Here is a 106,199-nt window from a genome sequence, read left to right as displayed (position 1 = left end):
ATTCAATTTTTTAGTGTTTGTTTTTTCCTGGAGTAAAAATGTAAGTAGCATTATGCTTAATATGTTTTTGCATTGTATACTTCTATAAATAAAAGAATTTCAACAAATAGCCAGCATAAAGACTTTTGGAAACAAAAGAAAATTCAATTAATACAACCTTATTCTATAACAACTAGAATTTGCAATAATGTATTCCCCAAAGCAGATAAAGATATCCAAAACAAAATATCCTCCAAATGTAGAAAAACCATGGACCTTCAATTTGAAGCATTCCTGAAAAACAACCAAAAAAGAAACAAACCAAGAAAAACAACCAAAAAGCAGATGAGAGTCAATTTGCAATTTGTCCATTTGCAAACCTTCCAAACAACAAAAATACAAGAAAAGAAAATACAACTACCAGGAAAAAAAGTAATTAAGTGAATCAAAGATTTTTTTTTAAGGAAGAAAAAAAAACCCTCAGTTTGTTTTGGGGTTTTTTGTTTTTGAAAGGGAACCATGAAGAGATTTTTTTAAAGTTCAGAAGGAGATAAATAAGAAAGTGGAACTTAAATAGGAAAAAATAACATTCAAAGAATGGGTCTAAAGCTTCATGGTTTAAACTCCAAAATAACCCTACAGGTTATTCAGTATATGAGCCTCTATTATTGAAGAACCATTTATAAATCAATATGTTTTGTTAAACTATATTGTAGAATGAAAGAGTTTGTAAATGGGAATAGGGGGGAAAAAGAAATATGGTATATATGTAATATATCTTTAAAAAGGCAATGGATAAATGAAAAAGGAATATATCTACTGTAATTTCTGAACAAGAGTGACCATAGAAATATGGGAAAGGTCACAAAAAGGAGTGATTGAAACAGAAAAAAGGAAAGAAGGAAAACTCAAACCAGTAGGGCAGTAGATCCCACTAAAGAACTTTTGTGTAGGAAAAGAGATATAAAGAAAAATAGGAGCCTTATTGTGGATCTAAATTAAAAGGAGTTTGTGTATAGGAATACCACTTTCTCTAAGAGTGTTTTTGAAGAGGGGACCATGAAACTCTGAAAATCCTTAAAGAAGAAAATCTTCAACTCTGCCTCAGAGAGGGACCCCTCTTTGAAGGACAAACAGTTTCATCTTTGTTATCTGGGTGGGGTAGGCTCAGTCCTGAAACTCACTGAATTTAATTCAAATTCTAGCCCTAGCTGAAAACCCAGCAAGGAGCCACGTTGGGACTCTACCAAAGGCCCCCTTTAGCTAAATCTCTCATTATAAAAAGAGCCAAACTAAAATCCTCTCTCTGCAGAGGTTCCAAACATGCCATGCTATGTATGCTATGCTTGGCACACCAAGAGCCTCTGCCCACTGGAATACTCTTTCCAGTACTATCCTTTCTTTTACCCTCAACTATTTCCCTAACTAGATTTTAACCTTACTTCCAATCCCCATAATAAATCTCTTTTATCAATCTAAGTTTTGGGGTCTGTAAATTCCTTTACAGAGAACTACTTGTGCTGCCAGAAGGGAGTCTCCAAAACTCCCTACCCTTGCTCTGAAACCTACCCTGAACCCCAAACCTGCCACTAGATCTCATTTAACTCCCTGACCACCAGAAACCCTAATTTCATTTGGGTTCCCCAAATCTAAACATCATTTTATCTACAAATAAATACCTATATGGAGCAGAAGAATAAATTATCAGAATATATATAAATGGAAGAAAATTAACAAAGAGAACAAAAGAAATCCTCCTTAGAAAAAGGTAACAAAACTAACCAAGAATTTTAAAGGGACAAATTTGGGGAGTAGATTTTAAATGAACAATTTAACTGAGAGGGGGACAAGAAAAGAAAAAAAAAAGACTTAGATAAGTAAAGTTAAAAAAATAAAAAGAAATAATAATCTAAGAAAAACTCCAATGAAAGAGAGGAAGGTTACCAGACAGTATGTAGGAATAGAGCTATATCAAAATAGATTAATTATTGTAAATATTAATATATCAAAATATATTATGATTAATTGTGGGGATAAAGTTCTTAAAAGAAGAAAAGGGGGAAAATTATCCTAAATAGAGGAAAATAAAAATATCAGGCAGAGTGTATCTGTCATGCTCCTAATGACAGGGCTTTCATTAGACAATAAGAAAACTTTATAACAAAAAGGGCTATTCAAAAGTGAGATGAGTTGCCTCAAAAGTTTCCCCATTCTTTGATGTTTCCAACGAGAGTCTGTACAACAATTTCCAAGTATGTCATGGTGTGAATCTTTAAAGAAATTAAAGAAAGATTAAAGAAATTATTAAAATTATTAAAGAATTATTAAAGAGGGGCAGCTAGGTGGCGCAGTGGATAGAGCACCAGCTTTGAATTCAGGAGGACCTGAGTTCAAATCTGGTCTCAGACACTTAACACTTCCTAGCTGTGTGACCCTGGGCAAGTCACTTAACCCCAGCCTCAAAAAATAAATAAATAAATAAATAAAATAAAGAAATATATGGCTAAAAAAAGGTGGAATGTAGAAAGAAGAAGAAATAATTAGTATCTAGTTCATCTACTTTATTGGTATCCGGTATGTCTAGAAAATTAAAGGAAGACTACCACAATATTATATGAATTCCTTGTGTAGAATTTACAGGATATGGACCAGAATCACATAGGATGAGAAGGCATTGATTGGTTTTAATCCACACCATGGAAAGTGTGTATCCATATCAATGGAATCATAGATCCATTAAAAAAAAAATCCAGTATCATTTACAGAGGAAAAATTTAAATAGCATATCTGACAAAAGGAGTAGAGGTTATATTGACAAAAAGAAGAGTCTATTTCAATGTTTTCTATACATGTGTTAAAATCATACAAGATCCCTTTATATATACAACCACAAAAATCACTTTAATTATCCTCTGCTGGCCAGTATCAAGTAAAGCATCTGACAGATCTATTTACAATAATTTGGAAGATAACCTATGCAAAACCTAATGTTCATGAAGGAGTTTACAATAAATAAATCCCAAGCTTCTGTACCTCTTCCTGTTTTTTATATAACTATGCTGATTGCCTCAAGCTCCAGAATATTAATGATCTTCTTCACTGAAATACAAAGACATATAAAGAGTTCAGTTTGTTAAAATAGAGGAGGAGGTGGTGGAATCTAGTAATTAAAAATTATTATTGTCCAGACTATGACATGATGATGTTCAAAGGATATAGCCTTTGGTTTCCTATATCAGTGCATAGATCTTAGACATGCTAACTTGGACCAAGATCTTAATAAAAACAAACAAAATAAAACCCTAAAGTTTTATCTGGGAAACTGGGTAACATTTTCAATTATAAGATATCTTTCCTTTTCAAGACTATTTCATAAAATTGAAAAGGGTTTTTTGCAACTAAAATCAACACAATTAAAATTCGAAGGGAAATAGTGAGTCAAGAAAAATAAATTTATAGCAAGCTTTTTCTAATAAAAGCCTGATATCTAAGATGTATAAGAAATTGAACAAGAGCCATTCCCCAATAGATAAATGATCAAAGGATATGAACAAATACTTAATAAGGAAGAAATGCAATCTATCAGCAACCATGTGGGAAAAAATCTCAAGATGAATTCAAATTAAAACAACTCTAAAGGTCTATTTCACATCTATCATATGCAATGAATTGGTCCAACCATTTAGGAAAGCAAATCATAACTATTTTCCAAAATACCCTAATACCCATTGATACTTAGTATATATCACAAAAACAGCCAAAAGACCCACATGTACAAAAATATTTATAACACACTTTTGAAAACAGATGCTCATCAAATGGAGAATTATTGAAAAATATAGAATTAGAATATGAAAATATTATACCCATAGAATGAAAAAAAAATGCAATTTTTTTTTTGTTTTTGTTAATCAGCAAAAATACATCCATTTTTTCCTTTGTTGAATTGTTTTTAGTTTTGCTGAGTAAATGATTCTTTGCTTTCTGGAATACTGTATTCCAAGCTTTCCATTTCTTTAGAATGGTGGCTTCTAAATTGTACGTGATTCTGGCAATAGCTCCTCAGTACCTGAATTCTTTCTTTCTGGGTGCTTGAAGCATTTTTTTTCTTTGACCTAAAAACTCTGGATTTTGATTATAATGTTTGTGGGAACTTTCATTTTGGGGAATTTTTTTTTTTAGGAGATAGATTCTATTTTCACTTTCCTATCTAGACCTAAAAGATCTGGGAGTTCTCTTTTAAGATTTCTTGAAATATGTCTAAACTCTTGTTTTAGATGTCGTATTCAGATAGTCCAATGAGTTTTTAATTTTACTCCTTGATCTGTTTTCTAGATCAATCACCTTTTCTATGAGATATCTTTTATTTGATGGAGTCACATTTGATCCATTCTGACTTTGTCAGTCTGTTGCTTGGCTAAGGTTTTTAGTACCTTTTTCAATACTTCTTCTAGGACTCTTTCATTGACAAAAATATTTTTAATTTAAAAAAAAAAAATTCATCTCTTTTAGGAATTTAGTTGAATTTGTACCCAACTTTTATTTTTCTTTGAGACTTTTGTCTCATTCTCTTCCAGATTTATATCTAGAGCATCCCTCTGCCATAATAGCTTTTTTTTGACAGTATTTTTTATTTACTATTCTTCTAGCCAACTTCTTAACTTTAGAATTGATGTTAGAACTATATTTGTGCACCTATGGAAGGAAAATTTGACTTGTCCTATTTTATTATATTTGGACATTAAGTTTTATGTTCCAGAATCTCAGGGACAGCTCAATCTGGAAATCTGGAAGTTTTTGGTTGTTGTAACCCTTCATTCTCAAAGAGGATCAAAATGACAGCACCTTGTTAAAGTTAAGTTGCCATGAGTATCTGACTTTGACTCATCAGATCTACTAGTATGAGCTAAGAATGTTCTGCTACAAATGAGACATAAATAGGCCCTATGAACATTTGGGGTGGTTTCTCTTTGTACATCTCACATTTCTTCTGAGCTAATTCAATTCTGCTTTGCTTATGGAGCACAGCATCTTCTCTGATGAGGGTATGCTATGTTGGGCCATTCTCTGCCAGGGTCTCCCATGTCATAGAATCAATTCTAAAGTTCTTAAGAAAGACCTTAGGGGTATCTTTATATCTCTTTTTCTGACCATATTGTGAGCACTTGTCCTTTGTGAGTTCAACATAAAATAGTCTTTTTGGCAATTAATACATTTGGCATTTAAACAATGTGGCCAGCCCAAGAGAGTTATGTTCTCTGCAGTAGAGTTGGAATGCTTTGCAGTTTAGTGTCCACTTACAAGTTTTTAGTACTCCCCAAGTGGTCTGATCCAAGGCAAAATTTTATTGCTTCCCTTCCTGATCTGAGCTCTGCAAATTTAAGAGCTTCTTTTGAGTGTGAGCAACAATAGACTGCTTTTGAACTTAGCCACTATTAGCTTGGTGACATGGTTCAGAGTAGAGTGAAAGAATTGCACGTTATTGTTTGTTTTGGGATTCCTGCCCTGATTAATCCTCTTTGGGATTCAGCCTGAGCTAAAAGATAGAACTGAGAAGATATTCTGCAGAAATCTGAGTCATAATACCTACTTTTGAACCTCTTCTTTTCTCAGTATCCAGTGTCTGCAGATCTTTTTGTCTGTTACCTTATGACAAAATGACCTAGAAAAAATAACTTGGTGACTTTTTCTTGGATTTTTCCATGGGAATTTGGTCTCATGCATTTTCTAGATAGTTTGGAAGAAGATTTGGGAGAAGGTCCTAGTAGTACTTCCTTCTGCTAATCTCCATCTTGGCTTTCTCTTCAAATATTTGGCTTTCAAAAAACCTGAGAAAATTTATATGAACTAATGCAGAGAAAAGTGAAAGCAAAACCAAGAGAACAATTTATACACTGAATACAAATATATAGAAAAAAAAAAAAAAAAAAAAACAACTTGAAAGCCTAAAGAAGTCTAGTCAGTGCAAGGACCAATCATTATTCCAAAATACTTATGATGATGCATTCTTCCCACTTCTTTCTCTAGAGGTGATAGACTGGGGTACAGAATAAGACACATTTTTAGATAGGAAAAAATAAATTGAAGTTCCCTTCAAACCCCGAGGAAGCATTGGAATAGTCTTCAGTAAAAGACTTTGAAAAAAAAAAGATTTAATTACAAGTTGTCATTTTAAAATATGATAGACATACACAGAAAGAATGTATAGTCCCTTAATAGTGCTGAAATACAAGGTAGAACACCCCTCTCTTGGAAGAGTATGTTAATGATTCCTCTGAGGCATCATGCTAACCTGTACATCATGATACTGAAACTTCCAACTCCTTTCTCTAGTCCTTGACTTTACCATTGACTGTACCTGGTACATGGTAGACACTCAGTAAATATGAATTGAATGAAGCTGTGCTTCTCTTCCAGGGATGATCTTTTTCCCAGGACCCTGCTGCTTCCTCTACCTCAGCATCTTTGGGTGTCTATGGGGGGTGTGCCATCAGAGCAAGGGCTGGACTCTCTGGAGGTTAACATTTCCTCTTCCAATATGATTCTACCTGAACAAAGAGGTTTTTTTTCTAATTCTAAGGCCTCTGCCTTAGAATTAAAAATGGCATTTATAGAGGGCAGAACTTTGGAGAGGTATACTTGTTTTTAATAAATTTAAAAAATTGATTAGATTAGAACAAGGTTAAGAAAATATCCATGTAGGAGGAAAAATTATTTTGAAGATATTGAAACATAGAGATTCTCAAGATATCTGAAAGGTAGTAGTAATTCATTAAAAAATCTAGGAAGAAAAATTTATAGTCTTCATGCTGGCAAGAGGTTATAACCTCAAGTCATAAAATGTTATGAAAAGAATATCAAGACAGTTCTCTTAAGAATGATTTTTGGTCTATCTTTTAATGCCTTAAGAGATAATCCACTTAGAGAGATCCACTTTTACTAGAGTTTATTCATTTGAAGGTGACTAAAAGTTAAAATTTTTTTTATAAATAACTTTACTCAATATGCACTGCTTTGAGATTGATTTTTCAATATATTTATCTATTCTAGAACTTTGTTACAACTGAAATTAATCTGACAACTTTTAAATGAATTAATTTTTGTATTAATCCATCTTCTTATTGAAAATATTTTATTCTTTATCAGAATCTCATCCTCCTAACTGAGGAATGAACAATGTCAAGAATAAAAAATTGGGTTATAATTTTCAGTTTGTATTTTGAGTTTCTTAAATATATCAACATGATAATTGATATCCTAAAAGTATAAATTCTCTAATTTTAAACACTTCCAAATCTGATTTTCTAATGATGAGACATAAGATTTGAGCTAACTTTTATTATTTGGCTTGATTATTAGCAAAGTAAATTTAAAATTGTGTTGAAACCAATTCTGTAGGAGTTTTTTGTTTGTTTTATTTTTTATTTTTTCTCTTCCAACAGAAGGGAAGAAAAGGTCATTTTGTAAGTGACCTGAACCTGAACCTAAGAAACTAGTTAACTGGAAGCTACTTTGAGACCACATTCAAACCAGAGAAATGTATCAAATATTTCCAGAGAACCAGACAACTATATGAGATGAGACTTCTATGAAATGGGCAATTTAAAAAAAAAAATTAATTTGCTTTTTCCCTATATGCCTTTTATTTGTAAGGCCTATTTACCAAAAGGGACTCTTCTCTTTGATTTGATCAATTTTCTTTTTCTCCTCACATTATTTTCCCTTATAAGTCCCAAGTTTAGACATCCTTGATGAAGAATTTATCCTGTGAGTTAATAGAGACTGCATCTCTCAATAGAATCAAATTGGAGAGAGAAATGATTTCTTTCATATATTAATAACCAATTATTAAATTAGGACTTAACTAAAAATTAACCATTGTGGGAAATCTTGGGTAAGACTTACCCAGCCAGGAAGATTAAGATCTAATCAAAGACAGTAAAAAAATTTTAAGTTTAGGTATAAGAGTAGATTCCTATTCATTGTGTTATCTAGACAGATCTGGGAAAATGCAGGTTTTCCCTTTTGCCATATGAGTTACATGAAATTCATATGGATAGTGATGTCTCTTTGACTAAGACTAGATGTTTAGATGTTCAATGTCATGTACATCAAGACCCTTAATGGAATAAGACCACCTCTCATAATCTTCATTCCTTCTTATTGTTAACCAGTCACAGTCAATTGCCACCTTCAAGGTGGGGGATGCCAACTCCTACTCTTCCAAAGACATATAAGTATTGAATTGGATCTATGAGGGGTCTATGGCATTCAATAATATCATTTGCTCTTGTATTGATAATGCTATCTATTATTGTTATCATTAATAACTATTCACTCATATGTTTATCTCTACAAAAATTTTGAGAATCTACCACATACAGATCCATACTTTGATATCTTCTTGTGATAAGGTAACCATGGGTTCCCTAAAACAATGCCTGCAGCACACAGAAAGCTTCTGCCATTTGGAACAGCTTTGAGAATTATCATGGCAACAGAATGAATCTGCTTTCCAAATACTAAGACCAGCCTCGCTAATTAGAGAGATTCATTCATTACCAATAAATCCTCCACTTAGTGAAGGATTCTTAACCAAGGGGAACTATGAAACCAAGAAATATAATAGTGCCTAATTCTTTTGTGACTCCTTTTGTTTCTTCATTGACAGTGGCTGAGGAGTGACTGATAAGAATTATATAGTTTTTTAGTTGTAAACTCAAAATATGAGATTCTTGCCAAATGACTGAATATTATACTAGAGAAACTGATTCATCTCAATTTTGACATCAGTATAAATGAAACCAGAAGTTAGAGAAGGAAGTTGTTAAAGGAAGAGGGGGGGGGGAAAAAGGATGGATCACAGAGTCTCCTTAAAGAGTCAAAGTAGCTTGTGCAGTCGATTTTACTTTATGTCCAAAGATATGAAGAAATGTCATTTTGTGGGGTATTTGGTTGCCTGGTATTGCAGAGATTATAAATATTAGCAGAAAAGTAGGGAGAAAGAAGAAGAAAGTAGGAGAGGAGGGAGGAAGAGGACTGAGAAAAAAAAGACCTGATTTATTATTGTATGCAATCTAGAAGCCTAGCTACTCTGAGGCAAACTGGGAGGAATACTGATAAGATTATCTGGGCCTTAAGTGGGCCTTTTGTTTTTACTGAGGCCTTTTGCTCCTTTCCTGGACAAAACCATGATGATCCCCACAGTTTATTATATCCAATCAGAAAGCCAAGCTATTATGTCTACCCTCAAGCTTATACTTCCCCTATTAAAAGACCTACTTGTACTGTAATTCCCCTGCTAAACTTCTTTAGGAATTTAGCCTACTAGTCAATGGCAATAATCCCTTGCTAAAATTCCTTTTTAAAAAATGTTTTTAGCTAGCTTTATGGCATGGAGGATTCTTTAGGAACTAGCCACACCTTAATAGCTTCTTACCCCTGGCTAATTTTGAGTTTTTCTAGGAAATTGTGGCTGATGTAGGTAAATGATATGGCACCAGATAGTGTTTTAGGAGAGCACCAAATGTTATGAGTTCAGTCATGTAAATAATGCACAATGGCCATTCTTTATGACAAAAAGTATGTTTATTTAGGAGAAGAGGTTACAGACAAAATGAAGAGAAGCAATATACAGGAGGAATGATAAATATGAAAGAGGGGGAAGAGCATGTAATTATCAAGAAAGGGGTTTTAATAATTAATGATGGAAAAGACAAGATCCTTAGCAGATTCACAATTGCCCAATAGAAAGGGAACACCCTAAAAGATTTGGTTAGCTAAAAGGAGAAATGAGGTTTGAGGAGAGATTGAATAAAGTTAGGAAAGATACCATGTGACATGGGGAGAGAGAAGGGGGAAAGACACCATGAGAAAGAATGTTGTGGTAGATTGACTCAAAGGAGGGCAGCAAAGATGGCACGGGCCATGAGCATATTTGTAGGGAAAATTTAACCTCATAGGCATGACTGGGATTTCTAACAGAACACAGCAAGGTGAGGTTGCCATGACCCCCATAGGGGTTGTGAACCTCAGTTGACGTAACTTGGAATCTGACTGGAAGACCTCCACAGAGGGTGGGACTACGTCACGTCGTAGCCTTCTCCCTAGCCTCCCTGGGGAATAATTTCATTAATGCTGCCAATCACATCCAGCCAATCAGGAGGACTTCATTACTTAGCATTCATCTTTCCTCTTGTTAATTGCTAAAAAAATAATAATAATAATTTTAAAAAATACCAAAACCAAAAATAAAAACAAACAAAAACACCTTTTTTTCTTTGCTAAAAACCTCATATGGATTTAGCTTGCTGTTAGCAACATAATAAAATCTTTGCCTCTTGATTTGAACATTGTCTAAGCCTATAAATTCTTTTGAGACAATTAGCTATCCATAATCCATAATCCCAATATGCTTTTGGGTCCAACACTCCTTCACCTCATCATCCAGTGGCCCAAATGGTGAGAGTCTGGCTATACTCCAAACCCCATCACCTCCTTTCTCCTTTCCTCCCTTCTCTCTATCCACATAGGAATCATATCCTTACATGTAAGTGCTCTGTCCAAAATTATATATTTTGATCACTGAAATCTCATAAATTATCTTGGGGTTTGAGGCTAGATAATTTTTTCCTCTTCCATTTTAAAGCCTAGGACAATTAACTCTCTTTGTCCCATGTAGTTTCATTTGATTTCTTGAAATAGAATTCTGGAAAACTTTGGAATTCAAATGACTTTGACCAGCCTTAACCCCATGGCTCTCATGGATTGTCCAATAATAGTCCATGACCAGACTAGTCCTCACTTGATCATTATCTGGATCTTGATGTCTGGGAATAAGTGTAAATAGCAAATGTTTCTGTTCTGGCCAGAAATCCTGAGGGTGTTCCCCCTGTTTGCTTTCTTTTTTTTTTTTTTTTTTTAAATTAGTCCATCTTTTGCATTATTTCTTACCTACTGTTAAATTACTGAATGGATGTTGCTTCAGACAAATTGAGGCCTGGGAAGGACCTTAGCTTAAAAAGGCCAAAGTCTGCTACTGTGTCTGGTGTCATCTCTAGTCATCCTGACTTATGTCTTGCCACTAGAGAAGAATGAAACTAATGATTTTGCACAGCCCCACCTCACTTAAAATCCTGATATCATTGGCCCTCTCAGAACTAAGGACAAAATTGGCCCTATTGTCTAGTGCAAAAATAAAAACACAAGACCCACTGACCAGATATGAATCTCATTACTCTCAACTAGAATGTTCAGTTCAGGCTCAACAGCTTGAATCAGATTAAAATTTAATTGGAAAATAGTAAAATGTTTAAAAATACAATAAAATAAAATATTAATATGCAATTTTCTAAGTCAATCTGTTGCCCATAGGGATCCTTATATAGGGATACCCATTTCTATTTGAGTTGAATAGCACCAATCTAGCACAATTTCTCTATGTTGTCTACAAAAATAACATAAAATTTTGCCATGTGCTTTGCTGGAATTCAGATTTGTTATGTCTATTGTTTAGCAGGTACACTATGACTGTGATTCCTCTTCTGTTCTTTTCATTTTTTTTTTTTTAAAGATCCTTCATAGCAGCTCAACAATCATATATGCCAAGTTCTTTTAATTCCAAGAAATACTCTATCCAGGCTCAGTGAACAGAGGCCATGGACCACTAGGCTAACTCTCTCCTAGCACCTTTTCACTTATTTTTAGTGTCAATACCTCGTTAACCATTTTTATCCTTACCTCCCTCTTTTAATAATCTTGTCCCTGATAGAAAAAATATAAGCAAAATAAGAATTATCTCTGCTCTCTTTTAGTTACTCATTACAGTCCTTGTCTCACATTGAACAGCCTTAACCCACAATATCAGAAAACCACAGAATCATAGAGTTGAAAAGAAAAACGGTGCAAGCCACAAGAATCTCATTTGTGGAACAGGACAAGGACAACAGCCTGAAGAGGCTGCAGATCTGCTTCCTTGAAGAGCCCCCAAGGCCACTGTGGCTCTGCTAACCACAGCCCTGGATCTTTCACTGGGGAACTTTTCATGGTGTTCGCTGAGCTCTTGCTGCCATCTTCTGGTCTTGCTCGGAATTATAATTTCTGTGCTGCCCCTTTGCTAAGGGGAATGCTTCTTTTTGTCAGTCTGGCCCAGACTTCAGCCCTGTTTTCGTGTTTGGACAGTAGGCCATACCCCTCCAAGTCAGGGAGATTCCCTTAAACCAAATCTGTCTTTTAAGCTCTTTTGCTTCTACTTTAGCATCAATTCCTCCATGTCAGCCTGAGTACATGATTTTCAACTCCCATAATTCCCCATTGGCAGATACCAAAGCCATGCAGATCTGAGAAGGCTGCTAACATTCTTTGTCCTGTATTCAAGTCACTGGGATTTACATACAAGTACCTTTGGGAAAGAGATGCTTACTAGAATGTTCTCTTTTGAATTGCATTTTGTTTTCAGAAATTCTACTTTCAATAAAATTTGCTTTCTTTAATATTACGAACTATATACTAAGGGTATTTATTGGTGTCAACATATAGAGTGCTATAGTAATGACTTTCCCAGATATTCTAGGTTATTTTGCAAAAAGAGTGAAATATTATCCAAAGTATACCTGCACCCTTTTTATGAGTCTCTGACACAAGGACATTATATAATAGTTACAGAAATTTGTGATTAAGCTTGTAGAAATTGAGGATAAGATAAAAATCTTCAAAAATTCTAAGATTTATAGTGCTATTTAAAACTAATTTTTAATATAACATTATAAGCCATACAGAGAGAGGGGAAAAAAACAGGGGGATATATAGTAAATTTAAACACTTCAAATTAGATTTCTCAAGTGAGTTTTTATACTTTTATGGTTTAGAGAATAATTTCCTTGTGTGCACGATTCAAATCTGTTTTTGAAGGTTTTAACCACATAAAGATCATAGAGTTTAAGTCTGTCATTTTACAGATGAGGAAACTGAGGCCCCCAAGAAGACTTAACAAAGAACACACAAATTACAGTAACAGAAATGGAAACTGAATCCTAGTCCTCGGGTTCCAAATGCAATCCTATTACCACTGTAACACAGTGGAGAATTGTCCTCATTCAGCAGGCTCCAATGTCTTGACTCTTAACTAACCCCTGAGAACAGAACTGATCTATTTGCTCTTTTAGAAAGATGAATTAAAAGTAGTTTAAATATATTTTAAAACAAGATTTGAAATAATCAGATATTTAAATTATATGTTTAATTTATTGAAAGTTGACTTTTTAAATTTGTATTTTCACTTTCTGGATACTCAACATAAAAGACAAAAGTTCCGATTCTTTTTTCTAAGTGAAACACTGAAAATGAGCAATGGGGGCTTAGAAATTTATTATATATATATATATATATTTGTAATAGTCTAACTACAAACTATTTATTAATGAAAAATATTCACATGGATCTATGGTAGGCATTTATTCTTAATAGTGTAGACTCCAACCTTTCTATACCTGTCTATTTTGTATGGCTTATGTCTTCTCCTATAATTTAGTAGGGACACTCAATTCACTGGGATACCTTCCTCAGTTTCTCTTGTCATCATGGAACTCAAATGGAATATTGATTATTCCTCATTCTTGCTACAGGAGTAGCCCATCTTTTTTACTTATATTTAAAATTTATGATATCCTTTAGTCCTCTTTTTAAAAAATAGCATTTCATTCTACTAATGCCCACTAAGCAATTTTCCATTACTCCTCCGAGAGAAAATTATTTTTGATTCTTTGGAAGCTATAATGTCTGATGTTTTATCCCCCATTTAGCAATTCACAAATAAATTTAGAATCTTCCTGAATTGAGCATAGAATTGATTGAATATAGGATTTCATGGAACATATATAGCATGTTGTTACTATGCCTATTATATTGTGATTCTTAATCTGGCCAAAATAAAAACTTATAATACTAAATGAACGGTTTTATTGTACTGCAATAGATTTTTACTGTTATGAGAAATCATTGGTTTTTAAATAAGAGTTAATAATCTTGGAGAGAAATTTTTGATTTGTTCAAATATATGAAACAAAGCTCATTTCTTTTTTAATTTTTAAATATATAATGTCATATATACATTTGTTAATTGACATATGTATTTATAAGTTATAGAAGAAAATGACTCTTATTCTATTTATATAACTCCAACCAGAATCTTTTCTCTCAGTTCCTTATATCTTACTTGAGGTTTCATTATGTAAAGTAATTGGAGTACTGGCCTTTTAAAACTCAAAAGTAGTTTGTAAGGAGACAAAAAGCTATAGCAACATGACAAAGATACTATTTGCATATTAAAAAGCTACAGACTGCATGACAACTATCATAAAGTATTGAAAATTCATAATAATATAACAATGATATTCTTCATGAATTGTTGTAAAGTGGGTGGTTTTGCACTGACCCAATTAAATGTCACTGTTATAGTCATAACAGCAGGATATATATAATAATTTATTCAAAATCTGTTTATCTGCACAATAAACTTTTAGGCAACAAAATGTGAGAACAGGGGTGTGTTTGCGTATGTGTATGTGCACACTTCTTGAATATTTCTGACTGAAAGAGCATGTGTAGATACACATAGTGATTGATGGTTGCTCCTTTCTCTATTCCTAATGCCCTAAAAGAATAAAAAGTATACATGGAAATGTGAAATATGGTTAGTGTTTTGGACAATAAATAGCAAATTAATATTTACCCTTTTCTGACCTCAGGAATACTATGATGATACTTTGGAAAAAGCAATTCAATTAAAAACCTTATCAACCTGGGCTCTACTAATTTTGAACTTTTATTTGACTCAGTTTAAAAAAAAAATGAATAATTTTTTTGTAGGAGACCTACTCAACTTATTTTTCTAACCTCTATAGGTTTACATAAAACCACCAAATCATTTTTTACTAAAAACAAAACACATTATGTAATTATATATTACAGCCATTATTTCTTGTATCTGTAAGGGAAAAGCAGATAATTTACTTCATGATCAACAATAACCCCCATCCTAATGTAACAGTAGCCCCATTCACATCTGGAACCCCTAAACCTCCGTAGGCACAGTGGACTGGTTTTGCACTTTACCAATGCTTTGTGCTGGGTAGGTTCTTCAGTTTCCTTTCATGTGTAGCCTTTCCTCAATTTCATAATAATAAGCTCAGTAAGAGTGGAGATAGTCTTTCCCTTTAAGATTAGATATACTTAATTTCTGATTAATTTTTAATCTATATTGCCACATGTCTTTATTGATTGTAATTTATATTGCTTTATGGTCTAAAAAATTATGCATTTAATATTTCTTTTCTACATTTGTTTGTAAGTTTGTCCTAATCATGATTAATTCTTGTGAAGATATTATATAACAACTGATAAAAAGATCATATTATTTTATTGCAATTCAATTTTCCCTAGAGACCAGATTTGAACTGAGGTTCTCCTGACTTCAGGGCTGGTACTCTATCCACTGCAACACCCTAGCTGCTTCTCTCCTTCATTTCTTTATTTTATGGTTAGATCTATTTAGCTCTTAGAGGGAAATTGAGCTTCCCCCACTGGCTTAGTTTTACTGTGTTTACTCCTATAATTCATTTAAATTTTCCTTGAAATATTTGCATACTTTGCCATTTGGTGCATAAATGTTTAGTATTAATAGTACTTCATTGTCCATGGTAGATATCTTTTAACAAGATGTTTTTTTTTTCTTGCTTATCTCTTTGAATTGTTTTTTGTTTTTGCTTTCTCTGAGATCATGATTACTTTATTTTTACTTTAACCGAAGCATATTAAATTCTTCTCCAGTCCCTTGTCTTAATTCTGGTTGCATCTTTTTGTTACAAGTATGTTTCTTGTAACTAACATATTGTTGGATTCTCATTTTTAATACATTCTGTTTCTGCTTTGTAGGTGAGCTAATCCCATTTATACTTAGTTATTTTAATTATACTTTTACCTCCATCCTATTTTCCCTTGTTGATCTTTTTCTCTTTTATTATACTGTCCTTCATCATTTACCTTTAAAACTCAAATTTTGTGTTACAAAAGCATGATGCTGTAAAAGGTGATTTAGGGACGTCACTAATCCTGGCATTTTCTAACTGTTAACAGTTAAAAGTCCTAGAAACTTCTCCCTTGATTTTCAAAGGGCAGCCAGGGTAGAAAGGTTTATAGTATATGATACAATGTCTTCACATTGCCATCTGACACAAAAAGATTCAGATTAAAACTTTTGATTTTAAGAATTTTATTTGATATACAGTATTTATGATACTGTAGATTTCAGGTATTATTAAAAATAAATGAAATCATTGAGTTGTTTAGCAAAAAAGAGCACAGAATTCTAGGGAATTACTAATAGGAAAAATGTTTTGCATGTTACCAATTTTGTGTTGAATTTTATGGACTAATTCATGGTTACTGTGTCAGGAAAAGTGCATATTATCAGAATTAATGTTTTGTTGTAAAGAATAGTCATAAACTTTTATTTTTAGCAACTTCTAGCAAAGATCACAGTTTTTGGTGGTGAGAATCTAACCCCTCCTCCTCTCTCCCTCCCACTATTTTTCAATACATCAACATAGATAATGTTTGCTTTTGGTGTTTTTATAGAAATGTAACCCCCTCCACTATAAAATTCTGTCCTTACATTCCTCTTTTATATAAGATAAATTTTCCTATTCTTCCTCTCTCTTCCATTTTCCCAGTGCATTCCTTTTCCTCACTCATCCATTTTTTCACATCATCCCAACAAAATCAACTCATTACTAGTGCCCTCTTGTCTATGCAAATTCCTAACTTCCCCAATAATGAGTGCATTCTTATAAATTACAAGTATCATTTTCCCATGTAGGAATGTAACAATTCTAATCTGAGTCCCTTATTCTGTTATATTTACTTTTTTGTGATTCTTTTGAGTCTTACATTTAAAAATAAAATTTTCTATTCATCTCTCATCTTTTCATCAGGAATGCTTGCAAATCCTCTATTTCATTAAATAACCATTTATTTCCCTAAAGGTTTATAGTCAGGTTGCCTGATAAGTTATTTTTTATTATAATCCTAGATTTTTTGCTAATACTATATCTCAAGAATTTGGCTATGATAGTCAAGGAGTTTTCATTTTGTGATTTCTTTCAGGAGACAAGTGAATTTTTCTAATTTCTATTTTGCCTTTGTTTCTAGAATTTGAGGGCATTTTTCCTCATGATTCTTAAAATACATCTTTGATCATTGCATTCAGGTAGTATAGTAATTGTTAAATTATCTCTTTGATTTATTTTATAGACCACTTGTTTTTTTTAATGAAATAACTCATATTTTCTTTTGGGCTTTTTTTCATTCTTTTGATGTTTTGTGGAGTATTATCTCTCACTTACACAATTTTAATTTTTTAGCAATTATTTTCTACACTGAGCTTTTATACCTCTTTTCCCATTTGACCAACTCTGTTAAGGGTTTTTTTCCCCCAGTATTTTTGTACCTCTTTAACTTTAATTTTCTTGCATTGATCTTATTTCTTTCTCCATTTTTATCTCTATTTTCTTATTTGATTTTGAAGCTATTTTAGATCTTCCAGGAACTCTTGTTAGGTTTGTGTCCAATTCACATTTTTCTTTGAAGCTTTGTTTATGGGTGTTTCTAAATCATTATCTATTTCTGAGTTTGTATTTGATGTTTCTTGTCTCCATGGCAAATTTTTGTGGTCATAATTCTTTTCTTGTTTTCTGCTAATTTTTCCTGCTTATTTTTGACTTTGAATTTGTTAAAGTTAAGCTTTGCTCCTTGGCATGGAGTGGGGGTGAGCACTGACCCAAGATTTAAGCCTTTCCACATTTTTTTGTTTGAGCTAGTTCTAGGGGTTTGGATCACACCAATACAGTATGATCTGGAGAGATGTATGATCACTGCTCCCCTGGTCTGTATTCTGGTTGTTATCCAGGAAAAAAATCCTGATCCTTTGCAATCATAAGAACTACTGCTTCTTGAGGGTCTTTATTCCCTTGGGACCAAAAGCAATATGATTTGTCAGGAGTCCTGTTCCTTTCCATCCTGTAACTGTTACCGGAAAGGGGGTAGTCAAACAGTGCTCAGCTAGTGTGGAGGTCCTTTGCAATCTCTTTCTGACTAGTTGCCAGATTCCCTTACCTCTAATTATCTTTTTAGAAGCAGAATTTTCTGAAGCTACTGCGGCTATTTTTGCTGCCTCCAGGGCCCACAGATTGGGCTGGCACCATGTAAGCTCTAGGCTAGCTCCCGCCTCAGTATCATAGGCTTCTCCTTCCAATCTCCTAAGTTTCATAGGCTGGGAAAATGTCTCACTTTGATGTTTTTTTGTTGGCTCTGACTCTCCAGATTTCTATGTGAGGTATTAAAGGTTTTGGAGGAGAATGCCGGAAGAACTCAACTTTAGAGCTTCTTTTAACTCTGCCACCTTCAACTTTAAAGCTTCTTTTACTCCGCCCACCTTAGCTCTACCTCCTGTCTTTCCTTTTCTTATTTGTATTCCCCACTCAGCACAATTCTTGGTAAATAGTATTACTTAATAAATGCTTATTGAATTTAAATTCTCTAGGATAAACATTCCTAGCTCTGTCAAATGATACTCATATATCATTGTCTTAAGGCATTTTACCTTCCCAGGTACCTTCCTCTAGATACCCTAGAGCTTATTAAATGTCCCAAGCTAGACACAATATTCAAATGTGGTGTGAACAAAGCAGTTAGTTCTTCCTTAGTTCAAACTTCTTTAGTCTAAAACACTCTGCCTTTCTTCATGTACTTTTATTTGCTTTAGTTTTTTGGCATTCATGTTATACTATTGACTCATATTGAACTTGTAAAAACACTTTTTCAAGTTAACTACTTTTTAGCCACACTTTTTTCCTCCTTCCCTTTCACACTTTGGAAACTGATTTTTTAAAAACATAAATGAAAAGCTTTACATCAATTCTTACTAAATGTCACTTTCTTAGATTTAACCCAACATTCTTAGCATATTGTTAGTTTTGGGGATGTTGATATTGTTATACAATATATTAACTATCTCTACAATTTTCATTTCATCTGCAAAATTGATAAGCATGCCAACTACATACTTTAATCATCATTAATGGAAAATAACCTTCTTTGCTCTTCAAAAGCCATCACTGGCACAAATTTGGGGAAGTAAAACAAATCCTTAAACGCTTGTTCATTTTAATGTTTCCAAATGGTGTGAAAGGATTTATTCCATTTCGCCCCTTTTTGCCCTTCTCATTTTGTTCCTTGATGACCATATGTCCACAGATGCAATTACTGAAAAGTTTAATGATTGAAAAATAAATTAACTTTATGAATATCTTCATCTTTCAAATCTTCAAATGAGATCAAATGAGGAGTGCTTATCTCTTCTCAGGGTTTATATTTCTTATTGAGATTCTCTGTAGTGTATAGTATCATATTGCTTGCCCTCTCAATGAGTGGGGAAGAAACAAGAGGGACAGAAAAAATTTTGAACTCAAAATTTAAAACAATTTTTTTAGATCTTTTAGATCTTTTTTTTATTATTATTATTTTAATGATACTCTGTGACGCAGGTATTCAACAGAGGTTCTAAAGAACTTGTCAAATGACAACTTCAGACCAACAGCTTTGTTCTTCCAATGTCTAAACTGATGAACTCATCCAGATAATCAATACTTCCAAGTAGTTTCTCATCAAGTATAATTTTGGTAAACTATCAAAAAGTATTGCAATAGTCTTGTTTGCTGACCACCAAGTTGGCAGAATATTAGGAATAAATACAGCTGAGCTCTCAACTACTTTTCAGAGATTTTTTTTTTTTAAGGCATCAGACAGACTTGTACATATTATTGTGGTGTATCAATAGAAGATTATAAAAGCAAAAAGGAAGGAGTAAGGGGTAGTAGATAACACTAGAACCTTAATTTTATCTGAATGGGTGAAAGGAAAGAATGCACAAAGTTGCCAACAAAAATCCATTTCCCTCAATAGGGAAAAATGAAGAAAAAAGGAGAGAGGGGATATAAGGAAGAGAGTAGATTAAAAAGAGATTAGGTCTAAAAAAAAATAAATTCAACTATTGAGGATAGATTACAAAGAGTTTTCTAAGAAGGAAAGAACAGAAGTCTGTTTGTTATTGGACACTGAGTAAGTGAAAGAGAAGAAAGGGAAAGAATCATTTTGTACCAAATCTAGAGCACTGGAGCTGAATACACTTATATCTCATTACTCTCTTTATAAAAAGGAAGCAGTAAGCAAAGAGAAGTATAAAAGAATAAAATGGAAATATATAATGATCATCACTGTAAATATAAATGGGATGAAACCATCCATTAAATAATAGTAGATAGGGATAGTAGATTGAATTAAAGCAGAATCCAACAAGAAGGCAGTTACAAGAAATAAATTTGAAACAAAGATTCACACAAAGTTAAAATAGGACCTGGAATAAAAATCTATTATGTTTCAGCTGAAGCAAAATATATTGTGCTCAGAAATCCTTGGGACATGCATTAAGATGTTAGAACCCCTGGTCAAATGAAAGATCCCTTTTCTTTTATCTTTCTCTACCATGAGATCTTGATCACATTTACTCTACAAGTCTAACAGTGAAAACTACTGACCCATCAGACAATTCAGTGGATCTTGTACTCTTAAGTATATTGTTACTGAGTTACCTTAGCTCTTTCTCAAAGTCCAGTATATATATACATGCAGGTCATTCCAATTTTCTATTACTATAACTATGGGAGGAATAGGGGAACTGTGGTTCCATGGCACCAATTCTTCAATCCTCATAAGACTACTTCAGTTACTCCCTAAATGCTGTATACTACTCCTTTGGGACACCCACACTCTAAAATGAAAACAAACCAATCCTCAAGCTGAATATCCTTTTTGGATAATCTTTCATATTCCTTAAATATTCATGAGTTTAAGTCAAACTTCTTTGCTCTAGTTTGACCCGGAAAGTTAGTACACTTCTTTGCCCAAACTGTCTTCTCTCTGCTTGTATATATCTGCATATATATCATAGATTGGGTGTTCAGTTGTGAAACTCCAATTTGATGTCTGTGATATTCTGCTAGTACTCTAAATAAATGGAAGATGTTCTAATTAGTGTTGAGAGTCCAGAAATGTTATCTGGTTCTGGATTCAACTAGGTCATTTTAATACTTGAGATGTCTAGGAAACTCCATATTCATTATAGCATGATGTTAGATTCTTACTAAGTGCTAATGAGATAATGAGATATTAGGTTCTTCTTACTAAGTACTAAGTCGATACTTGACAATTCTCTAGTTCCAGCCTTTCCTGGGGAAGAGCTTGCATGCTTAGGAGGAGCAAGTTCATTGGTTGAAGTAATTTTTCCCAGAAGGCCTTGCATTATCCCACGCCCATATTCTGGGAGGATAAAAGAGGGCAGCTCTGGAGGAAAGAGAGAGTTTTGTCTGGACAAGACTTGAGGCTGCTCTCTGCAGGAAGAAGAATCTATCAGAGAGATTTGAGTTGACACAGCAGATCTCCTCCCAGAGAGTGATCGACAGCTTCTGGAGACAACAGCATGTTACAAATTGGCACCCAACGTGGGGCAAGGACTTTTGCTTATCCTGACAAGGACTTATTCTGAGCCCTTCAGAGGAGCTAGACTGGACCAGGGACAGACACGATCCTGATTCCAGTGGGAAAGCCTCTGATCCAGATCTCAGTCTCTCTGACCCAGAACCGTGAGTAACAAGGAAACTTTGTTAAAGATTAAGTGAGCATTCTAATAGGCAAATAGGGAACTTAACTTGTTAAGGGCTAAACCAGCAATCTCTTATAGTGAAATGGGGCAAATGCCTTCTGTTCAAGGAAAATGTTTAGAGAGCATCATCAAGGTTATGAAAAGCCAAGGATTGATTATAATTTTGGAGGAGATTACTGAGCTTTTAAAAACTGTGAAGGTCATATGTCCTTGTTTTTTTTCTCTGGAAAAAGAATTGGATCTAGATGAATGGGAATTAGTAGGAAAGCAATTAGGTGAACACTACAATTGCCCTTGTGACATTTTGCCCTTTGGTTCCAGACAAAACTCTGTTTCCAAAGATACACTTCATACCTACAATTTAATCCAAATGGCTTTAAAAAATGTTATTCTAAAGGAAGAGAAGGAGCAAAATGGGGAAGTGTCAACTAAACTAGGTGAAAAGGATGAATCAGATAACAATGAAGTTAATTAAGTACAATTCCGGGCAACAGGAGCATTTCCCATCTCCTCCCTCAATTAACCCTTCAGGGGTGGAACAAGAAGGAGGAGGGGAAGAGGCAGAAACATAAACAGAATTGCCTGTGAAGCAGCCTAAGCCTATGACAAGATTAGAAAAAGCATTGGTTAAAGCTAAGAGAGAAGGACAGGATATAAGTGATTTAATACATGCATATCCTGTGATTGAAGAGATTGACTCTGTAGGTCAAAAAAGGAGAAGATATGCGCCTTTAGATTTGAATAAAATTAAAGATTTGAAAAAAGGTTGTACCCTTTATGGGGCTACATCAGCTTATGTTAAAATGTTACTAGATGGTTTGTCTTATGAAGTCCAAATGATTGGAAATCCATAGCAAGGACATGCCTAGAACCTGGACAAAATTTGTTATGGCTTGCAGAGTTTCATGAATTATGTAAAATCCAAGTCAGATGCAATTGGGAAATAGGAGTTAACACACAATTCACTTTTGAGCACTTAGCTGGTGAAGGTCGGTATGGAGAGAATTCAGAACAGATTAATTATACCATGACAATATATGAGCAAATTGCTAAGGCTGCAATAAAAGCTTGGGGTTCCCTCCCTGGACAGAAAGATCGGGGAGAGGTTTTCACTAAAATAGAGCAAGGTCCCAATGAACCTTTTGTGGATTTTGTGGGACGTTTGCAAACTGCTGTCAAAAGAACTATTGGAGAAAATGCAGCTACAGAAATAATGACCAGACATCTGGCTAAGGAAAATGCCAATGAGATTTGCAAAAGAATTATATGGGGATTAGACAAAGATGCTCCTTTAGAGGAGATCATAAGAGGTTGTGCTACAGTGGGGACAAACGCTTTTTATGCCCAGTCTATGATGAATGTGGAAAGACAGGGTCCCTACTGGCAAGGGACTTCTAGAGAAACTCAGCGATGTTTTCAATGTGGAAAAATTGGGCATCTAAGAGCTCAGTGTAGATATGGGGATACAGTGAGAAGACAGGATGAGAGAAGACCTAAAACTCCATGTCCAAAATGTCACAAGGGCCTCCACTGGGCCTCCGAATGTAGATTGACCCAGGGAAATGAGAGGCAGGGCCCAGCTTCAGCCCCCAAGTGAGGCATGATGGCAGCCAAGGTTACATCCAGAGAATTTTAAGACATGATCAATCAGCCAAAAGGCAATCAGATGGAAGAAAGGGATTGAAATTAGGAAAAATAGAGTTGTGTGCAGTAGAGACTACTGAGATACTCCCTGGAGAAGTGAAATCTGTTCCTGTTGAGCCTATGGATCCTTTGCCTCCAGGCACAGTAGGCTTGACCATTTCACCTTCTGAGAGTGCTTACAAAACACTGTCCATCCATACACTGATGTGGGAAACAGGAGAACGTGTAGCTAATATCCCAGCCACTAACACAGGTATACAACGTGTGATTTATCAACCAGGAGAGGTAGTAGCATCAGGCTTATTGTTATGTACCCCTAATAAGCAACCTGGTGATTGTCGCCTAGATTCTGACTCCAGTGAACAAAATCCAGGAATATATTGGACAGCAGCTGTGACAGCTGACCGACCTATGCTTACTATTTATATAAATGGAATACCATTTGAAGGATTGGTAGACACAGATGCAGATCGTACAGTTATTAGAGGTGCCCATTGGCCCAGTCACTGGCCAAAGATTAAGGCACACACCTACATGTCTGGGGTAGGAGGATCAATAGCAGTAGAAGTTAGTGCTAGGCCTTTGAGATGGATATTTGAAGGTGAGACAGGAGTTTTTACTCCTTTTGTGGTTGAAAAAATCCCCATCAATCTGTGGGGAAGAGACATTTTATAGCAGATAGGATTACAAATAAGCACTTTGGCTTTTTAGACAGGGCTGCTGTTGAAGGCCTACCTGCACTTTCACCGGTTCCTATTCAGTGGAAGACTGATTCACCAGTGTGGGTAGAACAGTGGCCCTTAAGAAGTGATAAAATTCAGGCCTTATTAGACATAGTGAACGAACAACTTGACCAAGGACACTTGCGGCCTTCTCTAAGTCCTTGGAATTCCCCAGTATTTGTGGTGAAAAAGAAATCTGGAAAATGGAGGATGTTAACTGATCTAAGAAGAGTAAATGAACAGATGGAAACTATGGGAACTCTTCAGCCTGGACTTCCATCTCCTACTCAGTTGCCAAGAGAATGGCCTCTTTGGGTTATAGACATTAAGGATTGTTTCTATTCTATTCCTCTAGATAAGGAGGATATGACAAGATTTGCTTTTTCAGTGCCTAGTGTTAATTTGGCTGAGCCTTATAAAAGATATGAACAGTTTTGCCACAGGGAATGAAAAACAGCCCTACTATGTGCCAAATGCATGTTGCTGCTGCTCTTGCTCCAGTAAGAAAAGCCTTTCCAAAAGTAATATTTTTACATTATATGGATGATATATTGAGATGTGTACCTGAGGAACAAATGTTAGAAACATGTCTACAAAAGGCCATGGAAACACTAAAGAACTACAAACTGCATATAGCTACAGAAAAAATCCAAACACATGCTCCTTTTCAATATTTAGGATATGAAGTATATCCTAACACACTTACAGTACAAAAGCTTTCTTTAAGAACAGAGAAGTTGAACACCTTAAATGATTTCCAAAAATTAATGAGATATCCAATGGATGTGTCCAGTGTTAGGCTTAACTACCAATCAACTACAACCTCTATATGACATTTTAAGGGGAAACAGCACTTTAAATTCACCACGGCAGCTTACAAAAGAAGCACAAGAGGCTTTGAGAGAAGTTGAACTGGCTTTATCCAATGTGATTGAAAGAGTCACTCAAAAACCCTTGGAAATATCAGTTTTTGCCACAAAAGAGGCACCCACAATAATCCTTCATCAAGGAGACAGTGTGATTGAGTGGTGAACCTCCCAGCACAACCAGAACAAAGCCTTACTCCTTACCCAGTGCTTGTGGCTAGAATTTTATTAAAGGCAATTGAGAGTAATACAATTATCTGGAATAAGTCTTGAAAAAATATACACATTCTATATTAACGCACAAATTAATGTATGCTGTGAGACCATCCCAGAATGGCAAATTTTATTGGCCACCGCTCCAAATTTTGCACATGGATCTCCATTAAAGATAACCTGGCTACTACATAATTGGCGATGGATTTTTGAAGAAAAGGTTTCTAAGGTTCCTCTTAAAAGACCAACAATCTTTACGGATGCTTCCAAAGAAAATATTTGTGCTGTATACTCTCATGATTTAACCATAAAGAGAGTAGTCAGGACTCTTTTTCAATCCACTCAACAGAATGAATTATTTGCTATCATGCTAGCTCTTACTTATTACCCAGGAGATGTAAATATAATTACTGATTCAGCCTATTCAGTAGGTGTAGTACAAAGAATTGCCACAGCCCAAATAAAATTTGCAGCCTCTAGTATTTATCAGCTCTTTAAGGAACTTCAAGAGCAAGTGAGAAAACATCCAGGCAAGATTTATATCTTGCATGTCCACTCACATAGTGGACTTCCAGGTCCTATTTTTGATGGGAATTCAAAGGCAGGTAGCCTTCTAGCCATGTTAGCCAGTACTCCTTTATTTCAGGAAGCACAAGAATCTCATTCTAAATATCAGGCTGCTCGAGCTTTACATTTACAATTTGGAATCACAAGAGAAGAAGCTAGGAACATAGTAAAAAGCTGTACAGCTTGTCTTCCTTTCCACATTCCTACACTCCCTCCAGGGAAGAATCTTCGTGGTTTGAGACCCAATGAAATCTGGCAAATGGATGTGACCCATTATAAATCTTTTGGTCGTCTGTCTTTCATCCACATGGTAGTAGATACCTTTTCAGGATTCACTTTTGCAGTGCCAACAGCAAAAGGGACAGCCCAAGTGGTCACTGAATTCCTTATCCAAGCATTTGCAATTATAGGTGTGACACAAGAAATAAAAATAGATAATGGACCTGCATATAGTTCTAAACATTTTGCGCCCTTTTGTGCACAGTAAAAGATTTTACACACTACTGGAATCCACAAGGTCAGGCAATAGTAGAGAGAAGAAACAGAGACATTAAGACACTCCTTCAAAAACAAAAGAAAGGGGGAGCCACAGGTAACCCTAGAGAACTTCTAAATTTAGTTCTCTATACCATTAATTTTCTAATTTTTGACAAAGATGCATTGGCTCCAGAAGACAGGTTTTAATAACCCACCAGAAGAGCAGTGTCCAGTGCGAGCAGCTCCACTGTCCTTAGATAATCGCCAGGTGATGTGGAGAGACCCAAAAAGTGGTGAATGGAAGGGACCAGATAGGTTAACTGCTTGGGGGAGAGGGTTTGCTTGTATTTCTTCAGATGGAGAAGGAATCAGATGGGTGCCAATGAGTTGTATTCGCCTTGTCCATCAGAGAGAGACAGAAAAAGATACCTCAAAACAAAGGAGAAAATCTAAGAAACACCTGACACTGAAAGAGCATGGCTAATAAGAAAACTGTTAAAGAACTTTAAAAACAAGCAGGAATCATTGGATTTCCTAACACAAGATGAGACTAATGGACAACGGACTTATGGACATTTATAAATTCTCAATTTATGATTATTTGATCATGTTGTTTGTTACATACTTCTAGCATGTGTTATATTACTATGTTACTATGTGTTTATGTAATCTATGTAATTATGTGTAATGCCTCCCATATTGATGATTTATGTTTCAAGGTCATGACCACCCTATATTCTAAATCAAAAGAAAGGGGGAGATGTTAGGTTCTTACTAAGTGCTAATGAGATAATGAGATATTAGGTTCTTACTAAGTGCTAAGTCGTACTTGACAATTCTCTAGTTCCGGTCTTTACTGGGAGTGTTACTTGTGAATTCCTGGGGAAGAGCTTGCATGCTTAGGAGGAGCAAGTTCATTGGTTGAAGTAATTTTTCCCAGAAGGCCTTGCATTATCCCATGCCCATATTCTGGGAGGATAAAAGAGGGCAGCTCTAGAGGAAAGAGAGTTTTGTTTGCATGAGACTTGAGCTGCTCTCTGCAGGAAGGGAAGTCAGCTCTCTGCAGGAAGAAGAATCTATCCGAGAGATTTGAGTTGACACAGCAGATCTCCCAGAGAGCGATTGGCAGCTTCTGGAGACAACATGTTACAGCATAACTAAAATATAGGAAGATTTTGTGGTCTAGTGTATATCGAGAGACATAAATTCCCCAAAGTTAATACTATTTGAGCTCTGTGTCAGAACTATTCTGAGTATTAGAAATACAAAGAAAGGCAAAAACAGTCTCTGCTCTCAATGATATCACAATCTAATGGATCAAAATATGCAAAAAATTTAAAAATATAAACATATCTGTTTTATGTACATATGTGTATATATATATATATAGAAATATATATATATATTTATATATGAACATGCACACATTTGTGTATACATTGAGAACCAAAAAAAGGATTCTTCCAAAAGGTTGAACTTTAGCTAAGTCCTTAAGGAAGCCAGGGAGGTAGAGACTAGAAGGGACAGAATTATAAGCACTGAGGACATGAATGGAGTTAACAGGTAGAGGATCTTATAACAGAGGTCAGAGTCACTGGATCATGAGTACATAGACTAAGGCATAAGAAAACTAGAAAGGTCAGAAGGAATCAGGCTATTAATGACCTTAAAAGCCAAATGGAGGATTTTTACATTTGACCCCAGTGATGATAAGCATTCTTTAACCATTTATAAACCATAGTGCCTGTTCTCTAGCTATCAGTTTCAACTCATTAACACCCACTTATTACTCTCATATTGGAATCTTTGTCTCTGACAATGAAACCACCTCATTGAAAACCATTGTAACCAACATTAGGCCTCTATATCCATTTCCAAACAGAGTATATGATTACAACTCCTATCCCTCTTTTCTAGCTCCTTTTTGTATTTTCCCTCAATAGAGTGTCTTTCAAGGCATGATCTATTTCAATTTCTGGAATTTGTAACCAGTGTTTAATAAGATTCCTAACATATAGTTAGGATGTCAGAAATGCTTCATAATTTATAAACAAATTATTCATTCATATATATATAAGAATGAATAATTCGTATATATATATATATATATATATATATATATATATATATATATATATATATGTATATATATATATATATATATATATATAGTTAGAACATCAGAAATGCTTTATAATTTATATACAAATTGTTCATACAACTTCCACAAAGCAAAGAACATCTTGACATGGAAAAACTTTGAGCTAAAAACAACATGAAATTCAATAAAGATAAATGCAAAGTCTTTCACTTTAATACAAAGAAAATCATCTTTATGAATATAAGATGGGGGAGGTAACAGTTCTTCTAAAAAGAATCTGGGGGTTTCAGAGGACTACAAATTCAGAGCACATACAAATTATGTCACCAACATAATTTGTGTTCCTGGCATATGCTGCCTTCTCTCTTCAGGTTGTCTTGATGCTTTAGCTAGACTAGCTTGCTTAGTTCCTTGGTGGCAGTTGGTAGTTTAGTTCCCTAGATGAGGGCTGGAAGTCTGGGCTATCTTCCATAAAATGAGTAGAATATAGTTATCTTGGGATCCACTGTCTAGCATAGTAGGCTACTTGCCATTCTCAGTTCTCTATTGTTACTCATGTTTTTCCAGAAAAGATTATGGGACAAGGATAAAATTCTTTGCAATTTAGGATGTTGTTGTTTCTCTAGGGTCACACCATTAGTGAGTGTCTAAGGCCAGCTATGAACTCGGGGGTGGGGTGGGGTGAATATGGGTCTTACCCGGTTCCAGGTCCAGCACTTTATCCATTGTGCAACCTAGCTACGCCACAAGAACTTTAATTTTTTTTATATCAATCCATGAGCTTCAGATTCTGGCAGACCAGTGAATGCCCTTCTTGAGGATACCTAGCATGTGAGTAACCATTCTGTCGAGAGTGGTTATAAAACACATGACGGCCTATTTAGCAGCACTGTGTCAGCATGGTTCAGAAGTCAGCTTCCTGGGCCTTAGTCTCAAGTTCCTTTTCCCTTGTGGGAGAAAGAGATCTTGTCCAATGGTCTCTTTTTCAGCAGGTCTAGTCCAAAGTTGTTCAGTAGGATCTAGTTATTTCAGATCAACCTCTTTTGTTTTTATGGACCATTTTTATATCTAGAGAAGTTTTGGAGGCACATGGGCAAGTCACAATTATATTGATAACTAGGCTTTATCATTTGTCCCATAAGATTGCCTTCATTTTTAAATGACTACATCATTTTTTAAAATAAGTATTCTATCCTATCTTCATGTGGTTTTTAGTAAAGGTAAAGTACAAGGAAGGGTGGAGTACCATAAGACAAGATGGGACAGAGTAGGAGTCAGCAGAGAGATCATTTAGGCCAACTTCATTGAAGGAAGAAGGGGCAGTCAGGGAAGATGAACTCAGATCAGGCCTCATCCAGATCTCAGGTGGAAAATAGGCACGAATACTGGTATAGACTGTTAAGTGTTTGTAAGGTTCTTTTCTGGGGAAAGCAGGACCAGATATGGAGGGGTAGGGTAACCTGGATCCAAGGATTATGCTGAGGACAAGTTAGGTAACTGTTTGCTAGTTGATATTTGAATTCTCAACCAATAAGAAAAAGGGCTTTTGATCATTATTGCGGCTTTCTCTTCTGCCAAGTAACTCATAGAATTTGAGCCTCCTTGATATTTCTTTATCTCTATATAGAGATCATTATATTTCTCTTCATGATCTCTGTCAGATCAAAATGTATGATTCCCATTTACAAACACTACTAATAATGGCACTCTGACATCTAGCATAGGCATTAGCAACTGAGCACAATTCTATTCTAAAATGGGTATATTATTTTTTAGTGCCATCAATCAATGCCATAAGGAACATCACAATTTGAAATGTTCATCTTTTGCCTTTTCTCATCTCTTAAGTCCATTTTCCCACTTATATATCCTTTTCTTTCCTATAATCTATCTTCATATAGTTCTCATTGTCAAAGTTGCCTCACTGAGCATCTCACTCTATCCCCACATCAGAATTACATATTCATAATAAATTAACCTTTTTCTTCACTTTAAACTCCCCTTAATATAGAATAGTAAATTCCAGCTAAGTGTTGGGGAAGAAAATTATTTTTATCATAATTAGGCAATTGCTATATGTTCTTTCAGGAAAGACTAATGGGACAAAAATGAAATTCTTTGGGATTTATAGTGGCCCCTATCAAAAACTTTTCTGATGCCTGTCCAATGACTTTTAGATTCTAACAAGTCTTGTATTTTTTTAAATTTATAGCTCTTATTCAAATTAAGATATACACTACTGATATGAACATTTGTATTTCAAAACAGTAGATATTAAAAGAATCTCAATTAGTGGAGTTGGATTTCTTTTTTCAGAAGGAGGGAGTCTTTTCAAAGCTTCTTGCCTTTGTAAGATATAGGCAAATGCATTTCCTACACTAACCCAAAGCTTTTTAAACTATGGATCCTAACCCCATATGGTGCCATGTAACTGAATGTAGGGTCATGAAATTATGATTTATTATCAGTAAATGCGTGTATGCCTATTTAATATACTTGGGGAAAATAAGAATTTCTTAGGCAAAAAGGAATTGCAAGTGGAAAAAAGTTTTACCTCTTCTAACCTACCAAGAGCTGAGATTTGTAACTTGGTTCCTTTGGAAAGACTACTGATTTATGAAGTTGAATCTCTTACCCCACACTGCTAGAACTACTACTGCTTTTGTACCTATTATTAATCTCCATACTCTACTTTTTAGCTTAGTTCTATTCTAGCCATGTTTTGTCACATAATTTTTCTATTGCTTAGACCACTGTAACACGTGCTTCTGCAAGCTCTTTTGTTGAAGAATGCCTCATTATTATTGTTACTGAGATATAAAATGGTGATTTTTTAAAAAAAATTCTTCTCCCTATTTAAGCTCCTCTCTCACAGATCCTACCCTTCACACCTAAATATACCCATATCTATGTTGGTTTGTTATTAGTAAATGATGGTCTTTTATACCCTTTAGTTTGCTCATCATGATTATCTAAATAATAATTGGCTACTAGAGCTTTTAGTATGCAAAGACAATACCTTTCAAATTTGATTTGTACCTGTCTTTTGCAGCTCTATGTGTTTATAGACATTAGTTAAATGATACCTAAAGGGTACATGACATATTCACACAAAATGCAAATAAGTTATTAAAAAAGTACCACAGAAATTAGGTGTTAAGAACTCCTGGTCTCAAGGAGAACTCCTGGTCTCAAGGAGATTACAATCTAAAATGGATCATATTTTGGATATAGAGAAAAAGGAAGAAAGCAGGCAATTTTGCATTTTAAAAAAACTGGGGACCTAGTTTCCATAATTTCATTGATGTACATTGTGTTTTTAGTATCATTGGGATTAAGGAACCAAGTGAAAGAAGAAAAATGTCAACAGAAGAAAGCCAGAAAAGAGAATTTAGGAAAGGAGAAAATATTAGGAACAATTAATGACAAGGGAAAAAGTGAGGAAAAATAATTTATTTGTTGGAACAATATCCATGAATGATCCTTTAGAATCATGTTAGAGCTGAAGGTGTCTTGAGATTATCCAACCTTTTTATTTAATAAACAGAGACAGTAAAGTCCAGAAAGATGAAGAGTTTTTTCCATGACCATGCCCTTACGGCAAATCCAGGACAATAATAATGGCAAGAATCATAATAGCTAACATTTATATAGTGCCTACCATATGCCAGACAATATGCTAAGCATTTCACAATTATTGTCTCATTTAATCCTCACAACAACCCTGGAGGTAGGTGCTATTATTATCCCCATTTTACAGATGAGGAAACTGAGGCAGGCAGAAATTAAGTGACTTTCCCAGAGTCATACAACTAGTATGTGTCTGAGGCTGGATTTGAACTCAGATCTTCCTGACCCCAGGCTCAGCATTCTATCCATTATGCCACCTAGATTTCCCATATTCTGCTCCATTGCTTTATGGAAAAGGCACACCAGCCTTATAGGTCTTTTAAAAGATCTTTTCCTTTTATGTAGATACTACCTGGCCTTGGATCCCATATGCAGATCCCCAGGTATCTGAGCAGTCATTCTAAAGTCTGAAAGAGGATGAGAAGAAGTGGAGAGAGGAGACCTAACAAAGATATGCATGGTCCCCTCGTGCTGGAAGGCCTTTTAAAAAGCCAAATGCTTGATAAGAAACAGTAGAGAAAATAAGCTCCATCCTAGTCTGCTAAAATCTCCATTAGCTTAGTCCCAAAGAAGTAACTAAAACCATCAGTCCTTCGTATTAACCAAGTTTTTGGTTAATTGCAGGATACCTGAAGCCCTCCTGTAGGGAAATGGCAATATTCTGTGGAAAAGAAAGAAGAGTGAATCAAGGTAGATTTGTTGCTATAGTTGAGCCCTTTTTTTTTTCTTAAAAACTCTTATGTAATTTCCTTTTAAGTAATTTTTTTTGGTGATTTCTTTGAAAGCACTTGTTCTAAAGATATGAATGATACACTCAGATGAATAAAACAATCTTTTAAATACCTATGCAGATGGAACATGGTTAACATGAACAAATTAAATCCACAGATGCTTTCTAAACCTCATTTTTGTCAATAATTTCAAATCCCCCATCACAAATCAGAACTGTTAGTAATTAGCCAAATTGATTTATTTGAATTTTAATTTATTTCTTTATCCTCTGACAGAATTAGAGAAATGCTTAAGGAAAAGGAAAAAGAATAGGCTAGAAAATTCACAAATTAGATAATCATCCTTTAAATTATTTAGGATTGCTACTTTTATTTTTTTCATAATTGAATGTAATAAACTCATTATAAACATTAAATTCCTCTAAGGAGCATAGCATAGCTTAACTTTTCTTTTGCAAATAGCATGATTCTGAAAAACAGTTAATTGTTCATGGGGATAAATCATATTTATGAATAGAGATAAAGAAATACACCTGCATTTCCTAAGATAAAGTATATTTTAAAAAGAAAGCTATTCCCATTTCCCTATAGCTTATTTCCATATTCTAAAAATACAAAAGAGCCCATTAATAGGATTTTCCCTAAATCTGCTCCTTCTGAGGGCTGCTATGAAATAAATCACAAGTGATACAGACCAGTCAGAGAAGATACATCTTACTAAAAATAATTACATGGAGGGAAAACAGGGAAACTTTTGAATAATTATCTTTATTAGTGTACTTTTAAAAGGGTACATTGTAATCCTGAGCTACTGCATTTGTACATTAATCATCATTTACCCTTTGAAGTTTACACTTACTGTATTCCAAATTAGTTCATAAGTGCCTTCTTAACAAAATTAGGAACAGAAATATTTTTTAAAATATTTTTCTTATTCCTGGAATATCTAATTAATTTACTCCCAACTCCCCATTACTTAAAAACAACTAGCTTATAAAGAGCTCAGGACAATCTCTCTCAATTTTGCAAAAAAAGTTTTCAAAATTGCAAAGATGGGCAGTGTGAGAGCTGGTCCCCTAACCCTTGTGAATTCTTAGAAAACTAAGTTGCTTCTTGTTGCTTATTCCACCTTATATAAAGTGGGTATTGAATTGACCAGCTGTATTAGGATGAAGTGGTAAAACTAAGTGTATACTCATCCTTTTAGCTAGCATAAAATGTCAATAACTCCTTTTCCACATGACCAGTATATATTGGCCTCCAGAAAGAAATTTTGCCATAGTCAAATGACAAGAAGCAGACCAATGTAACCCTACCTTTTTCTACAAGATAGCTATGTATTACAAAACATTATATGAAACACTTTCCCCAGACTGGGTAAAGGAACTCCTACAAATTATTAAAATTAAGTTCAATTAATTTAGATCAGGGCTTCTTAGGACAGACAAATAAAATTGGGAAAAAAATAAAACAACTCTTGGGATCTTTGAGAAAAGACATTTATCCAACATTTTTCTCCCATAATGAACAAATAATTATTTTATCATTCTATTTCAATGCTACCAAAATATTATTTCTTTCTACCTGAAAAAACAAGCATACAGTGTTTACAGATGTTTTCTTTCCAGTGACAGTGTCACACTATTCAAAAGTAGATTCAACTAATGTGTTTTGAATAAGGTCACTATGATCTTCTGTAAGTTATTGTAAGTTCAGGCAGAATGCTTATTGCTTAGATCTTAAAGCAAGCCACTTTGATACAGCTGTAATTAAAATCTAAGTATGATTATGAAATTATTTTAGAAACAGATTAACAATTTGCTTTTAAATACATCTGAGTAACAAAATTTTTGAAAAAATAATGAAAAGATGTAAAACCTAAAATGTGGGTGAAAAATGTTAAAGTACTTTGTAAAATAAACATGTAAACAATAGCTTTATTATTCAGAGCTTGGAAATCTAGCAGCAAAACAAAGTCTTTGCATATAATGCAGTGCATGGATATTTACTTTTTAAAAAGACCCTCCCCCCAACTTGGAACTACTATACTTAGAATGGAATCCATCAAGGAAAATTATTTTTAAACGTCCACTTGTTTTATCCAGAACTGCTAGAGATTCTCACCTGCAGCAATCTAGTATTAGAAGAAGAATGCTTATGCAAAACTGTGTTCTGGATAACTGACTTTTATGGCTCCCCAGTAACAAGCTCGGATAAGGCAGATCAAACCTAAAAGATAAGCAATTGCCCAAGAAACATAGGTTGCATGAAATCGCCTGGCAAAATCTTGTGTACCAACCTAAAATGAAAAGAAAAACAAAATAACTCAGGGTTAGAAAATTTGAGGAAATAGAAATAAATGATGAAAATTTGCATTTTACTATTTAGAAAATAATATTCTTAGCATTTAAAAATATATCAACAGATAGAAAAAAACCATCTCTATATAATATTTATTAAATCATTGAGTTTGATATTAGGGTGAACTATATACCATGCTGTAGATATTCTCAGATCTTTATTCATTATAAAAATAACTACTAACAACTACTTTTATAAAATTAATTGGACACAGATAAATTCTAAAAAGTATCCAGTCTATCTGACCAGAGGGTATTCAGGTAGTCCTGATATCAGACTGAGCAAACTTCTCTTAAGGGATAAAGGAGAATAAAAGCTTAATGGTTGTAAAAGGATTAATTTACTTCAAGTCTTCAAGCCTTCTCTCTATCTATGGCTACTAAGTTTTGCTCTTTTCTTACATAAATATATATATATATATATATATATATATATATATATATCCTCCCCACTTTGATATGAGATCCTTCTCTATTAATATGCATCAGGAGGGAAAGAAACATGATTTTCATACCCATAGTTCTCCTGTCTCAGGAGGAATGAGCCACAGGACAGTGGCAAAATTAGTTCCAACAAGAAGCAGAAGCCAACTGGCTTCTATTAGTTCCACAGTAAAGTTTGTGTCAATGGGTAAATCAGAGGACTCAGAGATGGAAGTAACTTTAGAGGTCTAGTCCAGCTCTGTGTTTTTTACAAATGAATAAACCCAGGGAGTGAAGTGACATGTCAAGGTTGTACAAGTAGTAAAGGACAAATTCAATCCCAGACTTCCAAGACCAGAATTCTCTTTGGTGTTCCATACAGCCACCACTATGTTGCAGAATGAAAAATAGAGAATGTTATTATTTTCACCATTAATAAAACACTTACAGTTAATCCAACTCCAATGAAAATACATATCATTCCAATGGTAATATATGCACAGCAACGTCTTCGAGGAAGTGCACTACCCACTGAGGAACTGTGTGTGCATAACAACAAAAGCTAGGTTAAAATTCTTTTAATCTGTCATCTTTTATATATACCTTTCATCTATATCCATGTCTCCAATTCAATCCAATAAGCATTTATCAAGTGCCTACTGTGTATAAGGCACAAGTAGGCAGCAAGGAAAAAGGAAGTAAAAAGTCAAGAAACTTAACTGAGAGGATATATTATGTAAAATAATATGTAATAATATGGAGCCTACAATGTGTATAGATATACCTATGTATGATCATTTCATGAAGTGGTATATAAAATACTAATCACTAATTGAATAAATCTGTAAAGAACTTGCCCCCTTGACTAAAGAAATATGCACTGCCATCTACAAAAGGACAGAACTAAGGGATGGGTATAAAGAGTTCTCTGAGAAACAGAGGTCTTAAATGTTCTCTAGTACTGGCTATAAGCACCTGGTCACCAGTGCTGTCCAGTGATTAAACACAGAATCTTAGAATTGGAAGAAACCTCTAAGGCCATGCTATCTAATCTGTACCTGAAAATACATACACACATGCACACATCCATGCACACATCCACACACCACCTCTTCTTCTATACAAAAACCAGCAGTCATATAACCTATGTTTTGAAACTTCCACTGAAGTTGGTGGGAGGGATTTGTATTGCAACCTCAAACCTTTCAAGATATCCTATTGTACTTCTGCATAACTCTTAATCATGAAGAAATTTTTTCTAATATAGCCTCAGGCCTACATTTGCCCACCCATATCTTCCACCCATTGCTCCTACCTCTTCTTCCTAGTGGCATGCAGAACAAATCCTAAATGCTTTTTTTAGTCTTTCATTTCCAAATATAACGCTCTCCTTTCCCTACTCAAAGTGCCAGCTCTTGTAACAAAGAATAAGAAATAGGAAGAAAAATATTTAGTAAAACTAATCAATTTATTGACCTAAATTGACAAGTATATTCAGCAATCAATAGCATTTATTAAGTGCTTACAATACTATATATGCCTGGCACAGGCTAAACTAAGCAATGAGGAAACAGTAAAAAGAGAGAGAGAAATAGTCCCTGCTCTCAAGATTACATTTAAATAGAAGAAATGTGATTCTATATCCATAGTCACCCTCAAAAATAAAGAGTTCATTTTCTCATTTCCTCTTTCAGACCAACCTCACTCATTGTGATTATAATCTTCAGTTTTGAGGAGGGAATAGGTGTTGCTGTTGTAGTTCTTTCCATTTACATTGTTATAGCTGTCACTGTGTATATAATTTTTTCTGGTTCTGCTTATTTCACATAACATTGCTTCAAATCTTTTCTGAATTTTTTATATTTGTTGTTTCTCATTGACAGAAATACTTTATTCCAACCATTTAGCAAAATTTGTTTAGCCATTCCTTGAGTGATGAACATCAACTTTGCTTTCAGCACTTTGCTATTATAAAAAGATTGCCATGGGGCACCTGGATGGCGCAGTGGATAGATTGCTGCCCCTGAAGTCAGGAGGACCTGAGTTCAAATGTGACCTCAGACACAACACTTCCTGGCTGTGTAACCCTGAGCAAGTCACTTAAACCCAATTATCTCAGCAAAAAATGACTGCTATGATTCTAATCTTTCTTCCATGTAAATTGTCTTTCATATAATTGAAGAGAACTAGCCTGCCTGCTCCAAGTAGGCAAAGCATTCCCACTTTCTTCAAACAATGTGATATGAACTCCGGACCTTTTATCATCTTAATTATGCTCTTCTGGGCATATTCCATCATCAATGCCCTTCTTTTAAAATGAACTTTACTGACTCAAATAGAAGACATGACAACATTGTTCATCTCCATGAAGACCAATTCTTATACCATGCTGTCCTAAGATGATGCCCCAAGAGGCTTTTATGGTACAAAGGACTGTTATTTTCTACTAAATAACCCTCAGATTCTTGTGCTTTTATTATATATTCATAGTTACCATTATTAGGAAAATCAGGAAAGGGATCTAGTGTGAAAAGGAAAATGATGAATTCAACTTGAAATTTACTGAATTTGGGGGTGCAAAGGAGGCATCCAGATAAATATTTTAAAAATTCATTTAGTGATGTGAAAATGAAGATCAGGAGATTAGAAGGAGATAGAGGTTTAGAAATTTTCATGGAAAGATAAACATTTTGAAAAGCGGGAAGTGATTAAAATTTCTGAGAAGACTAATCTTGTGAACAATAAATTTTGAAAATTATCACATTAAAGAAGTTAATGGAAGAAAATCAGTTTGTACAAGGGGACAGAAATGGAAGACTAAGAATAAATAATTTTGCTATGATTTAGAAGATGAAATCCCAGGGAACTGCTTGAGTCATGGAGGTTAAGTGACTTTTATTTCTGCTGAGCTTGGAATCAGGATGATCTGAGTTCAAATCCCACCTCTATCTCTCTATATTTCTGAGTAAATTACTCAATCTCTTCAAATGTGTCTCAGATAATGATAGAGGATTTGCTTACTAACTCACAGACAATTGTACTTGCGGAGACCAAGAGAGAGAAGGACTGAGAAAAGGATGATTGAACAATTTGGTCACTTTATACTGGAAAAAGAAATTTCAGTATAGTGGAGAATAGTAGAATCTAGACTACAAGAACTTTGATCAAGAATGACATGTAAGAAAATAAAGGTAACAAATAAACATAGGAAAAAGAATTGACTTAGAATGAACAAGGTTAACATAGGATTTCTCAAAGATAGAATTAGACAGGTTAAGAAAAAAAGAGACAAAATAGGAAAGGAAATCACAGAGTCAAGATGTTAAAAGAACAAGTATCACTGGTAATGAGTCACATTCTTTACATAGACATTGTATTTTTTCCATCATCCTTGGAGTTTTATCTGCAATTGAGATTCTGCTGCAGCTTTGGTTAATATATTGATGGAAGAAGATGGGCTTTTGAAACATTTTTTAATAAATGGCACACTTTTTGTTGAAATCTCTTAAGAACTGACATACTGGCTAAAAGCTAATGGTGGGAGCTAGATACGGAATAATCTTATTTCCCCATAAGAAGACAACAGGAAGAACCTGCAGATGATAGAAGTCTCGAGGACAGACAGAAGCTTTGCATTCCCTCTGAAATACCTAGTCTGGAGTTTTATTACATGACAAGTAGATACCCAGTGGCTCAATAAACTCTGTATTTGTAAAGATGCAGGAAAATCATGAAACTGCTGCAGCTTCTGATAGAGACATAAAGGCAGTGCTATACACTTTTTTTTTTCTAGTCTCAAGGCCACTACAAAAGTGTTCATTTGAAGAATTGACAGTTCACAAATTGTTTTCTTAATGTAATCAGATCCCTGATTTCTAAACAGTTGCAAAGTCAGTAACTCCAACCTAGGATATAATCATCACTGCATAATACTTTTCTAAAGAATTATTATCTGGCATATTTTTCTGAGATATAAATTTAGTATCATATCTCAGCCTGACAAATGCCTACCCTTTTAAAATAAGATGTAAAGCTATCTCAATTTGGCAATATCGGGGAGATGACTAGTTGTTTTTCAAATGAAAAAAAAAAAAAAAAGGTTGAATCCTTTTCTGGTTACTACAGAGGTTTTAGGCTGCAAATACTCTTAAGTAGTTTGTTATTTGAAGGATCTATTATTATAAATCAATATATTTAAGTGTTTTAACTGAACTATAAAGCCACAGTCAAGGTGATAATCAAGCTGGGTGCTAACATTTTAAAATGTTTTATTATTACATTTTTCTATCATTATTTCCATAAGCACTCCAACAATCACCTGAACTCCACAAAATATCTCCCTTTATTATAAAAGGAAGACTTAAATTAAGCAAAGACTCTATCTGATAAGATATACAACATTATAAACCTTTTGATATAACATTAGACACATTTTTGGGTAGCAAAAAGTACAGCAGATATTTAAGTAATTTCCACTGTCATTACTGAATCATATCTCCATTCCTAGCTTAAGATCTATGTCCGGAACTACTTATCTATTATTAATTGTTCAACAATATTAACATCAATTAATAAATTAATAATAATATTGCTTCTTTTACTGTTGACTTTTACTCAAATGTCTTTCTACTATGAGTTTCTTTTGGTTCTTGAATGTTCTCGCAAGGCTGAACTTTCAATATATGCATTTTATCTCTTGACACTATTTTTTAACCTATTATTTATAAATTAAGTTTTTTTTTTCTCCCAGATACATACTCTAGACATGGATTTCACTTCATTACTCTGAATAATAATCAAATAGTGAAATTTGCCCCCTTGCATTAAGATCTCTATATTTAATGTATTTCTGCCCTGATAATTGGGGCCAATGGTTTTACAGTCAGATCTTGTGAATTTTAAAGCATGTGTTGTCGTGTTCTTCATATATTTTGATTACTATTAACAATATTGATATGATAATGACATCTAGTTTGATATTATATGTCGCTGGAGAGGGGGGGAGAGGGGAGAGGAATATGAAAATGAGAGGAGAGAAAGAAGAGTAAAAAATGTAGAAAGATATATACATAATTCTCTCCTTCCTTCCTTTTCAGCTTAAATCCCCTTTAAAAAACTAAATCTGCAAGATTCTGTGCAAATACATCTTCAACTTCTGAGTTAGGAAATTCTGACTGAATGAGACCATCACCTCTATATTTTAAACCTTAGTCCAGAAAGTCTTATCTCTTACTTGCTATTGGGTTAGACTAAATACTTCTGTTTTGAATGTTCTTAAATAAGTGTCAGTAAGAGCAAACATAGTAATTGTAATATTGAGTATAAGAAGTCAAGAGACTGGAATAAGCACATTATTTAGGTCTGAAACTTCATTCCTCTACTCTTGAAAGAACGGAAAAAGTGGCAATTTATGTGATAGAGTACTATGGCATATAATAACTGATTCCATAGTAGTTACCAGAAAAAGTGGTTGGTGTTATGTAGGATCTTCATATATTTTAGCTACTCTCAATGATACTGATATGATATTGATATCTAGCTTGATGATATGTGTCTCTGTGGGAAGGGAGGAAGACAAGAGGAGAATAGTGTAATATTCTCTCTAAAATGTACTGTTCTCTGTTGAGGTTTTCTTAGGGTCTCTGGAGGCAGCCTTTGTTTCAGTTCAGTAATCGCCACAAGTGCAGCCAGGGGTTAAAGTCTAAATCCTTTATTGTCCCTTTCAAAGTCTTGTCTCCTTTCCTAGGGCCCGTTCAGCTTTCTCTCTCCCTGATTCCATGAGCTTGAGTTCCTAGCCTCCTTCTCTGGCTTCTGAATATCCCTGGATTCCGAGGGTTTGTGCTTCAGCCTCCAGCTACAACAAAGGTAGAAGATGGAATGAATCTGTCTCAGCCTCTGAGAACTTCTAGTGTACTTGTCCCTTTCTGTCCTGAAAGCTTCTTGCTTATATGCCCCACACTGAGTATACACCAATCATTATATCACTAGGAAACCCATTATTTGTTGTAGGATTAAATCAATGCTAAATTAGATTCAGTACCTTGTTTCAAGTTCTGGCCCATAACATCTCCTTGTAAGATTAAATTAATCATAGTGAACCATGCTAAGTTAGATAACTATTGCCTCTATCAATTCCACTGATTTAGTACCTTGTAAAATCCTCTTGTTTCAAGTTGAGAGTTCTGGCCCATAACAGAACAGGATAAAGATATTTTTTTCCCTATGGCCATGAAAGTTTTACATGATGATTTTTAGATATTTAGGAAATGAGATTTCTTGAACTAGTACAAAATCTATTTTGGTTGCCCAGTATCACAGCAAATATGTATAGAGGAAATATGATATAGGTGAGATATGCTTAATGAATTTATATGAAATTATAAAGTTCTGTTTAGATGGAAAGTAAGTCAGTCACTAAAATTTTATTAAACCACCTACTTCATGCCAGCTACTGTGCTAAGAACTGGAAAAAAAAGAAAAAGACAGTCTGTGCCCTTAAGGAGTTTAAAATCTAATAGAGTAAGACAAATGTAAAAAAAAAAAAAAAAAAAAGTGGAGGAAAGGGAATGAGGGAAACAGGGATATGGTGAGAAGTCAGTCAGAGAAGATCTAAGGAAGTCCAGTTAGATGAAAGAAGAGATGTCTGAGCAGCTCTCTCCTTAAATGGAGGCTTTGAATCCATGTATCCATCATCTAATTAGAGAGATCAGGACAGTGATGAGTAGAGTACCAAGGATGATCTTATATGATAATTAAGTTATCCCAAAAATGAGCTTCCTGGGGCAAATCCAATGCCAATAAGCCTGTGGAGAGTGTGTATAGACTTTTAACTCTTTTTTTTTATTATATATTTTTTTATAATATTATCCCTTGTGTTCATTTTTCCAAATTATCCCCCCCTCTCTCCCCTCCCTCCCCCCGATGACAGGCAATCCCATACATTTTACATGTGTTATAATATAACCTAGATACAGTACATGTGTGTAAATACCATTTTCTTGTTGCACAATAAGCATTAGATTCTGAAGGTACATGTAACCTGGTCAGACAGATATTAGTGCTAACAATTTACATTCACTTCCCAGTGTTTCTTCTCTGGGTGTAGCTACCTCTGTCCATCATTGATCAACTGGAAGTGAGTTGGATCTTCTTTATGTTGAAGATTTCCACTTCCATCAGAATACATCCTCATACAGTATTGTTGTTGAAGTATACAGCGATCTTCTGGTTCTGCTCATTTCACTTAGCATCAGTTGATGTAAGTCTCTCAAGCCTCTCTGTATTCCTCCTGCTGGTCATTTCTTACAGAGCAATAATATTCCATAACCTTCATATACCATAATTTACCCAACCATTCTCCAACTGATGGACATTCATTCATCTTCCAGTTTCTAGCTACAACAAAAAGAGCTGCCACAAACATTTGGCACATTATGTCTCTTTCCGCTCTTTAGTATTTCTTTGGGATATAAGCCCAGTAGTAGTACTGCTGGGTCAAAGGGTATGCACAGTTTGATAACTTTTTGGGCATAGTTCCAAATTGCTCTCCAGAATGGCTGGATTCTTTCACAACTCCACCAACAATGTATCAGTGTCCCAGTTTTCCCACATCCCCTCCAACATTCATCATTATTTGTTCCTGTCATCTTAGCCAATCTGACAGGTGTGTAGTGGTATCTCAGAGTTGTCTTAATTTGCATTTCTCTGATCAGTAGTGATTTGGAACACTCTTTCATATGAGTGGATATAGTTTCAATTTCTTCATCTGAGAATTGATAGACTTTTAACTCTTAAAAAAGAGGAAAAATGTGAGCAACTTTTTGGTAGAGACAAATCATCTGATCAAAGTTAAAACTTGAGAGTAAATTTCTCAAGGAGACATTGGCTTCAGAAAGAATCAAGCAGTTGAGAACTATGCTTTGCCAGTCTTAAGAAGGCCTGAAGCATTTTAACTATTTAGGAGACCAGAAATTTGAGCAGAATATTTTAGCAGAGTCAACATGTGATATTTCTCATGCTTGCATATAAAGTTACTAGAAAATATGACACAAGCTTCACTGCCTAATGTCTGATAATGGAGTTAAATTTTATCCTAGATCTGTCCTTTGGAATGTGGGAGTATAGAAAAGATGAGAAAATTTGTAACCAACCAATGCTTCCTAAGCTTAGAGGTCAGCTAAAGAAAGCCCACTTCTTGCCCTTCTAACCAAGGCACAAAGGTGACATGCTTGAATTCTCTCCCTGGAAACTGATAGAGTACAGTTAACATATCTTAGCGTCTTATGTTAGTATCTCATACCAATTACTATCTCATACAAATTAGTTTAAGATTGTATCATCTTTCAAGCTATAAAATATTTCAGGAGAATTGTCAGGGTCTCACTACAACAATATATCACAACCATTTGTAGCACACAGGGCAATTAGTTGCATTCTCTGACAGAGAGAATACAATACCATTCAACCTAGCTGACTTAGAAAAATGCTCATTCATTGTAGGAAAGGGATTGTTGGGACTAGATGAAAGTTTGTATAGAAAGGATCTGATCAAAATGTGGATGAAAAGTAAATTGTATTTTGGTACTCTCCTGATGGTCTGTTAAAAACCACTTGAGGAGTTGTGTCCTAATGTGGCAAAGTGAGGAAGGAACCCTCTGAAAATCTCCCAAATTTTCCTCCAAACAATTAAAAAATCACCTTAGAACCAATCTATGAAAGAGAAGAAGCTTATCAGAATAGTCCATCTCTCTTTCTAAGAGGAGGAAATAAAGATCAAAGAGCAGCAGCAGCAGCAGCGAGGGGCCTGCAACAAGGCTATAAGCCCAGGGCAATGTACAGCAAGGACCCAAACTTCTACAAACCAGCAGCCCTGTAGGTAAGTGAGCAGCCTGTGCAGAGAAGTAAAGCCCACACAGTAAGTAACCCACCTCCAGCATAAGGGGAGGCCTTGACCCCAGTGCTCACTAATAGTGAAGCCCCACCCCTAGGGCTGGCTAACAGCTAGATGTAGGCTATGGAAGTCTACCAGCAGAGACAGACAGACAGAGACACACAGAGAGAGAGAGAGAGAGAGAGAGAGAGAGAGAGAGAGAGAGAGAGAGAGAGAAGAGAGACAGAGAGAATGATAGAGACAGAAAGAGAAAGGGAAAAAGAACCTGTTTCCATAGAAAATTACTCCTTCAGGCCCTTGGCATAGCAGAAAGACTTTGTTACCATAGCAAGCCAGCTAGTTGCTAAACCCCACACCCAAGGGAGGCCAATAGGAAGCCATTCCCCAATAAATGCCAGAATGGATACTTACCTCCCAGAGAAAACAAGTAGCTAAACCATGAAGCTCAGTGAAAGACCCTGAGCCCAGAGGATTTGCTTTTTCTCTATTTTATTGATGTGATTAGAGACATAGGAATATTAAGGTATAAACTTAGATAGCCATTTTGACTTTTGTCCTTTTCTATCTATCTATGTATATATAAATGTGATTTGGTCTCAGGCCCAAAAAGATTTCCTAGAAGAGCTTAAAAAGGAATTTTATAAAGCAAATTAGGAAAGTAGAAGAAAATGTTGGGAAAATAAAAGTAATGCAAAAGAATTATGAAAATGAAAGGATGAATTGACCAACGATGAAGAAGAAATTAACATGATTATTAGAAAATATTTTGTTCATTTATGTAATGTTCTTCTCTAAAAATGCAATTGTCTCTGAGAGCAGGTTTTTTGGGGGGCTTCTAGGAGCAGGCCTTCGTTTCAGTTCAGTGTAATAATCACCTCAAATGCAGCAAGGAAAAGTCCAAATCCTTTATTGTTTCTTTCCTTTACTTGGGGCTTGGCTAGCTTTTCTGGAGGCCTTCTGTTGCTTTCAGTGTTCTCCACAGGACAGCCTGCCACCACTTCTCTGTCTGCCTCAGTTCTACCTGACTTTGTTCTCTGGATTGTGAATCTCCTTGACTGAATCCTGGCTGGTGAATCTCCCAAAGTGTATCCTGGTTCAGGCTCCTAACTTATATATGCTCTCTTAAAGGTGTGAATCTTGTGGAACTCTAATAAGTATTAAGTACATTATTGAATTAGAGAATTGTAAAGCACCATGCTAAATTAGATAATTATTGTCTCTTATCAATTCTACTGACTTAGCACCTTGTAAGAATTCTAACACATTTATATACCAATAAACTTGCCAATCTAAATGAAATGAATATCTACAATTCATTATCAGATCAACAAAGAAACAAAATACTTAAATAACCCCATCTTAGAAATAGAGATTGAACAAGCCATCAGTGAACTCCAAAGAAAAATCCCCAATACCAAATAAATTCACAAGTGAATGTGACCAATTATTTAAAGAACAATTAATCCTGATACTGCATAAACTATTTGAGAAAATAGGCAAAGGAGTCCCACCAAATTCCTTTTAGAACACCAATATGATGCTGATACTCAAACTAGGAAGAACCCAAACAGAAAAAAAGTATAAATGACTCTTCTTAATGATACTGATGCAAAAAAATTTTAAGTACTAGCAAAGAAATTAAAGCAATATATTGCAAGGATAAGCCACTATAACCACATGGGATTTATATAAGGAATGCAGGGCTAGTCAGTATTAGAAAACTCTGATTATAATTGACCTCATCAATAAACAGAAATGTGATTATCTCAACAAATGTAGAAAAAGCTCTTGGAAAAAATACAGCATTCATTCCTATTAAAAATACTAGAGAGCATAGGAATAAATGGAGTTTACCTTAAAATGGTAAGCAATATTTATCTAAAATCACCAGCAAGCATTATCTTATAATAGCAATAAGCTAAAACTGCCTTCCCAATACAATTTAGGGGTGCAGCAAGAGATACCTATTATTACCTCTATAATATTAATGTTAGGTATAGCAATAAGACAAAAAAAGAAAGCAATTAGAATAGACAATAAACTCGACTCTCTTTGCAGATGATATGATGGTATACTTAGAAAATCCTAGAATATCAACTAAAAACTACTTGAAATTAAGAACTTTAGCAAAGTTAGAAAATACAAAATAAACCCACATAAATTATCAGCATTTCTATGTGTTATCAACAAAGTCCAGCAGCAAGAAATAAATTCCATTTAAAATAACTATAAACAATATAAAATACTTGGGTACACACCTGCCAAGACAAACCCAGGAACTATATGAAGACTATAGACACATTTCACACAAATAATTAGCTCTAAACAATTTGAACAATATGATTGCTAGGTTTAGTCAAGACAATAAAAATAACTTCTACCTAAATCTATTTAGTGCCATGGCAAACTATCAAAAATTATTCCCCAGAGCTAAAAAAAAATTAATTCATTTGGAGGAAGAAAAGCTCAAGGATATCAAGGAAATCAATGGAAAAAAAAAATTAAAATGGTCTAGTTTACATTTCAAATTGTACTATAAAGTGGTAATTATCAAAATTATCTGGTACTGGCTAAGAAAAAGAGTGGTGGATCATTGGAACAGATTATGTACAAATTACATTACAGTAAATGACCATAATAATCTAATATATGATAATCCAAAGATCCAAACTTTTAGAACAAAAATTTGACAAAAACTTCTGGGAAAATTAGAAAACAGCATGCCAGAAACTAGGCATAGACCAATATATCACTGTGTACCTCAAAATAAAGTCAAAATGGGTACATGATTTACACATACAAGGTGATACCATAAGCAAAAAAGAGAGGTTGGAATAGTTTATCTGTCATATGTATGGATAAGGAAAAAAAATTTAGGACCAGAGAACATATAGAGAGTATTAGAAAATATAAAATAGATAACTTTGATTATGTAAAATTTTTAATATTTTGTATAAACAACCAATGTAACCAAAATTATAAAGAAAGCAAAAAACTAGGGAAAATATTTGCAACAAGTATCTCTTGTGAAGGCTTTATTTTTCAAATATATAGATAACTGAGTTAAGTCTATAAAAATACAATTCATTTTTCAATTGATAAAATGTCAAAGGATATGAACAGGTTTTCAGACAAATCAAAGCTGTCTATTTTCATATAAAAATGTTCTAAATCACCACTGATTAGAGAAAAGTAAATTAAAACAACTCTGAGGTACCATCTCACACTTATTAGAGAGGCAAATATGACAAAAAAAGATAAATTTTGGAAAGAATATGAGAAAAATGGGACACTAATGCACTGTTAGTGGAATTGTGAATAGATCCAAGGATTCTAGAAAACAAATTCTAGAGAACTCTAAACAGCAAATTTCCCAAAAGGCAATAAAACTTCATGCTTCTTGATCTAATAATACCATTGCAGAGTCTATATCCTAAAGACATCCCAAAAAGAGAAAAGTGTCTGTTGGTACAAAAATATTTATGGCAACTCTTTTTGTGGTGGCTAAGAATTGGACATCAAAAGGATGCTTATCAGCTAGGGAGTGGCTAAACATGCTGTGGTATATGATTGTAATGGAATAGTATGCTGTGGTATATGATTGTAATGGAATATTATTGTGCTCTAAGAAATGACAAGCAGGATGATTTCAGAAAAAAAACTGAAAAGCCTTACATGAACTGATTCATATTGAAGTGAACAGAACTAGGAGAACGTTGTGCACAGTAACAGCAATACTGTTCAGTGAAGAACTGTGGATAACTTACCTATTATTCCCAGCAATACAATGTATGATCCAAGACAATCTCAAAGGACAAAAGATGAAGTGCAGTATACTCCTCCAGAAAAAGAACTGATAATTGTCTGAATGCAGACATACACAAGCTATTTTTCACTTTCATTTTTTTTCTTCTATTCAAGTTTCATTATACAAAATGACTAATATGGAAATGTTTTACATAATTGCATATGTATAACATATATTTGATTGCTTACTATCTCAAGAAGGGGGAAGAAGGCAGGGATGAAGAGAGGGACAGAGTGTGAACTCAAATTTTTAAATGAATATGTTTAAATATTGGAAAAAATGGAAAAGGCATTTTAAATTATTCTAGTCTGAAACCTTTGGATAAATTTGCAAGAGAAATCCTTATCAGTCTTTATGAGGTTCTGAAATGATGTTCTGCTCTCTTTTCTCTTAAGTCACCCTGGAAACAGGTCTCCTTTGAAGCATTAGGATTTGTGATCCATTGAGGGCAAGACCAGGGGACCTTTCAGTGATCTAAGAGGAGTAGACTTTTTACCAGTACACTTAAGGGATAAAGATGATCCATCAAAGAAAAGAAATTTTAATCACTTAATTACTTTAAGTCACTTATGAAGAGCTGCCAGGAAGGATTCATGAAGGGATGTCATAGAGGAATTGAGTGGTTTTAAAAAAAGTGATTCTCCAAGGACATCACCAAAAGATTAAGTAATTATTTTTCTGTTCAATGAAGAAAAATGTTAACCATCACCTTTTAAATATATAATGATATTTTATCATATTGTGAAATTGCCTTGTATTGTGCTAAATTCAAGGGCATAGGGGCACTCAGACAGTTTGAATATTTCTCCTTCTAATTTAGAAATTCTTGGATTCTGACTACAGTAAAGAGAATACTGTTATACTTTTTTTCCCAATACTTCTAATTTTCTATCATATAATGTGATATTGTAAACTGAATGCTCCTTTTTTTTTGTAACACTGTGTTAGGCATTATAGGGATTTTGAAAAGCATGGAGATAATTGTGTTCCTCTGGGATCCTGAAAATAATTTCACTGTTTTCTATTTGGTTTTGAAAAAAAAAGATGATTCTGATAAAAAAAATTATCTTATTTTCTATATACTGTTTTATTCTAATATTTTAAAAGATCACTAGAAAAATATTCATCCAGAAATGAATAATCATATGAGATGAAAAAAAATCTTACTCAAATTAAGAACACAAGTCTATTCTCACATGTTTAGCATGTGATTAGAATGCCATAAACATTCTTTTTTGAAATGGTGCCAAACATTTAAGCAATTTCATTCCACTAGAATTTCTCTGCAAGGAACAATAATACCCAAGTTTCTCTGAGTTCTTTTCATTAACATATTGGTTTGTAATTACAATTTAAACATTAATGGGCTAGTCAAAGCTTATTAACGATTTTTTAAAACAACTGGTAAAATAATGATATCTTTAAGAAATAATCAAAAATCCTGCCAACATACTGTTGTAGGGGGGAAAAGAAATGGCTTTATGAATATGTATGTATGTATATGGAGGGGAGAGAAAAACTTCTTAACTCTAAAAATATATTTGACAGGCAGACTGTAAGAATGGCATGAGGATTAGAACTGAGTACAATGGATGATAATTGTAGAGAGGCAAATCTCAGATAGGTATGAGGGGAAAGAAAACATTGAGAGCCATCCAAAAGTGGAAGTGGAGAATTCCCTCTAATTGGAGATCTTGAAGAGGAGGTTGTATGACTTATTGCTGAGAATGTTGGAGAATCCTATTCATCTATTAAGGGTATTAGATGAAAATGTTGATATTATTTCTCACTCTAAGATCCTGTAATTTTATAGTGAGCCTTTGAATGTTATCTGAAACATTTTTCACTATGATAAATTACCCAATCATCGTCTGAGAACCAAATGGAAGATTAGGGGCCACTGGTGAAAGCCTCTTATTTTAGAGAAGAGAAAATTGCAATCTAATGAATGAATGATTAACAAACTTACATGCCCAATGCTGAAGGAAGCTAGAATAAAGAGAATTCATCTCCTCATCCAATAAACATTAGGAATCAAATAAAGGCAACAAAGTTTTGAGGACAACGTATTTGATTTACATGTATGTAATAGATTCACAGATATAGTCTGCTAAATCCAAATTACTTCACATTACACTAATATGCTGTGTATAATCATCTCTTATTTTCTTATAGTAAACTTGACCTCTTACATACAGATAAGCCAAACTAGAATATTTGAGTAGTAAGGTAAATAATCTTTTAAGGGAGAAGGAATAGAAAAAGGAAAGTAGAGATATGAAGACTGTACTTTGTGGAATAGCCATATTTTTATATAAGATGTTCATAGGACTATCTACTCAAAACTGGAAATGACTTTCAAAGACACATTTTCTAATTCCTTAATCTTATAGGTGATGAAATTGAATCCAACAAGGGTTAGATGACTAGCTCAAATCATACAGATAATGACAAAGTCAGGATATAAACTCAGATATTCTGACTTCAAGTCCAGAGTTAGAGTTAGGAAGACTCAAATTCAAATCCAAACTCTGATATTTATTAGCTTATGTGACCTTGGACAGATCACTTAAGCTGTTTTCTACAGGTATTCAAACTATAAAGTGGGGATAATAATAGCACCTATCTCCCTGAGTCTCTGAGAGGATTAATTGAGACAATATTTGTTTTATTACTATTATTGTAGTGGCAGTAGTGGTGTTTCTTAGAGAAAGCACTATCATTCACTGAAGTCTAGGAAAGCAAAGAATTGGTAAGGGATGGGAACATACTAACAATCTATACTTATCTGAAGGGATTTCACATGGCAAGGAGATTACTTTTTTTTTTTTCTTGGTTCCAAAGGGTAGAACCATTCAAAATGGGTAGAAGTTGGGTATAATCCTATGTATGTAAATAAAAGAAAATGTTTTCACCAATTAGAGCTGTCTGAAAGTAAAATGGAATATCTCTTAAAGGTAGTGAATTCCTCATCACAAGAGACTTTCCAATGAATATCTTCCTATCTTATTTCTTATTCTAAGATTCACTTATTTCCTTCAAAATTCTGCTCAAGTGATCCCTATAACACAAAATCTTTCTGGATCCTTTTATCCACCAGTACCCTCCTTCCGCAAACATACTTTGCATTTCTTTCTATATACTTACGTGTTCAAAAGTTGTCTACTTTGGTAGAATGTAAGCAGTTTGAGAGGTTATTTTTGTTTTTGTACTTTCTACTTTTAGTACACAGTAGGCACTTAATAAAGGCTAGTTGCTTGCTTATTTGATATCCATTCCTCCCGTATGACAGTTGATAATTTTACAAGAAAAAGTAGCTGCAAGTTTAACATTAATACACGATCTATATAAGGTCTATATCTCAAAAGGGCAATATAAATATGGAAGGGACAGAAATAGTACACTATAGAATACTTCATAAAATAGCTTTGCTCACCTCCTAATCTAACTACATTTCAGGATAAATCCTGCCTTATTTCAAAATACGGCTTGTATCCAAAACCACTTTAAAAGTCACAACTAAGTTACTGTAGATTATTTAAATCCTTTTTCCCTCACTGAAACTGATTACACCCTGAGACTGATAATCAAACCAAATCACTTAAAATTCACACCAGAATACATTATTTAAGCTTAATATTGTATTCCTGAAATTTTTCTAGGTTGAAAAAGCACTGGAAACATCCTCCCATCTGTCTGTAATGAGTACTTCTCTAAAATGACAATTCTATGCTTTTCCAAATTCTCTGAAGCACTTCATTTCTCATTGTCTTCCACTGGTTAAGAACTTACATTTTTTTGCAGTGTGGGCATTTTGCTAGAGTGTTGAACCTCAGTTCCATCCACTGTAAAACAAAGAAAAAAAAATGAGAGGAAAACAGTTGGAAAAAAAAATCAGACCTGAGAAAATACATTACAATATCACCAAGGAACACTGCAAAAACATTTTCCTTCTCATGCTTTCTTAGGGTCTGCCTACCCTAACTCTCTGCTTATTCCTTAAATGGAATAGTTTTGGCATTTTCCCCATGATACAGTTCCCATGAATTTCTTTAGGCTCTTTGACGTAATCCAGGTTCATTTTTACAATCTAGGTTGAATACAAGGCCATAATTTAGGTCATTTCTTTCAGTTTTAGGATTGTGGGCTGGGATTTATTTCCTGTGGGACTATCCTAAACAACAAACCCTTGTACCTAATGAATCCTGAAGACTCTTTTCCCTTATTTTCTCTGCTGCTTCTCCTATGTATTCTTTCCTAAACTTTATTGTTAATATTTTGGACAGGCAAATCTGTGCTGCAGATGAATTTATGAAGGCATGAAGAAAAATAAGCAACAAAAGTCAAATTTATGTGTAAGAGGAAGTCATATTTGGCAAGATATTTGAGAGGAAGCCAGGACTCTGGTTTTAGCCTAGTGCAACTTTTAATGATGTCAACCAAGAGAAACTACATTCCTATTTCAGGTTCAGATAAATCAGAAATTGGGATCTGCTACTTATCTCCCAAGGATGGCATTTAAATCCCTACATGGTTTGTATTAATTAGTAATTTATGGGCCTTAGAGAGAAGATAACTTGATTTAAAATATTAATTTGTATTATCATATCCCCTATGATATTTAACCACCATTCCCATTTTCTATTGTATCTTCCACTGAAGAGTTAGTTTCATTTACTTTCATAAGGGAAAATTTAAAATAGATTAGAGTTCTCCTAAGAAACTATTTAAATAATTCTTTTTATTTTGACCCAAAATTTTTTATATCTTAAAAAAAAAAAAACAACTTTGGAATTCTCATTTTCTCTGATGTTACAAAGTTATACAATTCAAATGTTTACACAATAGGGTATGTAACTAAAAATGCCTTTTACTGGACAATTGTTATTTCTTGGAGAGGAGCTTTAGAAATAGAAACAACCTGTCTTCATTGGCCCAGCTTCTTTTTTTCTCTTTCAAAGAATTAGTTAGTTAACCCTCAAATGTACTTTTTTCCTTGGTCACAAAAGTAAACCAATTACTAAAAAATTTTGTACCTTCAATTCACCAAAAAAAGGATTCACTTCAATAGGCTACAATGTCAAGTCAATCTTCATGTTTGTAATGTTCTACTCCTATAAAAAGCTATAATAAAATTTGTTTTATCATGCTTATATTACAGAAATAGTTTTACTGATACTATATCACAAATCTGCTAGATAAACTAATTAATTAATAAACACTTTTTAAGCCCTTGCTATGTCAGGAGCTTTGCTAAATTCTAGGGATACAAAGTCAAAAGCATAATCTGTGCCCACAATAAGTTTACAATCTAGCTGGAAGAAATAGTATATTTGTGTGTGTATGTGTATGTATATACAATGTATGTATGCATGTATTTGTAGGTAGATCCAACGTTATATGGGAAAAGGGATGACATCAACATCTGAGGAAATGGTGGTATGTGACTGAACTTGGAAGGAAATTGGGGATTATAGAATATAGAGGTAAGGAGGAAAGGCATTCTAGATATTGGGTACATCAGAGTAAGGATATGGGATATACAGTGTTATGTATGAGGATAAGAAGGTTAGTGTGAGTGGACAGCATATGTGTGAACGGTGTGTGTGTGTGTGTGTGTGTGTGAAGTAACAGTGGAAGTAGAATGTAGTGGGTCATGAAAGGCTTTAAACGCAAATGAGGGAACTTTTATCTGCAGAGTAATAGGGAGCCACTGTGGTTCATCAAATAGGGGAGTGACATGCAATTCAGGAAATATAATTTGACAGCTATGAATTGCAGAATGAAACAAGAAAAAATGAGGCAAGGACACCTCTTGATAGGCCATATCTCAGGTAATATGAAGACCTCAACTGTATGAATAGAGAGAAGGATGCAGATGGCACAGATGTTATAAAGGTAGAAATGAAAATATTTAGCAACTGACTAGAAAAGGTAAGATTGAGGAGTAAAAAATGATACTAAGATTATAAAACTAGGTAAATGGAAGGGCAGTGATATCCTCAAGACTAATAGGGAAATTCAGAAGGGATGAGTTTTGGGAAAAGTATAAGAAGGCCTGTTTTAAATGTAATGGGTTTGAGATATTTTACAAAAAGATTTTTTTCTGCATCCCCTGTACTTAGCATAGTGACTGGAACAGTGTAAATGCTTAATAAATATTTGCAATCTGATTGGTAAAATGTACAACTGGCAGTTCACATAGGACTAGAATTCAGGAAAGAGAATAGGGGTGTGTTTGTGTTTGTGTGTATCTGGAAATCAGCACGGAGATAATAAAACTCATGTGAGCTAATGGGAATACAAAAGGAGAGAATAAAACAAAGAAGAGAAGAGAAATGATGGCAGAACTCTGGTTTATAGACACATTTAGAAGGCATGATATGGTTGATGATCCAGCAAAGGAGGCTGACAAGTAACACTCAGAGTTATGAGAAGAAGATGATCAACAGTCTCAAAAGCTGAAGACAAGTTAAGGATAAAGACTGACTTTAAAAAAACCCAAACTTAAGAAATAATGCATTGAGAACAGTTTTAATTGAGTGATGAAGTTGGAAACCAAATTGCAAAGGATTAAGAAATGAAAGGCCAAAAAGTAGGAATAAGGGATAGATAGCTTTTGCTATGTTATCTGTCAGATTGACTGATTTTTCTTTGTTTGATATGGCAATTTTATCTTCCTGAATTTGGAATGTTACAGTTCCCACTTTACAGGTCCTGAACTTAGATATTCCTTATCTAAAAATTTTTAAATGGCCTAATAGATCAATCATGGGGGCCACAAATAAAAAAAAAAAAATCTAAATTCTACATTTGACATAGTTATGCTAATATGGAAGATTAATGTGGAAAAAATTAACTGGCATTTGGAAAGATAACTGGAAAGGATCCAGGCTCACATCGCACCTCACATGCTTACTAATTGAATATGTTTGTCTAATACAAACAAACATCTTTCCTCATCTTTGAGATGAACTAGATGACTGAACTAGATGAACTCTAAGCACTTTCAAGTCTAAATCTAGAATCCAATCAACTCAAGTTTCAATTTTCTTTCTTTTTTTAAGAAAAAGGATTATAACTCATCTCTTTTTTTAAGTGATAAAATTGAGACTCAAATATTATGAAACTTGCAAAAGTTACACAATTTGGTAGTGGCAGGTTATGGAGTCTATGAATGTTTTCATATTAAAGTCTTAATCTACATCTGGCATCATTTTTAAAACACATAGGACCACCTCTATATCACCATGTGACACTGGATTTCTCATTCTTTTTTTTATTCATTTTTCCAAATTATCCCCTCCCTCCACTCCCTCCCCCCGATGACAGGTAATCCCATACATTTTACATGTGTTACAATATAACCTAGATACAATACATGTGTGTAAATACCATTTTCTTGTTGCACATTAATTATTAGCTTCCGAAGGTATAAGTAACCTGGGTAGATAGACAGTAGTGCTAACAATTTACATTCACTTCCCAGTGTTCCTTCTCTGGGTGTAGTTATTTCTGTCCATCATTGATCAACTGGAAGTGAGTTGGATCTTCTTTATGTTGAAGATTTCCACTTCCATCAGAATACATCCTCATACAGTATTGTTGTTGAAGTGTATAGTGATCTTCTGGTTCTGCTCATTTCACTCAGCAACAGTTGATTTAAGTCTCTCCAAGCCTCTCTGTATTCCTCCTGCTGGTCATTTCTTACAGAACAACAGTATTCCATAACCTTCATATACCACAATTTACCCAACCAATCTCCAACTGATGGACATTCATTCATCTTCCAGTTTCTAGCTACAACAAAAAGAGCTGCCACAAATATTTTGGCACATATAGGTCTCTTTCCACTCTTTAGTATTTCTTTGGGATATAATCCCAGTAGTAGCGCTGCTGGGTCAAAGGGTATGCACAGTTTGATAACTTTTTGGGCATAGTTTCAAATTGCTCTCCAGAATGGCTGGATTCTTTCACAACTCCACCAACAATGTATCAGTGTCCCAGTTTTCCCACATCCCCTCCAACATTCATCATTATTTGTTCCTGTCATCTTAGCCATGGATTTCTCATTCTTTAGGAGAAATTTCATCCCTTGCCATCCTTTCCAGTCAATCAGTCAACTTTCATTCATTAAGCACTGGTTGTCCTCCATACCTAGATTACACTTTTTCCTCATCTCTGCCTCAGAATTCCTTTCTTTTAAGATTCAGCTCGAGTACTGTCTTTAGCATGAAACTTTTTCTTACTCCTTCACCCCACCCCCCCACAACTACTCTGCTTCCCAAATAATCTTGTATTGAACTACTTTATATGCATTTGTTATTTATTCACTTTATGCTGTTTATACTTGTATATGTACTTGTCTCCATTCTAACGTAGGCTAATTAATAGTACAGACTGTTTCATTCTTTGTACTTGAATTCCTAGCATCTGACATGGTGTCTGGCACATGGTAGTCCCTTTATAAATATTTAGTAATTGATTGATCAATTGATATTATGTAATAGGCACAGCTCTAAGCCCCAGAGATGCAAAGAAGGGCAAAGACAACATACCCATAAAGACAATATACCCCACAAAGATCATCCTTTCTCATGGGGAGTCAACATGTAAATAATGAGGTAAAGAGAAAATACATACAGAGCAGATGAAGACAATTACAAAGGGGAAGTCACTAGCAGCTCCAAGCCAGGAAATGAGTTGGACCTTGAAGGAAGCTAGGAAAAACTAGGAGGTAGAGATGAGGAAGCTATCAGTGCTGGATGCTCTCCTCTCCCCACCCCTCCAATCTAATCTCTCATGCCCTCAAATATACCAGGATAGAGGAAGAAATCACCTTCTTTTAGCCTTCATCACTCAGCAACTTCTCTTCTTTTGAGGTTCATTCCTTTAATCTATATCATTATACCCAGATCCTTGTTACTACTGAGCTCTAGGAATCGCTGAGAAAAATTTCAGTCTCTTGTTCAGTTGCTTCCTTGATTCGCCCAAAGACTTCAGTACTTCACTCCATCTTTTTCCACTATAATCCATCTCCTCTCTCTTGGAGGTTTTAATATCCACAATGATGTATCTTCAAACACTATATCATCCAGTTTTATAAACCCCTCCTCTCCTATGACCAGGAATAAATCCTAAATCTCTCCTTATAGATGAATAACTATATTTTTGTTGAGTAAGAATGAGAAATTGGAGAGTGCAGAAAAGAGAGGAGGCAGATGATAAAATAAAATCAAACATATAAGTGAACAATAGGAAGTTAATTCCTGTAATCTTTCAGCAAAAAAAAAATATACATACATATATATATATATATATGTATATATATATATATATATATATATATATATATATATATATATATATATATATATATATACACATATATATAGGAATAAAAGAAAGGAGTGAAAGAGGGGATGTGAAAGTCGAAGTCTCCACCCAATGAGAGAAGACATCCCACTAAAAAACACTCCCATGGGCTAAAAGGTATATTCTTAATGGGAGAAGGAATCTTATGATGAATTTAACATGAGAAGTTTGGTGTATAGAGAGATCACTTCATCTGAGAGAGTGTTTGTCTCCACAGACAACACCCTACTTCAGAAGAACGGGACAGAACTCTTGGAGACAAAACCAGCACCAAGAAAGGGAGGAAAATATGGTTAAAAGAGGAAATCTTATATCAAAGTAAAAAGATAAAGAAAAAGGAAAGGGTGTGGCAAGGGAAAGTATTCAAAAAATGATTGCGGAAACCAGAAGTTTCTACTATGGGGCAATGTCTCTATCCCAATTGTTTTCCTTATTAATTGATATTTCTAAAAATTTGCTATTCTTTTTGCTACTCTGCTATCTTCTCAAAATATTTTTATAAGTTTATAGACCTCAAATTAAGAACTCATTTTCTAAATAATCCAGTATCATAAAGGATATAGAAGTAGCTGCAAGGAAACTACAAAAAGAAGAAAAAAACTTATGGTTCTTATGGACTTATGTAAATGCCCTATCAAATTTTTTTTTTTTTGAGGCAATTGGGGTTAAGGGTCACATAGCCAGGAAGTGTTAAGTGAGACCAGATTTGAACTCGGGTAGTCCTATCAAACTTTTAAAGAAAAATAAATACCTATACTAAACAAATTGTATTCAAATATTGAGAAAGCTCTTTACCAGCCTTAAGAAAAAATTAATACCAATACTTAAGCTTGAAAAGAAAAAAATACAGAAAATCTATAGACCACTATCATTCAAGAATGTCAATTCAAAAAAATTTCAATGAAATCAAACAGATTAGAGGCTTTACCCCAATGAAATAATTTATTTTGACCAAGCTCAGTTTATATCAGAGTTGTAAAGATTATTCAACTTTAAGATATATAATGAGTCTTATAACAAAAACATCCAAAACCACTTGTGCCAGATCTCTAATAATAAGAGAAATGCAAATCAAAACAAGCCTGAGGTTTCACCTCATACTCAGCAAATTGATAAAGATAAGAAAATGGAGTCTATTAATAGGAAATGGGAAAGGAGAGTTGTAGAAAATAGATACACTAAAGCATTGTTCATGTGGCTGTGGATTACTATAAGGTTTTTTTTGTTTGTTTGTTTGTTTGTTTTCCTGAGGCTGGGGTTAAGTAACCTGCCAGGGTTACACAGCTAATAAGCGTTAAGTGTCTGAGACCAAATTTGAACTTGGGTCCTCCTGAATTCAAGGCTGGTGCTCTATCCACTGCGCCACCTAGTTGCCCCCTACTATAACTGTTTTAGAAGGCATTTTAAAGTTAGTTATTCAAATAAAATGGCTAAATATCTCTATCCATTAACTCAGAGATTTCACTGCTAAATAAAAAACAAACAAAAACAAACCCCAAGAAATTAGTGACAAAAAGAAAAGCTCCACACAGACCAAAATATTTATAGCAGTAATTTTTATAGTAGCAAAGAACTAGAGACAAACTACATAAATGTCCACTGACTGGGGAATGACTAAAGATATTACACTAAGTAATGAAAATAAAGAAATATTATTGTACTATAGGAAATGATGAACATGATGAATACAGAGAAACAAGAAAAGACAGATTAACAGATGCAAAGTAAGTAGAACCAAGAAAATAGTATACATGATAACTAATTTTATTATATAAATGTAATGGAAATCGAAAGAACAAAAAAGTTTTTTAAAAATCAGTTATAAATTTATAAAGGATAATATAAATCCCAAAGAAGAGATATGTGAAGATCCCTCATGCAATTCTTTTGAAATTCTACAGGTGTGAATCATTATATATAATTCCCAGATTTTTTTTTTTTTATATATATTGAGGGTTGACTGAATCTTTTTCCTTCTTCCTCTTATTTTTAAAAATTCTTTATTCTAAAGCATGGTTCTCTGAAAGGAAGAGTGAGGGAATTACAAGGAGAAATCTAAGTAATATTTTAAAAATACCCCCAAAATATTCATAATCTGCTATAAATCTTTTTTAAGAGAAGAAAAAGAACATAGGACTTGTGAAGTCAGGAGAGTATATTTCAAAGCATAGCTCTGAGACTAAATATATGACCATAAACAAGTCATATTATATCTCTATGTCTTGGTTTCCTAATCTGTAAAATGGAAGGAATGCTACATGCACCACCTACCTCACAGGGTTGTTGTGAAGAGAGCACTTTGTAAACCTTAAAGAACTATAGAAATGTGAGTTGTTAATACAGAACAAAAACAAAAGCTGGGGTGCTTTGAAGTACACCATTCAGACATTTTACACAAATGAGAATCTATCATATGCTATTGTAGTTATAGAAAGAAATGGGTACTTGTATATATTTGTCATGGCTACAGCAATTTCTATTCCGAAAAAATTCAGGCCATCCTCTTGTTGGGAATATCTTCCTTTTCCTATCTCCTCAAATTTTTAGCAATTCTACCATTTGAGAAGGTCCAGGTCAACACACAAGCCAGAGGAATTTGATTCTTTCTCTTAAATTTAAAGGCACTTAGTTTACCCCACTTTATAATAGGATCTCATCAACTCTCTGCCTTTATTATATTGTTCATTTAGTTACATTAATGTTAAAAAAAAAAAAAGTGGGAGAAGTTATATGGATTTTAATTTACTTGTGCTAATACTATTTATACTTTTATTTTGGCTACCAAAAGGTGGCAAATTGCCAGTCAATAGAATTACCTCTTGTATATCAGGCAGAATAGAAAAAAATATTGTATGAAGAACCAGAAGATCGAGGTTAATAATATCTCTGATCTCTAGCTTTCTAATCTTAGCCAATAAATTAAATCATTCAATCCTGCATACTTAATATAAAATTAGAAGTTGGATTAGGTGTAGGGAAGGTCCTATGATTTTAAAGTTCATTAATGTCCCCAAGATGGTGAAGTTCTAAGATAGTTCAAAGAATCTTGTTTTCAATGGCAATTAGCACACTTCGATGTCCAATAAAGATGTGCCAAATGAACGATTGTAATGCACTTGGCTAACAGTTTCTAGAGCATTGTGAGTTAAATGCAAATGGCAACTGTGTTAAAACTATGTTTTAACTTTTATTTTTAAAAATATAGTAGATGTTTACAATTATCCACAATTTTCTTACTGAGCTAATTTTTTATATAAATTCAGTTCACAATTCCTCCAAAAATCTCTCATTTTGTGTGCTTGGAGCTCTCTTGCTTTTTTTTTTTTTTTTTTAATTAGAGATTAACTATTATTTTGGCACACTTTTATTTATAGTATTACAAATGAAATTTGTTTTTAAAAATATAGATGGAACTTGCTGACTTCCAATATCGTTCTAACATGCCAGAAACTTTTTACTTTGGAGACCCATTGCAGATATGAGTCAGTCAGTAAAGAAGCATTTAGTAAGCACATGCTATGTGCCAGGCACTCTCCTGGGGATACAAAGACAGACAAAACCAGTACCATCCCTAAATGAATTTATATTCCAATATCAGACATAAATTTAAATACATAGATATATAAAAAATGTAGAGTAGATGGAAAGTAATCTTTTTGATGAAGATACTAGCAGCTAGGGGGAAGTGACAAGTTCTCTTTGAGAAGTTGGGACTTGAGCTGAGTCTTGAGGGAAGCAGTTGAAAGAAGGACAACAATAGTAAGTACAAAAGTACAGAGATGGGAGACAAAATGTCCTAAGAAGAAACAGCATGTAGGCCAGTGTAGCATGCCTGGAAAGGAGTATTATGTAAGAAGACTAGAAATGTCAGAAGAAGCCAGTTAACAAGGAGTTTTAAAAATCAGAGAATTTTATTTTTGATGCTAAGGATAACAAGAAACCACTGGAATTTATTATACAAAGAGTAACATGGACATATCTATATTTTAGGAAAATTACTTTGATAGCACAATAGAAGATAAATCAAAATGGAAAAGAGACTTAAGGAAGGAAGACCCAGTAGAAATCCAGGTAAGAAGTGAAAAGGACATGAACTAGGGTGATGGCTATGTGAATGAAAATGTGGAGGAATATGTCATCAATAAAGTCAAATACTGTAGAAGTCAAGAAGATTGAGGATTAAGAAAATGTTAGATTAGATTTGGCAATTAAGAGAGAGAGTGATTCAGTTGAGTGATGAGATCATAAGATATATTACAGATGATTTACAGGAGAACGGATAAAAAGGAAGTTCATACATTAAATGTGGGTGACTTTCTCAAGGAGTTTAACTGAAGAGGATGATAGAGGAAAAGTAGGATAGAAGGAAATTTTTATTTTCAAGGATAGGTGAAACAGATGTGTTTGTAAGCAACATGGAAGAAATCAATGGATAGGAAAAAACTGATTAGAATGTCTATGATACATGAAATTTTCTAGAGTTGACAGGAAGAGTACATGGATTGTGGAAGGATCATAGGTGCATGTTGGTGCCTTAGAAAGTAAACATGCCAAGACAAATCAGAAACATTTATTAAGTATCTACTACGTGACAAGTACTTGCTAAGAGCTGAGGAAATAACAAAAAGGCAAACAAAACAAAACAAAACAAAACAAAACAAACAAACAAAAAAAACCCTTAACTACCAGTTCTTGCATTCAAAGAACTAATTAAAACAATCACATACAAATGTGATATAGACAAGATAAACTGAAGATAATCTTAGAAGAAAGGCACTAGATAGATTAAGGATAGAGAAGGATTTCTGCAGAAAATTGGACTTTAGATGACACTTGAAGAAAACCTAAGAAACAAATGAGGAGGGAGAATGTTTCTGGCATGAAGGGTTGCCAGTGAAAATGCATCTGAGTGTGCTCAAGAAACAAAGAAGTACCTTATGTCACTGGGCTGCAGAGTATGGAGAGAGTTGTGTTAAAGCATAAGATGAATAAAAAGGCAATAAGGGAGCAGGTTATAAAGGGCTTTAAAAGCCAAACAGAATTTTACATTTTAGCCAGAAGATAATAGGAAGCCCCTGAAGTTTATTGATTAGGAAAAGAGACATGCACTTTAGAAAGATCAATTTGCCTACTCAGTAGAGTTTAAACTGGAAAGGAGAAAGACGAGGCAGGAAGACCAATAAGTAAGATATTGTAATAGTCCAGATATAAGGTGATTAAGACCTGTGTCAAAATGATGGCAATGTGAGAAGATGAGAAGGGTATTTATGAGAAATGTTACAAAGGTAGAAACAAAATTTGACAAAACTAAAAATTTTGACAACTAACTGGATGAGTATTAGGAGAGGCAGATAACAACTAGATTGTAAGCTTAGGTATCTGGATGGATGGTGGTTCCTTCAAAAGAAATAGGGAAGATGGGGGAAAGTTTAAGGAAGAAAATAATGACTTCACTTTTGGATATCTAGAATTTAAGATGTCTGCAGCTTGAAATACCTAGGCAGATTACTGAGTTTGTATCCCAAAGAAGTCACAAAAGAGGGAAAAGGACCCACATGTGCAAAAATGTTTGCAGTATCTGTTTTTGTGGTGGCAAAGAATTGGAAAATGAGTAGATGCCCATCATTCGAGGAATGGCTAGATAACTCATGGTATATGAAAGTAATGGTGTATTATTGTTCTATAAAAAAAGATGAACAGATTGATTTTAGAAAGGCCTGGAAAGATTTACATGAAATGATGGTGGGCGAAGCAAGCAGAACCAGTAAAACATTGTACATAGCAACAGCAAGATTGTGCAATGATCAACTATGACAGACTTTGTTCTTCTCAGCAGTTTAGTGTGATTCAAGGCAATCCCAATAAACATTGGATGGAAAATGCTATCTGCATTTAGAGAAAACTGTGGAGACTGAATGTAAATCCACACATCCTATGTTCATTTCCCCCTTTTTTCTTCTGCTTTTGTTTCTCTCTTGTGGGTTTTCCCTTTTATTCTGATTTTTCTCTCCCAACATGAATCATAAGGAAATGTGTTTTTTTTTAATGTTGTTTTTTTACATGTAACTGGGAAAAAAAATTTTAAAGAAATACACAGGCAGTTGGACATGCAAAACTAGAGGTCAGAAGAGAAGGTAGGACTAGATAAATAGATCTAAGAATCACTTGCATAAATATGATATTAAATCCATTTGAATTAAAGAGATTACAAAGAAAAATAGTTCAGAGAAAGAAAAGGGTCCATACCTTAGGAGACACCCATGGTTACTAGGTAAAAGAAGATACTGAGGAGTGGTTAGAGAGATAGGAAAATAATCAGGAGAGACTATGTGTTATAAAATCCCAGAGAGAAGGGGATATTAAAGAGAAGAGGGTGATCAACAGTATCAAAGATTGCAGATATCAAAAAGGAAGAGTTTTTTTTAAAAGGCCAGTGGATATAATAATTAAAAGATCATTGGCCACTTTGAAAAGAGTTGTTTTGATTGAATAATGGAATCAAACTGCAATGAGTTAAGAGAGTGAAAGGAAAAGAAAAAGAAGTGCCTTCTCAAAGAGTTTATCTAAGGAAGGAAGGACACATATATGATAATAGCTAACAGGGATGAATAAATGAAGTAAAAAGGACAACTTTTTCATCTGAATCCAGAGTGAAGCTAGACATAGAATATCTGAATGATGTATGATGCAATAGAGAGGAAGAGCTTAAAAAATCTTGGCACAAGTTTTATACCCTTTTCCCTAGATTTTCAATGGCCAGTGACAGCTCATCTGAAAGTACCAGAACCATGTTTTTCAAGATGCAGATATTTGTCTTGGGGTGGAAGAGGCAGTATGGCATAGGGAATAAAAAGCTGACCTTGGATACAGGAAGACTTACATTCAAGTATACCTCTGAAAAACACTGGCTCTGGGACTATAGTCAAGAAAGAGTACTTACTTGCAATGATAGAGGAAATTTCCTTACCAAGGAAGTCTTTATGCCAATGAAGTTACTAATCCCTATTCCTATATGAGTGCATATTGTTTCTCCCACATGTAAATCCTTATAAGACTGTATGTGTTTTGCATTTGTATCCTCACAACCTAGCATAGAACTTGGCAAAAGGTAGTCACTTAAAAATGCTTGTTGATCCTGAACTGAATATGATTAGGAGATTAACTGTGAGCATTTAGAAAGGAAAGCAGTAAACTCTAAGAGTCAGCATGAATTTGTCTGGTATAGGTCATGTCAGGCTAAATGCATTTCCTTTTTTGATAGCATTACAATTGATAGCAGTGTGACATAATGAATAGAGAACTGATCTTGGAGTCAGGAAACCCTGGGATTAACTCCCACCTCTGATCAATATCTGTCAGCTGTGTGAGAAAATTATTTAAATTCTTTGTGCTGTAGGCAAATTTTCAGAATATAAGTAGTAGTGAGGTATCCAGCTCCACTGGTAGAGGGAGTTTCCTCTTCTGGGAATTTCCTATTACAATGAAATTATAATTCTAGTCTCTATCTCCCCCATTCCCTACAGCAGTAGTGTCAAACTCAAATAGCCACTAATCTGTAAAGATCCCTGTGAGCTGCATATTAACTTAATTTTTTTTTTTTTTTTTTTTTTTTACTGATTTGGTTAAATATTTCCCAGTTGCATTTTAATTTGTCTCTAGTCACACAGAGGAGTATTGTGCACCTCATTTAACCAGCTGTCTTGACAGCAGGTGGCATAGCATTGGGGCCTTAGTGAAGATCTGAATTCAAATCTAGCCTCTGATTATAACTAGCTATGTGACCCTGAGCAAATCTGTTTGTCTCAGTTCTTTTAACTCCAAAATGTGGATACTAACAGCACCTATCTCCCAGTGTTGTGAGGACCGAATGAGATCATATTTGTAAAGCACTTAGCACAGTGTTTGGCACATAGTAAGTGCCATATAAATACTTATTCCCATTCTTTCTTTCCTTTGATGCCTGTGACCTATTGGATTGGTTGATTAAGAGAATGCTATAGTTAGTACATAAATGTATGTCAATAAATTGATAACTTGTCTAAAGATGTTCTTTGTGGATAAATTGAAGCAACATAGACTAGATGAAAATATAGTTTCAGATTAAAAACTGTTTGAATGACTGGACCAAGAGAGTAGTGATCAGGTCTCAGGTCTCTAGTGGAATGCCCCAGGAATTTTTCCTTGGAATAGTTCTGTTCAACATTTCAGTCAATAATTTAAATGAAGGGATAAATGGCATTCTTAATAAATTTACAAATAACATGTATCTGGAAGGGAGAACTAAGGAAAATGGGAGAATCAGGACCAAAAAAATCATAGTAGTATAAAATGATGGGTTGAATTTAAAAAGATAAAATTTTACTTAATCCCACAGTTGGAAGGGAGCTCAGAGGCCAGCTAGATACTAGGAGTTCTTAACATAAACTCCAAAATGGCCCCAAGGCATCTGTGAACTTAAATGGCAAAAAAAAAAAACTATATCTTTATTTCAGTATAATAATGGCAAGCATTTATTTAATATATTAAGGTTTGCAAAAACACTTTATTAATATTATTTCATGATATTATCTCAATTGTAATTGGTTTCTTTCATAATCCTACATAATTTTATCCATTTAAAATACAATTTTGAGAAGGAATCCACAGATTTCATCAAACTATCAAAAGGGTCCCGGACACACACAAAAAGTTAACCTTTTATCTAGCCCAATGTGCACCTGAACAAAATCACAGAATTTTAGAGTTGGAGGTTATGTCAGCATCTATGTAGTCCAAATATATCCAGAAAGAATTTCAACTCTTAATATACTGAACAATTCAACATTACCTTTTGCCTGATATCTTCTAAGGAAGAGGAACCTGTCATCTCTGGCTCTAACCTTTGGAGTCAAACAGTTCAAGTCCAAGCCTTCTTTTACACTACAGTCGTCATGTCCTTATATTTTTGCTTCTTCAGGCTTTACATATCTAGTTCCTTCAACTGATGCTCTTGTGGCAAGAATCAAGCTTCTTTACTACCCTGGTTACCATTCTCTCTATATATCCACCAGATAACAACATCCTTCTAAAGAGCATGATTTGAAAACAATATTCCTAATGTGTTCTGACAAGAGCCACTTCCTTTCCCTGCAATCTATGCATGTCTCTTTAACACAAGACTGAAAATACAAAGGCTTTTTAGCTTCTACATCACACTGAGTTTGAAATACTCTAAAACTCACAGATTTTTTTTGAGACAAACTACTATCTAATCATGCCTTTTCCCATCTTTTAGCAATGGAGTTTATTTTTTTAATCCAATGGTCAGTGATATAGGAATATATTTATGCCATAAATTCAGTTCAGTGCTCTAGCCCCAAAACGTCAAACTCCAGGATGCTGCCAGAGCCAAACTAAAATGTAACTGGGAAAAGTTTAACAGGATAAATTAAAATACAATATATCATGGATAGTGTTAATTTGTAGCTTTTTGATTCAATATGTGGTCTGCAGGAATCCATTTCTATCTGATGATAACATTGGTCTACAGCATTCTTCTTATCTTTGTTGCTGTAGTTGTTCAGTCATTCCAGTAGTACATCTTCATGATTCCATTTGGGGTTTTCTTGGCAGAGACACTGGAGTGGTTGGCCATTTTCTACTCCAGCTCATTTTGCAGATGAGGAAACTGAGGCAAACAGGAATAAGTGACTTGTCCATAATCACACAGCTAGTAAGTGTTTAAGGCCAAGCTTGAGGTCAGGAAAATGAATCTTCCTGATTCAAGGCCCAGTACTTCATTATATTACCTAGCTGCCCCTCATTTACTAGCAAAGTAATCCTATTAAAACAAGGAAATAAGTTTGGAACATCAAGAACCAATATCAATGAATTCATAAAACCTCATTAATTTCTTCTACTTCTTTTACTAATTTAAGAGGGTTACATGGAACAAAAACTGGATTTGAAACCAGAGCACCTTGAATTAGCTCCAGGATTATACTGGGAAAGTAAGCTCACCTCTAAGAGGCTGAGTTTCTTCAAAAACATTTTTCTGAATGGTTTTTATAGAATTTACAGAATTAAAATTCTACATTTAAATTCTTAAAAATAAGATGGGCATAATAGACAAAGCACAGCCAGAAAATGGCTTGTTAAAAAATTTATATGGGCATTTTATAGGACTTAAGAGTGAATGTGAGTTAACAGTGTGAAATCTGCACACATACACACATTATTAGGCCACCATAATAAAAAACTTCAAATCCAAAACTGTCTTCTGCTCTTTTCCCATCATATCTAGAATACTGTATTCTATTTCGGGCACTACATTTTAGTAAGAACACAGACCACTTAGAGCACATTCAATGGAGGAAGAGCTAATGGTGAAAGAATAAAAAATAAAATAAAATAAAAAAATTTAAAAAAAAGACATTACATTTTAAAAAATCAGTTGAAAGACCTGGGAATGTTATCCAATGAAGAAAGTAATTATGGGGAGTATATGAGAGCTATCTAAATTAATGAATTTGTATAGCACTTTTAGGTTTACAAACGCTTTACAAATATTTCTTTTGATCTTATAACATTGTTGAGAGGTAGATGCTATTATCCCCATCTTAAAAATAAGGGAATTGGGGCAAAGATGTCTGAGGCCAGATTTTAATTTTTTGTCTTCAAGTATCGCCCATCTTCCCATCTTCCTATCTTAAAGTATTTATCAAAAGGATGTCATGTGAAAGAGGAATTGCAATTGTTCTGCTTGGTACTAAATGGTAGAACTAGGATCCACAGATACAAAGGCAGTGGTAGACAGCTAGATTTTAATTCAACATAAAGAAAAACTTCTTAACAATCAGAATTACCAAATGTTCTAAATCACCATTGATTAGAGAAATGAACATTAAAAACATCCCTAAGGTATTGCCTCACACCTATTATGTTGTCTAAGATGACAGGATAAATGCTAGAGAGGGTATACTAGAGGGGAAAATGGGACACTAATGTATCTTTGGTGGAGTTGTGAAATGATTCAACTATTCTGGGCAGCAATTTGGAATTATGCCTAAAGAGCTATAAAACTGCATACCCTTTGATCCAGCAATATCACTACTGGTTCTGTATCCCAAAAAGAGCATGACAGAGGGAAAACAGGAATTAGAAATCTAGGGAAAGATCATCAACTGAGGAGTGTCTGTCTGAATAAGTTATGGTATATGAATGTAATGGAATATTATTGTTCTATGAGAAATTATGAGCAGAAAAATCTGGAAAAACCTACATGAACTGATGCTGAATCAGGTGAGTGAATCAAGCAGAATCACAACAACATTGTACATAACAACAAGATTATATGATGATCAACTGTGATGAACTTGGATCTTCTCAAGAATATAATTATTCAAGACAATTTCAATAGATTTGGAATATAAAATGCTATCCGCATCCAGAGAGAAAATAATGGAGACTGAATGTAGATTAAAATATACTATTTTCACTTCTTTTTAAATTTTTTTCTTTTTCTTTCTCATGTTTATTTTTTTCCTTTTGGTCTGATTTTTTTTTTCACAATATAACAAATATGAAAATATGTTTACAATGATTGTACATATATAATCTATATCAGATTTCTTGCTGTCTTGGGGAGGGTAAGAGGTAAATGAGGGGAAAAAAATTGGAACTTAAAATCTTACAAAAATGAATGTTGAAAACTATCTTTATATGCATTTGGAAAAATAAATACTATTGAGGAAAAAAAGTTAGAATCAGTGGACCAATAGCCCTTTTCAATTTTGAATAGAGCCATATTATGTCTCTCTGGGCTCTATCGATTAGACTTTGACTCAGGCAAAAATCTTGGCTTCCTCCCCTTTAGACACTGACTAGTTGTGTGACTCAGGACAGGTCACTTAAGATCTGTCTCAGTTGTTGCTTCTGTTAAATGAGGGAGTTATACTCAGTGGCTTCTAGAGTCCCTTTCAGCTCAAAATCTATATAGTCATATGATCTTTAAAGTCAAGAGTTATCACAATGGAGGTGGTCTTCAAAAGGATTCTGTATGATCACTAATTAGAAAAATCATAGGAAAGGTTCTTCTTTGATGATAAGTTCATCAAGATGATCTCAGAAGTACTTTCTGATTTTATTTAAAAAAAAAAACCCACCACTACATTTGACCATTTGGAGTAGAAAAATAGAAATAACTGAGAAGTAAAGAAAGAAGCGGATGAAAACTTTGGGCACAGATATGAAGATATAAAATATCAGACAAGATGCAAGGATGTTGGCCAAAGGAAATCCCTAAATTTAGTTGAAATCCTTAAATTTAGGTTAAATATGTTTTGAATTGTTTTAAATATCATTTTCATTAGAATATTACATATAGAAGTATGCAAGAGGGAAAAGGATAATATGTGTGTTTTTCATCCATTAGCTATTAATTTAGTGTCCATAGATTTCCTGGCAATGAATTCCACAAAGAGGAAAATAAATAATGAAATATTTTTTAAAAAAATATGACCTTCCCTCAAAAATGTCAGTCATTTATTTATTCATTTATTCCTGATCTAAATCAAATCACTCTGAATCTCACTATACTTACATGTAGAATAGGGATGGCAAAAGAGGATTTAAATGGGATAAGAAACATAAAAAGTTTTGCAAACCTTAAAACACTTTGTCAGGGGTTCTTAACCTGGAGTCTATGAATGTTTTTTTTTTTTTTTTTTTTTTTTGATAACTGTCTTTCTGATTATTTAGTTTCCTTTGTTATCAAATGTATTTTATTTTATTCATTTAAAAAGTTCACCAGACTACCAAGGAAAAAAATTTGGTTAAGAACCCCTGTAATATATAAATGCCACCATCATCATAATTATATTTATTATACACTATAATGTCATATTGAATTGAAAGGTGGATGTGACCTTAGAAATGGTCTAATTCAGCTCTTTCTAATACAAAGTAGGAAATCACTGCCTAGAGAGATTCGGTGATTTGGCCAAGATTACAGAAGTAATTAGTAATCTCCAGTATTTCAGTCAGGCCCTCTAATTTCTAATTCAATGCTCTTTGTAAAATATTACACAGGTTTGTTGTGATGTTAAAATTAAGTAAGATAGGAAGATAAGTACTTCATAATGATGAAGATAATTGTGATAATAGAGGAAAGAGATTTGTCTTTTGAATCTCATGTATATGGAAAGTAACTCATTCTACCCTCTGATGTTGTTCAGTCATGTCTGACACTTTCATGACTGGAACTTTGGATTTTCTTGGCAAAGATACTAATGGTTTGCCTTTGTCTCCTCTAGCTCATTTTTCAGATGAGGAACTGAGACTAACAGGGTTAAATGACTTGCCCAGGATCACAGTATCTGAACTCAGGAAGATAAATCTTTCTGATTTCAAGTCTATTGCTCTATTCACTATGCCACCTAGCTATACCTTCCAGATTTTCTCATCACTTGATGGCATCAAGACCTCCTTTGTAATTTTAGATCTTTTCCACTTTGTATTTTTCTTTAAATTTTTCTTACACAATGTAAACTTCTTGGAAGTAAAGACTATTTCATTTTTGTCTTTGTATCCCCAAAGCCTAGAAGAAAACCTTGCACATAATAAGTACTCAATATTTACTGAAGATTTTGTTGAATGGCATAGGCTAGTCAGAACAAGAATAGAAGGTCATATCTATTGATAAGATTAATCTTATTTCTTTATAAAACTTTTTTGTCTAAATTTGGAGGTTTTACAATAAAAATTCATGTAACTTGAATAAAATTGCCTTTCTCTTTCCTAACTTTGGATCCTAGTGATTTATCAAGAAATAAAAATGAAAATAACAGAAATACTTGTATTATATCTATAAGCATCTTTTGCCAAAAAGACAATAAAAATATGTAGAAAGCTTTTGACCAAAAAAAATCAAAAATCACCTCTGCATTTTAGTTATTAATTTCCTCACAGAAATTAGGCCAAGTTTAAATGGCTCAACCAAACTCAGAGCTAAGCTGCAGCGGCTCATATGATTTAAAAAAAAAAAAAAAAAAAAGCAAAATCTTTTCACTACCCTCCTTCTTTGGGAAAAATAAGCATGAATATTTCTGAAAGCTAAGCTGGCAAGTCACCAACTTGAGAATTGGAAGGGACCTCCTAAATCCAACATATGAATGAACAAAAATCCCTTTTAAAACTAACAATTGGTCATCCAGCTTTTACATGAAGTTCTCCAAGGGGAGCTCTTTCTGAGAGGATTAGTTCCTCTATGATCAATTCTAGGTACCTACCAGGAATGTGTTTCCACAGTGCCCACATACTACTCGTGTTCCTTCTGGTTGGATTGGTAATGCAGGCTGAGCAGGCTGTTCTTCAGGAATTAGCATTACTGGGCCCAGATTAATAATGCGTCTACTGTGGAAAAAAAATTAAACAGCTTCCTCATCCCTCAAAGAGATTGATGAAAGAAAAGATTTAGACTCCTGTTCCACATACTTTTTAAAAGTAAAACTCTTATGATTTAGCATTGAAAAGATATAATTTTCTTTATTATAAGAATTTAGCAAATCTTCTATGGTCCAGTCCTGATTCATCATTTATTAAGATCCTGAAAAATACTTTTATTTCTATCCTATCATCTTCTTAATTATAAAATATAAAGGAAAATATATGATATTCACTAAAAGCATCAAAAGAATACTCTCAATCTGTAAGAAATAGAAACTGCCAAGTTTAAAAAAAATCACTATTAATTTTATAAGGGAATAAAGTTTTATTTTAATATTCCATTCTTAGTGCTTACATTTGTAAAAGTTATAAGCATAACTAATACTTTCCAGCATTAGTTTACACCATGTCAACAGGAATTTCTGTACCATGAACATGATAAAACTCCTATTAAGCTACAACCAAATTGCTGGATAAATGAAAAATTGGGCTAATACTATCATTAAATTGCATCTTTTCATAAATTAAACCCAAATTCAATTCAGTTATTTGTGGTAGTATGGAGGATAGCATAATATAGATATTATAAATAATCAACCAATGTCTTTTGGGCTAACAAATTTATCCTCTTTTTGCTACCAAATCTTTTGCCAGTGCTTCCAACAGATAACAAAGTAAAGTATTCCTTCCTCCTCCAGTTTGCCTTGTGGAAGAAGTACAAACACCCAATAAAATTTCCAAAATTCAGAAAAGCAGAGAAAAAAGAGATGATAAAAAATCTTGATATGCATGGATACAAATATCCTCATAATTACATTTGTCACATCAACATGTATACATATTAATACTGATAAGTTGTATATAATATATACTTATAAAGACATACTATGAAATATATCAATTAAACATTTAACACTTGAAAGTAGCAACATAGTAAATCAATATTGAAAAGGTAAAATAATTTGTCATTTTTGAGGGTGTCAACCTATTGAATCAAAATGATTTAACTCAAGGTTTTAACAAATATTTATTTACTATCTAAGAAATTTTCATCAGTTATTCAAGAATATGCACAAAAAGGCAGTTCTGCCCATCGCCCACAGTTAACACCTCTCATTTTATATAAAAGAAAACAGAATTATTGAAGTTATATCTTTAATTCTTACCAGTTGGGTCTTGGACATCCTATTCGCCGAGATGTATCCTTACAGATGAGGAGACAATTACATGGACATCTAACATACTTCTTTCCTGTTGGTGGGTTTTTGATTGGCTATATAAGAGGGAAAAGACAAACATAGATTATTAAAAATAATAAGAAAAACAGTGACACTTAACATTTACAGCATGTTTTAAAGTTTACAAAACTCTTTACAAAAACTATTTCATTTAATCCTCACTACAACCCTTATAGATAAATGCTATAATAATCTCTATTTTATGGATTAGGAAACTCTGACAAATAATTATTAAATGACTTGCCCAGGGCCATATGGCTAGTGAGTAGCTGAAGTCATTTTTGAACTCAGGCCTTCCTGAAAATGCCTCCAGGATACCTATCCACTATATCAGCTGGCTGCCACTAAACAGAAAATAGAAAGTCACACCTTTGTTCCCTCCTTTTGAACTGTATATGGTACCTTAAAATCTAAGATTCATTAGGATACTTTTATGTTCAACTTAATTGAGTTCTTTTTCTAATGTTAACAAATCATTGAAATATTTTAAAATACAAAATTTTCTAAAAGGCTGCAAAAATCTTTATCACTTAGTTAAAATTTAAGCATCCAGAAACCAGAATACATTTTGGGAGTGGACATGAAGGAGAATATAGGGTAAAGGATTTATAAAATGACTATGTAGTTCTTCCTGTTCTTCTACAAACAAGATATTCTATGTCCCTTAGTATATCTGGTATATACTCTCTTTTCACCTGTTACTCTTAAAATCCTTAGTTTTCTTCAAAGTTCAACTCAAATTTCTCAATTGCTAATAAAAAGAGAAAGGTAGGGAAGGAGGGAGAAAAGGAAGAGAAAGACAGAAAGGGAGCAAAAGAGAGAGAGAGAAACAAATAGAGAGGGAGCAAGAGAGAGAGAAATAGAGAGAGAAAGAAAGATAGTCAGAGAGAGACAGAGAGAGAAACCAAGACAGAGAGAGGCAGAGACACAGAAATAGAAACATAGAGACAGAAAAAGAGATAGAGATAGAGATACAGAGAAACAGAGGCAGGAATAAGGGAAGAAGAGAAGAAAGAGGGAGACAGAGGGCATACACAAGCTTATTCTGGGAACTTTTTCTTTTTGACTTTGTAGTCATAATCCTAGAATATCATTTGACATAGTATTGGTATTTAATAAATAATTGTGATTAAGTGTGGTACAATGGAAGAAGGGAAGGAAATAAGCATTTATTAAGCATCTGATGTGCTAAGCACTTTACAAATGTGTCATTGATCTTTACAATAAGCTTGGCAGTTAGATACTACTTTAAATTGCATTATGCCATTAAGGAATCTGAGGCATACAGAAGTTAAATGACTTGCTCAGATTTATACAGCTAATATCTGAGGTGGATTTGAACTCAGGTCTTCCTTATTCCAAGTCCATTGTGCCACAAGGAACCTTCATGGGAATCAAATGTCTTAGATTCTGGTTCCATGACTGCCACAAATAACTGATCCACTTAACATCACCTCTCTGGGATTTCAGATTCCTCCATAGTGAAATGAGAGGATTAGATGAGGTAACTTCTGAGGTTCCTATTCAATCTAAAATTCTATGATTTTACTGAAATCTAAGTGTATTTATTCTAATTCATATGTCATTTTCTCTCTAAGCATACTGCAGTTCTCATCACCATTTATCCAGAAAATTTAAAGAGGATCATAGGATTGATCTGGAAGCTCAGTAGTAGTCATGTGGTTCAATTCCCACTCATTTTACAAATTAATAAACTGATGTCTACAATTGAAATGACACAAGTAAAATGTGGCAGTGTTGGAAAAGAAACCCAGACCTTTTAACCTCAAATCCAACAAACATCTTACTTTTCCATGTTTTCTCCCTCAGCTCTAAGTCTGCCTTATGGATCTTCCTGAATCCTGTCTCTTCAATTTATCCTTCACATGTAGAGAGCCACAGATAGTGAGGAATACTAGGCGAGTTATAGGACCCTTTAGTGCAGTAAAAGGAACCCTGTGGAGTATTTGGTTTGGCAATCTATACCCCCAGCGGCACCTCAGCCTTTCTAAGAAATCAGAGTGTATGACAACCTATATTGTAATTAAAAGAGTTATACTAAATTGGCAAGGAAACATCTGCACACAATAGCAAGTTGTTTATGTGGTCCCACATATGCAGTATTCTATAGTTAGTGTATACACAGTGTGCTATAGTTATGTAAGTTTATTTGGGTATATAAAGTTGAGAAATTTTTGAATAAATGGATTCCTGTTTGATCATCCTTGAAAGTTCTATCCTATCACTCCTCACCCATGATCAGGATTCAGGCTCTGGTGAGCATGTCTGGACATTCACCTAACAGCCAAAATAATTCTCTGAAGACACAAATCTGATCATAATCAGGTCATTCTTTTGTTAAAAGCTACAATGGTTTCCAAATACCTGTGTTATAAAATCCAAACTCCTTAGCCTGGTATTTAAGGCCTGCCACAATTAGGGTCCAATATCCTTTTCCAGGCTTATTTCATATTATTTCCTAAGAGGTTATGCATTCCAAACAAACTAAACTCCTAGCTCTACCTTCATCTTGATACTCCATATTGTACTTTTGTACTTCACCCAACTCATGCCTGACATAGAGCATGCACTCTCCTCCTACTCCTTATTTTTCAATCTATCTCTATTCAAGGTTCAATTCTTACTATTCCCATTGTTATGCAACAGTTCTCTTTTATGGTCCTGACTCCGTTTCTCTGTTTCTCAGTCCTGCAAACCCCCCCCCCCTCCTCTTTATCAGAATATTTGATAAGGATAAAAGATCTTTTAGAATATCAGAATGCCTCTCCCCATCCCAAGCTACAGGAATGTAAGATACCATCTTAGCAAGATGCCTCTCCCCATGTCTGGGGGGCTTCCCCCTATTATGTCATCTCATCTCTGGAGGCTCACCCCACCCTGTCAGAGTCCTGTTCCCGCTCTCAGCACCCTGACTCTGCCCTTGCCTCAGTCTACCTTTTGTGTCTGAGCCATGTGTGTATATAGATCATTGAGAACTCACATTGTCTGCTGGATTCTTGGAGAAGATAGTCTCATTCAGCCCTGGGAGCAAACCATGGATCCATTTCGTCCTAGTAAATCTCTCCCATTTAATAAATTATTAAATACTCTCTAATCTCTATCTTGCCTCAGTTTCTCTAGCATTACATCATGAGACTTCAAATAATCCCTCCCAGTTATCACTTGTCTCTCCTTCAAATACACCTGAGACATTTTTTGATTTTTCCTTTGCTTGTATTACTTCCTCTCTCTTATTATACCTATCTTTGTGTATAGGTTATTTACCTACTAGAATACAAATTCTGACAGCAGACTGCTTTGTTCTTGTTCCTTGAAAGCAATGGATACTTAAAAGCTGAATCAAATTGTAATTTTAAAAAGGTAGCTTCACAGACAGCTAAGTAGTACTAAACCCAAAGTCAGGAGGATGAGTTCAAATTCAGCCACAGACATTTCATAGCTATGTTACTTGAGGAGAAGAAATATTCAACTGAAGGTATAGAAAAAGAGCAATTTCATCCCTTAGAATATGTGTTGCAAGCCAATTAAATACTGTTAAAGTGGATGTGTTAGAATCACCAAATTATTGGTAAAACGGCTTTGTCTAATTCCAGAAGTAAATGACACTAGTCAAGAAAACTCATCTGAGTACCCTACATGTTTTAATAATTTCACCCATAGAGTGAAGTTATATCTCTCAATTTACCAAAGTATCTGATAAGACCTTTTCATTATAAAAAGAAACAGAAAATGAACTTAATTGTAATAGAAAGACTTGAGGACAGTAATAGTCTCCAACCCACTGTTTTCTACTTACTTCTGTAAGAAGGCAAAATGTATTCCATTTAAAACAATCATGAGAATTTTTTAATTGACTTAGCTTTAATAATACACTTTGATCTTTATAAAGGGATCACTCTGTTTGTATTCCTGCCCATCTACTAATAGTTATGCTACTATTATCCTACTGATATGCATCATTTGGAGAGGAATTACATACCAATTTAGGTTTTCTTAAGTGAGAGTGGAATAGGGAAGGGAAGCCCTTACCGTAGCTTCATTGCAGACTGTACATTTCACTACATGCTGGTGAAGCTTGCCATCCAAATTGATTAGAGATTGGCACACACGGCAGTTTATTATAGGAACGCCACTGGCATCTGGACTAGCAATGGCTGTGTAAGGAGGTGGAAGTTCCGCTGAAAAGATAAGAATTAAGTCAATAAGTATCTATTAAGTGCCTACTATATGCCGGGTACTGTATAGAGCATTTGGGATAAAAAAAGAAAAGGGGAAATAACTCAGTTCTTGCTCAGGGAGAGTTTACAATCTGAGAGGAAAAAACATTCATTAAGTGACTATTTTCTTCTAGTGATAAAGCTAAATGCTTTATAAATGTTATTTCATTTGATTCTCACAACAAAATTGACAGGTGAGTACTATTATTATCCCCAATTTACAGATGAGGAAATAAATAAAGCTCAAATGACTTGCCTGAGGTTACAGAGCGAGTAAGTGATTAAGATCAGATTTGAACTCAGGAAGACTTATCTTCCTGACTTCAGGCCAGAACTTCAGCACTTTGCCACCTATCTGCCTAGGCCTAGGAGAAAGTGGAAATGATGAGGTTTATACCTCAATAAAATTAGGATTAATTAAGGTCTAGTGGCAGGATTGGGGTACAGGGAGTCAAACGGAGCTCCCCTGCAACCCCTTAGGATTCGGCACAAGGATACAAAGTTAAATGAGGTCTAGAGTCCCCTATAAATGAATTTACAGGCCCGAAAACCTAGATCAATAAAAAGAAGTTTGGAAGTAAGGTTAAAAAGTCTGGTTAGTAAAAGGTTTTAGAGGAAGAAATACACCAAAAGCAGCGGGACAGAGAGTTGGCTGCTGGCATCTTTCAACTCTCTGCTAAGAGATGATTTCTGCTTGGCTCTTTTATTTGCTTGAAGGGGCACATGGGTGGAGTTCCAGGTTGATTCCTCAAAGGCCAGAACCCACCAGGTGGGGGTTGGGGTATCTGAGCAGATCATTAGAATGGGGGCTGAAAACCCAAGCCATCTCAGATTCCGTGGGGGCTGGGTACAGCTCAAACAGTCTCAGATACGGATCTCTCCCCATGGAACACAAAAGGGTGGTTTTGACCAGATCTTGTAAATCAAAGGTCAGTCCCAAAGGAAGTTGTAGATCAAACAAGGAATCTTAAAGGGGCTATCACCCCCAACAGAAACACAGGAAGATGGACTGTCTTTAAGAAGAGCAGAAAGGAGGCAGGAGCTGCTGGATCATAAGTTATAAGAAGATTTTATATGTGGGTGGGGGAGGTACTGCCAATATTAAAAGGCTAAAAGGAAAATTAGATTCTAAGAGAAAATATGTTTATTATGAACACAGAGGCATATAGATGACTTAAATATTTCATAAGGTTATTTAAGGAACAGAAATCTGCTATGCTTTTAAGTCACCTAGACTGGGTTCCCCAAACTAGTTTCAGGAAATAAAGCCTAATATATGCAAAATAGAATAATCCTAGTTTTTAATTCATGCCTGAATTTTTATTTCTTATGATCCATAAATTTCCTTTTCTTCTAATTCTTTTTAATTGTAGCTTTTTATTTACAAGATATATGCATGGGTAATTTTTCAACATTGACCCTTACAAAACTTTCTGTTCCAACTTTTCCTCTTCCCCAGATGGCAGGTAGACCAATATATGTTAAATATGTTAAAGTATTTGTTTAATACAATATATGTATACATATTCATACAGTTATTTTGCTGCACAAGAAGACTTGGACTTTGAAATAATGTAAGATTGACCTGAGAAGGAAATAAAAAATGCAAGCAGACAAAAACAAAGGAATTGGAAATGCTATGTAGTGGTTCACACTCATTTCCCAGAGTTCTTCTGTTGGGTGTAGTTGATTCAATTCATTATTGAACAAATGAAACTGATTTGGTTCATTTTGGTTCATCTCATTGTTGAAGAGAGCCACATCCATCAGAATTGACCATCATATAGTATTGTTGTTGAAAGTCTCTCCAAGCCTTCCTGAAATCTCCTGCTGATCATTTCTTACAGAACAATAATATTCCATAACATTCATATACCACAATTTATTCAGCCATTCTCCAATTGATGGGTATCCATTCAATTTCCAGTTTTTAGCCACTACAAAGAGGGCTGCTACAAACATTTTTGCACAGGTCCCTTTCCCTTCTTTAAGATCTCTTTGGGAGATAAGCCAAATAGCAATACTGCTGGATCAAAGGGTATGCACAGTTTGATAACTTTTTGAGCATAGTTCCAAACTGCTCTCCAGAATAGCTGAATATATTCACAATTCCACCAACAATGTATCAGTATCCCAGTTTTCCCACATCCCCTCCAACATTCAGCATTATCTTTTCCTGTTATCCTAGCCAATCTGAGAGGTGTGTAGTGGTATCTCAGAGTGGTATTAATTTGCATTTCTTTGATTAATAATGACTTGGAGCATCTTTTCATATGGCTAGAAATAGTTTCAATTTCTTCATCTGAAAATTGCCTGTTCATATACTTTGATCATTTATCAATTGGAGAATGGCTTGATTTCTTATAAATTAGAGTCAATTCTCTATATATTTTGGAAATGAGGCCTTTATCAGAACTTTTGACTGTAAAAATGTTTTCCCAGTTTGTTTCCCTTCTAATCTTGTCTGCTATAGTTTTGTTTGTACAAAAGCTTTTTAATTTGATATAATCAAAATTTTCTATTTTGTGATCAATAATGATCTCTAGTTTTTCTTTGGTCACAAATTCTTTCCTCCTCCACAGTTCTGAGAGGTAAACTACCCTATGTTCTTCTAATTTATTTATAATCTCATTCTTTATGCTTAGATCATGAACCCATTTTGACTTTATCTTGGTGTACGGTGTTAAGTGTGGGTCAATGCCTAGTTTCTGCCATACTAATTTCCAATTTTCCCAGCAGTTTTTATCAAACAGTGAATTCTTATCCCCAAAGCTGGGGTCTTTGGGTTTGTCAAGCACTAGATTATTAAAGTTATTGACTATTTTGTCCTGTGAACCTAACCTATTCCATTGATCAACTAGTCTATTTCTTAGCCAATACCAAATAATTTTGGTAATCTGGTACAGCTAGACCACCTTCATTTGATTTTTTTTTCATTAGTTCCCTTGAAAGTCTTGTCCTTTTGTTCTTCCAGATGAATTTTTGTTGTTATTTTTTCCAGGTCATTAAAATAGTTTTTTGAGAGTCTGGTTGGTATAGCACTAAATAAATAGATAAATATAGGTGGTATTGTCATCTTTATTATATTTGCTCAACCCATCCAAGAACACTTAATATTTTTCCAATTGGTTAGATTTGACTTTGTGTGGAAAGTGTTTTGTAGTTTTGCTCATATAGTTCCTGACTTTCCCTTGACAGATAGATTCCTAAATATCTTATACTATTGGCAGTTACTTTAAGTGGAATTTCTCTTTGTATCTCTAACTGTTGGATTTTGTTAATGATATATAAGAATGATGATGATTTATGTGGGTTTATTTTGTATCCTGCAACTTTGCTAAAGTTGTGGATTATTTCTAATAGCTTTTTAGTAGAATCTCTGGGGTTTTCTAAGTATACCATCATATCATTTGCAACTCATTACCTATTTGGATTCCTATAATCTCTTTTTCATCTATTATTGCCAAAGCTAGCATTTCTAATACAATATTGAATAGTAATGGTGATAGTGGGCAACTTTGTTTCATTCCTGATCTTATTGGGAATGGTTCCAGTTTATCCCCTTTACATATGATGCTTACTGATGGTTTTAAATAGATGGTCCTGACTATTTTAAGGAAAAGTCCATTTATTCCTATACTCTCAAGTATCTATTGTCTATTGAGATCTATTGAGATGCTCATATGGTTTTTGGTAATCTAGTTATTGATATAGTCAATTATGCTAATAGTTTTCCTAATATTGAATCAGCCCTGCATTCCTGATATAAATCCTACTTGGTCATGGTGTATTATCCTGGGGATGATTTTCTGTAATCTTTTTGCTAATATTTTATTTAAGATTTTAGTATCAAAATTCATTAGGCAGATTGGTCTATAATTTTCTTTCTCTGTTTTCAACCTACCTGGTTTAGATATCAGTACCATGTCTGTGCATGACTGATTTTTTAAAGGCTTACCCACAATGTTCCAGTTTCCAACTCCTACTTATCATACTTTATAGTCAAATCCAATGAACAAATTCACTCCTTATTTTAAAAAAAAGTGATTAAAATTTTATTAATATCACCCCTTTTTCCATTATATTGCAACTTCTATTACCATTATTAGACTGCTCCCTCATTGTTGCAATCCCTCTACCCCATACACAGTAACATCACCTAAAGGTGATGCACAGATGCTTCTCCAAACTTAGCCAGTTTAATTTTTAATGGTAGAAACAAAGTCTGAGATGGTTATAGATAATGATATGAACCTAGCTTTGAATTCATAGCTGTTTCTGGGATTTTACCAGAAGCTCTTCAGCTTCCAATCCAATAAAAAGTCAGTCTGACTGTTTTGTGCCTAATGCAAAACCTTGGTCCAATATTCATAGGAGATTTTAAATCTACAGAAAACGCCTATGAAAGCAATTCATTAACTTATGATCTAATTTTGCAGCTGCAAATGCTTTTTTAGTTAAGAGGCAAACTCTTCAACCCTTCAACTTCTATGCTCACATGGTATATTTGAACCTTTAGACAGTCCTTTAAGAATCTGGTCAAAGATTTGATAGGAAAAAATGGAAATTCTCTGATCTTTCCTCCTTTCTCACATGGTCTCTTGCTGGCATTCTGTGAAGTTTTGCTTCTCACAAATGCAGAAGTAGAGCATCTTTTTATAAACTTGGCATTTTGACTCTTCCTTGACATTTCTCCCCATTCTGCTCTCCCACACAAACACATATACCTGCCCACATTAGCCCTATTCCTCATCTTATGAATGTACAATTTTCCTATGGATTGCATGTAGTTACAAAAGATTAGACAATCCATAACAGGAAAAAATCTGGAGATGCTCTTTGGATCCCAGTGCCATACTGCACTTCACAACATTGACAATCTGGGGCTTTGGAGGAGTGCCAAGTCAGGGTAGTGAAGGTTCTGGTAAAAACTGCAGTGTCAGCAGTTTAAAGACTAGATACAAATGGAACAGATCAGATACAAAGCTTTGACTCTCAGCCAGGAAAGGAGAGAATCAGTATAACCATACTGGAACAGAATAATAGAAATAAGAAAAATCAAGACAGACTTGGGTCCAAATGGTCACTGATAGCCTGACATGATAAGGCAAATAGATCATATAAGGCACAGTTTTAGAGTCATAACTATTCCTCTTCACTCTGAACACTATAATTTAAGAGTTAAGAAACTAAGGAGTAGAATAGCTTTTTAGTACAATTTTAAAACTTAATTACCTATGCTATATTACCCTAAACCAGGAGTTTTTAACCTAGGTTACATGATAAATTTCAGGGGGACCATGGACTTGGATGGAAAAATAGTTTAATAACTATCTTTCATTTTAATTGGTTTTCTTTGTAATCCTTTGTTATGTGTGCTTTAAGAATTTTAAAACCATCATTTTGAGAAAAGGTCTATATGCAAACTCTACACTGTCAAAGAGCTCCATCACACAAAATAGGTTAAGAAACCCCATTTGTAAACTATCCTGGTTTTTAGTATATAAAATCCCAGACCTGAGATAGTCATGAATATATAGTTCAGAAACCAACCATCCTTCAGGGGTTCAAAACCTTTTAAAAATGCCTGAATTTTTTAATGCCTATGTTTTCTTGCAGTAAGACTAGTGCTGTGTTAAGATGGTACAGAAGCAGAATGAAATAACTCTGTTCTTATAGTCAGGAAAACCTGAGTTTACATGTTGCTTCAGACACTTAATAATTGTATAATCCCAGGCAAACAAACATTTAACTAATAATAACTTGCCTTTATTTAATGTCTAATACTTTACATATATCATCTCATTTGATACTCACAGAGTAGATGCTAAAATTAAACCCATTTTACAGATGAAAAAACTGAGATTGAAACTTATGTAGTGACTTGCCCAGTGTAATTTAGCTATTAAGCATCTGAAGCAGATTGGAACTTTGATATTCCTGATTCCAAGGCCACCTAGCTTAACTCCTTTCCCAGTTTCAGTTCCTCATTTATAAAATGGGCATAAATTATAGCTATAGTATATGAATTTTGGGGGTATTGTATATGTGTGTGTGATCCTCACAAACATTAAAGTTCTACATAAATGTCAATATCACTATACTGTTAATATTAAAACTAAATCAGATAGTATAAAAGAAGATTTTAATAAAGTATATAGCACTATTGGAGACAATCAGTAATATCCAAAACAGTCTCTACCATATTGCAGAATGTAACTGAAACTACTAATAGTAAAAAAAAAAAAAAAAGTGACGGAATAATTTCCCAGTAGCTGAGACCAAATCCACTAATCTAACTTCCAGATTCTATGGTATAATAAAAATATCTATCTAGCATATTAAGTAATGTTGCCTTAGGACTTGAGCATAGATAATTATGTGACTAAAATAAAGATGAGAAACGGGAAGAAAATGTTGATTATAATTTACAGTGAGGATGCTATCACCTGGTAACCTCAAGTCTATCAAAGATACTGAAAGCACTAAAGACATTAACAAATGCTTTTGGGGCCAGATAAATGACTCAGAAGATAGAACACTGAGCCTATATTCAGAAAAACCCGAGGTCAAATACATCTCAGATATTAATTACTCTGTGTCATCCTGAGTAAGTCACATAATTTCTGTTTGCCCTCAGTTTCCTCATATATAATATGGGATTAATAATAGCATCTATTTTCCAGGATTATTTTGACAATCATTAAATAAGATAATAATCCTAAAGCACTTAGTACAATTTTGACCTGACATATATTAAGTGGTGCATAAACATCAGTTACTATATTATTAGCAGTAACATTCTATTCTAATTCATAAGCAAAAAAAAACTTTTATCACACCTAAATCCCAACAAGGAGATGATAAAATGATATCATGACATTTCTCTAAGAATTATAATATATTAGTAGAAGGTCACATCTAAATTACTGCTGGAAGAAGAAATGATACAAAATATACTTCATATGATCACTTCAGATGTGGGAGGGCCTTAGAAACCATCTAGTTCAACCTCTTTTTTTGCAGAAAGGTTAAAACAACATGGTCAAAATTAAACAGATCATAAGTAGATAAGGTAAAATTTGCAAGAGAGTCTTCTGGCCCTATGTCAATCCTAGTTTCCTCTGTAAAATGCTGCTTCTCTGTTTCTTGTGACTTTGCATAATGCAATATATATTACTTGTTTTTATTTTTAATGCATGCTTTTTGTTTTTTATATCATTTATTTTAGTAGCTATGCCTTATAACAAAAATATTAAAATAAAAAAAGAAAAAGTTCATCTAAAAACAATTTATTAACTGTGTATATGCAACATTCTTATATATTCACTCCATCTTCAGCAAGAAGAGAAAGCATTTGCACAACTTCTCTCATGGGACATGGCTATTTATAATAATTACATCAAGTCCAGTTTTATTTTTGCTATTTTTTTTCATTTATGTTCTAGTAGTCCTTATCTGCATTGTTCCTCTCATTCTGCTTTTCATGGTACATTAATTCATGCAACTCTTCCCCCTATTCCTCTGAATTCATCTGTCATTTTTTTTTTACAGTGAAGTAATTTTCCATTATGTTTATATACTACAGTTTGGTTAGAGATTCCTTGATTAGTGGGCATTTCTAGCTCTTTAGTACCAAAAATAGTGTAGGTAGCATATTTAAAATAAAAGCACAGGTTGGAATTCAATCTTTAAAATTTCAATGTTCCAAAGTATTATACTAGAAATTGAAGATATTATAATAGAAACAAAATAGCCCCTGTTGTATTGGGACTTACATGACACAGGGATGAATAATATGAACACATAATATAATGCACAATGGGAAATTAAGAGAGAGGGGCAAAGCAAAGATCAAGCAAAGTCTCTGAAAATCTTTGAGGAAAAAAAAGTTAATCACTTTCTTTTACTTTTATTCAAGTCTTCTTGTACAAAATGACTAATATGCCAACTATTTACTTGATTGATTGCTTACTATCTCAGGGAGGGGGTATGGGGAAAAGGGAGGAAGGAGAAATAGAATTTAGAACTCAAAACTTAAAACAATACAATTAAATGTTTAAAAATAGTTTTTAACATTACGTTTGTAACATCTGTGTATGTGTGTTTGTGTGTGTATACACATATATGCTTAGAGAAGGGAAAAGGCTTCATAGAAGAAGTAGCACCTCAGCAAAGTCTTAGAGGAAGCTTAGCAGAATGACATATGACAGACCTTAAATAAAAATGTATTCACTAAATGAGTGAGATTCAGGAAGAAGAGAGGAACTCTAGGAATGCAAAGAGGCAATAAATGGCACTGTCTGTAATTCAGTATGTGAAGATGAGTAGTAAGGAAAATGACTGCAGAGAGAGGTTAGAGAAAGATTATGGACAGCCAGACTGAGAATTCTGGATTCTATCCTAAGGATATTAAAGAGCCACTGAAGATTTCTGAGCAAGGAAGGAACATGGTCTGATTGGGTTTTAGGAAAATTGCTTCAGCAAGCATGTTAAAAAGACTAGAAAATAAATGTTGATAGCAGGGAGATAGATTAGGAGGAAATTACAATAAATTCTGGAGAAAAACATAAAAAGCCATCCATTCCATCTTCTCTTACTCTCTTCTAAACTCTGTGTAATCTGTATTCCTTCATCATTCTACTAAAATATTCTGTGAAAGATTAAGAACAATCTTTCAATGGCCTAATCTAATAGCTCTTTTAAAACATCAATTCAAATGCTTCTTGATGCATTTGACATGTTTTTGACAATATTTGACATGGTTCCACTTTCTTCTCCTGGGTACTCTCTCTAGAATCTCATGACATTGATCTTTCCAAGTTCTCCTATATGTCTGTTTCTTATTATACATCTCCTTTGCTAATGTCATACCCACCAAGTGTGGGTGTTTCCATAATTCCCAATCATCTTCTTTTTTCCTTCTATACTATCTCACTTTGTGATTTCATTAGTTCCTAAGGGTTCAATTATAATGTCCATACATGTGATTCCCAGATCTTGAAAAAATTGATATTATGCTTTACTGTTTAAACATTACCATGCAATCCACCCTATTCTCTGTTTTGTCAACCCCCCATTTCCCAGTATAGCCCAAAAGACACTCTAAGTATGCCATAATCACTTGCTTGCTAACTTGGGACCCTTACTTTTATTTACAGATAAACAAAGAACTATCTTGGGCTTTCCTCAAGGGATAACTCTCCTTTCCTATAACTCCTTGTCAAAATTATGGATAAATTTAGTATCCAAAGGAAAAGCAAATGAGGGTCTCTGATTAAAATGGTTCTGATTTTCTAGCCAAATTTACTGGATGAAATTATCATTCCTTAATTGCCAGAAAGGGATCAGCTACACCTAAAGGTCAATCCACTTTCCCCAATTTTAGATTAATTACTTGAGAATTACTCTCCCACAAGGAAAAAATAATAATAAGAAAAAAAAAAAAAAGTAACTTTTAACCCAACTCCCTGTTAAAACGTCTACCAATTGGGATTGTTATCTTTGCCAGGGAAGGATCAAATGACATCCTATTAAGCCAATCAGAACTAAAACACAGCTAAACCAGCTAGGACCCTTACTCAACCTTTGATAATTAGGAGAGACCAATGATGCAATTTATTGGTTATTGTTAGCTATCTAACAAATTGATCATTCTTAAGTCTAGTTTTTTGGGTAAGCCAATATGACCCATTTTACTAATAGTTTATGTGTATCTGTTGATAAAATGTGATCTTGCCCTGGAGAAAAAGATGTCTCCATCTCCTTTGTTGGAATTTTACTTGCTACTAGATAGATAGATAGATAGATAGATAGATAGATAGATAGATAGATAGATATTTAAATACATTATCTAAGTTTCTCTCCTGAGCTCTCATTCTATATTATAAATTGCCTGAAGATGACAGACAGCTGGCAAGAATAGAAATGCCTTAAATAGTAAAAAATGAAAGATGATATATTGTCTTCATAAAGAAAAAAAGATGCAACAATTTTTTAATCCTAAGGGAAAAAATACAATATTAAAGACAAATATAGGAAAACATAAACCTAACTCATAAGTTCAAATGTGAATAGGTTTAATAATCCAACAAAATAAAAAAAGAGTAACAGCTTGAATAAGAAAACAAAATCCTATGCAATCCTTTGCTTACTAGTAACACATCAAAAACTCAAAGCCATAAGCAGAATAAAAATTAAGGTCTGAAAGAAATTTTACTATGCATCAGGAGGATAATTTGAAAAAGTAGGCATTCCAATCATGCTATCACCAAAAAAAAAATAAATAAATAAATAAAATTTAAAATATAAAAAGAGATATATAAGAAAGATATTATTCTGAAGCAAACATACAATAAATTATTATCAATATTAAATGTATATTCTCTAAACACTCTAACATCTAAATTTATGAAAGAAAAATTAAGTGAATTACAAAACAAAATAATAATATCAGGAGACAATTTCTTTTAGCTTTAGAGAAACTTAACAAAGATAAACAAAAAATATATAAAAATGAATAAATTATTGGAAAATCTAAATTAAAAAGCTTCTAACCGGACTTTTGACAAAAACTATATATTAAGACAAAGAAATATTGCAAATAATAGGTAAAAATAGTAATCACATTCTTTACAATCCATAACTCAGTAAAAATAGTTTTCAGTTCAGGGAGGACAGACAACTGAAATAGACACTTAACAAAGAAAATCTAAATTACTGAATCATAGAACAAATCATAAAAACACCTAAAAAATATATGGGAAAAATTGATAATGAAGAAAAAGCATGCTATAATATCTGGTATACAGCTAAAACAGTACCTCCAGGGGAAAAGAAATCTCTAAAATATATAGAATTACAAAACAGAAAAGCCAAAGATTAATGACTGAAAATTCATTTTTTAGAATTAGAAAGTCAACAAAAAACTTAAATAGAAAAGAGGTGTTAAAAATTAGAGAAGAAATAGAACTAAGAACTAACAAAACTGATAAATACTTCTTAATCAACCTGATTAAAAAAAGGATAGAAAATAAAATTAACAAACTGGCAAATAAACAAAGTGAAATCAGAACAAAACCAGAACAATTTTATTTTAATTATCAGAACCTAACATTTATTGTTATATGCTTTAAAAATAAAAATATAAGAAACAGAAAAATATATGCAAAAGTATCAAAAAGCTTTACTAAAAGAACTAGATATTTCAAACAATCCCATCTCAGAAAAAGAAATAGATTTTGTTGTAAAAGGAAAAAACTTCACTTGAGAATTATATTAAATTTTAAAAGAATAATCAGTACCAATACTCTACAAAACATTCTCAAAAAGCTGAAAAATAAAAAATATCTACTTGATTTCTTTTATGAGACAACTATATTCCTAATACCTAAAGCAATGAATATAAAACCCAAATAAAGAATTACAAATCAGCATCATTGATGACTATTAATTCAAAAAGTTTAAATAAAATCCCTTCGGACTAGGGAAATTCATTCAAGAAATCATTTATTATGAGCAAGATGCATTTATACCAAGAATACAAGGATGGTTCAATATTAAGGGGAAAAATCAGCAATCACATTAAAAAACAAAAACATATAAAACCACAGGATTACTATATCTCAATAGGTATTAAAAGTCTTTTATTAAATTCTAACATTCATTTGTGCTTTTTAAAAATATGTAAAGTATATCCATAGAAGAACCTTTTAAAACTATCATAAAAATATTTACCTAAAACCAAAAACAAACATATGCATTCAAGCTGCACTAGAACCTTACCCAATAAATTCAGGAGTAATGCTAAGATGTCCACTCCCTTATTATAATTTAATATTGCCCAAAATTCTAGTAATAGCAACAATACAACTAAAACAAACTGAAAGCATAAAAATAAAGATGAGATAAAGCTATCCTAATATGGTGATTGAGTCAGTAGCTTTAGCAAAATTGTAGACTACAAAAAATCCCACAATCAATAGAAAATTCCATATTAAAATAAAACCTAAATTATAAATAATAGAAAGAGGATTCTTATTTCCAAACACCTAGATTTCAATCCATCAAAGAACACAAAATATTTATTTAATACTTATTTCAATGCAAAATATTTCTTAGTGTACAACAATTTAAATAGCTGGAAGAATATTTAATCATTAGGGCTGGGTAGTATAGTATCAGTATAATAAAAATAGCAATTTTTTCAATTTGTTTAAAGCTTCAGTGCCATATTAATCAAACTTTCAAGGGGATATTTTATAAGACTCAAAAATTTTAAACATCATTTTGTGAACATGAAAACTATATTATGAAATAGTTACAATTACTAGTCTGTCCTAGACCCACCAGAGTACCTTTGACCACTGTCCTTTGCAGTGTGAGCTCTACCCGGCTCGCCTCCTCTGAGGCCTTCTAAGGTCTCTGGCCACAATCTCTTGAATCTATAGTTTAGTAACCGGTAGCGCACTCAAGAACAACCACATGTAATCTTAAAAGCCTTTATTATACCTACTCACATAATGCCCTGACTGATGCCCTGACTTGTTGGTTCCCGAGTGAACACCTGGTCAGAAGACCCATGTGTTCACTACCAAAATCCTTACCTCTTTCGGCTACCCATCTTGGCTTGGCCACCCAGCTAGGGAGCCAGGGTGAACAGCAGGAGGTTAAAGAGGGCGGTTGCTGCCTGCAGTGGGCTTATATAGGGCCTGTGAGGTCACACACACAGCCAATCAGCGAGAGAGTCACCCATTACAAAACTATCTCAATATGGCCAGGATCCCGCCCAAGGGCAGTCCTAATATCCACAGAAATTACTTCTGGGCCTCAATCCCGATGCACTGTGTCCGCCCATTTAAAGGGCCCTTACATGAAATCACTATCATCATAATTATTTGATATTGGTTGAAAAATAGAGAAGTAAATCAATGGAATAGATTTGACAAGAAAGGATGAAAATTTATGGAATTCAATAATCCACTATTTGATAAACCAAAATAACAAAAATTAATAAAGAATTCTCGATTGATAACGATTTTTGAGGAGACTCAAAAGCAGCTTAGTTGTAAAATTAACTTGTTATTGTTATTGTCTGATCATTTCAGTCATTTTCAACTCTTCTTGACTACATTTGATATTTTCTTGTCAAATATGCTAGAGTGGTTTGCCACTTTCTTCAACTCATTTTACAGATGAGGAAATTGAGACAAATAGGCTTAAAAGTAACTTGTCAGATAGCTAGTAAATGTCATATATGAACTCAAGATGAGTTTTCCTGACTTCAGCTCTGATATCCCATCTACTGCATCACCTAACCATCCAAATGTGTACTAAGCTTTACAAATTATTTTCCTCACAATATTAAGTATATAGTTTAAGCCTCACAATAACCCTGAGGTAATGATTAAATTTATTATTATCCTCACTTTCATATGAAGAAACTGAGGTTCAGGAAGTTTAATGACTTACCTAAAGTCAAGGTAGTAATTGTCAGAGATGAAATTCAAACTTAAAATTCTCCAAAATCAATCAAGTACTAATCTCCCCTATCAAAATGTCTTTTAAGTGGCTTTATAAGATTCATGAGAAAATTGTATAATGCTTAGATTAGAATCAGTACCAATTATTTACAGATTGAATTTCTTAATATATAATGGGAAAAAATTATGAGAATTTATCTTATTATGGCTTTTTATTATGCCCCAAGGTAAAGAAATGCAGTTGTATTTGTTATGATATTGTAGCCCTCACAAAAGTCCTACTCTGGTACCTTATCCTGGCATAGAAATTACGCCATCTTTCTATTGATAATCTGTAGCTTATCCTGTCCATATATTGTTGGTATGTAGTTATTTTCATATTATCTCCCCTATTAGACTTGTGAGTTCTGGAGTGCTGAGACTGTCTTTTTGGTTTTCTTTGTAACCTTAATACTTAGCAACATGCCTAGTACATAATAGGTGCTTGAGAAATGTTTATTGACTAACTGACCTTGGGTTCTTGAAGGCTAGATCAAGAGAGTACAAGTTGGAAAAGGCTGTATAAATTTGGACAAGATTTTTGTTTGCTTTCTAAGTAGGGTCTATTGTTCAAGAACCAATGTGTGAGAGAAATGCTAGGCAAAAGGTATTTAATTAATTAACCTTGAAGACCCACAAAGAAGATAAAAATCTAAAATTATCTTCAGCTTTATGAAGTATCCTTCTGTTTCTATTGTAATAATGATGGGGAGAAGGGAAGGGGACAGGCTTTATTAAGCATATACTAAGTACCAGGAATTATGCTAAAGCTCTTAACAAGTATCTCATTTGATCTTCACAATTACCCTGAGATGTAGGTGCTACTATTATCTCCATTTTAAAGTTGAGGAAACTGAGGCAGATATAAGTCAACTGACTTACCCAAAGTTGTATAACTAGTAAACATCTGCAGTTAGATTTTAACTCAGATTTTGCTAACTCCAAGTCCAATGCTCTCTCCAAGGGAATCAGAGAATGCTAAGTCACACAATTCTTGTTTTGCTTTTGTTTTTGCTGAGGCAATTGGGGTTCACACAGATAGGAAGTATAAAGCCCCTGAGGTCACATTTGAACTCAGGTCCTCCTGACTTCAGGGCTGGTGCTCTATCCACTGTACCACCTAGCTACTCCAAGAGGCCCAGAATTCTTAAAGCATCTATCAACATAAATAATACTAATAGTGAAATTAATTCACTATCGATACCTTGGCAAAGGTACTAGAATGCTTTACTTTTTTTTTTTTCTTCAGTTCATATTACAAATTACAGTTTATATTACAAAATGAGGAAACTAAAGCAAACAGGGTTCAATGACTTGCCCAGGGTCATATAGCTATCTAGGAAGGATCTGAGGCCATATTTTAATTCAGAAAAATGAGTCCCAAAAATAAAGTCCCAGCACTTTATTCACTTCACCACCTAACTGCCCAAAGATAATAAGCATCATTTTTCTTTCTACAAAGTGAAATGGTCCTTATAAAGATAAGCTGCATCATATGTGCAATATCTTTTACAAAGGAAAATGAACAGAAATTTTAAGATAAATTTAATGAGATCCATTAAATTAAATCAATATATAATTCAATTCTTGATTGCTTAAGTGCATAGATAGTCATATAACAGGCTTGAGGAAAATATGTTGCAAAGAACAGTTTGAAATTCAGAAATGAAAAAAAGAGAAAGTATATCATTTGGAAGCCACATCCCTATATATTCAGTATTTTCTTCAAAAAAAAGAGTTGGAAAATGTTGTAAATGGTAGACACCAAACAACGCAACAAAAAATAAGTATATCCTTCCAGAAAGGAAATTCTTTACTGTATGCAATCAGATCATTAAGTAGTTAGTTAGATGAAATCTAATTCAAAGAAATAGTAAAGATGAGAAGATATTTCATGAAATAGAAATAGTTTCAATCTGATTTGCTTAAACAAACTGCTACCTTTGAAAAATATAGACTATTTTCTATAGCATACTTTCCCATTACAAATAAGCTGAGGAACAGAAGTAGATGGAAGATTACACTATGTTTGTTGATATCAACAACAGCAAAAGAGACATTTGACTTGATAGACCAGGAAAAAACCCAATAACCTACAAATCTTAAAGTGCCACCTTCAACAGTGTCTTCCAAGGATATGTTTAGATCATTCAGTAGTCTCTAATAGATGTAACAACAGAAATAATTTTACTCAACAGTGTTTTTTTTAATTTTTTTCTTTTTTGTTTGTTTTGTTTTGGTTTTATATTTTTATTTTTTCAACAGTGTTTTGAAAATCAACATCAAATGCACAAAATCACAAGAACAATGCCCACCAATTATAATCATCAGTGTAATGATAAAAACTAGTTTATTTTTGCATATAAGGGAGATAATCAGAGATAACAGAATCATATCAGAGATAACAGAATCGAGAAATAGCTGTCAATCTGTCAATCCTTTCCGTGTCCAGGCCGGGTGAGGTTTCCCGTGTTATATTGTTATTACCTACCTTACAGGATTATTATGAGGAAAACACTTGATAAACTTTAACCCACTATAGATATGGGAATTATTTTTCTTCCCAAATATGGAAATGTTTCTAAATAAATCTATCATCTAAACTTCGCCAAATTCTCTAGGATTAGTAATGGCTGACCATCCAAAAATTTAAGGCTTTTCTATTGGGGGGGAGAGAAGGCTATGAGAAATGGGGGAAAGTCAGAAGTTGTCAGGTTTTTTTTTTTTTCCAAATGTTGAAATGTTTCTCCATTACCTTGAATTTCTCCTCTCTTCCACAACCCACCAAAGTCAATTTAAACACATGGTCTTGCTGCTTGACGAGGGCATTGATCTTGTCATTCAACTAGTTCTAAATCCACCTTACTGTGCTATCATTTAGTCTACTTTTTTCCATTCTATCTGATAGGTATCTGAAAAAGGATAAGAGAAGAGGAAAAAAAGGAAGGAAGGAAGGGAGGGAAGAAGGGAGGAAAAGAGAAGGAAAGGAAAGGAAAGAAAAGGAAGAGAGGGAGGAAGGGAGGAAGAGAGGGAGGAAGAAAGGAGAGGAAGGGAGGGAGGAAGGGAGTATTAATTCATCTTTCTCTTATAACACATACTAGGGCTGCTAGATGACACAATTGATAGGCGACTGAGCATGGAATCAGAAAGATTCATTTTGATGAGTTCCAATGTAGTCTTGGAAATTTACTGTGTGACTTTGGGAAAATCCCTTTACCCTGTTGCCTCAGTTTCCTTAAATGAGCTGAAGGAAAATGACAAACTACTCTAGTTATCTTTGTTTTTAAAAATCTCAAATAGAGTCATAAATAGATATAACTATAACAACTAAACAATACCACATACAATAACAAATTCTAAATGCATATTGCATAAACCATCTAAATATAAAAAATTCACATAATAAAAATTGGAGAGAATAGTTGAAGACATCTGTCACAACTATCACTGGTGGAGGATTCTCTATAAAGAAGGATAAAGGTTTCTTCTCCCTTAAAAATGTAATCTCCTTGAGAGCAAGGAGTGTTTTTACTTAGCCTAATTCCTAGAACATAGTAAATATTTAATAAATGCTTGCTGAATAAATGGTTAGTTGAATGACGATCACAATAAATAATAAAAAATAATTAGGTTTTGCACAAACTAAACTATGCTATAGATAAGAAATTTTCTATTGGGCCTTAAAAATCAATGCATCAGATATTGTTGATATAATATCTAAAATCCAAGAAAATAGGGAATTAATACAAATATGATGAAGAGCTATTTTCCAATAGGAAAATGTTCTAAGTGGTGAAGTATATAGAGCATTGGATCTTGAATTAGGAAAGTCTAAATTCAAATCTGCTCTCAGTATTAGCAGTAGGACCCTGGGCAAATCAATTAACCAAGTTTTGCCTCAGTTCTCTTTACTATAAAATGGGATAATAAAAATACCACACAATAGGGTATGATATAAAAATGAGATAGTCTTTGTACAAAGTGCTTATCATAGTACCTTGCACATGGTAGTCATTACAAAAAATTTTATTCCTTTCTTCCTTTTCTTCCTTTCAAAAGATGAATTGCCTGCTACTAATAATCACATGAAAAATTTCTTCAAATAGATAATAAATGAAATTTAAAACAAGTCTTGAGGTTTTACCTCATTTCCAACAAATTCTCAAACATAAAAAAATTAGAAATCAGAAATGTTGAAAAGGTATTACATACTAATTGAGTGGGTCTGAGAATTTTGAAATTCTCAGAGTTCAATCACTTTGAAAAACAATTTGGAATATGTGAGCTAAATAATTAAAATTATTATTAAGATTATTACTAGCTCTGTGTCTCTGGGTAAGTCACTTAACCCTGTTTGCCTCAGTTTCCTCAAATGAGCTGAAGAAGGAAATTGACTTACTAAGATATCCCTCTGCTACATCGATCCCATTGAGGTAACGGACAAAAAAAAAAAACCATCCCATAAGTGGCAAAATATTTATAGCAGCATAATAACTGTTAAATTGGATTTTGCTGACTGATGAATGACTAAAGGAACTGTGATATATGAATGTGCTTAAATATTACTGCTTATGAGATGATGAATATCAAGCATTCGGTAAACATGAAAGACATACATAAATTGACAGAATGGAACAATGAAAACAATAGATACACTGAATGAACAAGGAACCTGAAGAAATAGAAAACAGAAGAGAATTAAATGTAATTAAAATGCTCAACCTTGAGTCCAAAGTAGAGTTAAGAAAATATATCTCCCTCTTTTTAATGAAGAGATGAGAGATAATGGATGTAAAATGCTACCTTCACTGTCAACTGAGGTTGATATATTTTTTCTGAGCTTCTAAAAAGTCTTCACTATAAAAAACTGACTCACTTAGGTAAATAGGACAAGGGTATATTTAGTAATGATTGGAAAGCAAAAACAATAAGCATTGAGTTTACAAAAACAACAACAATATTATGAAAGTTTACCCACTTGATCATTCTCTGATCTGCCATTTCTTTTCATCTATTAACGACTTCTAAACCTACAAATATGCTCAGGTTTCTCTCATTGTTAAGAAGCTACCTGTAAGAAGAGAAGAAATTAATGGAATATAAAGCTAATTGTGTTAAAGCAGTTTGTGACTGGTAAGTAGGAGAGATATGGGAGAGGAGAATAGATTATATAGATTGCTGAACCTTTTAGGAGGTCTACATCTTTAATGAAATTCACAATCCTCAAGCTTACTGTCCTTTCCTGACTATTTACCCAATAACATGTGTAGTTTGTATTTTTAGATGGGAGTTGAGAACTGAAATATTTAACCTTTGTTTTATATGAGAGGTTTGGTCCAATGTGTGTTGGAATATATTGTGGAAGAAGCCATATGGTTAATGTAAAGAGAAATAGATTTGGAGGGAGAAATGGACTTGGATTTCAAGAAGGCTCTGTTATGTGCTGGTTGTGTGATCTTGGGCAGAGAAAGAAGACTCAATTCCCTCATCCACAAAATGACAGAATTGGACTAGATGGTTTTTAAGGCCCTAGCCAAATCCTATCAATGATATCTTTGAGATATCTTCTCTCTCCAGTTACTAATGATTTTTAAATTGCCAAATCTAATGGCATTTTCTGAATCCTCATCCTTTTGGACTGTGCTACGGCCTCTGACAATAGTGACCATTCTCTTCTTGTTATTCTCTTCTCTCAAGATTTTTATGACCACAGTCTTTCTTGATTATCTTCACATCTGGCCATTCCTTCTCAATAGTCAGGCAGTGGTCCTTCATCAAAAACATGCCTGCTAATTGTCGGTGTCTCACAAAGCTCTGTCCTGGGTGCTTTTTTCTCTCTCTATTCTATTTAACTTAAAAGATTACTCTGATGAATTTAGCTGTCATCCATATGCTGAAAATTCTCAGGTCTAATTATTCAACTCTAAGATATCTCCTGCCTTCCAGACTTATATGTCCAACTGCCTATTAGACATCTTGAAAAGTATGACTCACAAATATCTTAAAACTCAACAATTCAAAACTCAATTTATTATATTTCTCCTTACTCCTAAGCTTTCTCCTTTTCCCTAAAATATGACTGTAAGAAATGGTAATTCCTGACCATTAGTAATTCCTAAGTATTACTCTTAAGGATACAACCATTTTCTCCATTATAAAGGCTCACGATCTAGATGGCACCCTCAATTCCTCATTTTCTCATTTTTCCATGTCCAATCTACTACCAAGTCCTATCAACTTCATCTTCATAATATATTTTGTATATAACCCCTGCTATACTCTGATACTTCCATCACCATGGTGCATGCTGTCATCTCAATCCTGGACTATTGAAATATAGTCCTTTGCTTGACTTCCCTACCTCAATTTTTCCCCCTCCCCCACCTCGCCTTAATCTTTTAGTTATCAAAAAAAAGCTGCTTACAGCTCAGGTCTGACCATATTAATTCCCTATTCATTAAAGTTAATGGCTCTCTATTTCCTCCAGGATGAAATAGAAAATCTTCTGTTTGACTTTTAAAGTCCTTTATAACCTGGCCCCTTTTACTTTCCTAATCCTCTTATACCTTACTTTCTTCCATGTAGTTTATAATAAAGTGACACTTACCTCCTTAGTCTTCCTCATGTAAAACATTCTACTCTTGACTCCAAAAATTCTTACTGACTATTCCACAGGCCTAGAATTCCCATTCTCCTCATCTCTACTTCCTAAAATCCCACTTTTTACAATAAGCCTTTCCAAGTCATCCTTAAAATTATTACCTTCCCTCTAATCATCATGATGATGATAACATCATTTATAAGTGCCAGGCATAGTACCAAGCACTTTCCAATTATCCTCTCATTTGATTTACTTGGATTAATCCTACATATATATATATATGTATATATATATATATATATATATATATATATATATATATATATACATACACACACACACACACTGTTTGCAAATAGTTGTTAACATGTTGTCTTCTTCATAAGAAAGGAAAGGATAAGATAGAACAGGACAGGACAGGAAAGTGGAAAAAGAGAGGGAGAGAGAAAGGAAGGAAAGAAGGAAAGAAGGAAGGAAAAGAGGAAGGGAGGGAGGAAGAAAGGGAGAAAGGAGAAAGGAAGAAACCAAACTTATGTTTCTTGTTTCTTACCCACAGTATACATATTTTCTACAAGAAACAGCCTGAATGGGAGCAGAAAAGGGTCCTAGAAAAGCAGGACCCATAATGGCTCTTCAGAAAGAGAAGACTAGCAGGAGAGATATCCTTTCCTTCTATATATTAAAGCAAGTCAGGTCTCAATAATTCAGATATCTATTAGTCAGTGCATAAATTTAGGGCAAAAAAAGGTTATAGAGAATATCAATTCAAGACTATCTGCTTTTCTTCAAATCAGGAGATTTGGGGGGCTTAGTGGGACAATAGTCAATACAATATCTTTAACACCTTAAGAAACAGTTTTGACAATTCACATCTTTATCTTTACTCTCTAATTTTTAGATTTGTTTTTGGTTTTAAGATTCCTCATAATTTGAATAGTAAAAGTTGACCATATGGTCTTTTTTTATTATTATAGCTTTTTAATTACAAGATATATGCATGAAAATAACTATATGGACATGTATACATATATTGTATTTAACATATACTTTAACATATTTACCATGTATTGGTCAACCTGCCATCTGGGGGGGAGGGGGAAAATTGAAACAAAAGGTTTTGCAATTGTCATTGCTGAAAAATTACCCATGCATATATCTTATTTACAAGATGTATGCATGGGTAATTTTTCATCATTGACACTTACAAAACTTTCTGTTCCAACTTTTCCCCTCCTTCCTCCCACTCCCTCCCCCAGATGGCAGTTTGACCAATGCATGGTAAATATGTTAAAGTATATGTTAAATACAATATATGTATACATGTCCATACAATTATTTTCTGTACAAAAATAGTGTACAATTTGAAATAGTGTACAATTAACCTACGAAGGAAACCAAAAATGCAGACAGACAAAAATAGAGGGATTGGGAATTCTATGTAGTGATTCATACTCATTTCCTAGAGGACCAAATAGTCTTAAACCTAAAAAGTGAGCTACCTTAAAGAAAGTCTACAGAATTTGCGAGTTGATCACTTTATCTCCCAACAGACTTAGATTTTTCAGTTAAATGTTAAGAAACATGTTGGCATGAACTAAAAGGAAATGTGGGCATCCCAAAATAGACCTGCAGAAACATGGAGCTTGGGGCATAGAGTATAAATGGAATGTGGCTGAACCAAGGTTTTTAAAGATAACCAATTCACTATACTTTGACATACATAGAAAGCTAATAAAAATGTACTACATAAAGCCAAGATTAATGCAGGTAGTATAACTCAGAGGAAATTATTAGAATATCATAGACTTTAGAGTTGGAAAGCACTTTGGACATAGTCCAACAACTTCAGTCCACAGATGAAGAAATTGAGGCCTACAATCACATAGATCTAATTAGAAGAGTCAGAATTTGAATTTAAGGTTTTGTTCATTGATGCCACTTATCAGTCTAACTATCATCATAATTACTAGTAGTTATATAGGGCCTTAAGGCTAGCATTGAATTTACACCTATTATCTCAATGGAGCCTCACAATGACCCTCAAAGAATTATCTCCAATTTATGCATCCAGCTTTACATAACTGTATACATGTCAGTCAATGTTCATTTATAGAGGCCTACTATGTGCCAGTCACTGTGCTAAGCACTTGGGATTCAAAAAAAAAAAAAAAAAAAGAGGCAAAAGATAGTCTCTATATCGAGGAGATCACAATCTAATGTTTCTCCTTTGAAGTATAAAATACTTGAGACTGTTTTTTTGTTCTTTTTAAATTCCTTCTAAGATTAGCACACAGTAAGCATTTATTAAATAATTACTGACTGATTGTGAGGGAACTTTTATCACCATTTTACAGATATGAAAAATGAAAAAAGTTAAGTGACAAGATCAAATCTAATGTATAATTTAATAAGAAATGATTAAATTCTTAATTTAATCAATCAATTAATATTTGATCAATCAATCAATAAACATTTATCAAGTATCCACTATATGCCAAGTAGTAGGCTAAATAGTAAATTTAAAAATTTATTTTAAACTTAAAATTTAATTAAAATTAAAATCTTAAATTTTAAAAACTTTAAAATTGTTATCTCATTTGATCCTCATGACAACCCTAAAAGATAGATGTTATTATTTTCTCCATTTAATAGATAAGGAAAATGAGGCAAATGGAAGTTTAGTGACTTGCCCAGGATCATACAGTTAAATACCTGAAGCAGAATTTGAACTCAAGTTTTCCTTAGTACTAAGCTTATTACTCTCACTTCCATACTACCTAGCTTTTCCTATAAAAGAACAGCTACATATGGTAGCTTTCAAGAAGAAGGCTAGCATGAAGTAATATTTTATATTCTCTGAAACAGTTGTGGAAGAAACAAAACAAAATAAAATAGTTGTGAAGTTACTTTATTAGTCAATGAAAAAATGTTTCCTCTATCAAATAACTTCAGTTTTAACATAATTAAAAATGTAAAACAAAGAATGAAAAGAAAAACTTATTTTTAAACATGTTATATCAGATATCTGAATGCCTATTATCAAAAATTATTATCACATCTTATTGAACTGAAATAAAATTACTTCAACATAAATTTTATAATTAAAATAAAAGTTTATTTCTCTTTTATCTTTGAATTCAAAAAGAAAATTATTTGAGAGCATTAATAGGAATTACTATATAAAACTCAATTTTTTTCTAAAAATATAACAGCCCCCCCCCAAAAAAAAAACTCCTCTATGATAATTTCTTAAGAATAACAATGAAGGAAAGAAGGGAAAAGCATTGATTGTTTATATTGTGCCAGGCACTATGCTAAGAAACCTACAAATAATTCACTGATCCTCACAACAACCCTGGAAGGTAACTGCTATTATTATCCTTATTTTATAGTTGAAGAAAACTGAGGCAGGCAGAAATTAGAGGATTTGTCTATTGTCATACTGCTAGGAAATGTCTGAAGTCGCTTGAATTCAAGTGTTCCTGACTCCAAGAAGTCTGCATACCCTATACACTGTACCACCTAGCTGTCTACAATGAATATTAACTAAAATGCATTCCCTCAGTTACCATGCTTATACTTAGTTAATTCTAAACATAAGGTTTGTGTATCAAATAGAAAGTGCTAAAGAAATAGCATTATATTTTGCATGAAAAGCTCTAGTTTCAAATCCTGACCCTGTAGAACTTTTTACTATGTACTTCTCTCTCTTTTTTGGGGTCTTGTTTTCTTCATCTCTAAAATAAGAATATCCGGCTGGATGACTTCAGGGTCTTGTCCTTTCCAACTCTAATGCTATGAGCTTATAAATAAATAAATAAAATATTTTTAAAAGTGAGATGCAATACCCTGCTTATAGGACTACCACATCTATTAATTTACTAAATAAATTCGTGGAGCTCAATTCTCATTCCAAAGAAGCTTGAAACTGACTTTCTCTTTCATTGTCATCACTATCTCACAAAGGCTGATCAGTGCACCCAAAGAAATGTTAATACCACTGAACCCCTTTAAGGGACCACTATAGGATCTGGACAGATACCCAGTATAGATTTGGAAGAGAGTTTTCTAGTCATTCCACTTAAAGTCTGAATTAGATTGTCACTCAGGCTGCAGATAATTCTCTCTGGGTTTAAACCTACTCGCATTGATTCATGGCCTCTACATTATTAATAAACCTATCTTGAAATAAACACTCCAATGACTTTCAACCTAAAATGCTGAGTCTCAGGTGCGATTTTAGATTCAGTATCTTCCTACTTTAGGCATTCACAGTTAGGTATTTAATTTTTGTTTTCTCTCCTCACCCATTGTTACTTTTATTAAAAGGAGGCCAGATCAAAAGTAAATGAAAGCAGCATCAAAACCAAAGGCAAGCATTAGTAATACTAGCTTCAGATAAGTTTAATTCCACCATTACGGGCTAAACTTTTTTGATTGTTATAATAATTCAAAACATTAAGAAGTGGCCTCACCTTGCAGAGTTAAGTCAAATCTAATACAAGATTGATAAGGTATTGAAGTTTTTGTTTTGAATTAGATCTATGATATCAGAATTGTTTAATGTTCGCACTAAGAAAATACTACTAAACTATGTTTAAAAACTTATTAATAAAGTTCATCTTTATCATTTATCATAATTGATCCTTAGCCATTTAACTACACAAAATTGATATATTTGGTTGTTTATTCTATAATAGTCACTGATTGTTAATGGGAGGAGAGAGAGAATTTACTATTCTTCAACTTTATCTCCTAAATTTAATAAGGATTCCAGACTTCCTGAAAGTAAGTTGCCAAACTGAAATTTCTGCGGTAGCATGTTGGAAATAAGAGATGGAAATGAGGTTTGACTCTCACATCTAAAACTTACCACTATGGGGGTATACCTAAAGCATCTAGAGAGGTTTGTAGTACAGATCAAGTTTGTAAAGCATTCACAAATTTTAAAGCACTATGAAGCATGTCCCAGAAGTCTTAGTGTTATTTGAAGCTTAAAACTATACTGACTTTTAGAACACAAGGTAAAAAAAATTTTTAAAGTATTATTAATATACAATCTCTTGGGCTTTCTAATCTCGACCATTTTAGGAATGATGTATCACTTGGTCATTTTCAATAATCCGAAAACACTTCCCTCAAAGTAAAGATGAGCAAAGATAAAATAGAACAGTTATCTGACAAAAACTTAAACAAATTCAAACTCTAGTATACACCCTCAGAGGGTGAATCTTTTGCTGACAGTTGTTAATGTATCTCAGCCAACCAAGTTTGTAACAAATCTTAAGATTGAATTTGCCCAAGAAGGGAAATTTCACCACCTGAATATAGGCATTTCCCCCCATTAACAAAAATAAATTAGCCATCTTTTTTTTTTTATGTCTCATCATCTTGTATCATTTGTTCCACCTCTTACAACATGTAAGAATCTATCACCCTGAGTTATTTAAAAGCTAAACTTTGTTTTCTTCTATCATTTTTCTTGTAGGATTTGTGGTCTAGAGTGTCACCTTTCAAACTATGATGTGTTAATAGAGCCTTTAAACTGGACGAGTTCAACCTGCTCTACAGCTGCTCTTATTTCACACTAGAACTAAAAAGTTACGTGTTACCAGAAACATGACCTGTCCTTCTTTTTGTAAGCCCTGTTTGTCTCCTAAGCCTTTTCCCTACTTCTCCAAAATTGCATCCAAGCCAAGTGGGATACAGTCACTTAAGCTACCTCATCAGCTGCCAGCTGACCAAGTCTTTCTCACTTCAGTATTGTTTCTTAAGGTAAAACACAATCCTCTTCTCCCTCACTTCATTAAATAGAAAAATAATCTTCCCAACCCCCACAAGTATATTCCTTTTTCCTATTGTAGAGATGACAACTAGAGACTTCAGGTACAAAAACTATGATCTCTCTCCCCCACAAAATACATAAAATTATTTTAATAATATTATTTGATTAGGAAATAGGGTGAAAATGTTAACTGTATTAACTGAAGCTTCTGGTGTATGACAAGAGGTCACTTTTGAGAAGTCAATTTCTTATCACTCAGGTATGCATCAAACACAAGATCTCTTCTCCATCCAACTGTGGTTGCACACACCCAAAACTACCACTTTTAAGGACCACAGATGAATATGTGTTTTTAACTCGGTGAAAACTGAAATTGTATATATACTCTAACCCAAACATCTTCGTACTTTGATTGTAATGAACCTTTTTGCTAAAGGAAATCACTGATTCAACAGAGCAATAGCAGGCCAGCTTGGGTGGGTGGTAGGAGGCAGTGGGGAGGTAGTGATTCGAATGAAAATCAAGACATGCTGCATATTTTCCAAGCTTAGTGCTTTCAAGGGCATATATCAAGGTGAGCAGCAGTCCGTTTCACAGTACCACTAAGGGATTTGTGAATGATTGTGGAAAATTTGCACACCAGCTTTGGTACACTTAGGACTCATGCAAAAAGCCAAAGTCCCACTCAGGAAATACATTTCAGGTCCTTTTCCCCCCTCCCAGTGCAAAGTACTTGTATAATGTGCACAAAAGAAAAGCCCTGCAATGCAATGTAATTCCAAGACTCTCTGGCTTTGGAAGACACAATAAACACCTTCATTCCCCCCACATCTGCACTTCCAGCTCTTTCTCCTCTTCCTCCTCCCCACTCTTCTCCTCCCCCTTTCTAACCTCCCCCACCAAGTCCAAGTAAAAAGCTCAGTTCTCAGAACCCAAGATCCGGTTTCCAATGTTCCAGCCCTTTCCTTGCCAAGCAGAAATCAGCCTCTCTTGCCTTACCTCGGGGGCTGTTTTCTTGCAAATACGGAGGGGCGGTTGGAGTGACATTTCCAGAATGGGATGCTGACAGCAAAGGAGAACGTTCATCCACTCCCTCAGCAGCCATGACTGCAGCAAGAGCTCAGCTGGGAAGAGAGGCGGAGGGGCCCAGCGGCTGCCGCCTCTGCTGCTGAAGCTGCTGCTGCCGCCGTACCGGCTACTGCTGCTGAGACGGAGAGAGCCCAGGATGTGTCACAAGGCGAAGTAGGGGGAGGGAACAAGGAGAGTGAGGGACCAAGGAAGGGGGAGGGGAAAGGCTTTTTGAATCCGAGGGGGAGGGGGAGCTTGAGAGAAGCTGGGGAAGCAGGAACCGAGGCCTGGCAAAGAACAATTAAGGATGGAGCGGGAAATGGGCGGGGAGAGCAGGATGGCTCAGACTCTGCCCTCAATGCATCTTTAGTTTACTGAATGGAGAAAAAGAAATGGGAGACCAATTGGAGAAGAGGTAGGAAAAAAGGGGGGAAAAGTAGTCTTTATCTATAACTCTAGATAACTGGAGAACTACGATTAGCAAGCAGAGTTAATACCATCAAGCTCTTCCTGGAGAGAAAGCTAGGTAATTTTAGCTGTCAAACCAAGGGCAATTGTATGGGAAAAGTTAATCCTGGATCTTTGCTCTTTAATTCCTCAGTTGGTTTAAAAAAAAAAAAAATGAATTAAAGCAACAACATTGTGAAACTTTCATTCCACAATGAGAGGACTAAGGGTTGGTTTGTTTCTGTTTTTTGTTTTTGTTTTTGTTTTTTTGAAATGTGTTTGTTCCCTAACATTTTTTTATAGGAATGTTTTTTCTTTTTTCTTTGTTTACCTGCATGTAGTAGCACCTTTATGGTAGGATTTTTGACAAAACTCCGCTTAGAAAATGACAAAAGTTTCCCTCTATAAATATAGGTTATTTCCTTTATTCTGGATCTGTGTAATATTATCACTAGTACATACATTGTAATGAGGTTTTAGAATTACAAGAGCCTCAAATTCACATAACTTTCATGGAACTGATGAATTAATGCTCCTCTCCATCCACCTTCTAACTTCTTTGGCTTCTTTTAAGGCACAGATAATATCCCATCTAAAAGACCTTTCTGGAACTCTCTTAATTTTAACCCCTTCCATCTGTTGATCATTTCCAATTTATTCTACATACTGTATACAGCTTGGTTGTCCATAATTGTTTGTATAATATCTCTTCCATTACACTATAAGCTCCTTGGGAGAAGTGAGGATACAAAGTATTCAAGTGGATATTTTGTGTATCTCCCTGGCAAGCACCAGGCATTTAATCACCTTTTTTTTTTTTTTTTTTTTTTTTTTGACTGATTACATTTTTTTTTTAAATAAACACTTGCAAATGAAACTGGCTAAAAGTTAATGAAGGCCTTGGTTTCTGGGTCTGATTTTCTTTTCTTTTCTTTTTTTAATGATTTGACTAAGTACAAAAATAGAATTTTTTTTTTAAGAGCAAAGGTTGTTTTATTTTATATTTGTCTCTGCAGCCTCAGGAACTTATACAATGCCAAGTAGATATTTAACAAACAATTGTGAATTGAAATGGAATGAGAGATTTGCAGAAAAACAAATATCAGACTATTAAAGAGTGATATGGAATTAGATTTGGTCCTGAATTCTTTCTTGGGACTAGAGATAGAAAGTCAAATGGAAAAGACAAGAATAAAAAGGCAGGTAGTCATCCCAGCTCTAAATGTGAAAAAGTATAGGGAAAGCCAACTTTTTCTTGTTTGAAACTACTCTGAACTCAAGAAAAATCTTTATTTGTCTATCTAAGAACATATGGCATCA

The 106,199-nt window shown here is 34.0% G+C and overlaps 1 protein-coding gene across 3 annotated transcripts; it reads right to left on the bottom strand.

Annotated features, from left to right (window-relative positions):
* Positions 1 to 28,510: 28,510 nt before the first annotated feature.
* PIP4P2 (phosphatidylinositol-4,5-bisphosphate 4-phosphatase 2) lies at positions 28,511 to 104,753 on the bottom strand. 3 transcript variants are annotated; one of them, XM_074269773.1, is made up of 9 exons: positions 104,364 to 104,753; positions 77,271 to 77,419; positions 73,149 to 73,255; positions 71,826 to 71,949; positions 59,830 to 59,874; positions 51,976 to 52,028; positions 35,934 to 36,024; positions 34,827 to 35,001; positions 28,511 to 32,632 (listed from the first exon to the last, which is right to left on the bottom strand). In XM_074269773.1, the coding sequence occupies exons 1-8, from the start codon at positions 104,467 to 104,469 to the stop codon at positions 34,858 to 34,860; spliced, it is 819 nt and encodes a 272-aa protein (XP_074125874.1). In that variant the 5' UTR covers positions 104,470 to 104,753; the 3' UTR covers positions 28,511 to 32,632; positions 34,827 to 34,857. The 3 variants fall into 3 exon arrangements, with proteins under 3 accessions (XP_074125874.1, XP_074125863.1, XP_074125880.1); XM_074269762.1 differs by lacking the exon at positions 28,511 to 32,632 and having other exon boundaries at positions 33,455 to 35,001; positions 104,364 to 104,752; XM_074269779.1 differs by lacking the exons at positions 28,511 to 32,632; positions 59,830 to 59,874 and having other exon boundaries at positions 33,455 to 35,001; positions 104,364 to 104,749.
* Positions 104,754 to 106,199: the final 1,446 nt, after the last annotated feature.

This window comes from Sminthopsis crassicaudata, chromosome 1 (assembly GCF_048593235.1).
Source record: "Sminthopsis crassicaudata isolate SCR6 chromosome 1, ASM4859323v1, whole genome shotgun sequence".
NCBI lineage: Eukaryota > Metazoa > Chordata > Mammalia > Dasyuromorphia > Dasyuridae > Sminthopsis > Sminthopsis crassicaudata.
This window is presented reverse-complemented; position numbering and strand designations above follow the sequence as displayed.

Excerpts from the sequence above, each read along its gene's own strand:
- PIP4P2 (XM_074269773.1), bottom strand. The coding sequence starts at position 104,469 with ATGGCTGCTGAGGGAGTGGATGAACGTTCTCCTTTGCTGTCAGCATCC. Across the intron at positions 71,950-73,148 it reads GGATGTCCAAGACCCAACTG|TAGACGCATTATTAATCTGG; the intron begins GTAAGAATTAAA and ends TTTTTTCCACAG. Across the intron at positions 36,025-51,975 it reads TGCCCACACTGCAAAAAAAT|TTCCTCAGTGGGTAGTGCAC; the intron begins GTAAGTTCTTAA and ends ATGCACACACAG.